The 136,290-nt window shown below is 29.9% G+C and overlaps 8 protein-coding genes across 9 annotated transcripts; 2 read left to right on the top strand and 6 right to left on the bottom strand.

Moving 5' to 3' along the window:
• Window positions 1-932: 932 nt before the first annotated feature.
• On the bottom strand, window positions 933-1,406 carry LOC111038481. The gene is made up of 2 exons (XM_022321607.1): window positions 1,173-1,406; window positions 933-1,088 (listed from the first exon to the last, which is right to left on the bottom strand). Exons 1-2 carry the CDS (start codon window positions 1,404-1,406, stop codon window positions 933-935), a joined length of 390 nt encoding a protein of 129 aa, XP_022177299.1.
• A 4,668-nt stretch (window positions 1,407-6,074) lies between these two features.
• LOC111038483 (nuclear export mediator factor NEMF homolog) lies at window positions 6,075-22,246 on the bottom strand. Its single transcript, XM_022321609.1, has 17 exons — window positions 22,018-22,246; window positions 20,639-20,810; window positions 19,090-19,292; window positions 18,826-18,974; window positions 18,578-18,738; window positions 14,409-14,612; window positions 13,734-14,023; window positions 13,562-13,651; window positions 13,298-13,494; window positions 11,356-11,536; window positions 10,575-10,772; window positions 10,405-10,514; window positions 10,161-10,302; window positions 9,247-9,368; window positions 8,582-8,709; window positions 6,514-6,857; window positions 6,075-6,455 (listed from the first exon to the last, which is right to left on the bottom strand). The coding sequence occupies exons 1-17, from the start codon at window positions 22,071-22,073 to the stop codon at window positions 6,254-6,256; spliced, it is 2,949 nt and encodes a 982-aa protein (XP_022177301.1). The 5' UTR covers window positions 22,074-22,246; the 3' UTR covers window positions 6,075-6,253.
• A 15,017-nt stretch (window positions 22,247-37,263) lies between these two features.
• Window positions 37,264-81,104, top strand: LOC111038482 (mucin-5AC). The gene is made up of 7 exons (XM_022321608.1): window positions 37,264-37,981; window positions 65,293-65,454; window positions 67,443-70,169; window positions 72,292-72,481; window positions 75,769-76,034; window positions 78,300-78,454; window positions 79,360-81,104. The coding sequence occupies exons 2-7, from the start codon at window positions 65,307-65,309 to the stop codon at window positions 79,522-79,524; spliced, it is 3,651 nt and encodes a 1,216-aa protein (XP_022177300.1). The 5' UTR covers window positions 37,264-37,981; window positions 65,293-65,306; the 3' UTR covers window positions 79,525-81,104.
• Window positions 81,105-81,982: 878 nt separating this feature from the next.
• Window positions 81,983-82,624, top strand: LOC111038480 (uncharacterized protein DDB_G0287625-like). Its single transcript, XM_022321606.1, has one exon. The coding sequence runs from the start codon at window positions 81,983-81,985 to the stop codon at window positions 82,622-82,624; it is 642 nt and encodes a 213-aa protein (XP_022177298.1).
• A 3,312-nt stretch (window positions 82,625-85,936) lies between these two features.
• Window positions 85,937-104,473, bottom strand: LOC111038488. Its single transcript, XM_022321615.1, has 13 exons — window positions 104,383-104,473; window positions 97,702-97,831; window positions 97,349-97,467; window positions 93,630-93,768; window positions 92,621-93,075; window positions 90,895-91,033; window positions 90,668-90,828; window positions 89,145-89,283; window positions 88,058-88,839; window positions 87,706-87,853; window positions 87,428-87,582; window positions 87,173-87,359; window positions 85,937-87,058 (listed from the first exon to the last, which is right to left on the bottom strand). Exons 1-13 carry the CDS (start codon window positions 104,471-104,473, stop codon window positions 86,560-86,562), a joined length of 3,144 nt encoding a protein of 1,047 aa, XP_022177307.1. The 3' UTR covers window positions 85,937-86,559.
• Window positions 104,474-108,053: 3,580 nt separating this feature from the next.
• Window positions 108,054-113,538, bottom strand: LOC111038487 (actin-like protein 6B). Of its 2 annotated transcripts, none has more exons than XM_022321613.1 (5): window positions 112,589-113,538; window positions 110,173-110,564; window positions 109,853-110,104; window positions 108,961-109,140; window positions 108,054-108,871 (listed from the first exon to the last, which is right to left on the bottom strand). In XM_022321613.1, the coding sequence occupies exons 1-5, from the start codon at window positions 112,836-112,838 to the stop codon at window positions 108,656-108,658; spliced, it is 1,290 nt and encodes a 429-aa protein (XP_022177305.1). In that variant the 5' UTR covers window positions 112,839-113,538; the 3' UTR covers window positions 108,054-108,655. The 2 variants fall into 2 exon arrangements, with proteins under 2 accessions (XP_022177305.1, XP_022177306.1); XM_022321614.1 differs by lacking the exon at window positions 112,589-113,538 and adding an exon at window positions 110,854-110,982.
• A 6,364-nt stretch (window positions 113,539-119,902) lies between these two features.
• Window positions 119,903-124,659, bottom strand: LOC111038486. The gene is made up of 4 exons (XM_022321612.1): window positions 124,447-124,659; window positions 122,929-123,070; window positions 121,198-121,446; window positions 119,903-120,929 (listed from the first exon to the last, which is right to left on the bottom strand). Exons 1-4 carry the CDS (start codon window positions 124,604-124,606, stop codon window positions 120,146-120,148), a joined length of 1,335 nt encoding a protein of 444 aa, XP_022177304.1. The 5' UTR covers window positions 124,607-124,659; the 3' UTR covers window positions 119,903-120,145.
• Window positions 124,660-126,370: 1,711 nt separating this feature from the next.
• On the bottom strand, window positions 126,371-127,194 carry LOC111038489. The gene is made up of 3 exons (XM_022321616.1): window positions 126,918-127,194; window positions 126,678-126,821; window positions 126,371-126,594 (listed from the first exon to the last, which is right to left on the bottom strand). Exons 1-3 carry the CDS (start codon window positions 127,054-127,056, stop codon window positions 126,371-126,373), a joined length of 507 nt encoding a protein of 168 aa, XP_022177308.1. The 5' UTR covers window positions 127,057-127,194.
• Window positions 127,195-136,290: the final 9,096 nt, after the last annotated feature.

Below are 136,290 nucleotides of genomic sequence, written 5' to 3'. Positions count from 1 at the left end.
CAGAGGCGGATTTATCTTTTTTACGGCTATAGGCACCAAAAATTTGCCGCTCCTATAATAGGTGAAAAAGTTACAATACCCCTCCAAAATACCTACTCTAAATATTTAATATATAGACAATAGTAGTGGACATCCATTTTAATTTTTAGACTATTTTTTTCGCCTGAAGTTATTTACGACACGCGACTCGATGTTTCAAACACAGATTGCGAAATAATATAATAATTTAATAACCAAATTTTTGATTATTATTATCATTATTCGTTACAGTTCTGAGTTCATATGATTGTCATATGTCGAATTAGTAATATAGTGTGGCAGTGTGAGTATTTATTTTTATCGAAATTACGACGACGCGCGACGTCGATCCCCGATAAGAATAATAAAACCATTGTTGCTTTATATATTTTTATGACCCATGCGGGCTCTGGGTGGACTATACCAACGTGTTAAAATATATAGTATTATCAAAAACTGTTTTCTATATAATTGTTTACTATAATATTTATAGGTAATGACTATAAATTATAATGAACCAAAATAGATTGGTATACTGAATATCATATACGATGTACTATAATATGTTTGATGTTTTTTAATAAAACACTACAAAATTTGCCGCCCCCCAAATTTTGCCGCCCTAGGCAGCTGCCTACAATGCCTAATGGGAAATCCGCCTCTGCCTCCAGGTGTTGGCAGTAGAGGCAAGCCATATCAGGGGCGCGCTTCATCCGGTGTAGGTAGTACCTGAAACACCTTTGTCCCGTAAGAGCCTGCGTTACATAGAACGTGAGGTCTTTGGGACACCTTCTCATTCATCTTAGCAGGTCCGGAAGAATCGTGTGCGTCCAGGCTCTTCTAATGCCACGACTCCACCTGTTCGACCAGGCAGCAAGCAGGATGTCACGCTCTGCTCACCGGATCTCATCCTTTTAGTCAGCTCTGTCCGGGTCGTCAAGTTTATTTCGGACTCTTTTGCGTTCCAAAGCAAGAAGATCAACCGGAGGAGTTCCCGCCAGAAATAAGGCTGCCTCGGCCGAGACTGTGTGGTAGGCCCTCGTAACTCTGAGAGCCGCAATCCTCTGTGCCTGAATCATGAGGTTTCGTCAGATAGCGTACTTGCATACTCTTTCAGCCCACGTTGGACAGGCGTACAGCAGCCTGCTGTTCACCACTGACATTAGCAGCGCTCTCTTGGACTGTGAGGGTCCTCCAAGGTTGGGCATGAGCCGTCCTATAGCCAGTGTTGCCTGAGACGCCTTCCCCGAAACAGTAGTGAAGTGTCCACTGAATGTAAGGTGTATGTCCAGATGGAGTTCCAGGTATCGCAATTTCCTTAGCAAAGGAACTGTGTGACGCCCTACAGCGAACACCGGATCCCGATACGCCCACTTCTTAGTCAGCATGATGGCCTCGGTCTTGTGCCGTGCTAGTTAAAGTCCATGAGCGCCCATCCAGCCATCGATCGCGTCTAACGTGGGGTTGACCACCTCCTCCAGGGTGTCTGAAGTCTCTTCGACTGCAAGTAGGGCTAGGTCATCTGCAAAACCGACAAGCTGAACCCCCTCCGGAACGTCCATCCTGAAGATGTCATCGTAGAAAACAATCCACAATGTGGGGCCAAGGACCGACCCTTGCGGGACACCCCCTGTGACCGGTCTGTCGGTGCTGTTCCCGTCAGATGTTCTAATAATAATTGTACGTTTCTCCATGTACGACCGTACAAATTTTAGGAGGTATCGAGGGACTCCTCTGCGTCGGAGAGCCTCGTCCACGTGCTTCCATGGCGCAGAGTTGAAGGCATTCTGAACGTCGAGTGCCACCAGGATGCATAGTTCCTGATTTTTTGAGGGTCTATGGTTGGCCCACTTAGCCAGGTCAAGAACCTTATTGATGGCGTCCTCAGTGGAGCAACCCCTTCGGAAGCCAAACTGGTTGGTACTGAGTAAACCAGTTCTCTCTAGGTGCTCGTTAAGCATGAGTAAGAGAATCCTCTCGAGTAATTTCCCAGCGGTGTCTAGCATGCAGAGAGGCCGAAAGCTAGATGGATTAGATACTGGCTTGTCCGGTCCTTTATGAAGAAGTAGAAGTCTGGCCCTTTTCCACCTAACAGGAAATACTGACTTGCTTAAACATTTATTGTACATTTTAACAAATATATCGGGGGACCTATTGGCAATCAGCGAAAGCATCTCGTTATTAATCCCATCCAGCCGGGTCACTTTGCCCATTGACAGTTTAGAGACTGCTAGCCTGACCTCCTCTGCGGTTATGGGCGGGCACTCATTACCATGATTTAAGTTGTAACCATCGGCAGTGGTGGTTTTGAAGTTAGGATCTACTTGACCATCCATCGGCACACGTTGCCAATTGATAATTGGCATAGAAGGGAATAGGTGATCAGCAATCTCTTTTTCGCGTCCTATCGCCGCTATACCTAGTGGCTGTCTGCCCAGCCGCCTCGAAACAATTCTGTATGGCACACCCCAAGGATCGTTATCTACCGATGCACAAAGGGCAGCCCAGCTTGGATTCTGTGACTTACGGATGGAAGCGCGTAAAGTCTTGCGTGCCTTTCTGAAGGCGATTCTTTCCGCTGTACTGCCATCAGGACGTTGTCTCTTAACCACTCTGAGATATAAGCGCATATTCCTGATGCATTCGGCTCTAAGATCGGCAATCTCATGGTTCCACCAATTAACTGCTTTCCGTTTGTGGACTCCGTAGACTCTTCCTGGCATACAGGAATTGCAGGCATTAACCAGATAGTTATCGAGAATCTCAGCTGCGCCATCCGCCGATGCGGGCTCCTCCAAAAACGGTGGTCCCTCATCCAACTTTCAAGAGAGCGCAGCATGGTCAAGCTTACGTGAAGCCCATCCTAGATGTTCACCCCGTCCCATGGGTACGTTATCATTAAGAGCTCGCGGGTAGGGAATGAGGTTGAATGCGATGTAGTTGTGGTCGCTACCGGAATAATCATCAAGGACCTCCCAGTCCACTACCTCGTAGGAGCCAGGGCCCGAGAAGGTTACATCAATAACCGAAGAAGACGCCCACGCCCCTCTCTGGAAGGTAAACTTCCGACGTTGTTGGTCCAGAGTCCAAGACTTGCAGCAAAGGCTTTAAGAACTTCTCCTTTACTATCATCTACACTAGAGCCCCAGTACGTGGACTTAGCGTTAACGTCACCCGCAACCAGGAGAGTTTCATCCTCTCTTTCCCGCTGTCGTATAGCTTGGTCAAGACCATCCAGGAATCCCATAAAGGCCTCCAGGCGGTCCGCAGCAGAGTCACTGTTGGGGGTCCAGTAGCAGCTGAATACTCTAACAGTCCTGAATCGGAGCCATTCAAAGCCCGAGCCAGAACCGGACTCCTCCGCTATGGTGCCCACAATGGTAGTCAGTGCTATTGAGCACCTCCCGTCTGAACTGGATGCCCAGCTGAAACGCCGGTTACCTACCGAGTACATCTAATACAGTACAATATGTACGAGATTCTGCGGCATGTCGGCAGCGATTATCAATGTATTTGGTATATGATGGGCCGGTCTATGATAGTAATTAAAGACTGAATAGGCAATGACTACATAAAGCCAAAGACATAATAAAGATATTATATTAGTAAGTCTAAGATATTAATAATATATAGAAGGAAGCATGCATTAATGGGGAAGAGAGAAAGACTATTTTTATCATTACCTCTCATTCTGGCTGATTATACAACTTTTTTTATTTCAGAAATGCGCAACAAAAGTTTGTTAGGAATTTTTTTTGTTTAAACCATTTTATACCTATATTCATAACTACTTTGTTAGTCTTCATTAAAGACACTAGCAACTTTTCTTTGCTCTCAACTTGAATATTATTAGCATTAAAACATTGTTAGAAAAGGATAAATTAAAGATTTATTTGTTAGAACAGTTTCACCAAAATAAAATGATTATTGAATATTTATTTAAAACCTAACATTACTTTTAAGGTCGCCTCTGTAAGTCATATTGTATTTATTTATAATTTTCTGACTGAGATCAGATAGTGATTGGAAGTAAATATTTTCTGAAAATACAATATGTAAACTCAATAAAATATAAGTACAAAATAATTGTTGTACTTTTTCATATATTTAGGAAAACTTTGTACACAATTTATAATTTTAATTTCAAACTGATTAATTATGATCATTGCTGGATGGAAAAAAAATGTGTTCTGAAAAGCTTTATTCTTTTGATATTGTTGTTGTCTTGCTGTTTTTTGTTATGTATTCACAATTATAAGTGAGGTATAAAGGTCCCTAAAATACTGAGAATTCACATTTTTAATCCCCCTGCCATTGCCCTTCCAAAATACAAATTAGTTGATACAAAAAAAAACGCATTCAGATACCAAAGATCAGAATTTAAAGAAACGAAATATCATCTTCTAATCAGGCATAATATAATCATTTTTAAGTAAATACGTGTCAGTATGTATTTAAGGAGTTTAGTATAGGCAAAACTTAAGACACGCAATGCGTGACTTGGAACTATGTGTTCCGTGAATGATTATTATATTTTATTAGTGTGGCTATAGTGACATGGGTGATATTTAATTGTCGTCTATTATAAACTTACTTATTGTTATTTTACCTGGAAAGTTCAACAAATATTTCAGAAAACAAACATTATAAAATATACACTACCTATGGCATTAGTGAAAAAAAGAATATACTATATTATAGTATAATATTAACGAGTGTTAATGGATATATACATATATATATATTATAAATTTTAATAATAAATATATACAAAAAATAAATGTTTTATTTATCATGTAAGGATAAAATATTTATCAAACTTTCAGATTTGTTGCATTCATAGTATTATAGAGTCCCAAGTTTAGAACAATTGATCATTACTCATTATATATGTTACACCTTAAGGGCTGGTGGATTTTGGGAAGTCCATGATGACCTCTAAGTTCTAACAAGCCCAATATAAAATAAAATACAAGGGTACATAATATAAAAACATATTAATAACACAAACCTTGATTATTTATACTAAAAATTATGACATATTTGATACTGTACAAGATTTTATAATTACTCAATTGTTTTTAATTTAAGTTTAAATATGTATTTAAGAATCCATTAAGTATTATATAATATTTAACTATTAGGTCATAATATTAAATCTACATTTTTAGAGGGCAAACTGTGTATATGCAGGCCCATAACAACAGCTGTAACATTTCATGCTAGGTACCTTCAAAGTTAGTACATAGGTATTTTGGTTTTACAAACACTTTTACTTGAACAGCTTAGGAATTTCTAATTCCCTAATACAACTTAATAACTTAGAAGATATTTTTAAGCAAATATTTTTATAGGTTTTTAAATGATTAAATAATATTTTTACAACCTGCATGTATGAAATGTGTAGATATAAGTGATATTAATATACATTTAAGATGTCACATTCAAGTTTAATATAGTTGCTGTATAGATCACAATATTCTACTCCACATTCACACATTTTCATTCTCAACTCTGGAAAAATGCAGCATACCATTACAAATTGTATATCAGTTAAGAAGTTGGAAAACAAAAATAATCAACATTGCATGAAACTTTTCAAGTCTTATCAGGAGGTAAGTGGTTTCTAAATTTTTTGTGTAAAAATGCAAGTAAATCTACACTATATGGTCCTTAAAAATGTTGTTATTGTATAAAATGTAACTAACTGACAACTCTTCATGAAAAAATAGATTTCATCAAGTGGCTATAATATATACAATTGAAATACATAAGCTATGTAGTATATAATGTAAATATATCTACATGTGTGTTAAAGTACAAAGTTTTTACACTCTGCAGAATACATTTTTTACCCAACCATGCTAAGTATGTGTGTTGTATAATTAATATCAAAGCAACCACTTGCATATTGATATTTGTCCACATTTTTATCCAGTCAACTTAAATGTAAAGAATTGATTTGTTTTATATTTTAATTTTTAATTTTCACCAGACTAAGAGTACACATTTTATAATCTACTTGAAATTGAATTTATTATAATTGAAAAATAATTATATTAACAGTTTTCAGAAATAAGCATGATATACAAAATAAAATATTTCTAAATTAACAACAAACCCTAATATTAATATATTAACTTGAGATATAACAGTTGGTATACTAATATAGAGATAATAGTTTGAGTTTCAATTGTGAAATAATTAAATATTATATACAATGCTAATTGTTTGCCTATTTATTAAGCACTTTACTGAGTGATGGGGCAGACAATTTAACACCGTTTGGTATGTTTCTAGCAATATCCTGTACATTGACGCTCTTCATCAAGTTTTTTTCTCTGGTTGTTGACGTTTTGTCTTTTAAAAACAAATTCAAACATGTCTTAGATGCTTTACCTCTTTTTGTGTTTCCGGGTGTTAATTTTAACTTGTATCTAATAAGAAAACATAGCTTTAGTTTAATTTCAAAACAATTATAATAAATCGAATTACTTATAATTTGTGAGAGCGGTGTATGGTGCTACTACTGGTACGGCAAAAAGTAATTCATCTTCAGGGTATGGCGAACCAGTTAATGAATCCAACATCTGGGTCTCAGTTAGATCGGTTGGTTTATCTGTTTCATCATCTTCCGAGTTTTCATTATCCTCAGATTTTTTTATTGGTTCTTTTGGCACTTCAAATTGAATTGTATCATTTGGTGCTTCAAGAAGCATAGGCAAAGGTTTAATGAATATTTGTTTATTTCCAGAAGCCTTAGTCTTGTCAGTAGACTTTTTATTTTTCTTGTCTTTCTTTTTGGCTCGTTTCAGTTTTTTGTCTTCATTCATTGATGACTAGAATAAAAAAAATGTAAAATATTTTATTAGTTATTCATAATAAAAAAACTGATGTCAATACATAGCTTTCAAGGCCAGTATCAGTGAGTAGTTAGAGACTTCAGTAAGCGGGTGCTAGTAGCCAGTGTCAACATGTTGTTGGTTAAAGTAACTAGTTTTTATTAAGTCTTTCAAAAGTGGCTTAAGCAAAACACATTTGAAATTTTTGTAGAAATAGATTATAAGTAAAATCTACCAATTTCACATGTGGCGACAAGAGGCCACAGGTCAAATCGGTGGGTGCATGTAAAATCAACATTGGTGTCGCACTTGTTTTGAATGATTTAGACATTTTAAATTTATTTTATTTTATTTTTTTAATGTTTATCAAAATAAAATAGGAAGGTCAGACAGCTTGAAAATTCAATATAACCTCCTACATAGGTTGGTCTCATAACAATTTAAACTATTAAAAATTGAAATACAATTTTTTATATGTTTGAAGTGCAAACTTTGACTAGAGTGATGAATATTTGAAAATGATTGTAGTAAAAAATGTAGGATTAAACATTGAATATAAGGTTTTTCAAAGGTTTTTCTTAAATACAAAACATAACTTTTTTTTAAATACATTTTTAATTCAATTTTGACAGTAATGGGTGTTTAAACAATAAATTTATATTTGAGTTATTTTGTAAAAGTTCAAAATCTAATTATTTGCAAGCACTTGAAATTTTTCTGTTACTATGTGTATACAATTATTTGCTATTTACAATGAAATGTTCAAAATATTTATATTAATATTAAGCTCATATATGAAATAACATTATAATAAATTATTAAAAACTTAATATGGGATTCATTTCTATTGAAAATTAATTTAATCTACTATACATATATTACCAAAAAGAGAAAAAACAAATTATTGACAGCAATTTAAAACATCTTCAGAAATATAGGCTGACATACTGTCTCTGCTCAGAATCATATAATATATTAATTCTAATTGATCTACTCCATAATTAGGTATACTTTTTTCCCTAATTTATTTGGATTTATTTTAATCGCCATCTATACAACTAGCACATTAAATTATTGCAAATTGTCTCAATAAATAATGAGTATGAACTGCATCAAAGCATAACAAAAATGAAACACTACAGTGTGACTTCACTAAAGCTTGCTTGAGAATAAAAGTATAACGAATATAAGAACACTATAAAGTCTATACTCATTCTGACATTGAGTTGCATTGAAGTATTGGGTTAGTATTCTCTTTCTCCACCATTAAGCTACGTTTAGTGCTTTCACTGTACCCAACGAGCCCAATCCTAAGTGTTTCACTTATCGTTACATTTCTATTTCCCAACATACCAATTTACTCTACCACAACATAAGATATTGCATTTCAAAAATTGTGAAATCAAAAATGTATTAAAAGAAATGTAAATTATGGTTTAAAAGGTAAAAATTGATTAGTCTTACTAATTTATTTCAGTTAAACTCCTAATAAAATAAAAATTATTTATTTGTTTACTAGTTTTTTGTTCAAGTTAAAGATCTTTTTAAATGCAGTCGAGGGGACATGACCTGATAAACAAGGAAATAAATAAGTATTATATTTTAAATGCAATCGAACAATACTTTTCTATTAGTAAACATAAATCCTTCTACCTGGGATTGACATTTTTTCATAACTTAGGTTGATATATTTAGTATACTCAGTTTATAATATTTATTACTTGTAGTAATTTAATTCTCATTTCTCTTTCATCTTCATCTTGATCTTTGTATTTTTCTTTGATTCTCTTTAATTTTCCTCGTTGGCCACGTTTCAGAATTTGAGGTTTATTAGATTCGTTTTTTTTATCTATGAATTAATTAATAATCAGCTATTAACATAAAATGTAATGGTAAATAATATCTTATTCAATTTCTATGTAATTATAAAAATCAAAATTGTTTAGATCAACAAAATTAACAGTAGAACGTTGGTTATCCACACTAATTTCAACCGAAAAGATGCTGATAATTGAAAATATATAATGAATATGAGTTTAAATGTTCTAATTCAAAATAAAACTAATGTCTGTTAGTATAAATATATATTACAATAAAAAATAATATTGAATAAAGTAGGTGATTTTTGTGTTTAAATTTTTTTCTTTTATAAAATGTACATATAAATTATTATTTATTTAAAATGATGATAATATTTTTCTGAACTTTTTTATTCTAACAAATAAAAGTGAGTTGTAGTAGATAATAAAATAATAACGAACTTTATAAGACAAACTGGAATCTATACATTTTGTTAGTTGGCGGATAATGGATATATCAATAATCAATACTCTACTATGATTGACTAGGCAAGTCAAGTTCTTTTATATTTATCACTCAGTGTTACCCATATCATTGGCATCATCCGGTTCGATATCATCATCATCACTATCTGAACATACAGCATCAGATTGTTCGACAGCTTTACATGTATTATTACAGTTTGGAATACTTGGTGCATCTAAAACACTGAAAAATAAAACCATAAATTAAATGGATAAATTTAAATATGCTAAACAGATAAGTAACCCATAAATAATAACATTGAATATTGTGGTAGTCAATTGAATTAATTTTTATAAACATAAAAGCAAAATATTAAGTCTGAAAAAAAGTGAGACCTTTAGGTATACCCTCAGAAGTATCTAAGACAAAATTAATATAAAATAACTAATGGCGAGGACAGGTTGCATGAAAGTCATATAATGAAGATAATATAAGTTGCTCAATATATTTTTTTTATACTTTAAAAATATATTAAATTTAAAAAAGGCGGCAAGTAGATAACTTTGCAATACAGCAGGTGTCACTTGAAGTTATCAAAATAATAGAAAAAAATAATCATAGAAAGTACTTGAGAACCTAGATTCTAAACGCAGCAATTAGTTTATTGTAAGCCTGTGAAGGTATAAAGTTGATTATATCATATATTGTTTAAATACTATAACATATATTTAAAATACCCAAAATTATACTATTTATTATAAAAATGACTTGTATAAATTAATAATTAGTAATTAAATTAATAGCCTAATATTATAGGCTGTTAAACCCGTCTTCGTTCAGAATTGTTTTTTGTGTACTATGACTTTATACCATTGAATTCAAATTTAACACCATTCATTACAGTGATCTACTTGAAACCTACTGTACAGAAAAGCAACATGCACTAACCCAAATTTTTAATTGTGTTTTAAAAATTGAATATTTTACATATTACTTTCATTGAGATCTGTAAGTTTTAAATAAACATGTCATTACTTTATTGACGTTTCATTATTAGATCTCAATTTTTCTTCTTCTGAATGTTTATTATTATTTGTTTTAACTTTTAGACTTTCACCATCATCATTGACTGCATACAGGGTTTCTTTGTTTTGCAATTCAATATTTTTCTCTAGATCTAAATAATATTGAATAAGGTATTTTTAAAAATTTAATCAAATGATATGGATAAATAATTAATAATCTCCTTTAATATTATAAATGTTTTAATGAGTACTACCTTCATCACTATCATTTTCACTTGTTATATTTTCAAATTCATCATTGTTTTCTTCAATGTTCTCTAAACCTTCATATTCGATACCCTTAGTTTTACGTTCATTTGCATGTCTAAATACAATTATAATTGTAATTTTATTTTGGTCTAACAAATATTTTGTTTGTATTTACCTAGGTATTGAACTATCTTCTAGTTTAAACAGAAAGCTTAAACCTAATATAAGATGAGTTGCTGGTAAATAGTTTTTTTTACCACGTATCATAAAGCTGCCAGTAGTCAAATATTCTCCAGTGGGTGCAGTTTTAGATACTTGTTCAGGTTTCACCCAAAATGCATTTTGTAAATTAATTTTCATGGTCCAAGAAACACTAAAATTTAAATTTAATTAAATAACATTCAATTCAAACAAAAACAGATATTGTATTTTTATCAGATACATGATTACATAATGAGGTTAGTGACAGTGAACTTGGTTTACTTCCAAATTATACAATCTTTGCTGTGATAGAGGTAATGTCATCGATAGCAATATTAAGAGTGGCGTACTAATTGCAGTCAAAAGTCAGTTCCATTTTTATAGTATACTTCTTTAAGATAATAATATTGAGTGACTATTGGCATTAGGGTGTTTTATTTAAGTAATTGGTGCTTTCTAACTAAATGTTTATTATTTATTTATTTATTTTCTGTATTTGATAAAATACTTTGTTTTTTATTTTTGATATTAATTATTCCATTAGTGATATAAGAAAATATGAATTATTTTTTTTGTTTTGGAAAAAGAAAGAGATTATGTTTTTACACATCATGGTGATGCTAACTCAAAATTATAAAATCGCAATTGGTGGCTTTTCCGCTTAGCCAACAAAAATAATAATATTATATCAAGCATAAATAAACTTAAAGTTATATAAGATTGTGGGTTTTAGTCGTCAAAAAAAATGTATTTGCCTGTATGAAATTGCCATAACAGCCGCTTCATTGAGTGTAGCAGGAGGTACAGGTTGATTTATTGGATTTTTAATTATAACAGTGGTTGCGCCACTAAATCCAGCATGTACATAAACATCTGATGACTTCATGTATCGTTTGACAATAACTTCGTTTTGATGAGCGTCACGTCCAGCAATAACTAAAAATAGATAAATATTACAAATAAAAAAAATGTAAAACTTATTTTTTTTGTATAAAATTTTAATAGTAAATTACTATTAACCTAAAAACATGCATTCATAAATCATTAGGTAAATAAATTATATACAATGCAACAATAATATAATTATACAATATATCTTAACATTCTTAACCGTGATTGTAAACATTGAAGACATAAAATGTATTAAATGTATTTAATAATATTTATATTAGACCTCCCTCACACAATAATGAAGAAATATTACCATAGACCACAATACAAATGCAGCTTCATAATATAGTGATAGAGAACCTAGCATGTTCTACAAACGCATATTATATAGTAAATAAAATATTTAAATAACAGTATATCATGGCATCAGTTTAAAATACAATGTATACAAACAAATGGTTTTGAATAGTGAATTGTTTAAGGAAATAGCATGATTAAAACAAATGATACAATTTCAATTTCATAGAGATGATTGCCCAAGATCACCAGACAACTATCTACTTTATGAACTAAAAATCTGAAACTAATAATTGAATAAAAATTAACTATATATGTGCTAACAACTATGTACTTGTATAAAATATGAACAGATATGAAAACTTGACCTACTAATATATCCCAAATAAAAAAGTTAGCTACTTCTATCATTAAAATCTGTGTAAAACAATCTTTAAAACGTGAAATTGCAACATAATTTGATACATCAAAACTTCATGTAATTACTAACTTATATTTTTTAATAACATTTGAATTTTTTCATAATAATGTATTTTGTTAATAAAAATAATGACCTAGTTGCACTAATGATTTATTTAGAAGATAAAATTGCTTGAGTAAATATAATTCTCTACTATCTTATAAGCTTAAGTGATAATAAGTGTTACTGAATCCAACAATTATTATCGTGATGGCCAATGTATTTAACAGAATGACGTATAATGCCAATACAAAATACCTAGAAATATTAAAGAAAGAATCAACCATAGAAGTAAAATTTAAAAATTCAGTAATTTAAGCTACAGGATTAATGGCAGATCACAGAGAAAATGTTTTGACTGTTGTTATTAAACCGATTAGTTTTATATTTCAAATGAAAAAGTGTTAATATTTTATCATTTATTCTTGCAGTGGGGAGGGGGGTTGTTGGACAATATATCATTAAATAAAAATAAATTTGTGAGTATTATTATTCCTATTATCAAAGAAAATGAGAACAAAACATAAAATTATATCCCAAAAACATATTTTTTAAAAATTTAAATTATAAACAAAAAACTAACATTTTATTTATATTTAGTTATTTATTTTTAAGGAAATTAGTAGTATTTTCTAATGATACTATTTTGAATTATCAATATTGACATTAATTTGCAATAGGTACACTCAAAACACAAAGAAAAATTAGGCACATATTATATATTAGGATTATATTAAATATTAATTGAAATATAACCACAATAATTAATTACTGAAGTTAATACTACTTGTAACTTGTATTATTATTATTTTATCTTTCCTGTTATTGTTACAAAGTCTACACTCGTCAGTTCACATTATCTTTCTGATTCTTGATCACCAATAATATCGCAATATTTTTAAATATCGATGTCCGAAATAATTTAAAAAATATCCGCTATATTACTGGCAAACACTATAAATTAGTATTTGTTTTCAATTCTAGTAAATTTTATCAAAGAACCAAATCACTAGTATAGGAATAACTTAAGCTTGAACATAAAATTTTACCCAAATAATTTTCAGAAGATATAAACCAATAAAACTTCTCAAACCAATATGTTTTGCGAACTTTATTTATAGAAGCAACCACTTGCATGTCTTTCAAAGTTTGTTTAGTTTTCTTTTCAGCCATTTTTAAAACTGTACTTGAGGAGTCAATTGTCTTTTTCTCTTTGATAGCCGATTGTTTTTTAGATCCATAGTATCTATAATATAAAACAATGAATATAAATACACATTTGTCATTAGATAAAAACATTATTCTCTCTTTACCTTTGAGCATTTCCAAAAGCAGACTGGCCTAAATCTATATCAATTAATTGACTGTTCTCTTCATTTTGGTTTTCTTCATTATAAGGATCACTTTATAATCAAAAAAACATCAACAATTATTATAATACAGAACACTAATAATTTATGTAAATTATTTTAGAAAAAAACATACAACAGTTGAAGTGTTATGTGATTCACACTCAATTTCAAATTCTTAACTATGGCATATGTTCTTCCATCATCTTCAAAATTTAATTGTCTTATCATATCCCAAATTTCATCCCAATGCAGTTGCTTAGCAACTGCTTGCCTTACAAACTGAATGGTGTTGTCAACAAGATCCAAATTATTGGTTATTAATTCAGCTTTGAATTTGTGTTCATCTTGGGAATCTTGAAGTTTTTTAAGTCGTTCTTCATGGTCTTTAACAATATTTTGTAGCTTTTTGACTGCTCCTTTTTCCTATGAAAAATATATTATTTAAATTGTTAATTAATTGTAACACTACTTTTAAATGTGAAGGAAGAATTTCATATCACATTGGTTTGACATAAAACACGTTAACTAATATTTAAATAAAATTAAATTGGAAAAAATGGTACTGTATATTATCTCTTAAAATGAGAGGTATTTGAAAAAATATATCAGTTAAAACATGTACTTTTGTAAATACATCTTATAACTGACAAATTATTAATTTAAAATGTTCAAATTTTAGTCAATGAAAAATAAGAGTAAATATCTTTTAGAACATAAAATAGATTATATTATTGGATTTACATTTGATAATAAAATAGCTAAGTTTTTTGTACCACAATATCTTGTATTAATATAATAATATACTTACTTGTTGCATGCATTTAACATCATATTTCTGGCTTTCTAAATTTGAATAAAATTCATCTACCGCTTCATTAAAACTTTCATAAGTTTTTGAAGGTAAATTCTGATATTGAGCAAACAAAAAAGGATGGTACTCTTGATTGGTACACAATTCTTTCATAACGCCATCAGGTAACAATTGTTGATCAATTTTTTGAATTATAAAACCCTAAAACATAATTTATTAAAGCTATTTATAAAATAAAATGTAATATTCCTATATGTGACAACATTTTTATGAAATGACATATTATTTTGTTATTGGAAATCTACATTATTTGCAGATCATTGAAAACTTAATGTTAATTTCATCAATTTAATAATAGAAATAAATTACATTACAGTCTGAACAGCATGAATAATATTATAATATACAATTTATATTCTAAATTTATTAATTTTGTTAAATTGTATCATTTGAAATCATTTAAATCTAAAATGTACCCTGCTGAGTGTCAATAAATAAATAAATTTATTGTATAGTATGTAAAAACAATATGTCAAGGACAATGTCATAGGTACATCAGATAAAAATGTCTCCGTCTTTTTAGCCAACCCCACTTTAGTTGACCAAATCGCTAACCGACTGGTTTTTTTCCCATATGCAAAGTCAAGCACTCCCATATGCATACTGATATATTATACAGTTATGTTTACGTAAGTCTCGTAGTGAAATAAAGTGCTAGTGCTATTTGTAAGTATCCGTGCTAACCTTTTAATCACCCAGTATCCTTGCTCTCCACCCACATTACAGAACTGTTTCAAATGGTCTCAACTTAAATATAGATAAATGCTTCCCAATCACATTTTCAATGAATAAACATAATTTTAAATCATAATACATGAAAACAATAAAAAATACATTACATCCAAAGTCGAAGATTTAACTACTGTTTTTTTTTTTGTGATACATTTACAGTACTTAAATATGTTATTTTTAACAGAACCTTGTGAAAATTAAAAATTTTCTACAGTAATTCCTGGGAATTCTTATATATTAATCCGCTAGTTCAATTAATTTTAGGATAGGGATCAACAGTTTGGAGCTCATATCAAGACTTGAACAGCTATAAAATTTTTGGAAACATATATTACAAAACTTATATACAAACAAAATTTAACTAACATTAAAATAATGATTTAATATTGAAATATTGGAATTCAGAAGCCAACCTATTAATTTTAGCTGGCTAAATTATTTGCTAAATTTTAAAGTTTTCTCAAAATACCTAGTATCTTTTATCATTTTAGTATAAAAATTGCACGATCCACTTCTACAGTGTAAATTCCTACGTACAAATTAAAATAGTATCTATTCCATATATATAGTTAAGAATGTTATTGATTCTATTATTTATATATGTATATTTAGTTTATTTTTAAAACAAGGAATTTTCCCCCAAAAATTGAATTAGTGATTGTTGAACCACTTTAAATTCCAGAAATAAAGAGAATATTTAAAATTATAAATAATATTTATTATTATTTTATTCATTTATAAATTATAATTTTTTAAAAATTTAAGAAAAACTAGTGAAAAATAGGCGTATTTTCCATCCAGAAAAATGCAATTTGATATCCAAAAATCAATTTGCTTTCAGACCTAGTAAAAGTGCAACAAGAGTTCTTTATGAGGCAACAAAATTTATAAACAATTAATTCGATAACAGCTAAAAAGTTTTGGCTATTTTTTGGATTTAGCAAGGGTTTGACAGGGTGTACCACAAAAAACTAATTAACATCTCACTCGGGACTAGGAATAAAATATGAAAGCTTGGAGTGGTTTGAAAGTTATTTAAAAAAATAGAAAACAAACAGTGTCTATTAATGGTGTAATCAGTAATGAATACATTACATATGGAGTCCCTCAAGGCAATGTTTTAGGTCTAATATTACTCTGTATTCATACTTTATACTAATGAGTAAAGACTAATGAGTACTAATGTGCCTACTCGTTTTCAGTAATATCAAGGAAAATGTTAAATGTAAAGCAACTGTTGAAGCAAATAAAGTATTTAATATATTATCTGAACAAAAACTAGAGTTAGATTTAAGTGAAAGTGTATTCGTTTCAATCTCTACACAAATTTTTATATACCAATAGATGATGTTGTTGTACACTCTTGTGAAACAGATAATGTATTGTCAACATCCTGTAATTGTGAAAAAATAATAAGAGTAAACTTTTTAGGTTTAATTATCGACTGGAATTTACATAAGAAAATACATGTTTCTAATATGGTCACTTGCTTACGCTCTGTTATTTTTAAAATGTTTAAATAAAATGAAATATTATCTAAAGAAATTATTTGCACTGTATATAATGCATTATATAATTCAATCTTTCAATATGGCCTAACAGTTTGAGGAGGTTGTGCTGAAAATGCTATGAGGTCTCCAATAACACATCAAAATCAAGTTGAAATGACATGCTTAAATAAATATAATTTAACTTTTTCACTGTTCCAAGCATACTATCATTTGCTGGTAACTGTACTATTTTACAAAACCCTCTCTTGCAACTTAAATAATTAGATCATATAGATCTCAAATTTAAAATTAAACAAAAATTGAATAAAAAATATTTTATTTTATGTAGCTACAAAGAGTTAAAAGTTTTACCAGTCAGGTTACTGCATAAACAGTTTTAGATATTAAGTATCTAAAAATATTAGTCTTCACAAACTGAATAGTTAAGTCTAAAAATGTTGAGAGTTAAATTGCAAATGTAACACAGCATATAAATGTTAATAAATATTACTGTTCATGTACATCAGAATTTTAAACTTATTTTTACCGATTTATTAGCAAATAAAATATACAAGAGAGCTATTTTTATACTTTTCCAAGTCCTTAGTAATTTTTTGAAAAGTTGTCACATAAAAATTAAATCAGGACATATTTATGTATAGAACAATACATAATGGTTATTACAGATAAATAAATAAATAGGTATATGAAATTAAAAAAAAGTGAAAAGTAAGAAAGTACTATCAGCTTTGCTATACAGAATGTCACTGTACCTCACCATTGAGAAAGTTACTATAATATATTATGAACTAAAAATAGTATATTTACAATGCAATGTGTGTTGTTTATTTTACTATTGTAGTAATTTGGTTGGTAGAAATAATTTTTGTAGAAAACATTGAGTTTAAAAATTATATTGTGTGAATAAAATATAATAATAAACATTAAAAAAACATTTCATGAATTAATTCTTACAAAATAAATGGCAAATATTCATAAATTTGAAAAATTTTAAGAAATGATTAATAAATGCTTAAAAAAAGAATAGAGCTTAAATATATTTCTTTGACATTTATAGAAAATTAACTAAAAATAAAGAAAAATTGCTGTTAAAGAAAATCTAAGCACTTTTACTGCCCCAAACCGTGGTGACAGACACACAAAATAAAAAAATAATAAAACATACATCATTGTAAAATCAATACACTCACTACTCTGTTCATAACCTAAAAATTGTATCTGTTAAAACCAACTATAATTAATTAATAATAAAAATAAAATAAACAGAATATTAGTAGAATTTTTTGGATTTTTAATGATAAAAAGCATCATATATCTAGAATGTTATAAGAATATTTAGGGAATATATAGGCTTATTCTAAACGACAAACAAACATCATATCTTAAAGATTTTTAGTACATATAAATACACATATACATATAAAACAACCTTTTTCATCACTATATAGTAAGTACATTTAACATCTGTTTTTTGTAAGTGCCCACATTTATAAATAAAACAAACATTATAATTTATGGGAAGGATTTGTTTTAAATAATTATTCAGTTACTAGAAACAAATGGTGTTACAAATAAAAAGTACTACTGTAACTATTTCTAAAATGGCTTTTAGGGAGTATACACTAAAATATACTTTGAACATGACTAAACAAATAGATATGATCACAACTTTATGATACGCATCATTGCTTTGACTATCGTTCAGTTCTATTAACATTGCCAATAAATGAAATGAGGAAAACAACTAGCAATGGTGTTGTTCGTAGAATAGTGGGGGATGAGCCAGTCGTATGAAAACTAGTTTTTTGTGATCATACCTATTTATTTAGTCAAGCTTTGAAATAAGTTTAAATTATATCTTACTTCTTTTAATGTAGTTATATTGTCTAAGAAATTTTCAGCAATACAAAAACAATTCATGAGCTTTTGAATATCTGTATCAATATTAAATTCAATACCGATTCTGGTATTTGTTGGAAAACCACCACTTATTAACATATGTTCTAACAAACAATTTCCGTAATCTATAAAATATAAAATAGTTATAACATACAGTTAAATAAAGACTTCAATGTAGTATTACTAATAATAATTATCAATGGATTCCTAACCTAAACAATTTGGAAAATTTGAAAAAATAAATTTTTTTAAGTTTGATGAAGGTTTGGCTGTTTTTAGGATTTGAATTAAAGAATCTTCCGTTGGTGGATTAAGACGATTTTTTGGTCTGCTATTTGGGTACACCTCTTTAACAAAAAACCTAAAATTTTAAAATATAAAAAAAAATAAGTTAATAAGTAATTTATAAACAAAATACATTTAAAAAATTTAATTAATTTTATAACACATTTAGGAAAATTGAATAAATGTTTTACTTCTGTTTTTCATCCTCGGTGTGTGGACGTAAAATATTTATCATAATATAATCTTTATCTGCTAAAATAATATTGCCCTTATCATATAATTCTAGTATGACATGATATGCTGCTTCTCCAACACCAAATTGCAGATCAATAATTCGATCAAATCCCATTTGCGTTAATTTTTCCAGCCGTTTGTTTGATAAATGTTTTCTTAACTATTTAATTATAACAAATAATTCATTGTTTTTGAAATAGAGGTTCGAGAAAGAATACTTAATCTTAAATCAATCAAAATATAAGTACAAAGTTTCTCATTAATTTTCATCATTAAATAAGTCAACATCATCCAATTCAATACTCATAAGTCTAAACATTAAGATTATCTAGATATAATTTGGTGGAGTGAAGCGTAGCCCTACCATCCCCCAGTATGATGCAATTCATTATTGTTATCTCCACCAAAACTACTGAACAAATCTTCATGAACCTTACAGTATAAATTCTTTAATATCTCAAGTATACATAGATTATGTTTAGTATTTCTAGGTGTTGTCATTAATTAATTATGAATAATTACTCATTATTTGTATTGTGATAACATAAATGATTACACAACAATATGGAACATTTCATAACACGTTATGAAAACTTCAATAACACTGTAGTAACGATTTATCCATACTATACAAATATTTTTTTAAATGAGTAATAAATTACAAAATTGATATTTATTTTTTTCTGTCATTGGTTACAGAGAATAAAAGTTATTATTATAATTGGATATAATTAATTAGATATTATTGACCTACCAGCAATTAAACAAATAATGTATGTACATACATATGTTTTTTGGGTTGGATACATGTTTTATGTTTCTGATCGATTTCAAAACATCATCACGATGATTTTTCTAGGAAAAAAATGTTCTTTAATGCTCGCCTATGGTGTTAGCATTCATTGATCATGAGGAATAACAGTAGGAAAAGCTGTAGTAGATATTCATGATGTCGAGTTTCAAATTGGCCTAATGTATGTATTGTAATCTTACATTAAATTGATTATTGTGGAAACTTGAAACAATCTTTCAACTAAGACTGATTGTTAAAATTTAAACAACAGTTATGATAGATAAGACATTGGAATTAATTTATTGCAAAGCTTGTGGAACTTATAATCAGAAAATTGATTTAGCTATAAATATAATTATTTTTTTATATTTTTAGGTACCAAACATTTTTTCCTTCATTTCTTGGCAAATTTTTGTCCAAGGACACGCCTAGTAGTATATTACTACAGGTTAATAACAGTCACTATTATGATTGTCTAATGATTAGGAATATGATGACACTGAATAGTAATGTGTATATAGTATAGTGTTCAGGCCTAAAACTATACATTTTGAAAATTTATTTCAATTTATCTTGTTTAGTTACTTTTAAAAATATATGTTCTTAATATTTTTAATATTGATTTTTGTTTATTAAATTGCAAGAAATAGAAAAGAAATTAAAAAAAAAATATAGCCATAATCTGTTTACTTAATACAGTTAACATATTATACCTTCATACTAAAACTACTAGGTGCTTCATTCTTAGTCCATTCATAATTAGTAACATGTAATCGAACACCAGATTCCAATAACAATACACACTTTTCGTTGTTAAGTTGAAATTTGAACAAATATGTTTTATGATCAATGTCATAAACTCTTTGTAATCTCATGCCTTTGTACCTGTAAAAAAAAAACAAGAAAACCATTCATGTAAATGATATTCATAAATGATATGAACAATTAAAATATAATTAAATACTTATGAGTTATGATAGCAGTTACAATCAAAAATTTTGAAGCAATTAGTTTAATCGTAATATTTTATTAACAACACCCAACTTGTGAAATATGCTAAAAATGAACAACACTGTAAATACTTACTATTTTTGATTTGTAAATATATATTTTGCAATTATTTCTATCAGCGAATTGCCAATTTTTATATATATATTTTTTATCTGTAGAGATCATAAGGCCTTTTTTATTTATAAAAGTTTTGAAAATAATAATAATAAAATAATAAATTATAGTGGTCTACCCACCTAATGGAAAAACTGGCTTTTAATTATGACTTTAAGCAGGGAACGACCAAATGTATTAAGCAGTTGTTCTAACATAAATACAGTGGAGATTGTTTGTAAGGTACAGATGTAGAGTTGTTTATAAGACTCAAAATCACTTGGAACGGTCTGGATGTAGGTATCCAAATACATTAGAAACAATCGGTTATACAGCATTAAAAGTTTGAAAAAAAAAATGGAAGAAAATGCAGACATTTTTGGTATCATTTTGAAAAGTTATTTTTACTGAAATGATTTTAATTCATATCTTATCGCAATTTATATTACTTTAGTGTACAATCAGTCGTCAATTCGGAGGCTGACAATCATAATAACAAACGGTTAAATTGTACCTATGCTTCGAAAGTAGGTTATATAAAAACTATTTAATTGTTACTAATGAGTAGGGCTTGGAAGTTACAGTGACTAAAATTGTCAAAAATACATGGAAATATGTACATTAGAAGAATTTTTTTAGAAAACATTTAATTTGTACTTTTTGCACAAAAATTAAGAAATATCCAAATACCAATGTATTTAAAATGTTTGATTTTAAACTCGTAATATTATACAATGGATTTCTAGCTTGGTTTGTCATAATTTGAAAGCATAAATATGTTACCAATATTTACTAATGAATAACGACTTATCTTAATACATTACATTCAAATATAAATTCATTTTAAGCACTGAATATAGGTACCTACATAATACTCTGAAAAACATTATTTTCCTAGTAAAATATGGTGGGTATAAATATTATGTTACAAACACGTAGAGATCAATCATTTGTAAGATGAATAATTGTACCATATCCAAACACTTACTTTTGAATTTCGTTGACGACACACATTATGTCCAACGTCGAGAATCGAGTTTTCATTTTTGTGTTGTTTTCGTTCAACCATTAAAAAAGAATAATAATAAATTTGCAAGTCGCCTAGGCTCTTGTTTTAGAAAGAAATCCAACGCCAAAACCGCGTATTACCTAGATCGATGCACTTCAGAAACACATGAAATATTGTTAATACGTCGCTATAAACAGTAACATCATTGATATTGAGGTTTTCTTGATAATACTCACTGAGATAGATAAGGCTCTATGGACTATAAGTTGTGTCCGTTATCATTAATAGATAACTCGTCACGGCTTACGATACATCCAATGAGCGGACGCGTCGACCAAAGTGCAATTGGTAAATCGGTGTCAATCGCCATCAGTTATCTGTGGTGGTATTGTGTTCAAATTTCAAATTCATAATAATAATTTTAGGAAGATATCATACTCCACAGTAAAGACGAGCAGTTCAGAAAAAAAGGTGGTTCAATTTTTGCCAAAGTTCACCCACCCATTTCATCGTTCACAAGTTGAAGAAAATATTTAAAACACTAAACGACACAAAGCTTACTCAGTATACTCAGTGTAGACTGTAGAGTCTATCACTTAAGATCGCTCTCGACATAAATTATACCTACGAAATGTCTAAGGACAATTAATACTAGGGTATATGTCAAATACTGATTCAAATACTTTTTTAAGTATTTTAAATGCTTATATGAAAAAGTAATTTAAAAAGAAAATACTTTTAAGTTATTAATTACTTTTTCATATAAGCAGTGGTAATAATATAATATGTATAGATAGGTACTTAATTTTTCTTTGCATTAATTACTGGCCCATGTTTGCTTCTTTACACTTAGGTCAAGATTAAGGTGAAATAGTATGGCAAATTACAATTTTTTTTTTTAAAAGCCTGAAGGTACCCAGGTTACCTATACGAATTATACCTAAATATTAAAACTTTTTAGTAATTACTGATTAATTTATTAATTTATTATTAAACGGGCTTCAGACATGATGCTTTAAATTACAATTTGGCCAAACGTGTCATTACTGTCATTCAATCAACTAGATTCTCCATACTACAGAGTACTGTAAGTGTTACGAAATGAATAACGAAGGGGAAGTACGATGGTATTGTGAAACAAGCTACAAGCAGGACCTTTAAAATTAATTTGGGAGAGAGAAGGAGCATCAATGTGAAGCTTTTGCAAGAAAAACGCAAGTCCGGTATCACATATCTATCTGCTAATGAATTAAGTCCAACCTTATTTGTTAAAAGGAGATAATCATGTTTAGTAAGTTATTGCATGTATCCATACTATGATTGTTTTTTAAATAAAAGCGGGAGATGAAAGTAAAGTCTATATGAACTTACTCCAAAATTAAGAATAAATGAGTACCTACTCATAAGAATTAATATTTACCTTTAAAATATAATATATAATAATAATATATTGAGTGTCGTTAATCTGTAACTAAATAGTTTTGCGCCCGTCGGCTATCTCAATAATATCGTATTATGTAGGTAATGGATATACACAAATGACAAATGAGATTATTGTTTAGTATAACTGATACCAACTCGTCGGATTATTATGTATTTATATAAACCTAATGGTTAGGTATATCGTATATACTATAATATATATCATTTAATAATATTCAAAATTATTGTAATTTAAGTACAATTTAAAATACTGTTCATTTTGTAGTTTTAGGTAGGTACCTAGTTTGTAATTGCTATCATAGTCATAACTGTGTAATTATTTTAACCAATCGTTTTGTAATGGAAAATGTTGGAATGCATGATAAATTGATAAGAAATACTAAAATAAAATAAAAAGTATAACAAAAATAATAACGATAAAAAAAATAAAAAAACGATGTTAATAACGACCACTTAATTTAATTTTACTTTTTTAGTGATGGGTAACAGTTGAAAACTAACGACTTATTTAAGACTATTGAATACCTGTACAAGCAGATTGGTAAGTAACATTAATGTAGACAAGAACAATAAACAAATAATAACCATCATACTTTTGTATTCGTTTTGATTATTATCATTCTCGCCGTATTCCTAATTAGGTATTTACTAAGAAAATAAACACAGTAGCCAGTAGGTATACCTACTAAAGTAGATACTCGTAAGTAGTAGGTACCACGAGTATTTTAAGTTAAATCATTGCTGAATCGATTGAATAATTTTATAGAACAAATTCCAACAACCGGAACATCATTAAACAATTTTTTTTTTTTGAATTAAATTAAAATGTGAACTACGACCACAAAATATTTGTTGTAGCTTATCTCTATCATTGCCAATTTGTATATATGTATATATAATATAGTTGTATACTTAGTATAAATTATTATTTTATTTTATTTGATAATCATATTTAGTATTAATTTTATATTTTATTTGATAACCATATTTAGTATTAATTTTATATTTTATTTGTATAAATTTGAATAAATAAAATATTTATATAAGCATCTTGTTATGATAATTTATTCAATAATTAGAGGCGCAAAATGAGTTTCGTTGGGTCTATAAGCTCATGATAAAATGCATAAATTAAAAATAACTATTATGTTTTCTTATTTTAATTATATTGACGATAATTATAGTACGTACCTAATTAAAAAGTATTTTTTTATATAATATGATGGTTACAAACTAGAATCCTGTACCTGTATCCTGTACCTGACATGTTTTAAAAAACAAATGAATCATTTTTCTCCAACAACAAATACATTTCACTAGTTTTTGAGACAATTTCTAAGTGGCATAAGATATCTAAAATCTAAATACCTTTGGAATAACCGAATAAATACATCGTTAAATCATTACACATAGCCACATAGGTTAAACTACTAAGTACAGAAAAAATTAAAATAGTCAATAAAATAAAATTTGATGATCTTAACTCTAAAGCTCTAATAAAAAACAATAAGGAACTAAGCATACACCCATATACCATAATATAATATGCATTAGTATAGGTAAACCATAAGACTATAAGTTGATGTTTTTAAATTTTAATTATTATTTTGAAGCATAAATATGTAGATAGTACCTACTACAACAGAAATGATTTAAAATGATATTACTACAGTATACAGTATACTGTATCTGTAAGACTCCATAATTTGTTTTTTGGATCCTGTAGTTCTATAGAGCAACAGGCTACTGAGCTAATTATTTTAATAATGATATACTTAAGTTTTAACTTTCAGTTGAAAAACGTTTATTTCTTAAGGACCTCAATATTTGAAATAAATATCTACTTACACAGCTGGCTACTTTCTTTATTTATACACACATACAATGTACATATTATTATACTCCTTTCTTCTAGATTTGTGCACGTCTAATTTAAAAAAAAATATATTTGTTTTCATAGATCGCCAGATAATAGCAAAATACGTTCTCGTGAAATGAAATTCACACTAAGAATGTGTAATTATATGGTTTGGGCTATGTGACGAGTTAGATATTTTGGAGACCAAATTATTCAACCAATTTATTTAAGCCAAGAAAGTAGTAATGATCATACACGCATTGTCGGGTGAAAAAAACATGGCAGCTGACCACTAACTCTCTCGATTTTCGACTAAGACATACACAATAATATAATACAATACGTTTGCATACAGTCAATACATTCAAATTTTAAATATAAAATAAGTATAGGTAATAAGTATAGATGTACCTACCTACAATAAAAACTAATAAAAAAAAATATTAATAACGTATATGGCTACTTGGCCACAAACTGATATATAATCATAGTAAAACATTTTGAATTACAAAACAAAAACAGCATAGATTCAGGTACATTTTATATTGTAATTTGAATTATTATAATGAAATTTAAAAACTGCTTTCAATCACCGGTACGGTATAGAATGTTTTATAATGACTTTGGTTCGGCCAGCGTGATGTTATTATAATTAAAAAGTAGATCTAAATATTATGTGTCCTAGTAATACTGATATACATTTCACCGCATTTGTGGTGACACTATATAGACACAGACACACAGCAGACGAATTACATTAGACGCACCCACGACTGATACCTATCTAGTCGTAATAATAATGGTCCCACTCCCAGAAATATACAACGTTTCACGACCGAAAATTATTTATCATGATAAAATATCAAGTTTTTTTACTCTGGATTCCACGAAGAATACCTGTAGTTAATTTTTTATAAGACTTATAGTTTAATCATCTTAATTCTTAAGCGTTTGTTATTATTTTACAAATTAGAGTAAATTATAATTAGTAGAAAACTGAAATTCAATGAAAATTAGTGCTAATGAAAAAATTGAGATTGGTTGGAAATTGTTATAGGTGGTACCTATATTAAATATTAATGCACCGTGAGTGTTGTGTGTAGGCATTTTTGAATTATAAATTTCAAACCTACTTTGTCCGAGAAATTTATATCATGTGGAATTATCTACTTAGAAGCTCTTGGTTATTATTGTTATATCATAAAGTTACGTATTAATATATTTGACAAAATTAAATTGTTATTTTTTAATTATTTTCAAATGAATGAATTTACGAATTACATACATAGGAAAGAAGTTAGTTGTAATACTATTTTTTTTTTTGTTTATGAAAGTTATTATCAGTATAATATCCTGAATAGTGAATAATGATCTAAAAACTATATACTATAGTATAGGTATAAATCATGATCACGTGTTTAAGAGAAACGAATATTTTGTCAGAAAAATCATCACATGTGACGATTCTATGGTTAAATAAATTCGAAAACTGTTGCTAACCAATAACCATCCGACCAGTGTATTGGCTGTGGCCGAATTACTAGAATATATATGCAAAAACATGAAAAAAAAAGTGTTGAAGACTCACTAAAATCAATCAATATTAATATTAGAAAGCACTGACAATAAAATGAATTATAAGGTGGTCTCTGTTGATAGTTTTTAAATTCCCGAGAAAAACTTTTAATGAATATATGTATAATCGTTAAGCCTAGTCAACTTACGATATAATTTTCTATTAATATTATACCCACCACTTGTATTAGAATAATAAAAACAATCTAAAATTCTTATCTTGAGAGTGATTAAACTTGAAACAATAACTAAGTACAAAATAAATATATACCTACTATATACTAATGATAAATAATATGCATATATATTTATATCTCAATTTTAGGATTCTAAATTAATTAATGTATGTGTCTATAATGCACCCATAATACAACTAAAATTCTAAATTTTGTCTGGTTATCAAATATTGAAATGTACCTACTGTATTACATAATATGTCAAAAAGGGTATTTATTTTATTTTAGTTATTTTATTTCAAAAAAAAATGTAGAGGTATGAGAGTATCAATTATTGATGGCTAGAATATTTTGATCTAAAGCGGCGTTAGCCTTTAATCCAGCTCTGATAATACGTGCTTACATACAAACAAGTAGGTGATGTATAAGATATAGATGTATCGTAAAAGCATACAGAGAAACTCTAAAGTTTCAAATTTTACATATTCATGGTCAGGTAATTATATAAATTAAGACACTTGTAAGAAGTATTCATATGAAATATAAGTAGGTAGCATAATTATTAAAAATTGAATTTATTACACACCAATACTTACTACTATGAACATAATAATAAAAAAAATAAAGAATACCTACTATAAATGTTTAATCTGATAAAAAGGGATTATTTCAATTTTTGATCTTTTTACTGATAAAGAAGTTATATTTTTCAAAATAATTTCAGTCAAATGTCAAAATATATTTTATGATCATGGTTATTGTGTGTATAAATTAGTAATTACATACGTTCCAACTGAAATCAATTGCATTCGTTCAAAACATATAGCTATATTGAGGCCTGAGGGGATACATTTTTTTAATGTGCTAATTGTGAATTTTGATGAAAAAAAAATAATTAGTCTTGAATTTATAATTGAAAAACCTCACTCAATGAACCATAAACAATATATTTTAAGTAAAGAACAAACTATGAAGAACACATGTCATACAACCACATTGAATTTGTTTTTAGAATAATTAATTTACAATTACCTCACTTCACCCCGTATATAATATTATATAGTACAAAATCCGTGACCGAATCCATCTTCGTGGTATCGATCGAGTCATTGACGGAAAACCGACCAGCCCTCGCGGTGTGACTATATTAATACGGGTAAGCACTAAGTCGTTTCAAAAACGTGTTACACAAAGTCGAGGTACTACGTGGTAACCGAATTTGGTAGACCTAGCTATGATGATCGTCGGTACAGCATGTACATCGGCTTCGCTCGTCGTCCGGCTACCGGTTGCGCGGTCAAGCCGTACCGAAACGTGTTCAAGAGACACCGAGTATTACCGCAAGTGTCAAGTCCCGACTAGATATATAAAAGGATTAAAGCTATTAGCTATAGGCACACATTTCACACTAAAAGCCTACTAACAAGTGCATTTTAAATCAGTTTTAAAATAAAATAACATATTCGTTTAAATGTTATATAGTATGACCTAAATAGCATAACTGCTGTGCTTTGCACTAACGCAATAAAATCCTTCCCTAAACTTACTATAACTTTTATAACAAAAAAAAACCTAATAAAATTCAAAGATTTGTGCTATTTTCGAAACTTTAAAGTATTAAAAATATATATATCAATTACCTATTGGCTATTTACCTGTGCACAATATTATTTGCTCTCGTAAATTTCATTCGGCTTATTTTTCAATATTAGGGTCTGTCTATGGACTATGGTCACAGTCATTAAACAAAAAAATAATTAGTTTTGACGACAACTATAAATATTATGTATGTATAAATATGTTTTTGATTTAATGTAGATATTATTTTTTTAAATTAACTGGAAAAAGCTAGGTTTACAATGAAATACTGCAGATTCATAAGCCATAATTATGTTATTGAATTAATTGGAAATTGAACTTATCTACTAAATTTCTTTAATTTTTAAAATGTAACACAAAGGTGATAATATGCATGTATTATGCATTACTAAGTTGCATATAAAGTAAAAGTAATTCAAAATATACTATATTTACAATGCAAAAAAGTCACTATAAAATAAATATAAAGTAAGGAATGAAATAAGCAAGAGAAAATATTTGCATTTTTCTAAAAAAAACTTTTCAATTTAGCTATAACTTGTTAATTACCTAGTCAATACTGATTTTTGGTTAATATGTTTCAATACTATTATTAGTAATAATATAGTATAATATTAACGAATATTGGGAAAGCCACTCCATCATCTGCTGATTCTGTCATATAATTAGCCTCAAGTGTACCTCGACATTGCTTATAAGTTTGTGTTGTGTAAAACTTTAATTAAACAATAAATTATTTTATTCGAAAAAAAGTAGTTAGAGAGACAGTGTGGAGAATGGTTTTAAGCGTTTAAAATGTTACTATTTGATTTAAAAACGAAACAACTTAAATCATTAAAGGAAAAACCTGATTTTTCGTTGAAAATAGTCAATTTTTTTTGTCAAATTATGAAGATAAAATTATATGAAAAAAAATTGTACTCGTGTGTTTTTGATATTTTGAAATTAATGTACCTAAGAACAATTTAAGGAGAAACTTGAATGACTTTTTCAAGTATTTTAACTAAAAGATTAATTTACTATAATAAATTGAAAAACAACTAAAAATTTTTTTATGCATTTAATATTTAAATAGCTTAAAAAGAGCAAACGTTTTTCGAACATATACGTCTTGAAAATAATAATTTAATTAGGTGAAATTTTCATACAGTTGTTCATCTTTGGTCAAGAAAACAAGATCGCGTCTGTCAATGACTATTATTGGGGAATATCCCCAATTTTCGGTTATTTATTCCGATTATTTTTAAAATGACTGATATAGATATAAAATACTGTATTTTTTATAAACATCATTAGACAAATAAGTAATAACTACTTATAAAAAGTTATTTATTAGTAAATTTATTGAGAAACAAAAATCTTGTCAAATAATAATATTTTTATATGGTGAGAACCCATTAATTTTGAAACTACATTAACTATAAAGTTAGTGTTACAAAATACAAATATTTACTAATATTGTATGGTAAGTTATAATTAAATCGAATGAATGATAAACATACAGCTGTATATGAGTATATGAAATTGTATTTATTTATTGAATAAAGTTAGCGCCATTCTGCGTTTTACAATGGTACAAGCAAAATGTAAATATAATAATGAAATGTATGTAATAACTAATGAGGAATTGTAAGCATACTCAAATTTAATGGAATAAAATATACATTAAGTAATGAATAGTAATAATTATTCAGAATAAAATATAATTCGTGGCTTTTTATAACTTAAGTTCTACGTATTCGTATACAATATACATATATTATCATCGATAAATCAAAATATAAAATATCACCATTACTCGAAAATTGTGAGAGTGAGATTCTAAATTCTAAAAAGTTGGCAAAAAATAGTTACAAATTCTGTAAAAAGGATGGTTTATACCATTTATTTTTCTTATGAATTTTCTATGTTTGGATGGTGAGTAATATAATTGAGAAATCAATCAATAATTGGACGTTATGGTGTTCCAATTAAAAAAAAATAAAGGTATAAGTATTTTGAAAATGTTTTTTTATGGTGAGAAAGGGGACTCACTTTCCACATTTGTTTATAACTTTAAAAAAAAACTTTTTAAGATGTATAAATATTATGGATATCATGTAAGTACCTTTTATAAATTATTTTTAGTCAAGTTTTGAAGTTTAAATATTTCCGCATTGCCAACTATCAACATTCTGTTATTCTGTAAACATGGCAGTGGTATATAATTTTCTAATGTGTTTTTATAGTCATTATTTTGGTTAGCTAGCTAAAATATTATGTAGAACGTAGGTTGTAGGTATGATAGACATTGAACAGTTTATTCCCAACGAATACTCCCAAACATACTTGTACAATCAGACAAATAATTGTTTTAGTTGCATGTTGTATTGTTGTATGTTCAGTGGGTTGTACCACGATCGTGATTCTGACCCGGATAGTAAAATGGATGGTACTAATTTATAGAACATGGCCCAAAACAACCTTACCTAACCAATTTGATGAACCAACTAAAAGGCATTTGATGTAAGATTTAAATATTATAAAAGGGATATTAATATTTTATTAAAATTTTTAATACCATTAAAATTAGTATTTTCTACAGAGTTTCTGTAGTATGTACTATACTACCATGTTCCAGTTTTTCTTATGTCGTGAAACACATTTTATAATTAACTAAACACTTTTATGTGTTGACCAAAATATTATATGAGTAGGTAGGTTTATTTTGACGTTATATCTGAAAAAAAAATCATAGAACCTCTACCTAAACCTAATCTTGTTCATCATTAATTATTATTTATTACTAAATAAGTTTAAGAAAACAAAAGAAAAATATTTTGTAACTTTTTTTTGACAAATTTGGATAAAAAAGTGTATACTTAATTTTAATTTGTAATGTTATTTAATATCAATCACTTATTTCTGTTGTATTTATCACACATTCATTTTGTCTGATCGTCGGCTGATTATTTACGAAAGGAAATGTATGATGTGAATTTATCTACTTATCATATTACTTACCAGGTAATACTGATCTCCAATACTTGCGAATATGTGTCACGAATTAAATGTTTAATTCAGTATAGGCGTGTTTATGATTATGATGTACTCGAAATAAATGAAGATTTATATGCAATGTTAATCTGGTGTTTAAATTCTGTTCAGATATTCTTTTCCATACTCGTCAGGTATTGTAGAATAATATTATCATATTTTTTTTCAATGTTTGCAGCAGAAATGCAATACTTAGTCTCAGAACTTAAATTCTAACTCAGACACTGTCGAAGAAGCAAAATCTTTTATTTGTATTATTTATTTGTGCAACACCTACTGTTCGAAACATCGGTTAAATTATAAAAATAATATTTTGGATTTCTTTACCCAACACAAAAAAAGGTATTTTTTAAATGAAAATAACATTTTCTAATTTTAATTATATTCATTTATTAAATTTATTATTATCATGTCATGATCTTACATGAGAGATTTTGTGTCGCCCTATTTCCCATCCTGTCACTTTCTGTGTATTATAATATTATGCATTATTACCTATTTTAAACACAATATTTTATGCCATACACAACAAAAACAAACGAGACCGAAATTCTATGATTAAAATTTCATCTTCTGTAAAATAAAATGTTTAGTTAGAAAGAAATATATACTGATACAAAATATTCCTTGAGAATATGTTATAATACAATGTTAATCGCGTCTTTTAAATAATTGAAGTACATAGAATAATGTTATGCCAATTGAAGAATGTTAATATTAACTAACAAAATAAGTATATAAAATTAATAATAATATTTCTACAAAACTAAATATAATAGTATAAATTTAGTTATATGATAATATTGTAATTTAAATAAGTTGTATGAATGTTACTTGATTATATATATACTATACTATATATTATACTATATAATATACTTTGAAATATTTCCAAACTAAAAATTAAAAATTAAACATACAATAATATTATGTGCTTTAAGTTCTTCAATTGCCCATGTACTATGCTTAGGTATTATTAAGTTTAGGAATTTGTACTGCGCCCCTCCAATTATATAATTATATGGAATATATTATATTACGTGACCTAAAATTTGTAGCACTGGAGTACAATATGAAAACATGAAGCATGAACTAGTTTAGTTATTACTTATACTTTTCTACTTATCATACTCTTAGGCTTTTGGTTTCTGGACTTCTGGTGGGAAATTGAATCTTAATGGTAATTTGGGAGTCTAAAGTAAAAATTCCCCGTACTTTTAAAAATAACCGAGAGTAACAAGAATTTATATGAAAATACTGTTTTCATCAAAATCGATTTTCTTTTTGTGTTGTTACTAAAAAATAAAAACTGAAAGACTTGACATTTTCACTGAATATTATATTAGCATTTAACATACATTAAATAATGTTAAAAATATTTTGCCTCTCCTTATGTTATTTTTACTCCTTTTTAGGCATTTAAAATTTTTTTTCCTTTTTATACTTAAATAAAATAATAATAAAAATAGTAAAATATAATACAAGGTTCCTTATAAGTTTCCTTATAAGTTATAAGTTTCTCATAATTTAAATAAATTTAAAAAATATTGAAAATAATATAATATGAGCATATTTTTGATATGTAATCGTTTAACAATAACATTTACTATTATAATAATTAATAATTAAATAACAATAATATAAGAAATACTAAGTTTTCGGCAAAAATTAATAAACCTATACCGTATTTTCTAATATTGTTAAATAAATTACTATAATGGCAATATAATTATATCATAACTCATAAGATATATTGTTAGTAATATAGGCTGTCAAGTGACAGACTGTCTTCGCTCAGAATAGTTTTTGTGAACAATGGTTTAGGTATCATTGATTTCAAATTTAACGCATCTATAATTACAGTGACTTGCTCAATGTTGAGGTACGTTCACTTGATACCTACTGAATAGCAGAGCGGTTACTCCCCTTTTTAATTATATTTGTTAATGTCACTTGGTAAAGAGTTACTTATAATTGTTTTTATTGCTAATATTTGGAACTAAATAAGACGTTTCAAAGACTAAGTTTATTAAATGCTGCTTCAGCAACTGTGATTCTAGGAAACAAAAAAAACACGTTCACCCAGATAATAATAATAACAATTAGCCGAAAGTTATTAATGTGGTAAAATATATATTATTTAAATTAAAGAACACAATTGTGAAAGACATAATATGAACTAAAATATTTATTGTATATGATATGTTTTCTTATTAGGTACCTATTCTGTATTCGTTAAACATACATTTAACATACATTTTTTTTTATTTATTAAGTATTTGCTTTGTATTAAATTTGAATAAATAATAAATTCAAAAATATTGAAATTGTTTACAGTTCAACAAAAACATTGTCATGGAAAAAAAATGAAATTTAGATCTGAACTGAGCGACCGAGAGCGAAAAAAAATAGTTCTTCAACTTTCCAATTACCATAATATTATTAATTTAAATGCATTATAAAAATATATCCTTAGAAATAGATTTAGATACATCGTTTCTACTGAAATTCACTTTTTGTATGAAATTAATTCTGTATAATGACTATAATCTAAACTTTAGATTCTAAAGTAACCTACTCAATGACGAGTTGAACTTGGAACATACTATACAACAAAGCAATAATTATCCTGGTTTTTTCATATTGATTATTAGGGAATTGTATATTGTAATTTTAAGTAAATATTCGGTACATACTTTATAATCACTGTCATCACTCGCAATATATAAAATTATACATACTATAAAATACGAATGTAAATAAATAAAAATATAATTTTTTTAGGAACAAAAGTCATAATAATAATTTATACGAGGTATATAATAAATTAATTTAAAAAATTTATTTTCCAGATATAAGATTTTAAATAATCTTCAAAATCTCCTACCTCAATATTCATTTGGTTAATGCTAAAAAGTGCAAAGTATATTTATATAGTTGGTAGTGCTCCACCCGTACTATATAGTAGATTCCTAACAAATAGTCAACACATTAAATTAGTCTTAAAAATATATAGTATATGTATCTGCAATCAAACAGGTAGTTCCCGTTACGGAGTTTGTGTGTGTATTAATGTGTGTACAAATGTGCTTGCCCTGAGTGTTCGTATATACTGTGATCGAATTCAGAGATCACCTTAACTAAAAACGGTATGAGTTTCTGATATAATAATAATATAACTAGAACCCGAAATCTAACCAAAAAAGGAATCAGACACGACTACAAACACGATTAATACCAGGCCAAATCATCTCGACTCGTCGACAAAATTCCAGTAACAATCATAAGATTTTAGGCTATTGATATACAATTTTAAACCAATTTAATTTCACCACTAGGAGATACTTATGATAATATATTTGTATGCTTTCCTATCTATTTAGATTTGTACTATTTTTCTCATACCAATATATTATTATAGGTTTACCATATATTATATATAAATTAGAAACCCACACATAATATAAGTTGCTTTATAGCTGGATCCGCATACCATATTTTTATAAACTAAAATTTAGAATATATCTATTATACATCTATGTATATTATTGTATATAGGATTATAATAATAATTCGAAAACCGCTGTACGTGGTACGATAAAATTTAGTGAACGTAATAGACACGACGTCCGCATTTATAGTATACATTAGAAACTGGTTGTAGTGAACATCGATATATTAAAAAGAATGGATAGGACATCAGCTGCATGTTTTGTAATTGAAATACTAAACTATAAGAAGCTGAGGTGAGATATCAAAGCATGGTATCATGATAACCACGGAATTTATATTGATAGTAATCACTTCACTTGGTTATCATTCCGATCACAGACCCTCTCTAACATTTAGTATAGCTACTTGCCAATATTTAGGCATGTCCTATTTTATATGATTACTATTTACACAGTACTGCACTCTTCAGTAGTAATTTGTGAGGGGCCAAGGAGAATGTTTGTTATAACCACTTATAACCACTAACCACTAACCAGTAGGTATTTCAATAAAGCAAAACTTTGTTTATCTCATCATAGAAACTTATAAAATATAATAATTAAAATCAGTCAAATGAATTTAAAATGCTTCATAAGTCATAAACAAATTGCCTACATACAGGAATGGTGGAATACCGAATAAGCACTTGTCGGCATTAACTAATAAACAAAAATTGGAAAAAGCAACCATTTCAACGTATTGATATATTATAACTTAGATATATGGAATTGACAACTTCTATTTTTTTCACTATATCTACTCAGTTTTCGGAGTAATCCGGATTTCAATGCAAAGTACATTTTTTTCTTGAATGTTCTAGATTTCTAGAACAATGTAATTCCAAGTATATAATTCGATTCATATACCAAATACTCCGAAAGTGAAACTTTTATTTTGCTTTTTTAGGTATTTTTTTTAATTTTTAGAGCACATGTACCGAATTTTAGTGTGAATTAGGCAATTAAAATTGTACAGCAATAAATGTTATTAGTCTCAATACTCTTAGTTTAACAAGTATATAAAAATATAAAATAGTAAGAACCTAGAACTAAACAAAATTTAACATAATCATAGTTTTTAATTATTGCATGTCAAGAATGAATAATACAGCTCCAAGAATATTAAGTTGTTTTCCAATTAAAGCCATCGCCTATTATATATTATTGTAATTTCTTATTTTTTCGTCATTATTGTTTTAATCATAGAATCATTAAACTTCCTTAAATATCAAAATAATTTGTATACAATTTGTAATTAAGTAAAAATAAAAAAAGCCATAGGTATGTAATATTTTAATGGCGTTATGTAGTTAAAAGTAATCTTTTAGTGTATTTTTTGACTACATTTTTAGAGAATTTAGAGCTTAAACTATTATATGTATAAATAATATGTGTGAACCGAAGAACACCAAGAATATGAATCCATATTCTAATATGGATCATCAATATCGAGTTTGTATCGTGCATAATAATTAAGAACTCATACACGAAGTAATAACTCAACTCTAAATTATGTACTGTTAGAGTATATAACACACATGACTATAATAACCCTCCAAACCCAAACGCGAACATCTCGTGATCTTGCACTCGTGATGCGTATTTGCACGTAGACAAAATTTGCATATTATTACGATTACAGTCTCTTCATTGTGATACCTATAATAAAGACATAATATTATAATACGTCTCTGTCGTAATATGCACATTGGCGGAAAAAAAATGAAAACCATTTTCCAAACACACTTTCCGAATCGCCCTGTATGCGGTAGAGTGTCAATAGCTATAATAAGTATCAATAAGTATATACAAGTAATGGTAATATTATTTTACGCGTGCTCGAGCGGGAGAAAACGCCGCCGCAGTCATCCTCCGCCAGACCGATCAAGCGAAAAAAATTCTTCCGCGCGCCGACCGGTGCCCCCACCGCCGGGTACGGGTTCCCCTCCCCGCGGCGGCGCGACGGACCGCAGCCGCGGCCGCGTCGTGCATTCCGTTCGGATTTCGTCGGACTGAGTCAGTAGGGCAATCGCGCGCGCAGACCGGTTACACTCGGCGGCGCGGTTCAGTTCAAGGTTTCCCATTTCGGAGAGTTCAAGGCATATATATAATAATATAAAAATAATAATATTATATACATGTCATACGCGTGCCTCGTAAACCGCCCGCCCTACTGCCTCAATACCTGATAATATAATATCACGGTGGTCGGCCCCTCCCCCCGGAAAAATCGTCATCGCCCGTCGACGGGATTTTTATTCTATCGTCACTAGCCGGCCGGCCGCTGTACGATCCGCGCTCCGCTCCGTTCCGCTCCGGACGCGTAAATAATAATATATTATAGCTGATACGATATTTTAATACTACGTTATTACGTCTGTAATACACCGACAGCGCGAGTTGTCCGCCGGTTTTTTCGAGTCTTGCGGTTCGGTTCTGGACCTCCGTCGTCGATTCGATTCATTGATTTATTTTGAAAACATTTTTCAATTTTTCGATTTTTTTTTTGTTTTTCCAAAGTTTTCCCCTACCAACCGGCCCGCCCCTGCGCCACCGACAGATCCAAGCTGTCTCAAAACTATACAGTGGTGACAGTCGGAGCGAACAGCCCCGCATCGTCGCTCGGAAACAAAAGAAAATCGTCTGTGAACGACGGGAAAACATGAACAAAATCACGTGAGATCACCCGGCGCACTGCAATTAGATCGCGGATCCTCGTGCAGTCGATTCCTTCCGATCCCATACAAATTGGAGCACGGTGACTGGTAAGAAACCAAAATCGAAAAAAATTAAAACAAAACATTCATTATACCTACTTATTATTAGTATTATTTTTTTTCATTTTTTTTTATAATATAAATAGAATTTGTATTTTTAAATATTTTTCTTCCGTCTCAGTGCTGTCGCAAGAGCACAATATTGTAGAGTCATGATACACGATAACAAGACGTGTATACTTATCATACAATATAATTTATACATATAGGTAGATATGGTATTATTTATGAATAAAATTCCAATCGCACTGCATAACGTCATCTCATCATTCCGGTTAGTGGTATACTCGTAATAGTTGGCATTGGTAAATTGATTGCTGCTCAATAATGTGCTAATGAACTTAATTATAAACTTTTTTGTACCAAATGTCAATCCTGTCTAAAAATCAATTCTATAATGGGTTGTATGTATTGTGCTATTGGCGTAATAGTAAAATATACTATTTATTGCTGGAAATTATCATCTTTGTTTGATACTCAACAATTTGATAACAACTTAATACGAATCCAAATAAAATTAATCACAGTTCATAATATAATATACATTGACACATTGTCATGTTGTAGGAGTATAGTACATTATTAAAAGAATATAGTTTTTAGGTATCTAAGTATTCGAAATTAATATTCCATTCTAATAGGTACATTTTTCTACCAAAAATTTTTCTAAAATAAAAAATATCTTTTTTTTAATTTAGAGCAACTTGTTGTGTTATGTTTCTAATTAACAATATTGTAGTATTTACCAATATGATGTAAATATGATTTTATTACCAGTAATATTTAATGAAATATATTAATACAAATCTCCAAAATATTTTATTTTGAAATATCGATGATTGAATACCCAAAACCCAAAATTATTTTAACTTAATAAGTAGCACCAGAACTATCATATTTTTAATCGTCTATATATATTAATTTTAATGTTAAAAACTTAAATTAAACGCATAAGTTTGTAATGTTATATATTACATGGATACTTGTACTTTATACAATTGTAATTTTATTGCTAGTAATTTTCTATTATTTGACGAAAGATCAATATCAAAACACGAACTAAGCTACTAACTAGAATACAATCACTCAGCTATTTTATTTTAAATTATAGGTACAATAATTATAGGGTACACGAATAATACATTAAAATTACCCTTTAATTTAAAATAATTGCACTGCATAATATAAGTACAAATTTAAACTGAAAAACTTAAAACAGCAGAAATACTTTTTTTAAGATATTTACTGTGCGAGAAGTTTGATTCTACGACCACCTATCATTATACAATTAATATTGCCCTACATCATTATTGTTGGCGGAAAGGTTCATTTTCAATCACAGTTCTAATTTATATTTTTTAAACTGTAAGATTACTTATATATTTTAATATAGTCTTTATTTTCAAAAATATGCATAGAAAATAATTTAATTTATACCTATTATAAATGTATAAGTATGCAGAATTTTTTTTGGCTATTATTATATTTTTTAAATTATATTTCATTTGTATCAAGACTGTAAATTACTCAAAAATGAATATTTACCTGCTAAATAATATTGAATAATTAAATACATATTTAGTATTTAATTTAATTATTATTTTAAATATGAATTGAGTTAATATTTAATTTGATGTTGCATGCATCCTGAGAAAAATAATTCCTAAATTACGATCGATGACATGTAAGTTTATATTATAGAGTCTTATACATCTACAAATCATCACTTTTCAATTTCTATCGATTTTTCTAGTAAAAAAAAGGAAGTGTTTTTTTTTACAGAGATTAGGATATTGACAGTAATATGCAATTATTATAAGTATAACTAATAAAATATTAACATAAAATATATAATAGGTAGATAGACAGTAATTTTTTTGATCATATTTAAATATTTTTAGAGTATAAATAATTTAGTCGATTATTTCAAACGTAAAATCGTTATTGACGACGATAGAAGAAATAAATTGAAATCTATAATATAGAACAATTGTATAATGATAATTTAAGTCCATCCTATACAAGAATCTTTAGGTCTAGCCATTGACACGTCAAAATAATAATAACTGTACTTAAATTTTTCGTCTATTCATATTTTCAATGAAATCACATTGATACCTATACCGTAAAAATTGGAATACTTATGAAGGCCTTTTGCCAATAAAATATTGTGTTTAATATTTAGTAGTTAAATATGTTTAATATAATAATATGATCATTAAAAAATATCGAATTTCAAATTAGCATTGTTAAAAAAATGTAATGATTTACTAGGGAATATAATACAATTTTTAAATAACATAAAAGTATTCATATTTCTTAATGCAATAAACGTTATTTTCACTTAAGTAGATTCCTTATTATTTGTTGTACATAAGCATCTATGTATGAAACAATAATTTTAGTGTAAATATTTCAATATATCTTGTAATATTCTGATTAGTGATTTCGTTAAGTAAACTATAAAGCTTTTTATTAGTTAATACTTAATTCTTCTATAGTCTATAGTCTATGCACCATACAATAGATAATTGAGGAATTTAGATTATAGATATTGAGAAAATTAAAAATAAAAATAAAAAATATGGGTATTCATAAATTATAATGGTCTAAATGTTTTCTTCAAATCGTTTAACATAATAAATACGTCTAAATTGTTCTTATATTCTTCAATTAACGTTTAGATTAGGTATACCCTTTTTAATATTTCAATGGGTGTCATTATTCATTCGAAACATATTTTGATCTCTGGACCTTTCATTTTATAAATTTTCAAGTAATAACTGAAATTATAAAAAAAATTAAGAATTTTATATCAATCTTTTTTTTTACAAATATTTACGTTTTGAAAGATAGTAAGTATTTGTTTGTAAAGGGAAATCGAATGAGACCAATTTTTATGTCTCTTCCTCCAATAGTCCCACATACGGAATTCGATATGATACATTTTATATATAGGTAGAATATATCAGTATAACGCATACCTATACCTTAAATTAAGAAATAACAGTACATACTTACTAATAACCGTGCCATGTTATTTATATATGATAACATCATTGTTAAAAAATTACGTAGTTTGAATTTGGTAATTGTATTATTCATGTATTTAATAACATTAGCAAATGCAAAATATAGATAATATTAGAGTCTCTATAGGATTGCTTAAGATGTATACAATATTCTTTCATACTATTATATTATTGCGATGTATACCTAATCGGATTTCGGGGAAATGTATAAAAATAACTCTTTTTAACCTATCTATTATCCAGCAGTATTCTGCACTATTTAAAAACAATAAAATGTATAGTTTTGAATTGTTATCAAAAATAATCCTACGTCTGATGTATGTGTGGGTGGCTGGATGGGGGAGGAAGAAGGTTGAGCGTTGTAGGATGCTCAGCAGAATAGGAAGACAGCTGCGTGAAAGGATCGAAGACGGGTATTCGCGATGCCGTTAGACATATAATATAGATTTCATGTTATAGCTATATTATATACTTATATATTATACATTTAGAAGGAGTCTGCTTGGAAGGTGCGAATAACGTGGTCTCGCCCAAGTCTTTTATTTTGTATTCATTTCAAATCAGATCCGACGATCAAATGATGATGTTCGTAAATGTACCTATGTGTATAAATATATTATATCTAGGGGGCAGCGATATACATAATAATCATGTCTATATGGGTCCTTTCCTTATACTAACCGAGTGACTTAGATACCGTCTTAATTGCAGTAGATACTTACATATATTATATATACACGATTATAAGCGTGTGTGAGTACGTATAAAAAAAATAAAAACATTCAAACGACATGTCATGATCATTATCATTACAATCATTATATTATTATATACACAGTGTCCCATATATCAGAAAATGTATTCGTGTGACTTTGCGGTCGACGTCCGCACATTACCCGTATATGTGCATGCGTGTGAGCGTGTGTGTTCGTTGTGCGTGTATGCGTCGTTCTCCAGGCATTATTATCATGTGTGATGGACATACGATGAACGACAGTCGACAGCGACGACGGTGATGACGACGATGATAATTACGATGGCGACTGGTAGACTTTATCTTCGTCGTCAGTTTCATACACTGTTTGGAAACGAATTAACTATGCATACGTAGACATGTGTTCTAACAGGCGAAACTTAAGGCAACCTTCTAGGGGCTGTAGTCCCAACAATAAGTTAATGAAGGCAATGAAATAATGAAATATAGCATATTTTGTAAAATAAAATTCCCTAGTAAGCTTTTAGAACTGAAATACATTTTTTTGTTAAGGGGGGGGGGGGAGGCTAAATTTATGTTCTGGTGGACGAAGTTTCTTAATTGTACCAATATAGTGTACACGGTCATCATCCTGTCATTTACCGTCGTCTGCACGTGCGTTCTCACCAAGTAGTTACCCATTCGGTCCTTGATCCGTTCCGACGAGTGACGAGTGACACGACTATCGACCAGCGGATCCCGTTTCATTTTTTTCTGATCATATAAAATAAACGGATAGGTCGGGTAGTAGGGTCCTAAACATATAACTTATGAGTATTTCTGGCATTGTATTATATTTGTCGGCGTTGGTCGTCGCGTCTTCGCTGGGAAAATAAAAACGCTAACGGCGGTTTTGTTTGTTATACAATATGATGTGACCAGTAGGAACGTCCTAATTACGAGTTTCTCGTATTGAAAAAACGATTCGATCAAAACTAAAACTCACAATATCATTGTATAGGAATGATGTTTTTGTCGGAGACTTAGACGTCTAAATGAACTGAAAGTTCCCGAACTCGTTCAAAGAAAAACAAATTATAAATGGACATTATATTGTTACAGTTTTGATGAACTTGAACTGAATATTGGAAGATTGATTTGACTCGAAGTTAAATATAAATATATGATTAGAAAAATGAATTAATTACAAATAGAATAGTTCAAATGGTTAATAAATAATCAAAAGTAAGAAATCAAAATTAGTTATTTTCAAAGTCAATTATAATTTATAATAATTAATTATTTTGTTCGGATCTCAACACTAATTCCTTATTGTGGTATGGGTACTATTTTCATTCTACTTATAATAGTTCGTTCAGAGAAAACAAACGAGTTCATGAACTTCATATTTCAAACAAATTTTTCAAGGTTTTCGTGTATTACTACTCGAATATTATAAAAATATAGTATGCGCAAAGGTAGGTGTATTGAGGGGTCGAAGAACTGCACGGATTTACGAACCTTAATATGATACTATGGATGTGACATAATTATTATTTTTTTTTATATATCGTTATTTCTTCCCGTGGCGCGTGCCGAGCGATAGTGTTATTATTATGTTTATTAAATGCACGCATCACTTATTATTGAAACATTACCTGCGTTCAATTCCCCTCACAAAACCGTACGGACACGACTATACTGTAGTTAAATATTCTTCATGTAAATAATAATATACACGGCGCTAGGCACATTAATCCGATAAGTAGAAGCGTGATTTAAATCGGGTACACAATAGGTACTATGGTACTAACCTATATGGCTATATATAATGTACTATGTACATAAAGCATAAGTACCTATTTATAATAGACACGATGTCTATAGTTGTCTTAGTGATCGAGGTATTTGAAATTAGGTAAAATGTTTTATAGGTAATAGGTATACATTATAGTATTGTATGTATAATATACGAGTATTATCTTAACGAGGAAAAAATACCGATTCGTAATAATCATGTTTGTGTATAGAACGATTTGGTTTTTTTTCGTATATGTTAGTACCTATGTTACTTGCTTATATATTATTATATTGCTATCGTATACAGATAAACGTGTGACAGTCGAGTTGATTGAACTTTCGACAAATCGTCGAAAAAAAAACACTCAAACTGCAATTATGATTATACACGTGCATGTGTTTCTATTTGCAGATATATTTTGATATTATAACGGAGTTTTACTAGCATTACCTATTATTATGATTAATTACTATGAGCACGAGATACATATGCCGGACAAACCGGTATTAAAATGATTGACTGTATGTCTGTATGGCTCTATATATGTGATTGCCATTGTAACAGTGCGGCAGTGCGTAGGGCATGTATGGTGTAGGTATCTACACTATATTACTATAATACTGCTCAAGTGTTGTGGCATAGAGAGATGATGGATGCGGTGCGATTAATGATATTATAACACAAGTGAAAATGGGTATACCCATAATATTATACATTGTCCATTGTCGGTTCATCTAATACTAGACATTATATTTCTTCTTTTTTTTGTTGTAAAATCTGGGGAAAACGAATAGAACTGCAATATCAAACGTTCTGGATATAAAAGAGAAATTACAGCAGTAAACAAATCAACCAAAACGATATTAATAATAGTGATAAACATTGTATACCGATGGGGCAAAGCAAACAAATGCAGATCATCTAAACAATATGCACAAAATTTAAAAACTATTACATTTAATATATTTGTAAATAGTATTATCTATATCAATTTAAATTTGTAAGTACTTAAGTGTATTCTTTTTACTTTCAAGTAAAATATCATGGTTACACAAAATTATTTAATTATTGGTTGAATTAGAGTAATAATAGAGTTAGCTTATACACAGTAGTAAATGGTAGGTATAGACATACAATAATAATTGAACTAACGAAGATGTTCAGATATGTACCTATTGTATTTATTTTAATTGACTTCCAGCAAATATCATTGTAGGTACAAGTCTTTTAGTCTTTATCGACTTGTCAGTGTTCGATTTACAAAGAGTAGTGAATGATTTAAATGCTTTACTGATACAGGTACAACAGTGAACAGTGTAAACAATGTGTTCTCTGTTACTGTTGTGGACTATAGGCATAATTATAATTATAATTATTGGAACATTTTAAGAAATCGAACTTGTAATCGGTCCTTTACTGTACTCAGTAGAGTTAACGAGTGATTTGTTCCGAAATTGTAATACCTGCGTACGTGTTATATTTTGTACACAGTCATCGAATATTATGATGTCTGATTTTATTAGCACGAATCTATTGTGATAGTTCTTGATCGTATTCATAAAACGAACATTAAATTGCATTGTAAGAACAAATAAATTCAAGTATTGATCGTCATTTAGTAGTTATTAATTTAATCATACGTGGTCTACGATTGTTCTTTTAACTCAATTTAATCATACTGCAAGCAATAAAAATAATACATAATTATCGATCAAGCATTTGAAAGTAATTATTGATTAGCTTAACTGCTTAAAAATAGTGTGTTTGAATAAGAACTTGCGTATAAATCATATAAATAAAAGGTATAATAATTAATTGCTTTATTTAATAAAGAGAAAACGCTTATTATTTTAAATTATAATACCTTTGTATAAGACAATATTATTACTGTGCAAAAATCGTATTTTTATTGTTCGATAACATAGATACTTTAACTTTTCTAACAGCTTTAAAATTCTATTAGTAATCGAATAAATATGATTTTTGAAAATGTTATACATTTTTGGATTTTTACGAAAGCTTTGAACAAATAAATACTAAAAAGTAAAATTCATGCTGAAATAAGTAATATTTAATTTTATATAATGTATTTTAAAAATAATGATGTATCGGTATTTTTAAATGAAAAAAGTATACTAATAATTATCAAAGCTCAACAGATGTTTTGAAAGATATATAAGAACTCAAATCCAATGTTAGATATTATGCAAAGTTATGAAATTCGATTTAAAGTTCAGTCATTTTTCGTGGATTTTAATTTATAAGACTATATCTAATTGCTAATTATTCTAGTGAAACGTTAAAAGGATGCTATTTTCTCATACGGATGACTACAGTTAGTTTATTTAGTTAATATTAGAGGAAATTGACCTTTAGGTAATCGAATTTATAGATCTGGGATCAATCAGTTTCCATTCATATATATTTTTTTTTAATGAGTTAAAAGTACTTAAATGATTTATATTTTTAAATTTATATAATCTGTTATTAAATATAAATTGGTCAGCTGTCTATTGATGCGTACATTATCCTGTATTTATATTACTTGAAATCGTACGACGCAAATCCACGTAAACTCATGCATACACACATACATACACACGTCACACATTTAACGGAAATCTCTATTAATAATATAATGTCGGAATTGATTTTTTTTTTAATTATTGTGAATGTTGGAAATCGTACGCTGGTAAAGTAAAAGCGAGTAACGCACCGTGATAAATTGATCGTTATTGTCTTTCCAATTCCATCAAAACCGTTGTGTCTAATTATTATTATTTCGTCGCCATCGTCGATATAATTTATTCAGTCACATATTATAATACTGTACTGCTGTCTGCTGGTAGCACACGGGAAAAAAGCGATAAAAAAATACCGAGCTGGTTTTATAATGACAATAACGAAAAAATTCGTACCATATTATCATCGGTCAAGTCGGTATAATAATAATATGTACAATGCGGATAATTGAGGTGCCTATTGAAAACAAAACCGCCAAAAAGTCAAAACATTGTTACGAACAATCTAGTAAAAATCACAACGTTTTAAAATGCGGTTTATACGAATGATTGTTATCTCTTTTTCTTTTCTTTTTTTTTACTCTTGATCTGTTTCACTTTCGCTCATTTGAAAACCATATCCATAATACATGATAACAATAATATATACACGGATACAGTATTATACATATAATATATATATTAGATTAACCGCAGACATGTGCGCATTTGCCGATGTCGACCTATGCGTTCGTATTTTCGAGAAAAAGAAAAAAATTCATAAATTATGAATAATATATATGTTTTTGATATTATACCTATATTATGTCTTACTTTCACGGTTTTCATTCCATGTGAACATTATTATAATGTACATCGATGTATACCTATAGATAATATTTTATACACACACTTATATATAATACACACATACACCTCGCAATGTGTTTACTCGTTGTCAATCGGTTACGGTTTATTCTCGAAAACCCGTTCGATTAATAAAAATAAAATTACTAATTTTCCTATTCTTCGTATTCCTGCGCGTTTTCAAGATTGAAAACATAATGGAATATTGAATTTTTTTATTTTATTTTTATTTTTTATTTATGTATAATATATCATTGTACGTTTTGAAGTAGGTTACGCGTTCTTCGATGGCCGGAAACATTTATGATTTTATGATTGTGATGTTACCTTTCTATTTTCTCTTCAGTTAATATGGCGTTAACTTGATAATAATAATACACAATATGGGAAATATGTGTGTTCGGGTACTCACCTGAGAGGTTATATAGTCATGAAAAAAAAAATAATAATAATAAAACCACTTTATTCGACTAACAACATTGCAACTCACTAACAGTGTACACTAATAATATCAAATTAATATCATAAGACATCAAATTATCATTAGATTGCTATTCACTGCACAGTTAGTTTCAAAAGGTTCACTAAATTTATAATAAGTGATATACAATTTTTGCAGGTATAGTTGGTATACCTAATGACAATCTTATTTGATTTTTCACAGTTATTATTTTTTTTAAATATGCCAAACAATTTTTTTTACTTACCAATCGAATTTTTGAATTTGATAAACTTATCGAATGAAAAACACTGTGTACTTTGTTGTCCCTGTTATCTTAAAGCGATATCGCTATAATCCAGAATCTTCGATATTACAATTAACATACCACCTACAATTTTAAATTGTACAACGGTTTTCAGTGACAATAACAGCGGAATGAGTTCTATGCATTTTCTGGTTTGGTCGGAGCTGCGTTGTTGGATTCTTCGGTCTTCCTTAAATAATGCATCCTATATAGATTAGTTGACGTTTAGGGTTATTACTTATTACTTATAGACCACGAACTATATGCAGTAAAAAATACCATATGATACATTAAGTAAACTATTTGTAAATAATCAGAGATAATACATTAACGCCATATCGATATCTTACTTATAATTTATCAACAAAACGTCATTGGTATGACTGTATGAGGTTGAGGTAGTGGATTCTTTGAGAATTAAGTACCCTAGAAATTGTATAATCATCGTTGGACCATGTAAATAGTAATCATGGTGGACAATTCAACCGAATATCTACCATGTTTAAGATTATAATTTAAGTATATCTTTATATATAATATATTATACATTTTTCATACCTAGCTAATTTATTTAATTATTATTATTTATTGTTTTATTCTCAAGAAATTTGGTAGGTAATGTTTTTCTAAACTTTATTCGAGTCTATCAACTATTTCAATAATTGAAATAAGAGGATTGGATTTTACTAAAATGTTGATAAAAAATTCAAATTTTGAAGAAAAAAAATCATATTATATTCTTTATAGAAAATAGATATACATTTTTTTTGCTTTATATATTATGAAATTATGTACATATTTATAGATAAAAAGAGCGTTGCGATTAGTATACTCATTAGTATTGAAACAAACTGTATAGTTTTTTTTTTATATAGAAGATGTAGTATAGATATAGTAGATGGTCGTGACTCGTTATTCACGTTTTTTTTGTACAACAAAACAAATAATGTGTAGGTATTATCTATATTTAGTTATTTAAGTACTAAAGGACACCGGCGAGGAAAAGATAACATAATATTATATAAGGATACAACCCCACAATTGCACACTTATTTTAATTTCAAATAAATATTGTCTAAGATATACATACGATATACTTAATATATAATTAATGATTTTACAGACTTGTTTTTGATTATTATTATAAATTGTCTTTTCTTTTTATTTCATGAAATTTCATTAAATGGGTTAAATCTTTTTTATATATATATATTACTGTTTAAAGGATCCACAATAGATGACTTAAATTTTTGTCCCAATTTTTACTGTTAAAAAAAGATAATTTTTTTTGTCAAATTATAAAACCGGTTAATAAAACTCAGTTGTAATGAAAACGGGTCATGTAAGGCTTAATAAATATTAATAAGACACGGATAAAATTGAAGCTACACAATTGTGAACAATGTATATTAAACTTTAAAAAATAACAAATAAATGTGTATTTATTAATATACATTAACGTAGTTTAGAGTTCCTACTTTATATGTGATGTCAACACTAGCCCCGAATTTGAAAGTATCTAATCAAATTTGTCACATATGAGAATGATTTTCCCTTTTCAGTATACAATGAAATAGAATCGTTCAAAATGAAATCAGTGCAGTACAAAAAGAAGTACATATTTCTATTATTACATCGGAGTATGTGTCATCACTCATCTTCGCCATACCATACAAATTGCAGAAGAGCACAATATTTTTCAATGTACCATTGAACTGAATTTCATGTATAATCAAATCTGTTAAATAATATCGAATTAATTTATTTTTCAAATATTACAATTATACTTAGTATATTTAGTATATTAAAAAATATTATTGTAAGACATTATGTCGAAATTCTGCATCCAAAAATTTACAATATAGATGATTACTAACCTAGGTGTAAGCCACCGGTGAAGACGAGTAGAGTCAAATTAAAAATGTACTATATAATAGTAGTAAAGTCACTAGTGTTAGCCTTTGTTAATCGTATAATATGCAAAATTGGTACCAATCTTCATACACACGTTACAAAGTTTGACGACCAATCATGGTAATTCGACATACAAAAAACATTTATATTTTATGAGTGTTTAATATTTGTATTACTTAAATTTGATTTCATACCAATCCACCAAAAATGTAATTCACTCTTGTATTGCAGAGCGATGGATGCAGTTAATGAAATCATAACAAACGAATAGTACCTATGTATTTAAATTTTAAACTTAGATTACTAAGAGATAACGATAGATAGGATACTTATATTGTAGTATTCGTATTTAATTTTATCCAAATAGCAACTGATTGTTAGTCTTCAAAATTGAAATTCCAATAAAACTTAATAAAATGTTTGAATAAGTAAAACTGGAGAATTTGCAAAAATTATTCAAGTGTATTATTTAGTTACAAATGTAAATAATAACGGTTTTTTCTTTAGAATATCTCAAGATTGTAATCAATTTTAGAACTATTGTAATATATTATTTGAATTGAAAAACATAAAATATTTATGACAAAAAAATATTTAATGAGGTTTTTAAATACTAGATAATAATAAAAAAAGTTAATAGGTAATTAAATTTATATCTATAATACGAAAATTTATTATATAGGTAACAGTCAATAAATAAATTATAAACACATTTTTAGGATTCTAATGCATTATCGTAATATCTATAAGGAATAAACTATTAAGCTTATGAAACTTTAATGACTTAAGGATTGTTACGTTTTGAGGTCATTGTGTTATATTTTTTGACGAATTACCAAAATTGGTAGATAATTATATAATATTGAATTTTCAATACACATATAATAGACGTGTCTCTTTATACCTATGTCCTACCATTCTTCTATTATTTTGTGATTTACTTACTGACCAGTATTTTTCAACACTGATTTGTATTCCAAGAAATATTTTTTTTTCACTCAATACGAGAGAATTCACTATAGTAGAATAATAGTTGTAAAAGAAAAAGAATAATAATTAAAAACCACAATGCATTTTCAATTTACTAATTTACTGAAAAGAGGTTTAATTTATTTACAGATGATCATTCGTTTTTTAGAATATTGGCAATCTTACTCTTTCTTTATGTAGATAACAATCAAATGTAGGTATTTATAATTTCATCTTTAAAATTCGTAAATCAACTAAATCAGCTTCCATACACCGTATAGTTACGCGGGTTGAACAAAGATGTATATTTATAATATGTAACTTTTATAGAATAAAACGTTACTAAATCATTACTGATAATTCACAACTTCACATTTTTTAATATTACTAAAGTAAAAATCTTTAAAAAATAAACGATATTTTAACAATGTGTACTTTTTTGTACCATGCCTTATTTTATGAGCTAATTGAAAACGTCCTTGCACAGTATGGGTCGCATCGAACCTGATCACATGCTGCTTTATTGTTTATCAATATTTGATAATTAATACAACTATACATCTATATTTTTTACTATTTATACACAAACTCAATATATACTAACTTCATTTATGAAAGACATTGAATTGTATAATTTAATTTAAATGATTTAAGACCGTATCGTGTAAAAAAAATGGCCACGTTATCAAGGCTTTTTCTTTAATAAAAAAAAACAATATATATTAATAATAAATTAATTATTATTTAAGTGTGAAATGAATTATCACATAGGTATTCAATGTCAATAGGTACTCCAGTTAAACATTATAAGGTACCTACGTAGGACGGTATATGTAGGTACTAACTGAAATAATGTCTGCTCACATACATTATATATATCAACTACTCACCTAGTTGTAGTAATTTATAATTTTAGAATTTGGTGAAAATATGGGAAATTGTTTTTTCATAATATATTTTATTACATTGAAATAAAACGTATTTCGTTAAACAATAGTAGAAGCGACTGTTGGATTCCAAATATGTTCAAACAATCAAATACAAATGTATAAAAAATTACAAATTTATTCTCCCACTACAATTAATTTTAGGTATATGATATTATAAAAAAGTCGTAAATATTCCGTTTTTAAGTGAAAAAGTAAAACAATGAATTATTCTGAAATAAAAACTAAAAACTAACGAGAGAGCGAGAAATATTTTATGTTATTATTGTGGGAATTTAAAATAAATTAATAAAAACTTGGACAAAGTACAAGTAGGTAAACGAAAGTAATTTTAATAATGTGGTACGAATGAAGTCCTTTTTACTCTGAATATATCAATAAACAGTTTTTAGACATAATTTATAAAAACAAATACTTACTGGTTAAAATGTATACATTACTTAAAATAGGTACGTTTAGGAACTTAACTTGAATACCTGCTACTATTTCAAGCGTAGATAGTGTGAGAGTTGTATAATATTGAATCAAATTATCTTGGCACTTTGAGATTCGTTTAGAAAATTACATTTTTAATAAATTATGTTTTATTGATTTAAAAATTAAAATATCTATCTTCTCTATAATAGTAAATATTGCAAGTATCGTTTTAAAGTCAATTATTGTTTTATTTCATAATCGTAAGACCGTGAATTGGCTTGGACACAGTTTATATTACCTTCTATTGTTAAAAATGGCCAATTATTTTTTCCCAAATAATAGAACATCCGTAATTGAGAAACTATATTCACTATACATTCCGACAATGATAATTGAAGTTTTCTGGTATTTACCTGTAATAATAATTGTATAAACTTTTATTCAGATCGCCGGCCTTCAAAAAAGTTATATAGCATTTAGGTTCAAAGAATAGAATATTTTGTTAACGTGTCTGTACAACATCCGATAGGTACAACTGAATACAAATCGTTATGTCACTGGTCGGTAATAGGAGCGTTGTCGGAAATGTCGTAAATCTCGGAAATGTACGACGTACAATAAAATACAATCAAAACTAATGCGAACGAGTACACTGTACGTCTGTACATGTATATTATAATATAACATAGATACATCGGCGGCGAGTAAAAGTTGTTCCAAATTTAAGGGGACAAAAGCGATTGAATGTTGAATGTTCATGATAATTGATAATAATTCCGTAGGCTATCCTTCAGTGTCCGCGGGTATTGGGATTGGACACGTCGGTACATAGCCACATAGGTACCTGTACAATATACCTATTATTATTATTGTTAATTATTAATATTATAACTTTATAGTCGACGAGCATGTTAAAGGTGAAATCGAATTAATACTAATTGTTATAGTGTTGTTAAAAAATAAAATAATAATACGTGTTTACATACGGTACGACGGCGACGGTTCGTCCACCGCCGCGGAACAGACCGTAGGCCGAAACACGACGTCTAGGTCGTTGGTCCCGAAGCCCTTGAACCAGAATTTCGAGACTTCCGGTTTCACGATATATATACATACGATGTATACATCGATATTACGGTAGAAAATTTTTGAATAAAAAAACTTGTTTATAGACGAACACAATATTATATCTAACGGACAGAACTCTGATGAATTAATTATTATTCTCCCGTATACCTAATATGAGTATATGACACACCACGCTTTTCTCATATGCGCTTGTATTGTACGGTATAATTGTTACGCTCGTCCTTACGACATCATAATATTATATCGGAGGAAAAAATGATTTTCATGAATCCGATGGACGTCAAATCTTCATGTTTTACGTCTTATGCCTTTATAATATTATACAAAAAAATCGAACGCACGCCCGATGCCCATATCATAAGCGATATGTCGATGTATATTGTATAGTAATATATAGTAATGACCGATGTGAATGATTTGAATTCCTTCGAAACACATCGAGACGACTTGATGTTTCGGAGGGGGGAGTTGACAACGAGCAGTAGGAGGTGGAGGTGGTGGAGTAGTAGGACGGGTGTTAGTAGTAGGCGTTCGATGGAGGTGGAGAAGAATCGTAGTCGTCGTAGTCGTTGTCGTCGTCACCATCGACCGCCTAAAACACATTCACTGCCGGAACTGTACTGACCTGGATGAACGTTCATTTGCATTGTGCATGTAGGCTAAACGGTCCAATGAATAATAATTACCAACAAAGTGAAACTCCACAATAATATCGCGTGTTGAGGTCAACAAGGGAAACCACCGCGTGGATTCTAAATTCTAATCGAGTAGAAAGTAAGTAGGTAGGTACTTCTGTCGTTGGAAGTCACGAAATTAATTTACAGTACCTATGGTATATTTGCGGATTAGATATATGCACATAATGAATGTTGTATGTATAGGGCCAGGAAAAAAAAAATAATTAAACGAATCTACCGGGACGAGGGAATACACCTGGCTGTACATATTTTTGTTATTATTGTTATTATATCATAATAATATACCTACTTCTATAGACGACCCCCCCCCCCGCAGAAGAAACCGACCTGCTGAGTGCAACAACTACATGCAGCGTGCTAGATAATAAAATACATTATAAATACTGCACGCGTCACTCGACTGCACACGGACTTCCGCGAGTAACGATGAGGCGGCGACGATTATAAATTCATAGGTCTGGGAAAATACACGAGTGCCTTACTGTCTTGTGACGAGTCTATTCAATTTCCGAATTACGCTCGGGCGTTCCGTCGTAGCCCACTGCTTCCGCTTCCGCGTAATAATACGATACAGATAATAATAATATGTTATGTAATAGATTATTGTTTTCACGGTGAGATCACAGCGCGACGAACTTCGTTGCGATCGCGGCCGGTCGTCGTTAGGATTGCGTTGCTATACGACTTAATGTGTCCGAAACCGATCGGAATATTCACACCATCGTCTGCCGATGGCGTCTAGTCGAGTGTTACGTATTTTTGTTTTTCCATGAGCGTGACTAGTTGTTGTCCGGTGAATATGTCTTGAACACCGTCTGAAGGCAAGTGTGTGACTAGCGATGTGATTATATTAGTACATAGAGTGCTTTAATTTGTCAAATCGTTACTTTTATGATATATTATGTTCTTAAGGACCAATTTTGATTTATGAAAGTATATTTCAAATCTCCTTAGTCCTTACTATACGCATTGATGTATACAATTTATTCATGTCCAAGGTGATGAATTCCTGGTATAGGTAGGTACTTCTTCGCATATACTTGTTATTTTACTAATTTTTTTTGACAATCTCTGATAAAAAATACTAGCGAATGAGTATAACTGTACGTAAAAATAAGTACAATATGTGTCACCCGCCTATACTAAGTAAAATCCTTTACCAGCCTTCTAAAACATTTACATAAATAAATTGAATCTTTAAATCAGTTGTCACTATAATAATTGTATTAAAAACTAAAAAAGCAACAATTTCAATCGTAGCTATTTATTTTGAACTCATCTGGTAAACCAAAAAAAAATATTTTGTAGGTACCTTCATTTCAATAGTATGAACGATCACCAATTAAATCAAATATTTTCTAAATCGTATATCAAAAATAATGAATAGGCATATTATATACTATGTTATGATTCAGAGAATCAGTCGCGATTTCATTCCGAAATAATACATTATAATACTATCATCATCATTTGAAAATTTTCGTATCATTTCACATTTGTAGGTAGGTACGTGCCGGCCCGTACAAGTTTCATCCGAATACATTATATTATTATAATGTCGTCTCTTTAATATGTCAGTGTGCCAAACACCGAGATCGCCATCGGAATAAGTAATAACATAACGTCTGCGTCTGTGTAGTACCTATATAGGTAGGTACGTCAGCGTATTATATTATGTACATCGTAAAATATCATAGTACGAATAATGTATCTATATAACATTGTACGATGCCACTGATCGTCGGCTCGTCACGGTGATTCTCGACGTAACAACTGCCGATGAGGCGTCCGGCTCGTCACTGTATAGTTCGAACATATTAATAAATATTGAACAAAATTAACAAAAATGAACGGGTTGAGTTAAAGTATTCAATTTAAATAACAAAAATTAGGTAGAAAGTAGTATTGTGAATGATTTTTCAAAAAAAATGTCAAGTATCTATGTTATTGTATTTTTTTTTTAAAGAAGGACTACAAGTATATTTTGTTTTTGTACTCGAATACTCTAAAAAAATCTTCAACACTACTACAAGTATCAATCCACTCGCTCACCGCGTGCGGTATGCATTATTATGATAAATATTATTACCGTCGGACAATTACTGCCGATCGAGATTCGATTATCTGGCAGTGTCTCCCAGCTGTTGTGTATTTTATAATATTAGGTATATGGTTACAATCCTGTGTTTTTTTCTATGTATTTGTTAGCGGGTTACATATTATATGCACGCATAATACCTATAACCAGCTACCTACATATAATGTACATAGGTGTATTTATCGGGCACGTTTATAGACGTATACATATATGCATAATATAATATATAATATGGTATGTACATTTACACGATGGCGTTTGCAGTTAAACGTCTGGTCAAACGTTTAAACCGGATATTGATTTGCATCGGAAACTTATAACATAATAGCACTGCGATTAGTTGATGTCTGTGCACACACTAGCCTTCCTCCAGGTTTTTATTTTTTTTAAGGCTATCCGAATTACTTACGATAAATATGTATATATATAAAAAAAAAATCGATTTTTCAAAGGTCTAATTTACTCTCAACCATTTGAATAGTTTATCAGACAAAATACTTTAATAAACTTAAGTGTATAATAATAAGGCGTATAAGACGTTAGGTTATTAATAAAAAAGGTTGTATTCCAGTTCTTTAGTTTTCATTTGTACCTATGTAGATTGTGAAAATCGACAGTCAGACAATAAGTCATAAATGTTATAATGTGCTGAACTATTAATATATAATACAATACGGGTATCATAAATTACTGTGGAAAGCAATAAATTCGAGTAAAAAAATCCTCCTTCCTATTTAGATTTGGCAGGCTATTCGTATGCATCACGTTTAGACGAGTTAATCCCGTACGACCATGATATCATAGAATTTACATTTTCTATATGGAAAGCTGTATAATAATAATCGAGATTTATTTTTTCAAACCGTCATGGTACATATTCATATATTATTATTTTATCAGTGAATGTGAAATATTGGAAAATCATAAAATTAAACATTATGTAAATCCATTACATAGTGAAATTTGCACTCGCTATGAAAAATGAGTGTTTAGACAGTTCTTAGGTGACAATGAGGATTTTTCGTTTGCCATGTTTATGTGGATTAAAATGCTACTTATAACGTTTAAAACAATTAATGGCGAATTTTAATTTATTCTTACAATACGCAAGTTGATCCCGATTTAACCATATTATAATATTTGAAAAAACGATCTCTCGGTGGAGCAGTGTAGTATAATATATTTCATTAAAGTATGGACGATTTGGCAGTAGTTTAATATGAGTAATAAAAATATGTGTTTTTGAAGGTGCTGGTGCTGTATAAGAACTGCAAGAGATCGATTGTGGTGATTCGTGGAACTCGGAAAAAAAACACTTCATTGATCACAATAATATTATATTCTTTAGAATGTCATTAATACTTAATAATGATCTAGCTATTAGTTTATTTCCGATGTGTTTCTTACAGGTATGATTTGCACATTTATCTATACACAGACACCGTGACGTTTACCCATACGATATTATTTATTAGTTTTTTTAATGTTGTAATCGCGGTCTTATCGATTTTCCGTTTGGCTGAGATAAAAGCCGATATACAAAGCGGATATCTGTCTATACAGCCATAGATACCTGTAACCGCGTTCTTGTACCTAGGCAATCTAAATCGCACATTATAACGTTTTTAATATTGTCACGGCGAGTTAATCGTCTTTACAAACTATTATATTTTCAGGCATAATTCAGTTATATCGTTCGCGCACACATCGGGCGCTATTATTATATTACGTACGTATAGTGCGATTATAACGGATTTTAGGTGTGACGTCCTTCTCTGTCTGGAAAACGGAAATATTCAAACGAATCGAAAGAAATTGAAATGCCTTATAAACCAATTATTATGAACCAATAAGGTTCACCCCTGTTCGGTGACAATATCCATAATAGTATATAATAATATAGATTGGAAAAATGCTGTGAAAATTAAAATAAAAAATGTACAACAATAGCGTTTAACAAAACTAAAGTGTTATGTGAACAGACGTGAAAATATTAATTTCAATTGTTGTACCGGTAAAATGGAATTACAACTTCTTAAATCTACCAGAACTTGCTAGCCTGTAACATTGTATAACAATGTTTATTCATAATTCACATATTATACCTAATCATATATATCTCAACCTGCACCGTTTAACATTTATGAGACGTTTAAACTTGAAATGGTCATTAAAAAAAATAGTATTGATGTATCATGTGCATCAATAAACGTAGAGAAGTATTCATGGTAGGTACTATGAAATTAAATTTATAGGTTTTGGTTTAAAAATCAATAGTTGGTATGGATATAGTTCACCGACATACATAATATAAGAATGAAAAATATATTGGAAATATCAAAAATTAAAATTGCACTTATATTTTGCATTTATTTTTGAAAATCACCGACGGCTCGACTGATTTTATATAATTCGTTTAAATTGTATAAATATTTGCTGACATAAACTGAAAAAATATAAAAATTATTTGTGAAATTCGTAGTGATAGCTCAAGGTCTCTGAGTGATAAGTACGGAGTCCTTTTGCAGTATTCCTCCGAAATTTGATTTTAAATATTTTATCACGGTATTAAACGAGCGCTAACACGAACAGCGGCAATATTATTACCTATATTTATTATTATAATATACAATGGTCAATGATGCATGTGCGTAGTATAATCTCCACACAAGCGTATATGATATTGTTGTATATAATATATTAATACATGTACCTATATATTGTGTTACACAACTGCATCTGCAGGAATGTTTCGCAAAGAAATCACACCGATCTGCTCGTGAGTCAGCATTCGAGAATTACAGTTACACTGTCGTTGGCGATTCATCGGCTACGCCGATTTTAATGAAATTTCTTGCTCGCCAAATGGATAGTTATAACGCGTACACATACATTGATCCAAAAACCTATCATTGGTGGGATGCAGCATATAGGTATCTACGCGCACTGAGTGCCCCAAAAAAAAAAAAAAAATGCACCGAATACACGTGTCCATACACAGTACACTCACTAAGCGTTAACAATATTACAGTCATAACTTCTTGTCCAGCCTTGCAATAATTTATTCGTATGATAATAATTATAATAATAATAGTATCTTATTAATTTAAGAATAAAAAAAAATTGCCTGACGTAATTATATTACCAACATACCTAAATAATGAATGGTCAAGTGCTACCTTCGACGAAGTTCGGTCTCATTACCAGTTATAACCCGATCTCATCAATTTGAGACTCAAGTATAGCGAACCGTGGTTAAAATGTGATTTGGGGGTATCGAATTGCATCTGTTATTCTGTAAATAGATGCTGACTTTTTTTGTGTAAAATTTCATAGTTTAAAAATTAAAATTCAATAACATAAATAATTAATTGAGTTTATGAAAATGTTAAAAAGTTTAAAATAAACTTCCGCTGCACAGGCCATTAGTTAAGTTATGTACAATTTAATTAAACTGGTTAAATTTTTTTGTTGTTATTAAATTAAAAGTATTGTTTGAGTAATTTCCTACATATTTTTTGGTTTTTATTTAGATATTTTTGTAGAAAAATGTTTCCTCAATCCTAAAAAAATGATTTTGGTGACAAATAGGAGGTTATTAAGTGCAGCTATTATATGGCACTAGAAAACAGATACATTCAGTAGGTACCTACTTCTAAAAACAAAGATTTAGTTCCAAATCAAAACCGTATACATTGTCCACTGGATTGCTACAAGAAAAAAATAAATATGACACTGCCTTGTCTTTCACTCGTCCTTACTGCGCATAAAAGTTGTCAACGTTATTGTATTTACCTTGTAGAGTTATATCTATACACATTAAAACGAAATTCTAAGAAGACGTTTAACTTTATTATTATATTTTTATTACATTTTGAACCTTACTAAGGAAGGTGATATTGTATTAAGTGCTTTCATAAATAAATACGTATTTATTTCATATAAATATCACATATTCTAGTAGGGTACAATTTTGTTCTATTTCATGTGAGAATTTAATTGTGCCGATAAAAATGTTTTTTTTTTTTTTTAAATAACTACCCATATCAATGATTTACCTATCTACTAGGCATATTTTGTTAAAATTAATTTATGCTATAGAAAATTGAATCAGTTAAATTGGTGACTTCTATAAATATTAAACAGATAAATTGCTTTAAACTAACTTCTGTTTAGTATTTAAAACTTTAAGATAAAAAAAATCATGAATTAAACGTAACCTCAATGTAATTGTCTTATAGCTATAAATAATTCTTCCCAATCTTGGTTTTATATTAAAAACATTTAAATTTTTTTGTTTATTAATTTGATTGTGAAAAATAATTATAATTATTCAATTATGTTGCACGCATTACAGTTTTTTAAATTATTAGTAAAACAATTACCAGGGAAGTTGCTCCACTGTATAGTAGGTTTCGAACGTATGTGTCTCTTCATTCAGTAGGTCACTGTAATGGATGACGTGTTAAATTTTATTTCAATGATAATTCATTGCACACAAAAAATGATTCTTAGCGGAGACGGTGTGTCAACCTCTATTTGGAAGGATATTTTGTAGTTACAGTTTTTATTTATTTTAAAATAAGTAATTTGTTTGTATGTTAACATTACTGCAAGTTGAACTAATTTCAGCCCAAAATATTACATAGGACACAATTTTATACAAATAAAATATTAGGTATATTATTAATTATCGTTATTAACTTATAAGTTGGTTTGAATAGGTTATTGTCAAAAAACCTGAAAAATAGTACACTTATTATGATGCAACATAAGTATTGAGCTATTGATACACAACATAACATTTTTTATTAATATTTATAAAAAAAATTAATTTTAAACGTCTGTAAAAAGCCAAAATTAACTAAAATATTTTAAAAATAATGTCATGTCTAGAAAATGGTAATATAAATATTTGTCGAAAATTTCAAGTGTAAGGTAATTATATTTTTAATTACAACATAAATAATAAATCGTTTTTGTCAAAAACTGGTTTTGCTTAAAATTTCTAATTTTTTTGTATATTTTGATGATTTTGAAAATTAATGGGAATTTTAACAACACTTAAATTAGGGCTTGAATGTCCTAAATAATCTTAGAATTTCTAAAGTATTCAACTATTTAGGTCGGTGAAAATTTCTTGGAATTTCGTTTTTAAAATAATTCACTCAATTATAATTTTTGTATGAATTGTTTGTGATGCCTAGAGTCTACATTTTTGATACAATTAAATATATTGGTTTAACAATTGTATTTTTTTTTTATAACTATTATTACAATATTTAGAATTGGACACATTTTTCGTTTAATCGTTTTTGGTAATGTGATGCTTTTAAGATGTCTGATTCTTTTAATCGATCTTCGACCTATCCGCCGATATTTATTTTTAATAACTTTAGGTAAATATAAATGTATACAAAATTAAAATGTATATTCTATAAATCACAGTTTCTATACTTCTCGTGTTACAGTTACAGCTATATGGCAATAATAACTAAATAATGCAATAGGATCTGATTGTTTTATTCCAAAATGATTTGAATAAATGATACACACAAGTATGGAACTTAAACTATAATTAAGAACGTTGACTTTGAATAAATTCTTATTGTGTTATCTAGATCGGCAATGTTTTCCAGAAGACTCGGCGAGTATAAGAAAAAAACTCGTGTCTTAACAAAGTACATCTTAGACGTAATTATCTATTCAATAATAATTGCAAAATCGTGTTAATAGTGCCCTAGTTTAAAAATTCAATTAATAGGACAGGTTATAGTTGATGTTTAACATCTTATATTATTTCATTTGTGAATAAATTTGACGTAGAGAAGTACCGATAGCCATATAAATACGACACATCTATCCTATATATCCTATATTTTCGGCGTCATGTTTCAAATCAGCGGAAGTCAAGCAAATTAAATTAATTTTCAAATTTGCATTATTCGTGGATCTCGTATACCTATAACAGTTTCTTCTGTAATAGTAAAACAACATAGCCCCTGGTATGCGAAATTTACATACCAGTGATATGTTCTAAACCACATGATGATTTTTGTTTATTTTTTACCTTTACTTACTAATGAGTAATGATTAATGATTGACTAATTTGCAAGAAGTCGGTGTTAATAATCATACATGAATCGTATCCGATTTAATATAATTAATGATGATCGCTTCCTGATTTACTACTTTAAAAAGGTTGTATAGTAGTTATTGTAGTTATTGTAGTTTAGTTCAATCGCATAATTGTTAATTAGCGTTATTTATTGATTTGTTTTCATATTACATGCCTAAATTAATAGCATAGTTGTAAAGCATTTACATTTTTAACACTTATTTTGTGATTTCATTCTTAAAACACAAAATACAATATCTTTATATCCACTTAATGGAAAAAAAAAGATTTAATTAGCATATAAGTAATGTGCGTGTAGTATACACTAAAAATCTGATCTTGACAAATTTCGTTTCTCAAGAGCTCTCATAGACAAATTAGTATATAATAATATTTAAATTATTCATTGTAAATTTAATTTTGTTTTTAATTAGTTATTAGAAAATATATTTAAATTTATTGTCATTCAACTATTTAAACACTTAATTTGAAATATATTTCAAAAGTATTTTTTTTAACAAGTATCGTTATTGAACATGTACTAATATAACGAGCATTGCAGCCACCACCAAATGGCGTAAGAAACAATTCTAAAAAGTATTCACGTTTTTTCCAACACTGTTCTTGGGCTTAATCATAACGTATAATAATATTCCGATTATCATTATGAAGATAATTAATATGGATATCTAATCGTAAAAACATCTATTACTCTCAAGTTTAACGGAAAAAAAATTTTTTTCCATCTCAAAACGTCATAATCATTACATAGTTATAGATTTTCTGTTCAATTCAAAATTGTCTCCAGGAAATTGTATCATCCCACTACACGCGCTATAGTCGGTTTTCGTCTGTATATTATCCATGTACCTTATTCCGAGAACATAAAAAATAAAATAAAAACTGTGAAACCAGGCGGTCTCGGCCTCACGTACCTAACCGTCGTCGCATGCGTAGGCGAAGATCTCTTTTTGCGAACACCGTACATCCCAACTGTTATTAGAGCATTTTCAATGTTATTTTATAAGTATACATTCCGATTGACGTGCTAATCCATCGGATCCCGGATAACGGACATAATTGTAAACGATCGACGTGTACTCAACACAATGTCGTTTGAGACGAGCGTTTTGGAGGACCTCTTATTATGGCGATTAGTCACACGGTCTGATTGCGTCTTTTCGATTTTACGCTACACGACCGTGACAATAGTTAGGGTTGTTAAAACATTACGCGTCTGCAATAAAATCGGTAGTTATAATAAATACCCCGGTATTAATGACGAGTGACGATAACTCGCAACTACATAATATGCAAGCGCCTACATTTCTGTTGCTAATAATTCGCGCACGATGCGAACCAGCTCGACGACAATCGAAGAAAACTGCTTCAAATAGAAATCCATTATATAGTATACTTATTGAATACATAAATTCAATGCTCTGAAAAAATTGGTAAGAGATGAGGTATAGTTGGATCCTTCGGTGTCAAATTGAGAAATGAAAAATACCTAGAATAAAATTGAAAATATTACAAATATCTGAACTAATTACGAAAGAAAAAAACAAAAACAATAATATACATTCATCATTTAAATTACTTAACAAATTACTTCTGTCAAATATTGGATATTAGAGATGCCTGAAACCAATGGTTATTTATTAGCGCGATTAAGTTTAATATTTGGGGAGGAGGTGGTAATAGCCTAAAACTAACATAATATATTAAATTGAAAATCACTTTTTAAAATTTAACATATCTAAGCTAAATTTGAACAATATTGAATCTGATCCCGACCCTTTAAAAATCCCCTCTAGTTTCTCCAATAATACTAACACAGTTCAATTTTTGCAATAACAAATACTTCGAATACCTACGCTGTATTTTGTTGTACCTCCTGTGATCAGAGAACAAAAGTGAGGAAAAATATATTTGAATTCAAGCCAAAAATCTAAAATAGAAAATTAGAAATGATTGAAAACTTATTTTCTATCATTGAAAACAACCTAATTATTTGAACCATCAAAATAGTATTTATACTGCAGTTATAATATATCAAAGGTTGGTAGCTATTTTTGATTTTTAAATTAACAATTTCAAATAACATGAAATTATATGACAAGGTACGAATATAATTATAAGCTTAAATAAAAACCGGTAACATCTTGGACACTAAAAAGTTAGAATATTTTGATTCTGTTGATTTTTTTAACGATTTATGACTGTAATAATATACTGTTTTTATGTTCAATAAATAAATAGAATGTTTATTACAATTTGTAGGTTTTTCTTATTTGTTTAAAATGTATTAAAGCTTTTGTTATCCACACCGGACATCGAATTTCTCAGATCCGGCTCCGTGATGACCCGACCCTGTTAAAGAGGACGGTCTTTGAGGTTAGGTTACTTAAGGTTATCGAGGTTGTTAACCGATTCCCATGTAGGTATTTATCATTATCGAAATTTTAACAGATCGTGCGTGTTTGAGCTGTGATACATTCCTGATAATTGGAAATCACGTGAGCTATTTTGTTTGAGCTTCACGAAAGGTAGCCTCAATTTATTTTGCACATTATTGTATGGACAATACGTCAATATCCAACTATCAACGTTAACTGCAATTAAAGCCGGAAATTTATAAGTTCTTTAACTGCACCTCTGTGTACACATGTTATTATTAAAGGTATATAGTATGTATACGTGTTTGCTGATACTGAACACACCCAATGTACCTACACACTTTCGACGATTTAAAAAGTATTTACCTATACCTATGCTGCGGTCTACGGCGGATCTATATGTATATACGCAGCTACAATACATTAGAAATGAACTAAACCATCTACGACTAGGAATGCTTAAAATTCATACATTACCGTTGTATTATCTTTAATGATATATTTTATAATCCCTGCGGGTTATACTTAACGCCTTGGTTCTCAAATTCTGGGATGACCAACTTTTTATAGACGCTCAATGTATGCTCAATATATTATTTTAGCTTACGTTTCACGCCATATGCACCCTATTTTTAATAATTATTATTATACTGATTACCTATTGATTTTATTTTTATAACATTACAGTATATCTGACAGTAATACAGAAAATTGTTTTTAAAATTTATCTTTGCAACTATTTAAGATGGTTTTCAAATTAGCAGGTCTAAAGTCTTATTGAAAGTTAAATAAATTAAAATTGATACAACGGGAGATAGTAAGGATACAAGTATGAAACAATTGTAAGCTTTTGTCGTGCAAACAGAGGTATAATCGTATATTAATTTGTCACACTTAAGACGTCTTCAGATGTGTAAAATACCCGAGTTACTAATGTCTAAACACCATAATAGTCATATGATATCTGATACTCGAGTATTATTGTAAACGATTGGAAAATTTGTTACAGAATGATACCTCAGCATGTCCCAGGATCGCATGACCGCTCTTCGGCTGCTGTCGTACTGTTGGCTGACCGTAATGTTGCAACCCAGCACTTTGGCATTTAACGTCGTCTACAACAAGGAACAGTCATCGTCTTCTTCGCTTCAGTCATCAGATTTCTACCAAAGTACAAAGTTTGATATATTATGTCTACTACGTAGTCAGTGGAGTGCGCAGTGTCATATATATAAAAATAAATATAATTTTTGCCGATTTTGATTAAATTTCAACGTTTTCTTTGCTCTATGTTTTTTTTTGTTCCAATATCTTACACACAATAATAATTATTGCAAAAGTATCGAATATTGACTATCTGTTATTACTTATTGGGTACTGAACTGGCTAAACCAGATTATAGTATCCTTTACATATTTTGCTTTGCTCCCGACACTATCACACTGACCAATGTAATACTTAACTACTTAATATGTTCCTATTTTACTATAACTTAATATACTGCATCAAAGTGGATACACAAATGACATAATATATAAATAACTGTACCATTTTTAAAAAAAATCTATTGTTTGTTTTATACGACCTGTAGAAAACATACATATTTAAATACTGAATATTCTATGTAATATATTTCAATGTTTGTATAGGTAATGATTATTGATTATGCAAAGAGACAGTTTATCATGTTAATCTTATATATTTTCATTTCAAATTACGATAGTCATGGTAAAAACATACGTCTTAAAATATGTATATGTACATTATTTGATTTGATTTTTAACTTTCACAAATTTGAACTTAAGTTCTAAGTGTAAAAACAAATAAAAAGGCTGTCATTCTCGTGTAAAAATCATTAGAAATTAAAAATCTTACTGCACATTCTATAATATAGTATATTGTTCTATAATGAATAATAATAAGCTGCCTACAGTTTACGTCTTAACTCATCATATATTGTGTACATACTTAGTCATAGTGTGTGTGTGTGGGGGGGGGGGGGGGGGGGGGGGGGGAGAGGATGTCAGATCTTTCAGTGTCCTTTTTCCAAATAAAATAAAATAATGATGTTTAGAAAAAATATACATAAAATTGTTATTAATACTCAATACTCTTAAACTTTATTAGAAATATTTATAAATTAAAAATAACGATTTTAAGTGAATACACCCGTATGTGTTGTCGATATTTCAATTGTTGATAAGAGTTACTTATAACTCACTTAAAAGTTAAAATATCATTAAAAAAAAAATAAGAAACACAGATAATGTTCCTTACCTTACGTTGCTTATTGATAAATGATAGTGAGTCAGTATACTCTAATATTTGGGGTAACGAGTAGGTAACGACAAAAAAATGATTCTACTGAACAAACATTTGCTATGTTGTACATTTGTATGACGAAGACAACACATATGGAGGTGTGGAGTACTCTTAATGTCGAATAACTTACTATGCTCTTAAGCCAGTGATACTAACCTGAAATAGTTTTAATCGTAATATCATAATATTATCATTTATCATGATAGTATAAAAGACTGCCACCGTAGTGACAGTACAATCATTTTATTTTGCTGACATACCTCTCCACAAGTGCATTAAATAGAAATTACTGCATGAGTATGTTTTATTATTAATAATTATTATTTAAGAGTATATGTAGTTGCTGTCAAGTCTCAATAATCTATACCTAATTTATTTATATAATAACTACTAACTATATTATAATATGAGCGTACCCACTATGTACAAATAGGCATATTCACTTGATATACTCTATATGATGAATTTGAGGTGCGTGAATCTCACCTTAAAATATTTTTGAATATGCAAATGAATTGTTTGAGGGACTTATAAACATCTTATGGTAGTTTTTGTAAATGGGTTAGGTTTTTTTCATTGACTGACCTCATTCAATACAAATAAATTATTTACACTTATACACCACTGATTTGATTTTTCTATAATTCGAAATAAAAAACTATCTTGATCCTCTAAACAGCCAGCAATAACTAAGGTTTTGAACATTTAATTTGCATCTTTTTGAGTATTATGCATACACGCTTGTGATCCAGTTCATGCGAGTATTTTATATTATATTTTATTGAGATTTACATTATTATATTATATTGACGTTCTCTTCGATTTATCTCTTTTCAGCTGGCAGCAGAAAATTTGGCGGATATCGTATCGTGCCCCGCGCGTGCAAAGACGACACTCATCCGTACAAGAACGATGCATCCGTCACCACCCCCACCGGAACTGGAACCGGAACAGGAGTGTGCATGTTCAACTACGAATGCACCCAACTGGGAGGCTCGGTAGTCGGATCTTGCGTGGACGTGTTCCTGTTCGGCGCATGTTGTCGGCTGCCGGCCGGTGTAAAAGTGCCCGCCGCGATCGAGCACAGTGCGTCGACGGCCCCAGCCGCCACCGCCGCGACACCCGGCCCGCACCACAACGATCTGCCGCCGCTGTCGTTCCAACAGCCGGTGGCTGACACCATACTGATGCACCGTAACGGGTCAGCGGTGCAAAACACATATAGGCCGGACGACCTGTTCGGTAACTTCACGGCCATGATGCAGGCCCACCGCGACCGGTTACCGCAGGCGTCCGACATGACGGACGTCGTGCAGCAGTACACCACTGACGGCGGTTACCACCAGTACAATCATCACCAAAACCGACCACTGCCGTTTGCCGGAAACAAGATAACGTCCAAAGTGGATTACGGTGACACGGCCACTGTCAAGCTGCAGACATCGCAGTCGCCACCGTATTCATCATCGTCGTCGTCGCCGGTGTCCAAGTCGACGGACTCGGTGCCGAACATCCGGAAGACGACGCCGTCCGCGGCCACTGTCCAGGCGACCACGTCCAAACAGGGTTACGGTGGTGCGCACCACAACCATCACAAACCCCAACACCCGTCGGCCGCCGACGACTATTACGACAACATGGTGCTGATACCCACACTGACGGTTAATGACCCAAACGTCAAGGAAAACAACTCCATCCACCACATACTGTCCATACTCAACTACACTCCGCCCTCGCCGGACAGGAATAACGTTGACCCGATGGACGCTTCACCGTCGTACCACCATATGCAGTCGAGTAGCCCACCACCTTCTCTACCGCCCGCTCTATACACGTGGGGCTCGATCGACGGCGATTCCAAGTCACCCGGTTACGGGGCGTCTACGTTCCCGGTCACCAGGCCCTCGTCCACCATCTATTCATCGACGCCGGCACAGCAGCATTACGACTGGCCAACCAGCTATTACGGATCGACACCATCCACCACGACTACCACATCCAGCCACCACCTGCCGGGACCGCACTTCCATGTTCTGTCCACCACGACCACGGCCAAGCCGCTCGAACAGGTCGCACCCACCGTCATAGTCCTTAGCCCAGCCAACGATTCGAAAAATCCCAACAACAAGTACACCACGCCCTCGTCTACGGTGTACACGGCCGCCTCGTACCGTCCACCACCCTCGTCGCACGTCAAACCGTCGCAGAGCATCATCGTGACGGGCAAGCCGTCGGTGAGCGCCGCGTACACAACCACGGCTACCTATCATCATCCTCAACACCAGCACCAGCAGGACGCGGCTTTCGTGCCGGTCAGCTCGACCACGATGGCTGACAAATATTACAACGCCAATTACCAACCGACCACCGGCATACACACATCAGCCAAGCCGCTGGTATCCACCAACTATGGTCACCGGCCGTCGTCGACGACGACCACCACCACCACAACAACTACCGGGCCACCGCCGACGCTCAGCAGTTCATTGCACCACGACGCCGGCACCAACAACAACGTGTTCACCACGGTCATAACGTCGGTGAACCATCAATACCACAAGTACCAACCGTCAGCTGCGGGTAATGGAGGCTCGGGCTCTCATTCGACGGCAAAGCCGGTGGTGAACGACGGTGGCGCGGTGGCCGTACTGTCGTCAGGTGGCGGCTATAGACCGACGTCCACCGTCGACGACGATTACCCGACACCCGTAGTGACGCCTGCAACGCAGGTGTTCATTACCGCCTCCGACGTGCACCACCTACAGCAGCACCACATCCAGCAGCAGCTGCACCATCATTTGCAGCACCACACGTCGTCGTCCTCGTATCCGGTCACCTCGGTGCACGGGTCCACTGCCGACGATGACGTGGGCGCCGTTCCATTCAACTCCACCGACACGTTTGCTTTCCCGCCGGTCCGTGACCCCAACGTCAACCTGACCGCAGCCTCGCAACAGGAGAAACCGGATGTGACCGTCGTCGACTCAGCCGGCGACTACGATGCCGACGCTGAACCCAACCCTCAGCTAACGGTCGACGACAACCTGGACGATAAGGTCCACCTGTTCGTCGAGAAGGTTGTCCAATCGTTACAGGGCAATTTCGAGGACCTGGAAAAGGTCCTACTGTCCGGCGACCCGTCGTCGTCCAACATCACCATCGGTAACGACGACCCAGCTGGCTGGCCGACTAAGAAGCCCGCGACCGCTGCGCCGACGGCCGCTACACCTACGAAGAAACCGGCGAAACCGGCTGCCGCCAAGCCGACGAAACCGTCACCGCAGCCCGTCAAGTGGACTTCCACCACGACTTACCGGCCGACGCCGATCGTCAATTCACTGCTAGACTCCGCCCCGTACCTAGAGTTGACCACTGTATCCAGGCCTACCAAGTACCCGACTCTGCTCACCCCGGTTCAGCTGTTCCAGCCCACCACGTACGCCACGGACAACAAGCGGCCGACCAAGCTGCCTGTCAAGCATACCCCTTCCACGACGGTCGTGCTGGACACGCTCAATGTTGACCACGACTATCACACCACCGCTGAACCGGACTACAGAAAAAGTACGTACAATCGTCATCACATAATAGATCACATTTTCAGTTTAAATTGTTATTTTTTTTTATTTACTTAAGACATATTTTGATTTCTAAACATAAAGTTATAATTATTTGTGTATTTAAGCATCATTTTATGTATTTTCATAATGCCGTAGCCACGTGCGTTTAAGGTCCAAACCCTTCCCCCTGAAATTAATAAATTACATTTGAAATTTAAAAATTTGCTAGTCAAAAACATGTTTATATTCTAAACCATAACCCCCCTGAAAAAATCGTTTTCTGGCTAAGGCTTTTTATTTTCATATGACTTTCAGGTCATACAGTAACAAATCACATTAAAATACTTAAAAATATTTCTTGAACTATGTAGATATAATATATGCAAAATATAGAAATATAATTAACTTTTCATTCAGAATTTATGGCTAAGCAATGATTAGTTAGCATACACCAAAGAATACATTTGTAGTAAAGTTTAGTGTAGGAGTATAGTGACACTAGTGAAGCAAAATAGTTAAACTTTAAAATAAAAACGATACTAGACTATGATACGAGTAGGAAGAAATAAGTATATATTTTTTTTAACACAGTTTTGGATTTTCCCTGTGGTTTCTGATGATATTATTTAATTTAGTAGTTATACTCATGGATTTTGATAAGCGTACCAGTTTTGGTTAAAAAAATAGTCTGTTGGACACATTGATCATAACATTATCCTATCGTAGCATGTAGTTTGTTACAAGATCATATGCACAGATATAATAGGTTTGTTTAATAATACTTTGTGATTTACCTACGTTGCGATTAGAAACAGAGTCGTCGGACGTGTACAAAAAGCGATAAGGAGAGTGCTTTTTTTAATAATTCTTCCACCCCCTCGAAAACGGGAGTTATCTACATTATGAAATAGCATAAATACATAATATTATAATATACTTTAGACGACGAGAATGTGTGTTTACCGCCGAGACATTATTTTTCGGGGAGCCGTCTTGGCCCTGTAATCAAGACGATAATGTTTTAATAACAATCTTTCATACCGTATACCGCACACACTGCTGTATAGTTGTTACGAATTCCCGTCCGGTTAACTTAACGGTAATATTTATTAAAATATTCTAAAGTGTGTAATAAATGCGTTGACGTGTTTACTATAACGCTCTTACTTATCATATACCGAGTATTATTATGTATCGGTTTTTGAGTAGGTAATATTCTTCGGTGGTCGGTCATGTGTTATTTTTATCATACTGGTTTTCGAAATCGTCGCTCAGTAGATCAGATCCATCACTCTATATAGGTTTTCACGGAAATGACGTAGGTAGGCATACTCACAAGACATATATGGATGAATATACAATTTTATAAGACAATATTAATCGACCTTGTATAGTATATATTATTATATTATATGTAACTATGTAGTGTATAACAGCGACAGATGCGTTACACAGAGCCACACGAAAATAAAATAATTTATTACAATATGATTATCGTTACGCCACAACCCGAGTGCACCCATTCAAGTGATTTGAAAATAACTCTTTTTAAACTTTAGCCTTTAGAGTTCCAAAATGTATGACATATACCGCCTATATATATTTTATGAGCATACATATTATTGAGGAGATATAGGTATTATGTGTTATATAATATGTATAATACATTTTTAGGGTGATCTATAATTCTAATTATTAACTGGGTACACTAATTTTTACATCATATTTTATACTAATTTGGTTTTAATACTAGGGTATTTTTTTAAGAAATCCTTCGGTAGCGCCTACTTTCTGCATAGCCAGTGTAACTAGTATCAGAGTTCACATATTAAATTTTTCGCATAGGAAATTAAATAATATCACGCGTTTAGGGCATAAAAGCGATTTCAATGGTTTCGATTCTGCGACGATGTGTAACGGTCCGGAGAGTACAACACAACACATAGGTAAACCGGATGGATAATATAATATTATAATCGTTTTGGCAACGCTCAACAACAGGTTTTCTTTCGCGTAACGTGTAATAACCATGTTACCAAATATGAAATAATATCATAATGTATTATAAAACGCTCTATTTTCGCAATTAATCTGTGATTTGTTTTGTTTTGTGTGCACACTTTTAGCGTGCGGAGTGCGGCCTTTGGTGAGGAAAAGCGGTCGGATCGTCGGTGGAACGGGTTCGACATTCGGCGAATGGCCATGGCAAGTGTTGGTGAGGGAAGCTACATGGCTGGGGCTTTTCACCAAGAATAAATGTGGTGGCGTGTTGATCACTCAGCGACACGTCATAACTGCCGCCCACTGTCAACCCGGGTAAATATTATATTATATAATATTATGTTGAATTATAATACAGTATAATATTAACTAATAACTATATAGTCAAGACTTGCGAGAAACCTAGTATTGGAACCACATAATTACAAAAAGTTTTGGGAATGAAAATATTGACACTCCTGAACAAATTTTAGTATTAGATCTCTATTATATTTAATTTAATTAATGTAAAGAAATCGAAACAGGTACAGCGGAATGCGGATATCTGATGCACTGGTATTATAGTAAATATTTTCGGTATAACAAGTATACAAATTTAATTTCGTGTTATTGTTTTTTTCCCCATAAAAGTACAAATTTCAACAGCAAATATTAATTTGATTTATTTAGTTATTGTCCCAGAAGATGTAACTGGCCTAACTGAACTAATTAGGTGTTTATCATATGAAAACCACGCTTTGACAAAGATCCATTTTAATTATTGTTAAATACGTCCGAGGAGTTGCCCGGGAGAGTGGGGTGAGCTTTGGTTGATCGACTTCTAATATCGTTCCAAAAAATGTGTAGCACTTAAGTGAAAATATTACCAACACAGTTTTCAAAATGTCCAGTTCGACGCTCTAACCTTCATCGAATTTATAACTTCTAGCTTTGGCCAACTTTCAGTCTTCATCTTTTATTCGACTATTTTACACTTGTTATTGCTTATTTTGTGTGCTGCTTCCGTGTAATATTATGGATAAAATTGATTGAACTACTCGTATTTTAATTATTATAATCATCATTAGGTACCATTATCATCATCGTCATCATCGTCATCGTTATTATTATTATTATAATTGTTTAAAGTGTAACGTCGAACAATTTACGTTCTAACATACTTTTACTAGTTAACGTAATTATTTTTTCCAGTCGCGTGTTGAGATACGCTAGTTCGCTTTGAAAGTTAACGCGAACTAGGTCAGTGCCGAGAGGCTCTTCGCGGAAAGAGGTCGCGCACGACGCGCGCGATTGTCTTATCGTAAAAATGGGTATTGTACCTACCTAAATTGAAATCGATCGAACCAGACCTAAGAACTATGGCCAATGGGTGGACGCTAAATGATTTACTCTTACAATACTTCCGTATCGACCGTGATTTTATCCCTACTACTCGGCATGAACAGTTAACAAATAATATATTTAACTCCGAAAGTTTTAAAGTTAATATTAACAAAATATCATTTAAGCTATAATTTTCTAAGTAGATTAATATTTTTTTATAACCTACCTCCTAGGTCACACATAATGATCTTACATATTGTTATTTTTTAAACAGTAGTTAGTTATTTTATTCAAAATTAATCTTATGCATTATATATCTAAGCACAGTCTTTAAGAAATTATTCAAGTTTCAATATTTGAGTCAGCAAAATTCATAAATTCATAACTGTATATTTATTGGTTTTATTTTAATTTATTTTAACACCTTTGTATTTGGTGTTGGTATTCGGTGATGTATATGTATACTGCATGATTAACCAAAAATACTCATTTGACTTTTAATCAATATAAATTTAAAGTAACTTGTAGCCTGTAGGTAGCAACTTGTGGTAACTGCTGTTGGTGTTTGGGATACAACGAATTCATATAAAAATGTAATTTAAGCCCGTTGACAAAGTTTGGACATTTATTGTTACCACCTACTTCTAGTGTGATTTTAGATCTAAAAAATGTGTGTTAAAAATTCCCAAGAGGATAATAATTTGTTGGGTGGCTCTTGAAACACATTATAATAACGGTATAAACGAAAAATAAAATAAATTAATAAATATAGAAATTAAGTATCTCAAAATATGAGTCTTAATGTAGCGAATAACCAATAATGTCATCGATGATGAGATCACATCGATAAAAAGCCGTTATATGCAATGCGTCAACGTGTTTATGTACCAAAAATCGTCTACATAATATTGTATATTAATTATTACGTGGTAGCCAGTCAGAATAAACAAACTAAAAAGGTCAGCTATGTGTATTCATCAAATATATTAATGATATATTTTATTTTCTATGTAAAACGGTATAGTAGTTACTAGAAATCATTTTATAATGGCGTGAGTCACAACGGATCGGTCAGAATTCTACATTACACTAGATAAGAATTAAGGAACGTGTGTCATCGAATGAAACTTGTTTCACCATTTCATCAGTTAGAAAATTGACACAAATACGTAAATAATACTCGTACTTTTACGTTCAGAATTTCGGTATATTTTAGTATTTTACCTAACTAAATAGCTCGTAGGGTATATGTTAGGTTTATCCAGAGATGGCCAATATACATCACTTTGTGTACTTCGAAATTAAAATATTTAGCAATTTGCTACTGAAAATACAAATTACAAAATACATTGAATTTAAGAGAAAAATACAAAAAACAACATGTATTTGAAGAATACTGTAAAATACAAAATCCTTTTAAATTTTAAGTTTGTTAGGAAATTTTCGTTAAAAAAAAAATTCTATATGATATGATAAATGTATATTATATGTTTTAAAAAATGATTGTGCATCTATGTAATATATATTACCTAATCGTGATAAGCTTATAATTTTGAAAGTTAAATATGATATAGTCGCTAATTTAAAAAACATTGTTCTCGTTTAAAAATATGTGTTTTTAAACATTCTATCAGTCATCCTAGCCCGATTTAAAAATTGAATCATTCAAGTGAATGAATATGATACCTCTGCTGGCGCTCATAAACATATTTGTATTGACAGATGCAAAAGTGAAAAGAATCGGTGTGTACCCGAATATTTAAATATTTTATTTAAGGATATTAGTATACCTAAAAGCTCGTTATTATTTTGTAAGTGGGCCAAAATTCAAACGTGAGAATTGTATTATCTGTTATTATTAGTTTTGGATTTTGAGTATTTTCAAAATACAAATTACTTTAAAAAAATGTATTTCAAATACAAATACCTACTAATTTTTTTTACATCAGAAAATACAAAATAAAAAATGTATTTAAAATTACATTTAGTTCAAATACTGCCCATCCCCGGGTATATCCATCGACATTTTTCCAACCCAAAACGAACTTCAATTATTTTATATCGGTTATATTCAGAGTTCCTAATCTACTGTACTGGGCAGTAAATAAATATTCTATGGTCGTGACCGACATTCCAAAATGGAATAATGTAATCTTAATAATAAAATAATCAGACCCCAGTGTAAGTAGTATAGTTATTATTATATTATTGCAACGGAGCGCACGATAGCGGATTCACCATCACCATAATAAGTTTTCGCCTTTTCCGGTTGTCCGCAGATTTTTGGCGAATCTGGTGGCCGTTTTTGGCGAGTACGACATCAGTGGTGAGGTCGAGTCGAAGAGGAGCATCAGCAAAAACGTCAAACGCGTCATCGTCCATCGGCAATACGACGCGGCGACTTTCGAGAACGACATAGCCCTGCTGGAGCTCGAGTCCCCTGTCAGCTATGACCAACACATCGTGCCAATTTGTATGCCGGACGACGAGGATGACTTCACGGGACGCATGGCCGTGGTCACTGGATGGGGACGGTTGAAATACGGTGAGCGATTGTTTTGACGAGTGGTACACTTGTCGTCACTTTGAAATAAAATTTCACCCTTTCCCCTATTATATAATACAGTAAATCATTTGAAAAAGCGCTCAATATAGGTACTTACTTTAACTTTTCGATTTTTGTAAATTAATGAACTACAATAACTTAATAAGTATGATAAATACAGCTATCATGATTATCCAGAATGCACCACAAAAGGTATAATACTAGGTATAATATTAATTACCTAGACCATAATTATTAAATAAAAGTGTTTATTTTTAAATGAGTGAGATTGGTGATTTTTTCCTGTAGAGGCCTTGACATTACTTCAACAGTAACCGTTTTGTCCGTTGAACAATTTGATCCTTTTTTTTCAATTTTTTATTTAAAAATAATTTTAAATAAAAACGAGGACTGCAAAAATTATATTCAATAAGAGGATTCAAATTTAAAATTAGACGGAACTGTATTTTTTAATTTTGTGCACCTTTGTATTTATTTTTTTAATGATTCGCAACAAATTGAAAACTTAGTTATCATAATACGATGTAAGTTTAATTTATATTTTTTAAGTTATTGTCACTCTCATATAGTCATATCCTATATTTTTGTGAAGTGTTATAGTATTGAGCTGCAGTTGAGGCTATAGCTTTTAGAAGTGTTTATTGATGGGTTCGGTATAATTTTGTAGAGTGGTAGGAAAAAAACATATATATTATGCATACATAATACAATGCTCAAACCGCAATAAAATTATTTAATCAACAATAATTTAAAAACGAAAAAAAAATTATCTAATATTTATAAATAGGTACTAAAACATACTATAATATTGGACCTTTGGCTAGTGAGTTATGGAATACTGGAATTATTATCTATATCTAAATTAATCAATTATACAGTAGGCAATAGGTATAATCAAATGCTATTAAATTTTTATTCATACCTATTGAGATCATTTTCACGTTACAGTTTTATCTAAACGTTTAACGCGTATGGTTGTGCCTCGACTTTCAGCAAATAAAATAACCGATCTTTCTGTCAAAAATCAATCGATTTTGACGTCCGAGAACGAATCGCATATTATTAACTAATTATATAGGTAGCTACTAGGTATAATATAATGTATATATTCGACGGAAAAGGTTTGATTCGATTGCAAAACCAATTTTCAAATTATTTCGATAATCTACGCTCCCGTCAATCGATACCGCACTGCGCAGACTATCGGATTCACCACGACTAATAATCATATACATTTGCATAACATAATAAAACATGTTCTACAATCCTTCGTAAATTGCTCGTTCTTAAAATATGAAAACCTAAAAGCATTTTTCATCGATTTAAAATTAAGTGGAAATTGTATAATATTTCCATACTTTCCTACCTTATAGATATAGCTCTGTACATTAGCTGTGCATTAGAACAAATATGGAAAGAGAAAGGAGGGGGGGGGAGAATATGACCAGGGATTTTTTTAAATTTTGAATATGCTACTTGTAGACCTATGCTATCATTGTAAGCTTCTAAGTAAGTATAAATCTGGTATTTTTAATCATTATATTATTTTAACATAAATAACTAGAGAAAGTTACTAGGTATCTACATACTGGACTAAGTAATCAGCGAGGAGCATGAGTCACTATTTTTAGCAAGTAAATACCGATTCGTCTGTCCATAATAATAAACTTAAAGTGAACTTTAAAAAAAATACAATACTTCATTCTAACAATCCATCAAATTTGTTGGTAAATTATTTGACATAATTTGAAAAATTTCAAAATTTGTTCGACTTCGTTTTCATCAATTTTAATTTTTGCACTGCAAAGTTTAAATTGCTAGAGCAACTGTTAGCAACAGCCAACAGCTAATGACATATTTTTAGGCTTAGATACCTAGGTAACATGTTTCATCTGTGTGTTGGTCATTGTTGAACAACTTTCAAATTTGTGCATTTTCATAAACAATTGCTCATCTGGCGTGAATTCAGCAGTTCAAATTACACATTTCAATGACAATAAAAAAGTTAGAAAAATGTACTTTAAAAATAAAAATATTATTTAACGTCTTATTGAATTTTAGTTTTAAAAACCGATAGTCAGCAGATATAAGTTAGGTCATGAGTCATGACTCATGACTTATGAGTAAAATATTATATACAATTATAGTTAAGCTAGAATACCATGAAAGTTAAGATCTAAGTCTGTGAATATATTTATGACCGCAGTATTGTCACAGTGTAATACTATGTTTATTTTCAAACAGGAGGTGGAGTTCCAAGCATCCTGCAAGAAGTGCAAGTTCCTATAATTGAAAACCAAGTGTGCCAGGACATGTTCGAGACAGCAGGACATACGAAGTCTATACTTAGCAGCTTCTTGTGCGCCGGTTACGCCAACGGACAGAGGGATTCTTGCGAGGTATGTTCAGTTCAAATCTTTATAATCTTAAAGTAGACTTGGAATCTAAAATACTGAAAAAATTTAGTAGGTACCTGGTACCTTCACTTGAATTTTCAAATTGTTACTTTGAAAGTAATTATCAATTCTTTGTGTAATATCGGAAATGGAAAAATGTCATAATGTCATTCAAATTGTATATAAAATGCGACTGTATGATTATAAATGTACATAATATGTGTTTTACTTTTACCCAAGAAACAATAGACTTAGAATCGCTTCCAACATATGTTACAAACAATGGTTGTAAAGTGTACTTTGAAAATTTATATTTAAATATTACTCAAATACTTTTCAATTGTAAAAATATTTCAATTTAAAAATTGTATTATTGGCCCATTAGGTACCGACCTATAGTATAATATTATTTCATACTATTATTTTTTAACAATTCATTGTTCCATTTAAGTGACAGTATTTGTTTAAAATGTTCATCTGTCATCTGTATACAAGCATTTACAATATATTATAATGAATGATTCTTTCGGAATTACATTTTTTTCGTTTTAACGTTTTGATGAAGACACATTGTAACACTATCATTTTATATTCAAATGAACTTCGAAATCACTCTAATCGTTGCACAAAATAAATAATAATACTATTTAATTAGGTACTTGACGCTATAATTATATAGATATTTGAATGCTTTTACTAGATATTTACTCAAACACTTAACAACCGTCTACTTATTTGCACATGATTACATGAACGAGAATTAATATCCCTCATCATAATAATACAGACGAAGCTATATTATAATGTATAGGACGGACTCAATCCCATAACCATGATACATAATCGTTGTTATTCTGATCGATCTTGGAGCTAATTTTTGTGTGTTTTTGCGTTTTTTCTCGTCACAGGGCGACAGTGGCGGGCCTCTGATGATCGAAAAGGACAACGGCCGATGGACACTGATAGGCACAGTGTCACATGGCATCAAATGTGCCGCGCCGTATCTGCCGGGAGTCTACATGAGGACCACGTACTACAAACCGTGGCTGCAGACAATCACGGGCGTACAGTAGACACATCGCCGACGAATCGTCAACACTATTATCGTTATTGTTGTTTGTTGTTGTTGTTGTTGTTGTTGTTGTTGATGTTGTTGTTGTTATGATTTTGTGGTCGTACCGTTATACGGTAGAATATAATATTATGTAGAATAAAATATATATCCCGGACCCCTCCCCATATGTCAGCAGTCAGCACATCACCACGTATCATCACACATCGTATTATAATCTTATAATAATAATATTGGTGATCAATTAATATGGAGATTTATATCTCGCCCACCGTGCGTGCACACATTATACATTCAATGTTGACCAAGTTACCTTCTAAACATAGGCTAGGATCAGGTTACTCTGTACAAGTGTACACTAGGAAAAAAGTTACTACAAAATTAATTATTACTAAATACTGATAGGCAACTATATTTACTCAATGAAATTATTAGGCTAGACACTTTAACAATGAAAAGGAATACTTTACAAAACGAGTTAAACAATTTATAACTACACGCTTCAATTTGTTTCTTAGTTTAACATTAATAAAACATTTAAACTTAAAAACAAAGATATTTTCAACATTATAATTAACATTTATTTATTTTTATTTTTAAAATGTATATTCAAAATTCGTATCACTTAAAATAATTTTTTAAAAACAAATAAAAACAGAGCAATTAATGAACTTGAATACCATGTTTACCGACTGTAATTGAAAATGATAATGTTTTTATAATATTTTAAAAATATTATAGTTTTCTTAATCATTTTCTGCCTTTTCTCATATAATATGCTAATAATATTTAAAATGTAATATTTATTTTGTGTGTTTTCAAACGGTATATCAACAGTACTATCAATACGCATTACTCAGAACTACTTTTAAAAATTGATTTCATTACAATAAATCGAGCATATTCCTCGTTTCAAATTGTTACTAAAGTAGATTCTGTTCTGTTATACAAAAAACAATATTTTCTTTAAATCTAGTAGATAACGAGTAATTTAAGTTTAATGTCACAACTCAATGCTGAATCTATAATTTGTATGTATGTATGTATATATGTATGTGTATGTGTATGTGTATGTGTATGTGTATGTGTATGTGTATGTGCATGTGTATGTGTATGTGTATGTGTATGTGTATGTGCATGTGTATGTGTGTATGTATGTGTGTGTGGGAGTATAGGTGTAGAGACTCCTCCGGTGACCACATAAGGCCTATGATGCAGTGAAGTGTGCAGCGTGTGTATATAGATAGAGGGACTTTCGTGAAAAATGTCGTCGCCCTTCGACCACAAGGAACCAGCTGAGGAAAACTAACCTGATGGGAGGGTATGTGGAAACAGAATGAAAATGAAAAATACAGACGCTTTGCTGATAGTAATAGTTTGTTTGTATCTTAAATATACGAGGTTGCAATATCATAACAACTGACAAATGTCTCTATTTTACCCCTCCGACGATTTGTACTATTATTCTCATCGTTTCGATTATTTTCGATGATTTCCCACTAGTGCATGACGTGATAATCGTATCAAAGACGAGTATGTAAACATTATACCCGTTCAAATAAAACATTATCATAGTAATCAGAATATAATTTTCGCCATAATTTATCACTGTAAATTATTATTTATTTGTTTATTTATTTATACATATTTATATATTATATATATAATTTTTTCTTATGCAAATGTACATTATATTTTCATTTCTGTAACGTTATACTATATATATATATTTGTATCTTTCCTTTCTACTATATTTTTTATATTTATAAGATTTATGTACATTGCTGTTTTTATTCTTATTTTTCTTATATTATTATAATTATAATTATTATTATTATTATTATTATTATTATTATTTTTGTACTATTTTATCATTTGGATACAACATAACTATATATTACTATTAATATGACGTGTTATATACTATATATACTAGAGATAATGTTATTATATACGCATAATAGCGCACGTACATTTTATATTATAATAATTTATTACGTCGATCAACGACTTTTTTTAATACATAATATAAGAATTTTTTTTAATTAAACATTTAAAAAACACAAAAAAATGTATGGCGTTTTATATTTTAATAGGTATACCTACTATTATTATGATGCAGAGATTGAATTGAAAAAAAAGAATTAATAGTTATTAGCAATATCCAAAAACTGTGTTCCTGTTATGAATTGCCTTGTTGTAATTTGTGACAAATGCATGTTCTACAGCTATTTCTATATTACAATATAAGTTCTGAAAAAAAATTTCAGCTGTTATTGTGCATTTGGCCTCAATCGAAACATAAACACATAATTCCTAATCGTCTTGGTAACCTGGCTTGGTTCGATGTCACTTACATTATTGCAAACAAACTTTTCACTCAATTTTTGCTCATTGACGGTTTCATAATTACATACATTTGTATAACAATTATCGTCTTTACGGTTGTTTTTCTTAAAATGGAGGGCGAAAGTGACAGTAATGTTGACGGTGTTGATGCAGTACCACAACAGGAGCTGGTCGAGGTGTTGGCAGTGCCGTCGGTGGAAACGGCTGTTACCACAGTTACCGATGTTCGGCTGGATTCGGGAGGGGATGACAATCTGCCCACGACAGTGGCTGACGTTGAATCCGAAAACATGGATAAGCGCATCCGTCGCAGCCGTAGCCGACGCAGCCTTAGCCGACGCAGCCGCAGCCGTCGCAGCCTTAGCCGTCGCAGCCTTAGCCGTCGCAGCCTTAGCCGACGCAGTCGCAGCCGACGCAGCCGCAGCCGTCGTAGCCGCAGCCGTCGTAGCCGCAGCCGTCGTAGCAGAAGCAGAAGCGATGACAGCGACTTCTCCGTGCATATCGCCGAAGACGAGATCCTTGCCGAGCTGGCGGCCAGTACCAGTCGTGGTGGCCAGAAGGCGGCTCGCGGCGGACGCAAGGTGAGGAAGGCGGCACTCGCCCGTGGTCGCCGTGATGAAAAGGCCACCCGTGGCCAGAAGTCAAACAGAAGCCGCAAAGGCAGGAAGAAGACCCAAAGTGCACCTGCGCGGTCGATATGGAGCGGCCGTTTGCGTTCAAGCAAAACTAACAAGAGATCGAAGGCAAAGTAAAATGTGCCACATAAAGATGCTTGTAACATAATATTATGATACGTCAATAATAATTTATACTCGTTCAAATATATTCGTAACCTTTTATACAAAATAAAACTTGGGTTGAAATATCCCCGATTATATAATCATATTAATATTAATATATATTCCTAGATCTGATGTTGAGTTCTAACTTTCTAAGTTTTCAGTCAATAGTAATCGATAGAAGTTTTTCATTGTGCAATTTCAACTTAAAGTAGGCAAAGCGAAAATAATACATACATTTAATCATATAACCTTATAGTTATAATAGCTTATGATATAATTTGTTAATGATTTGTTTATACCTATATGTCCAAAGTTTGTGTTAAATTGTATTTAAAATAAGACGATTTTGTTTTATAATACCATCGTTAATGTACCTACCTATGTCTTATAGATTTATAAAATAATTTGTAAGACACTAAGAATGGTAACATTCATAAAATGTTTAATCAAAATGCATTGCTAAAATATGTGTTCAACAACAAAACAGCAAGTTAATTAATTTTACAAAAACTTAAACATTTTCGACTTAGAACAACTATGATACTTCTATTATATTTAAAACTTTATTATATTACGATTTACACTTAATTATTTTAATTATCACTTATAAGTATCGTAATTGATCATTGTAGGTAGTACAACAAGTTCCCTACTAAGTTCCCAGTTTTATGGTTTAGATTTCATCATTTCAAGAGGTAGGTACAAGAATCTTAATTGTATAAAATTCTGAAACATTATTATTGATAAAACACATTATTTTAAATTATTTAATTACTATAAGTAGTATGGTACCCAAATGGTAAATACTCTATTTTGTAATACTAATATACTTTACAAGTCTGATGATATTCATAAGCATAACTTGGTGCTTTCGGGAAAATATGAAGGAATAAAAATGTTATGATTTAATATTTAATAGGTAACTATTTTTATTCAACATCGCGACATAGATTTGTTATTTGTTTTTGGCGACAAGTACCATATATAAAATTCATAACTCATAATAATCTTTATAACCACCACGATGTAGAGAAGATAAACAGAACATCTTCCTATACATTGTGGCTATAACATATTAATAATAATTTACAGTTTTAATATTACAGTAAATTGACATATCATTAATTTTAAATAATTTACTTTATTGATATGATTTCGTGTAGGTTAATGGTTTATATAAGTGTACTTCTTATTCAAATTAAATTAAACAACAAAATATTTAAGGTTATAAAGGTCATATATTATAATATTATATTTTTTTTATCTATGGTAGATATTATATACAATATACACATTATAAAAGTTCATAAGTAGATTGATCTAATATAAATATTTCAAAATTGTATCACTCTTTTGAACTCACAAAAGTACATCATGATAGTCAAACAGTATTCAAAATGAAATAACTTTAAAATTAATTAGTCAATCCTTCGCGTTTAAATGTTTTCTTGAATTTAGTTTTGTATTCTACTAAATGTCTTAATTGCATTGTCTATTTATTTGGTAATTGTATGTATTGTATACAACGTTTGTATGTATATTTTATACATATTTTTTACTGTATGAATTGTGTTTACATATTACTGAAAACTTAATTCCAATGTTGGTCAATACGTAACATATTTCTAGTTGTGTGGTAGACGTTTGTAAGATATAGGAACAAATATATTTGTAAAAGAGCTAGAAGGTAACAACATAAAGAGATTTTAATTTTAAAAATATAGAACTATGTTATTTTTAAGTATCTGTGAATACAAACCTACTTATTTTCAAATTGTATGATATATAATAAGTAACCTTTACTTAATCATAATTATTTTAAATTAAACATTGTTTTTTGAAAAAATAATTTTATCGAACTAATGCATTTGCCAAGGAAGTTATTTTTGGACGTCTGAAAATGAAATTTGCTGTCTAGCTATGGTATGCCTACATCATTATGTGCATGATGTGATTTACATTTGAATATATGCAAGGTGTTTATAAAATGTATCAAAACTTTAGTGTCGAAATAAATATGAAAATACTGAAGTGCTGTTGCACAACTCAATTTAAACTATTCACCTGATGATTATTCGTGTATAATATGAAAAGCGTGCAAAATGTGTTTCCATATTAAACATATTATAATATATTAAGATACAATATGGCAATATAGGAAAAATTATATGTGGCCAGGTATACATATAGAGAAAACCATAGTATAAAATGTTTATCATTTATAACTATACGAGTGTCATGGCGCCTTAACATAACATATCAAATGTTAAGAACATAATACTATACATGGAAACACTTTGTACCATTTAGTTTGATTTTTTTGTATACTAGTTTGCTTACATTTTTGTATTCAACTTTAGCTCTTATTTTAAGACTTAGGTAAAGTAAGAATCAAGAGTCCACAGCTACAGAAAATGCAAAACATAAAGCAGCTTGGGATCGTATCAAAATTACAAAATAATTAAGTAGAAATATTAAAGTTCGACAATTTTTAAACTAGATATGAATGACTCGTAATAAAAAGGTTCTATAAGTAAAAAAAATATATGAAAAAGGTATAGTTGTAATGATCAGAGTTTTTGCTCAGTTATAGTCTTTTGATTTTTTATACATTTATCGGATTAAACTGTTAACAAGTACACTTGCTGTTCAATTCGCATGAGTCATGACTGAATCCTTTAAATATTTTTAATAATATTTTTGACCTAAAAAAATCGATACTAGGAAACATTTGAATACCTTCGTTCTTAATATGTACAAACGAGAGTTAAAATTGGTGCCTGACATAATTATAGTTTAAACACAGATTTGTATAGTAGCGTTAAAGTATGAAATTGTACTATAATAATAGTTATTGTGTGTTTTATAATTGTAATTAGGTACTTTAAACACTAAATAATTTTAGATAATAAACCATATAATTTATAATTTAATGAAATATTTTATACACTACCTGTGATTGTTCAATTATGTTGAATACATTGAAAGTCGTTAAAATTAAATTAGATTTTTGTGACTTGAGAATAGTTTGAATTGATTTCGTTGTTGATAAAAATTCAAAGGTATGATGATTAAATCGATTTATGTATAATAGGTAGATAATAAATAATTTTCTACCCTGTAACTATATTTTTTTTATTGTTAATATTTTCACTGAAATCGCCGAGTTTTTTTATTTTCTGTCCAGATTTCCATTTTGAAAATAAATTTTTCGAGTATTTTATATGTTTCAAAAATATTTCAAGTACATATTAAATATATTATTATTATTTATTCCTGAATATAAGCAATATTTTTTAACTATTATCAATCGGGGTTTGTATAGAATAACTAGTTTCTAATATTAATAGTTTGACTAAAGCGTAAAAAATAACGGATTTCATACTTTAACTTTACATAAATATATATATGAAGTTGTATGGACTGAGGGAATCACAACCATCGACGTACCTACTATTTACATATTAAAATTTTTTTTTAAGTTCTATACTTCAGCCGAGGATATAAAAACATAGGCTGAGATTCAAAAATCAATTGTTGATAAATTAATTAACATTAAACTAAAAGACATTAAATTTCAAAAAAAATCTATTAGATTATTACCTGACATAATTGTTATTTTGGAATTGATGCCCAAGCTCTAGAACTCATTAAGCATCAGTTCCTATGTTGTTACGCCTACGAGCTACGTACAAAATGAAATAGTACTGCTCAATAATTACTATCATCCATTATCGTGAAGCAAAATCGGCTACCCATATGCCTAATCCGTTTCTCAGAAAGTATTATATTTAATGAGTTAATACTAGATATACATTTTATACAATTCGACGTGACTTGATGACTGTTTCATGAGACTCGATAACCACAGGCGGTCACTAATATCCACCATCGTGAAGCGGGCGTTAAACGTAGACGACTGGTCTTTTCCGTGCAAATCTGTTCCGGAGACGATTGCTGTTGTAGTTGGTGCCGTGATAAGAGTACAGTCTGCTAGTCGACTGGGGCTTGTCGGTGACGTCTACCACTCGGAAACCGGGCAGCAGGTCGAGATCGTGTTTGGCGGTCTTTGATGAGGCAGTGGAGGCCTCAGCGACGGGTTCAGGTGACGAGACCACAATGTTACTGACGTCCGTCGATGAAGAAGTGAATATTGACAGAAATTGATCAACCAGAGACTGTTCGTGTTTTACTTCAGTCTGCGTGCTATTGTTGTTTCCGTTGTGGTTGTTGCTGTTGTTGTTGTCACCTTGGGGAGGCAGAGGGCTAGAAGGGTTCTGGGCAACCGGTGGACCCGTGTGATGGATGTACGTCATCGGCCAAGTTTGTGGTGGCCCGTCTGTTGAAGGGAAATACTTATCGCTACACGGTCGCCACTGATCTGTGGATTTTCCCACGTGACACCTATGAGAGCAAAAGTATGTTAAAATCGACCACAGCCCCAAACCAAATATTACTCTTTTTGTAATTATTTTTATATTATTCTTAAATATTATTTTCTCCAATCAGATGACTTACCATGGATAACTGACTCCTTCGGAATAACCGCATTTATGGTCAGGACGACAACAATAATCCCAATCGCCTTGATCAACTGGGCAAGACCATATGCCCATGTTGACGTTTTCGGTACAATACGAACCCGGCCTGCATGGTTGTCCGTTAACAGTGAATCTCATCCATGTCCACTCCAATCCACCAGAAACTATTTATGAAATTAAAAAGAAATCGTATTTAAAAGCTTAAAGATACGGAAGGATGTTTGTTTCTCACAGCCATTGGTCGGAGAGTATTTTGATACGGGTGAGCTGAAACAATGGACTTCGCTAAAATCCCATGTGTACAACAAAAATTGTTGGTCTAGACTGAAATGTTGGTTTGGTTTCAAATCTCTCATCTCGATGTCACTCAACTCGCAATAACCTCCGCTACATAACAACGGAATAACGAGAAATACTAAATGTCACGTGATAAATGCACATGCGCTATTATTATAATAATAAAGTCTATTCACCAGGTATGGTGTTAAGACTAAGAAAATCTGTACCTACAAGTAGCTGAGTGTAGAACACCGAAAGTATTGGCTTTCTCTAGCCTTATTGCACTCCATCTTGCACTGGTATTCCGACTCGACGGTCATAGACTTTTTTACTGCTGACGGCAACAACCGGGCAGTACCTCCAAAATTTATATAACATACTGAAAACGAAGAAATAAAAAAATGTGATTAAAAAAAAAAACATAAAATATAATAAATAATAATTATATTATGTCCATTAATTCAGGGGGGGGGGGGGTTAGAATTGAAATTTATAAACATTTTTTTAGTTGAACCTGAACTGCGGACGACTAGTCTTATATTAATTTAATAAATGCATTCGTTAAACAAAATGTCAGTCTTACGTTTTTTTGCCATCCCGTAGACTGTCGGTACTTGCGTGGGCTTCTGTCCATATGGGTTGAACCAGCTATTGTATACACCTCCGGGGACTCCAGGCAACCTGTTCGTGGGCCTGACAGACACGGGGGTGTATTCTCCTGGTGTCTGGAAGAATGTGGTTGGTGGCATAGATGGCACGTAAGTACCTGTAGGTCTAGTGGGTATGTTAAAGACAGTCGGCGTGACAGGGTAATATCCGGATGGTGGTGATAAAGTCGACGATGGAGGAAAGTACTGTGGTGGCGGTGGTGGTGATGATGGTGGACCAACGGGGTAGTACTGCGGTGGTGGTGATGGTGATGAAGGTGGACCGACGGGGTAGTACTGTGGTGGTGGTGATGGTGATGAAGGTGGAACGACGGGGTAGTATTGTGATGGTGGTGGTGGCGATGGCGATGGTGTTGGTGACGGTGACTCGGACGGTACTATGGGGAAGAATTGTAGTGGTGGTGACGATGGTGGACCGTACTTTGGTCCATACAGCGATGGCGTCAGTGGAGGGGGCACGCCGTACTGAGGCCGGTATGTGGTGAGCACGGTGGGCGTCAGGTCCTGTCCCGGGACCAATGGCCATCCAGATTGCGGCAAAACCTTATCAAGTTCACACCCTCGGCCGTAGCTGCCACGGTTGTAGACATCGCAACCGGAATCTTCAACGAAGTGTTTAACCGGGTCCATGTCGAGTACCGGGTAATCGGTCAAATAACAGTTGTCGGACCATTTACCGATGACTGGGGGCCCACGGCTGTGAAACACACATGGATTACATAATATACATAATAAGTTGATCACATGGAGTCACGTGTAGAGAGGTGTGTAGTGGTTCAACTCCCCCCTTGAAAACTTTTTGAAAGTTGGAAATTGCATACAATATTTATTTATTGATGAGATAAAATAAAATAATTTAAATTTTTTATGAATCTCCTCCCAATTTTCTTTTGTATACGTTCATAATCATTTGGTCGTAATATACAATATTGAATACATTAATATGTATTTGATGGAAGGATAAAGTTGTTAAAGTGTTGTTACTTCAAGGTGTATACATACCGAAAGCTGAATACCCGACAAGTAAAGTGTTTTACGTGGAGGCAGATGAGCTCGCACTCGTGTAAATTCTCCGTCTGCACAGAAAATTTCACTATAGACACTTCCAACGTCAAACCACTCCGGATTCGTTCAAAACAATCTAAAATTCATATGTAAATAATAAATATTTTATAATTATCTGTAAGTTAATTTGTATGTTCATGACACCTGTAACGGCTAAGTCACAAAAAACATATGCAGAAAGTTTTTCAATAACTGTCAGATCAACCAATTACAAACTCAAAAATATCATAATAGATTTATAATTGCAGCGTTAAAAAATAATTCTTATTAATGTATAATTGCTTATTTTTAATTTGTTTTTTTTTATTAAAATTAAATTAGGAACCATTTTTTTACTCTATTTTAGTCACAAATACTTTGAAAATAGAAAACAATTATTTGAAAATACTATTACCTATTTCTGTCATTATTTTAAATAGTTTAAAAAGAAGTATAATATTTTTAAATACTGAATAAAACCATAGGGCATAGATTTAATTAAATTGAACATTCAAGAATTGCACCATGTTTTACAAACAAATTCTGACTCCATTTTCCAGTTCTACATATCATGTGGCTATTTACTGAATCCCAATAATACCTCTTAGAGCGAATTGAGTCATTAAGTTTTAAATGTAAAATATAATTCTAATTAAGTTCACATTTTAATACTAACCGAGAGTCCCGTCAAATTTTGAACAAAATATATTTTCCCTCATTTTTACAAACTTGAGGCTGAAAGAGATTTTAGGTATGATTTTGAATGTTTTTTTTTCTGTTTTTGGGTAATATTTTATGTATATATGTAATATATTGAATTAAAATACTAAATACGTAAAAAGTGGAAGTAATACTAATAAATAATTATATTTTCCGTTTTCCGAATACATTGAATTGTAACTCTTTAATGTATGAACTAATTAACGTCTTTTAAACTACTCATACCTAACTTAATAATCACTTTTTTCACTATTTCATGACCTCCTTCCATAGATATGCCACTAGTAAAATTTCACCCTCTTCACCCTTACATGCGGCTCTGAATAAGCCAACAACAATCTAAAAATAATATTATTCATAGTGTATTATAAATTAGAACAAAAAAATATAAACATTTTTAGTAACTTCCTAAAAATGAATTAGTGACCACAAATTTAAACGTAGTCACGTTTATTGTTGTGTTTCGTTTTTTGATTATGGATATTTTTTGTCATTAAATTTTACTTTTGTATCCTAATATGAAAAAGCTTAAATAAAGGGTTAAAAGGCTTAAATAAAAATGACAAAATCTTAAAATTATTTATGACTAACCAATATAAAATTATAAAATTATGTAATTTATATACTTCATATTGATTTTTTTCAATCCAAAAAATATAAAGTAAAAATATTATAAAAATTATGAGACTTATTTAATATTTTAATGATTTTTACTGTATAGCCCACACACGCATTAACAAAAATCTGTGACTTATTCTTACCGGTGTCCCAATTTTTTGCAGGTTGACATCCAGGCTGACTAAGTTCGTTTCGCGCAAACACATCGCAATCCCTGTCTGGGACTAAATCTTGGAAAATATCCAATTGTCTGAGCATTTTATCACCCAAATGACAGTTGTCCATAGAAGACGTAAAACTATATCTGTTGGGGAAAAAAACGATCAACCTTATTGTTTAAACACGTTCGTAGATCCGTTTTGTACCTCACCTGTAACTAAATATATTACAAGTGAATGTCTGTTCATTAGCACACATGGTCTCACAGCCGTAAAGAGACGGAGCGTTGGTTGATTTGATAATGTTTTCTTGCTGCAAATGGTGTCCCGTTCTGGCTTTGATGAAACACTCTGCGGAAAACGATTTGCATACTATCAATACATTATTATAATATTCAAAACATCCAAAATAACACACGATTGTCGACAGACGACATTAACATCAACTAAAAACAAAATAATTGTCACAAGAATTTTTTGCGGTTTTCCACAAATAGCCAGGGGTAAACAGTCAATTATTTGTATACATTTGATCACACACAAAATGTGGTCTCAAACATTATTATTAAAAACTTATATAAGTGTATAATATTTAAAATGTACAATAGTATAGAATAATAATATAATAAAATAACGATCAGCGATTTATTTACCTAACCTATCTAAGTCTCTAAAATAAATACAGGTAGTAGATATAAGTACGTTGCAACTTTTATTAAAAATAAAATACATTTTAAAACTATGAAGTAAATATAATACAATTATTGTAAATAATAAAATGTAATATGATTAATAATCATGCTATAGAATATCAAATTAATATATGCATGTTTGAGTTTTGACTAATATGTACAATTGACCAATTCATTCGACCTTCTGACTTGCACTCGTTTCAAGGAGAAATTTGAGCTTTTGTGGTACCCGCATGTACCGGTCCAACACCATAAAACCTAGTAGGTACTAGAAGAAAGCTTCTAGGGGAAGTACCTATTTTCTCGGCACTAGTTTAATATTTTTTTAATCAGTTCACTATACTCAATAAAAGCAACGGGTCTACGATATCGAGGAGTCTGATGATTCAAAACCTCATCAATTCTCGACTCAATCTGCGCGTTATAGAATAGGCGGCCACAGGAAATGTGTACATTACATTATCCTCGAATTATTGTATTTTCATTTATTTTTATTATACTCAAACATTACGCATGAATATAAATGTTTAGCAATTTAGTATCTTTAGTCATATTATTGATTTTCTTCAGATTTCCATCGGCACTTCAATGTGACTTAATATTCTATAAATCCTACTTGATTAGCAATCTACAATGTATCCAAAATCTATACTTCAGTTACTAGAGATGTCCATATTTAATAACTTCACATTTCGTTCGGCAGTTCCATATTGTATTAATAAATTATTTTAACCTAGAGACTGGCTACCATATCCGCTAGCAATTAATTTTCACGTACCTATAGCAGTATAGCTGTATCGGTAATAAGAATTTCACCTACATTCAATACTATAAAAACTACTGCCATTTTGCAGTCCCTTAAGTCGCCGCATACCACAAACTGGATCAACTTTAGGTCCATCCCAAAACTCGGACAGCTGATTACGATATTATAATACTCGTATTATTGCACACAAATATTGTAATATGCGACAATTCAACGATCTACTTCAACAATGAAATGAGCATAACTGACACCCTCCACCTATCACAAGGATTATATTTTCTCTCTAACGATAAATTACCTAAATTGTAGAGTTGCTAATCGGCTAAATACAGCATCTAGTGCTCATGTAGTATAAGAAAACGGGGGCACAAATCAGTGACGTGAACTCAAATTGCCTATCCAAAACGCCGTGTTTCAATATTAGTTTATTTACGTTGGTGGGTAAAGTGTGTTATATTATCTTTTGGGTGACATACTAACCGTTGATTGATGCCGGAAGTCGGTTCACCGTCGTCGCCGTTAACGTCGGTTGTATGTTATTGTACAGGAACCGGACGTCGTTGTTATACAGGTCGGTCGGTCTGACCAGAGACACGCCACCGCCTCCGGCGCCTCCATTAAAAAGTTCCTGCACTCCTGGTTTCAACTGGTCATAGAAAACTCTGTCACCACCACCATATGCCACTTCGTTGCCCTGTTGCCACTGTGGGCTGAGGTCTTGCCATAGGTCCTGTTCGTTTCCAGGCCCACCCCATTTGCGCCTCTGCCCATATGGTCCGGCCAACTCCGTGTACCGACAGCTGGGTGAAGCATTTACATTTTTCTCGAAATAATCATATTCCAAGTCCGATTGGAAGTCCAAAGACAGGTCTAGCTTGTCAGAAGATACGGTTGATAGTTGGCAGCTGCTATAAGAGTCCAACTTCATGTCGTATCTATTATATCAAAAGAAAAAATAAAGTGATAAAACGATACAGATAATGGATATCATATTATACTATAATATAATTATTTAATTATCTTAACGGTGACCACACTAAATTTTTGACAAAATTAATTTTTTTTTAATTCAAGCTTAATAACTTTTTAAAAATCATACAATGAGTATATTATTAGATAAGAATAAAAGTTTAACATTGAGCCATTTGTTTTAACCATTTGCTTCTATGGCGTTCTTTCTTCTTTCTATCTTACAATGTATAAGTATAACTATAACTTTTAACTAATGTACATCGTTTAAACTGAAAACATACAAAATTTTGTTTTTTTTTGTCTGTCTATTTAGTTTTTATCAATACTAAAAGGTAATAAAAAGTACATGCATGAAGATAATTTATTGACTGAATTAATTGAAACTACATTTTTTTATTATTGATTTCATTCGTCTATTTAATAGCTTAGTGCATGTTCAAAATAACCAATATGGTTTTAAAAGACTTATAACCTGGTTTAAAAAAGTTATTCTTAAAAAAATAGTAATGATACAAACCTGAAATTAAATCCTTCGCAACGAAATTCTTTTTCGTATTCGCAATATAGTTCACAATCTCCTTTTGAATCAGCTGGCAGAGTTCTTTGAATATATTTATCAGTAAGACGACGGCCTCCCACGAGCTTAATGAAACACGCTATTCAAAAATAATATAATATATGTTGTCGATACAAGTATACACTGAAGATATTTAGCCTGACAATTTATTGTTGATAACAATGTTTTCAAAAATACTCCAACAATTCAACATGTTACCAAAAAATGTTTATGATACTTTTTAATAGATTTATAGATTTTATTATTTTATTTCTAAAAATATATTATGACCAACCAATATTTTTGAATTAAATACAAACTGAGCTAAAAATTCAGAATTTAACAATACTTTGTTTTGTACCTAACCTATGTATATTATGTATTTATTTTATGCAGCTCTAAATAAACGTTTTTTTCGGAATTATCTGTGATTTTTGTATAACTAGAAACACTGAAAACTAATTGTTTGATAATCTACCATTTATTTACTTTTAGATAGAGTTTTAAAATAACAACTCGGAACAATCCTAATCTAATAACGTATTATTCATATATTTTAAATATTTCTATGAAATAAAGAAAAACGCTAATTGCTATCAAAAAATATCGATACTATTTCATAAGACTTATATTTTCAACCTTACTGGTACATAATATTTAGATGCACTAATACTACAACCTATTTATTTTAATTACAATTATAATCAACATTATAAAGATATTTTAAATTGTTTTATTTTATTTATACCTATAACTCTCTTTCCTACAGAATAGCCCACTTTTAAAGGGACATTGTTCTTTTTATTCTATCAATTTGTTAAACAATTAAAAATAATATCATAATTCATAAGGTTTAATTTTTAAGGAGTCTACAGATACGGTTAAATGTGCTTAAATATTTCAACGAATGACTGGTATAAATAAATAAATGAATTATTGTTAAATAAATGTATAATTTAATTAATTGTTAGTTTCCATCATAATTTAAAACGAATGACAAATTCTGTAAAATAAGTATTCCGAGTATGAACTAAAACTAATATTATAAAGAAAAATAATTTCAATTACTAATAAAGTAATAACACTTTAAACTCTTATGTTTACGGGTAGGATTATTTCTATTCATAAAATAAGGACAAATAAACAGTCTATTTTCTACTAACATGGAGTTCAAAGAATCCACCAATATCGTAGTGTTGTCCAATAATTGTAAAATAATTAAAGCTAACAGAGTTTATTTCGTGTTAACAAGTGTTTAAAGTTACCAACAGTCTCCATTGAATTATACGAACTTATTAAATAATTAAAATATGAATTTTTGAAATGTATTCTTTCTTAACAAAAATGTATTGCTGTTTGCTTGTTTTTAAATTTTATTATAAATACTCACAGAGAGAAATAAATAATAATCTCAAATATATTATCTCTTATGAATTATAATCGTTGCAATTGGAGCACTATTTCTGGGGTTAATAGTGCTCACAGAAAAATAATGAATACCTAGTAAAATAATGCATTATAGTAAGTATATATAAGTACATTAAACCAATCACTATAAAGCTGGCTAATGCTTGGCCACTAAACAAAAATTAACTCCTTTGAGGATAGTGCGTAATTACTAATTAGCGACCGCAGGCGAGTTATTTTTTCTAATGTAGTCAATACAAGATGATTTTATCGATTTTCTAGTGAAGTTAATTAGTGACCTAAAAGGTTATGATGTTAACAATATTGTTGACTGTTAAGTGTTAATGCACAATTTCAGTAAATAATCATCAAAACTTATACGGAATAACAAAATTGAGTCAAAATATAGGAAAAGTTCATCGCAAAACAATTTTGAACGCGTATTGATATTTCTAACAAATATGAATTTAATGTATTATACTATTATTATTGCCACTACCCATTTAATATATATCGATCACCTAATGAAGCTGTGTTCACATTTCTTACACACGACAGCAAGCTGCGGGTAAGAAAACGTCCACGCTTGTCGCTTACGTAAAATTTTTAATTCGTTATTTCGCATGAGACATATACTATATATATATATAACACATTACAGCCGCATGTAATCAGCAGAACCATATTATTGTTCTAGCGTCGAAAAATATTCATACAATAATATGGTTTGCAATATACAGCCAGTGAATTGTAAATACGCATGTCAGTGCGTAATAATAAAACCTCCTTGTTTTATAAGTTGTTATGGGTGTTTCGTGTTACAATATTATTATTTTCACATGTCCATATCGCGAGAAAAACATTATGGTCGTATTCGACATATTGAATACTACAATGTGATCTGTAATCATTATATATTATATTGTTATTACCAGAGATGTCTCGATACACGGGTACTGAACATGTCATAAATCGATATTCAATATAATTTAAAAAAAAAATGTATTTGTTAATTATTCTTATATTATACTACAATCATCAAAAAGTTTTTATTTTATTTGTGTTACAGTACCTATTAGGTATATGAAATTGGTAAAATGCATCATAACATATGGTGAACATTATATAATTTGAATATTTATTAGTTAAAATTAAAGAGACTAGTAATAATTTCCTCATTTAATATTTAACTTTACTGTTATATATCTTCTTTTATAGTTGAAATTGGATACTACTTCCATAAATTATGAAATAAATAAATACATACTAATTACTAAGTCTTATCGTGAGAAAATGTTAAAAAAAGTAATCATATTACCATAATAATATTCACTTAAAGTCTACAGATACTTACAAAAATAAAAATAGATACAAACAAATATAATTTTTGATACTTGATACTAGGTTTATGTGTTGAGCTGATATCGATTAATCAAATAATAATTAATTATAATCTGTGTTTAATTTAAACGATGGCCCCTGCAGACTTAGGAGTATTAGACAGAGATTAGGTTAGTACAAGCTACTGTTCACTCATCCGAAGTAGCGATGTGATGTTATCATACCTATTTGTTAAAAATTATTTTTAAATGTATTTCAAATTACTTTTTATATTATGGTATTAATATTTTTTCCAATAATTGTTTAAATACCTATAAAAATATATAAATGTAATAAAAATTTATCTTATATTCCTAATTTTATATACTTCTTAGTTAAATATAAGTACATACTTGTCTATGGACATTTTTTAGAATGAGAATTTGTCTGGATAAGTATTTGTTTGTTACATAAATATTTTTAAATTAGAGGAGACCAAATAAACTAATCGCCACAGGACTTAGTATTACTATAAAAATATATTTGAATTGTACTTTATATTTTCAAATCTAAAACCACAATATATAAGAATTTGATTCTTACAACTTGTCCACCTTATACTGCACCTACTGTAGGTATGCATCATGGATTTGTAAAACGATTCGATTATAATTTACACTTATTTATTTGATATTCAGATGTATCATCACATCAGAATTATGTCATTTAATCTTAAAATATCAACGAAAAACATTATTGATATTTTTTATATTATTTATTTTGGGTTACTTACTCTATTCAAAATCGTTTATCCATTATTATAATACTATTTAACGACAGCGGTGTTGCCGAGTGTCAACACTTATTTAATTTACACAGTAAAAATGATTTAATTTTTTTTAGAAGTCGATGTATATAGGAAGATATTAGATTCACACTTTTATGTTACTCACTTGTTCTATCTCTACATTGCAATATTTTCATGAAAAGATCGTACTCCGGGTCGTCGTACGGTCCCGATTTTGGTAAATCTAAGCCAAGTAGACAAGTACCATTTCCATTTCCGTTTAATCTGGAGGATAAAAAACCAACACATTAGGTACTTAGGTGACGTTTATTGTTCTCGGATATATGACATATAAGTAGATAACTTTTTGGGAGTTTCCTAACTTCTCAGGTATGTCCCAATTGCGTCCCAAGAAAAATACATGTTTTTGACAAAGCCCGTGTGTATCATTTAGAGCTACACTGGTGCACCACGAGGAAGTGAGAATTGTTAATGGTAAAGCTGGCCACTTAAACTCACCCATAACTGTATGTGTTGCACAACATTCGTTCGCATTCGTTACTGCATTGTTTTATATTTGTAGTAGATATTGTTTTGGTCACATCTGAACTGTTCAAACGTTTTCCAATGGCAACCCTTTCGAAACAATCTGTTTGAATAAAAAAAAACAATTTAATTTTTATTATATTATTTTTAATATAAAATGAAATAGTATATTAGACCATGTATTGTATTACTGTAGTATTGTTTTCGTAAACTTGTAACAATAGCTAGTTAATGTTTTATCACCTTCGAGTTTAATTATATAAATATTATAATTTATAATATTTGTTATATGTTGGCGCTATATAGTTAATAGTTAGGTATTTTACTTCCTATTCTAAATTTGTATTACATGTTCATTGTTTATAGTTCTTACCATCAGACAATATTATATTATACTACTCAGTCTTTGGAGACACAAATATCCAATATCCTCAATATCTGATACATGTACCTACATAATATTGGAAGCACGTATAATAATATATAGTATATTATTTTTTTTTACAGCATAGCATTTAATATTATAAAAATGAAAATTCAAATGTATATTTTTCCTTGTATTTGGAAAGCACATTTACATATTAAATGTGATTATTAAATGTTATATAATAATGTGCCATCGCCTGTGTAGAATGAAAAATATGCTATTTCCAGAACAACATTGTGGCCGTTATTTTGATGGCAACCGTTCATTCCTATTTCCTATATTATTTATTAATATTAATAACTCCTCGTATTAAGTCGTCGATGTTTCATATAGGGCTAAATATCAAAAAATATGAATAATATAATGTCATTGAATATAATAATATTTTAGGGAACCCGCCATATAGGTAGCAGCGTACAATTCGAGTGGAACTACGTACTTAATACAATATAATATTTCACCTAGGCTGATAACAATCTATTTTAAGTGCCATATAGCCATGTAGGAGCCACACGAGGAACTATAGAATTATAATATATATGATCACGTTGCGCAATGGTGAGCGCTCAGATTACGCGGCACGTTAAAGTCTCCACACATCAAAAGCGAACTATGAACGTATTATATTAGCGTGTCAATAGTCAATACCTCACGAACTCCATCCGCTGGAATGTATCCGGGATCGATGTCGCTTTTCACTCACGATTAAATGATTTAATTTGTCATACCGACAAGGCTGCTGTGCCTAATTTTTATTTTATTTTCTTAGAGTTTTTCTGCAGTGATATGGTTCCGTACACATACTATACATTTATATTTTATACGTATTATATAGGTAGGCAGAGGTGTATGACTTCCGCCTGTACAAGGAAATGTTTCCGAAACTGCTGAAACTGCATATAGCACAGGTAATAATAAAATATTATATTTAATGTTATATGGATTATGGAATACTAATAAGTTATAAGTAATAATGTTTCGGATAACTTTTTCAATTTAAAATCAAGATTTTTGACGACAAAAGACGATTACGTACATTATATTTTTTAAAGATGCGATTCAAAGAAATGTTATTTTATTAGGTTGAGTTCAAAACTGTGGCTCTCTCATATGATCTGCATACAAAGATGAGACACTCTATGTATGACCGTATATAACTACAAAATCAAACAACACATGATTTCCTTCGATAGTTATAAATGCGAGAAAACGGAAAACACGACAGGCCCTGTTATCATTATTGATTCTAATTTACTATATACTATACGTATTTTAATGTCACAAGTACATAGCTGAACGAGGCAGTATAATGTCATAGCAAGATTAAAAATACTTTTATGCTTAAAATGTTATCCATAAATGCACGCTTCACTAGCATGCAAAAACCTAGAACATATATATATATATATATATATTATTTATATTATACTTATACGTATATAACAAATATTGTGATTATGAATATGAATAAAACTGAGCGTTTTATTAAAATTACATTCTGCAAAAACAATATCTACCTAAACGTAATATTATGATCAACGGCAATGAATTGGTATTAAACCATGAAATCGCATATACTGCCCAACATCACTGATACTATTGTTTGTAATCCATATTTTTCTTATTTTTTTCTATTAAGATAAGTACTCAATAATCATATACTAAATTTGCACTTTGGTTTATTCACACTTCAAAAATAATGTAATTTCATGGTTTCGGGATAACAAATTGTAGATGCCCATTAAACCATATTTTATTTAATTATTAAATTATGTTATTCATTGTCATCATTTATACTCAAATAGATTTTAAGTAAGTTTCAAAATGCCTTTATGCAAAAGTCCGTTAGATGAGTAGGTACATTATGTACACGTATATATTATTAGGTATACCTACATGTATATAGTAGTTCAGAAGTTTACGGATAAATATAAACATTAAACAAGGACAAGCAATATAAGACACATACATGTATGTATAGCTATATTATAAAAAATAAATATAGTTATTGCAATAATACTTTGGCACCTATATAAATACGATGCATTTATTATTAATACCGACAACTTAAACCAGGTTGTAGTTCTAAAGTTCTAATTTTCTAAATATACTTATAAGGAAATAAACTATACAGTCTTTAACAAGATTGAAAAACATATTCAATCCAATTTTAAATACCAAATGTATACTTGTCTACATTAAATTCAATATTACCAATTAGATACGAATATCGGTTTAGGCACCAAAACATCATTATTTGCATAAAATATTTTACCTATTCATTATTATTGTTTCTTTTTTTCTGAGTAGGTAATATAAAAAAATATAGGGACTTAAGACACTTTAGCAGAAGACTTTCAGAAATTGTAATCAAATTGTAATCCATATTTCCGGTGGAATAAATGGATATTGGAGGCCATCGCTTTGTGAAAGGGTAACAACATTTTTTTGTCTCATGGGCACCGGTCATGTAAATCGATCCTCAAAATCGTTGTACCATCGAATCTAGAAAGAAATAATAATTTAACCAACAATCGAGGAAGGTAATCATCGTACTCACTTACACAAACTACAAATAATAAGGCTGTGTAGTCTATATAGATATACCTATAATTTGTTGTGAAAGTTTCAAATCAACACTAATTACTGGTAACCGGTAAGTACAAGTATCTTGATATTTTTATTAAATTATAAAGAGGAAAAATTATTTCTTTGTTTCTTTGTTTGTTTGTTCCGGGCAATCTCAGGAACCACATAACTGATTAACATTTTTTTCCCATCAGAAACCTACACTATCTCAAAGATCTATAGGCTATATTTTACCTCAAGAAGTGGCTAGATAAGTTATTACGAATTTAAGAATTTTTATAAAACACAGATAAATAATATATTTTTGTTTATTATTGGGTTGCTATTGGTTACAAATACAAAAGTTATTATGATTGAATTAAGTTTTAGCTGTATTTTATATTTGGTCAAAACCATCAAAAGGACTGTTTTAAAAATCTTTAATGGAAATTAAAATGTGATAAATCAATGGGCATTTCTTATCGGGAAACAGTTTGTTTAAATATAAATTTTAATGGTAGGATATAAATTAAAAAAATGTATTACAAAAACATCAGTCATTAATAGGTATATTTAAAAAAAAATCAGAGACACAATACACCTAGATTTTATATTAAAGTCATAATAATGTTGTATATGTTAAAAAAACATAAGAATATTAATAAGTGGTCTTTAAGTTGACGTATTGGGCGTAATCTTTACGAAAATAAAACCAGTCTTAGTTACAAATAAATGTGTAATTTTGTGATTGATGTGTGAAAAATAAAATCAAAATCAAAGTTAAACAAATCTTTTATTTTTTAAGTTTTGAATATTACTGCCCAAGTATTAAGTAGCGAATTTAATACAAAGTTTGATTCATATACTAAATTGTCATTTTTAAGGGGCAATGATTATAAAAATCGTGTGTTCATAATATAATGTTATTAGTAAGAGAAGTGATTAACAGTTTTCTTTTTCAAAATGTTTGTCCGATTAAATAATTTTGTAAACTGAAACTAATTCTTAGGGTTATATCTATTACTTAAGTATTATTTATTTATTGATTATTATAGATCTAATATTTAGAATTAACAGGAATAATTATAGGTAGGTACCTAAGAATTGTATGCTTTAAAATCTTCTAAATACATATATTTGCAGAGCCGACGCATCCACATATTATGTTTATATTGAAATAAGTACCTACCTATATAATAATTAATAATTAATACTTTTAGTTGAAATTACTGTATTTAATCATTGAGATATCCACATGCAGAGCATTGGGAAATTATTTTTATACAATTATTCATGGAAATAATGTCGTACCGATATAGACACACAGTTTCGGAGCTATGAGTTTTGGAGTTTCTTATATAGCACGTAAACGACGTGAATAAATCGATTGCCAAAATTCGACCTTCAGGCTGTAAAACTAACGTACCTATCACATCCAATGGTACGCAACGATTATCAACACATTTTATCAAAACGTTATGTTATGGCTCAATCAATTCCATTTTTTTTCTAAATTCAAATGTTCACATATTTTGGGACTTGGAAAAAATATGAAATTTCAATCAAATTAATTGTACCGTCTATTTTCAAACCAATACGAATATACGACATTATGGCTTATACGACTACAAGTTTCACATTAACCTACACACTGCAGATGTCAATTAAGAAAATATATCTTATTTAAGTATAAGAATATTTTAACCACATTTTTAATTATATGATATTATAATTATTGTTTTCAAACATATAAAACATAAAATTGGTCAACATTTATAATGTAGGTATACAAATTTTACATTTTTTTTTTTATTGTTTACATTTATAGGTTCAACAGACGTACTTTAATGTATACAATTATACGCTGTTTGATGAAAAAATGGAATCACTTAACATTATTAATTAATATTTTATGCTCAATGCTCATCGACATTGATACGATTTATTGAATAAGCAATAAATGTGATAACTGATAATCATAGATATTTGATGTGCCATGTTAAATTGACACATAATGATTTTTAATAGGTTCTCTGTAAGCTACCTTTGCTACCTTTGTCGAAAGTACCTATTACCTACATTATTGAAACTGAACTATGTTTGCAATTTATTATGAGTTAAGGAACATAACAATGAATTCAAGTAGTATATAAGAAAATATAAATATATATACGCATAGTTATTATTAAGTTAGTAATGACTAACGAGATGTGCAATTTAAGATAATATATTTTTATTTGATCCTCTTTATATTTTTAGTATAAAAAACTTAAAAACATTTAAGAGGCTTGCAGACTTTAGTTTAGAAATATGTGGCAAATACTAATTTTGTAGTTTTACTAGGTGTAAAAAAGTAGACACATATTAAAATTAGCTCATGTTAGTGGATTTAAATATATTAATTTATGTATACAAAAAATGTAGATAAAAATAATTATTTACAGTAATGAATTTGACATAAAATCACTACAATTTAAATTTCATAAATAAATAGTAATTGATAAAAATCAGATTTTGTAATAATCTTTTCCAATTTAAGCATAATTATATCATCATTGTATAATATACCTACTTCATTTCAAAAAGTAGTTATTATTGAACATTTAATTCTATATCGGCATTATACCATAAGCTCTGAGACATTGTAAATATTCTATACTTCTAAAGAAAAGTAAAATATTAATGTATTCTATAGCTGTAGTCTGAAATAAATATTTTTATTTTTCGATTTTCTTACCAACTAACAATAAAACAACTTTGACATCACATCTATAATTTGTTCACTTCAATTGTTCAACATAAAATATTTTGTAAATAATCAGAGTATGACGTATACTCCTGGTTTTCACAGAACTTATAAATTTTATGAATTTACATTTACTTATATATATTCCTAAATTTTGGGATTCACAACAAATGTACTTCAAGGAAGTTTGTAAGTAGGTAGGTGGGTAACTATGTAACTGATTGTTCAAGATTTGTGATGTGCCAATTAACTAGCAAATAGTTAAAATAAGTTAGGTACTATTTAATAGGTATACTTATCAATTTATCATCATACAAGTTATTTTTCAACATCACATTAAGTTTTGTTTTATTATCTCTTTATTATATTGTATTATAACTGTGGTTAAAATATTTAATATAGACTATAGAAAAAATACATCAAATTTCCTAGATTATTCGCTTTGCCGGTAACTTGTATAATATATAAAACAATAGTTATTATAAATTATGCAGTACTTATATATTATTAATTATTATATCGTAAACTGCTTAAAAAGTTCAAAACAATTATTTACTGTCAACAATTTCCTTACGGATGATAAAAAATAAATTTTCTTTTACTAACTGTGTATTAATAATTAGGTAAGCAACTAAAAAGGATGATTATATTAAGTAAATTAGTGAAATAAAAGAGTTCTTAATAAATGATAATAACTTGTATACATTTATTATTTTAGAACTTTAAAGTATCGAATAATATTAAATAATTTACAATTCAATACTTCAGCTGAAACAATCTATGCACTCTTAGATTACCATCTATATGACGATTACCGTCAAGTTAACAACGATGATATTAAAAATCACAGTATTATGATTTAAACAGTAAAATATCGAGTCATTAACAAAACCAAAAAAATAACAATACAAACCGTTGATGCCCTGCAGGTTGAGAAAAGATCCGGTGTTGGTGACGGTGAAAACGTGGAACAACGACACGACATAGGCGCCGAACGTACGCATCTCGAGGACCGGCGAAAATTCACCGACGATTTAGGAAAACGAACAGGAAGTGGACTTGAAAACCACAGTATGATAAAATTTCGATGTACAAAAAAAAGGTAAAGTCACAAAGACAATCACGACGGCAACGACGATTAAAGACTCGACATTTGTATATATATATTTTTTTTACATAATGTTTCGACGCATGATTATTGATCCGGTTGCGATTACAGTAAAATAATTACATATCGTAAGGCTCTCGCGAGTGCCCACCCGCTTGAAATATTACGCACCTTCGGATATATAATAAAAGTAAAAAGTATCGCCACGTCTTGTCGTATTGACGTGCCGCGTGCTAAAGACGTGTGCTGCAGACTTATCGGCACGATCTACACTATGCGACGGTATAATATAGTTTAGAGCGTTCAGGATATAAAATGTCGTAAATTGGCCAAGTATCCATAATAATTAACGTTCGTACGACGGTAACAGTAATAATAATATTATCTACCACTACCACTCCTGTGCCACTACACCACGATACCTATACCTACATTATAATATTATGTACCACTACCACGTTGCTGTAGGTACAATATACCTGTACCGCCACCGAGAAACCACCCGACCATTCATAATTCAGCATATCACAAATCGTTGTCGGGCGTGAAATCGAGCTCGCACACACTCGCACATTGTCTTGGGCAGCAGCGATATAAAAAAAAAATCGATGAAAAAAATCATTCGAACGCGTGCCGCCGCCGCCGCCGCCGAGGACAGACAGATTGGCGGCGAAACGCCGAAACCTCGTGCGTTTTTAGTCGAAACGTGTTGTACTTTACGGACTCGGCGAGTTATCCCGAAAAAAATCTACGCCTAACCTAGGACGACGACCAGTAATTAGTTACACGTGTGTCAAATAGTTACGTAAATGGGTTACATCATTGTACGTTTGTACTCACAACTACTTGTATTTATATTATTTTCATTGTCACTTTTTATCGAAAGTATCATAGTACCTATAATAATACGTTGCCTTTAAATTGTAAATAATTAAATGATTCAACGATTTCAGTGAATATATTGCAATTTTGATTACATTTTGTTTATATAATACTGGTTACTTTACCAGTTAATTAATTTAATTATAATTTAATCACCTACCTACAAACAGAATATTTTTTAACTTTTTTTAAAACAGATATAACTTTTCTGCTATGCGCGTGTACGTACACTATACGGCATATTTTTCAATATATCTAAAACCGTGTTAACTTAGTTAGATATAAGTTAAAATTGAGAAACTTGTATTTTTCTGCAAAAAAAGGCTTTAAAACGAGTAATTACTGTTCTCCCGTCTATATAAATTTATTTTCATTAATGTCTAAATAAACAATAAACATTGGTCAATATATAGGTACTAAGAAAAATTCGTGGGCCAAATTTTACAATAATCTGTCTCAACGTTTTTAGTTTTTACATGTTGAATATATATTAACTTCAAGTTTTAACTCATTATCACTTATACAGTCTATTAGCTATCTTTTATTGCATGGAATTCAATGTTTCATTATTGTCAGTAGAAAAATGTACATTTGTACTATACACCAACCCATGTTTAAAATTATACAGCTGATATTATTTAAACACGAAATCATAACATACGCGGTGCTAGATATAGGTAACAGGTTAGATATTGCAATATTTAAATCAGATATCTATGTACGGCGAACCTATGTTAATGCGCACGACGTCTAGCTATTTAATGGTAGATTGAACGTTTTGCAACGTTTTAGTTCTGGTAAAAAAAAAATGCTTGTACAGAAGGACGAAATAAGTTATCGTGTGTATAGGTACGAGGACTCCGTAGAAGGTGAAGGTCTCCAGAAAAGTGAAATCTATATAGGTATAAATATTTATATTATATCACTATATATTATGTAGATATAGCGTTTGATCTAATTGTGTTGCGCTGTGCATGTATATCACTATAGCTACATCATTATTAATTTATTTTGTAGATACATGAGCTGTAATAAATTGCCAAACACTATATTATGATAATTTCAAACAATAGTTACTAATGTTATTATCAATAGTTCCTATAATTCTATAACATAAATTTAGTGACGGTTTAGAAATATGTTTAGGTATTGTTTTACCAATAAACTCTTTAGGCACATTGCAAGTATAATTTGCTACACAAAACACTCACTTATACGAAATTCTTTAATTTATAAAATTTTCTTAGGTATGTAGTACTTAATTAAATATTAGCTAAGTAAGTTTTTTTTGAGATAATAGCCGATAGTTTATTTTTATGAAAAAACAAATTAGGTAGCTAAGTATCTTCATAATATTTTTCAAATTATTTATTATTTTTCTTAATTTAATATAAATTCCCTTAACCACGACCATGATTAAATTACTTCAAATATTTAAAGAAAGAAGGTGGACAAGTGGGTACCGCCATGTACTGTAGGTGTTGTGTGGGTCACTGACCACTGTCAGGCAGTGGCAATAAATAATTATTTAACGAAAAATTAATAAGTACATAAAAGTTTGTGATACCTAATATAACTGTATTATAATAATCATAAACAATAGAAGAAACAAATGTTGTCTTCTTTTATTATGTTTATTTTGAATTAAGTATTAAGGTATAAAAACAATTAGCAAAAAAAGGTTTGAAAAAGATGTTTTGACTGCGAATCTTTGACACATAAATATTAAAATATATGACACGTTGGTAATTTCTGTAATGGAATAGTTAAATTTGAATTCAATGATATAAGATCATTGTATTCCCAAAACCATTCTAAGCTAAAACGGCCTGTCCGCGTGTTATTAATTATTATACAATATTATTTTTAAATTACAAAAAATAATTAAAAACATAATCTTCCGATAATTATCTAATTTTGTTCAAAATTGAACTTGAAATATCTATTGAAAAGACTGTTGATATAATTATTAGATTTTCTTTAATTATTAGATTTTTTGGTAACTGTATGAATTACTATTATGAGTTTTGAGACACAGCTTGTTTAAAATTGTCAATCCTTAACTATACAAACTGAACATTTTATACATTTTTAACTACAAAATAATTTGCAAATTGTAGAGATTTTGATGAATATTGTCAACATTTTAACTTAAAATGCTCATGAAAAAAAAAGTACGTATATATTATTATATAATTCTTTTATAACAACTTTTTAGGAAACTTGTATTAAATTTTCAATCTTTTTGATCCAACAAAATGTTTTTATTGACATTTATCGAAAAAAAATACTTGTACATATAAACACACGAAAAAAACACTCATTATTATAAAATAAATACATTTGTAGGGTTACTTAGAATGTAAAATTATGAAATAAATTGTACATTACATAATAAATATTAAAAATAACTTAACAAACAAAAAATATATAAAACCAAGTACAAAGAATAATGTTATCACAATAAACAGCAATAAATTAATATCATGAATGTAATTACTGTTCGATTTTTCGTGAGTGTTAAATTTTGTTAAAGCACATTGAAAATAAGTACATATAAATACTCATATATAAAATAAGTCTGCTGACAAACTTAAACTTATTAAAACATAATATTTAATTATAAGTTTTTTTTGTGTAAATAAAAATTAAATTATTTTAAGTGATTTAAGCAGTTTTCTCTTAAATTTGTAGAAAAGAATAAATACATTTTTTTCACATACAAATGTTTTATTTTAAGTAAAATTTAGTATAAAAATGTAGGTAAAAAAAATTCAAGTTATTATACTATATTGGTCATAAATAGTTTACGCACATTTTAAAATTTTCCAATTAAACTCTGAACTCGTTTGCTCACAGAATATTTTAGATGTAACCACTAGATTGCTCACTAAACAGGTACCTTACAGTATTAATCAATCGTTTGTGAAATAATGCACTATATAGACATAATAGTATATTATGTCCTGATGTTTAAAATTATTTATTGTTAATTCATATATTATTTATTTATTTGTTTATACAAGAATTATTTTTAAGTGCCAATAGTTTTTTTTATATAACATACCTATTTTGTTTTAATATTTTTATTCAATAAAAATGTATGCTTACAATCTGAGATCAAACGAGACTTAAGAAAAAATAAGTTGTAATTTTAGTAAATGTGGGCTAGCTAGGGCTCTCCATATTGACATAATTAAATACACTTGGTATGAATTTGACCTTTGCCTCCTTCATTATATTCTTGACAGCTAAACCACATTTGTTGAAATGTTCCGGTCGATGCTATTATTGAACCACCAATCCAGGCACCAAATCGTCTCTCAACAGATCCATTAGGTGAAATCATTTTCAATCTCATACTAGGTGGTACACGAGCTGTGAGATCTCGATTTAATCTCTCTGGGAAACCCTTTTGGCACATAAATATTAAAATCTTACATTAATAAACAATTGTATTTAAGAATATAGTTTAAATAATGATCAAAATATAATATTTACTTGTATCAATGAATTTCCACCAGTGACAACAATGTTATTATATAACGTAGGTCTTATGTCCACATCACACATCCCTGCGCTAGTGACAACAATATGGCTCATGCTTAACATAGAACCACCCATATTAGGGCTAGGATCAAATAACATTTCTGGTATTTTGAATCTTTCATTGCCGAACTCCTTAAAAATATAATATTAGTTTAGTTTGACCTTACTATTGTGGTTATATAAAAAAAGGTTTTTACTAAACTTTAGACGTAAGTAATAGTGCAATTGTTTTTTATTTGGAGAATCATTTTTGACTAATATTTGGGGGATTTTAATTCATAATAGATATTTCATTAACTTGCATTTAAAATTAACCGATATTGTTTTTAAAGAAATAACTTGTAAAATAAGTTGTATGATCAATAAATTACTATAATATATTGATTTCAACAAATAATTCGGTAAGATCCTACAGTATACTACGATTGATATGGGCGATTGTAAATTCCACCGATTTATAATCACGATTTTAGTTCTTTAAGGTTTTTTTAATAATAACATAATATAAATTCCATTGATACTTTTCATTTACCAGAAAAAAATTAGCTCCAGTACGAATTTTTCACCTTTAAACTCCAGCGATGGTAAATATATTTTTTTATTAATTTTATTTTAATTTTCTAGTGATCATTATTTATAATTAAACAATGATATTGGTATTTTTGTCGAGTGTTACTGATGGGTAGCTACTCCCCTCAAGCATTCACTACCAATTATATTTTACGAACATATGCTTATTGTAAAAATGTTACAGATTATATGTATTTTAATAAATGTAAAAATAAAGTAAAGGTATTTATTTTTATTTTATTTAACTAATAATCAACTTAATATTATTATTTACTTGATTGTAGCCATTAGGAAACTCATAATGAGAAGTTGGTAGAGTCGATACAATTTTTTCATCATATGGAGTTTCAGATACTTGCAACACAGAATGCTGAAAATCTTGAATAACTGAATTACACATATAATTATACCACGAGTCCGTCACTTCTGGTAGTGTCCTTTTTTTTATCCATACTGGTTTTTCTTTTTCTTTTACTATTGTTTTTTTGTCAATCATGTAATGTGGTGTCACATCGATATTATTTTCCTACCAATGATAAAAATTGAAAAATCAAATAGGTCATTACATTACTATAACAATTTTATTCTACTTACAGCCAGGAACTCTTTGCATTGCATACTAATGAAATTTCCACCAAAAGGACATTTGACAATGGCAGATTGTATTACATACCCGTCGTGCACGGGAATGGCAGATGTATGTATTGCGCCACTATCAATAACAAGACCAGTAGGACGGCCACAAGAAAATGCAGCTAAGACAGCATTTCTACAAAGATAAACAGCCGGCACATGATATTTTTCAAACATTAATTCCACCAGTTTCTCCCTTTTGGATTTTGTATTGAATGGTGATTCACTAAATAATACTGGATGATACTTTGGCTCTGTGTGTAAGCACTTTGAGTAAGAATAATCAATAATCTTTTCGAATAGATCCCAATCATCTATCATGCCGTCTTTCATACAGTTTTTCACTACTTTGTCTAGAAATAAAAATAAAATATTTTATTAATATACAACTTTTTTTTCTGTACTGCCTAGATGGTATTGGGTACATATTTAATTTTTGGTCGAATACACTTTTGCTAAATTGGCAAAAATGATACAACGTATTTAACTTAAGGTTAAGGCTGTTGAAAGCTGATCGTTTTTGACGGGTTGAATATAGGCAACATTATTTATCCATTGGGAAATTGCTATGAGAGTGTATGCGTAGAGACTGATCTTAAGTGTGAGTGAGTTCCCCGAATAACAATAAGTATGTTTAGGTACCCTGGCATCGAACGTTTCCGGGAACAAATAGCAGTTCGCACACGCATGCACAAGTCATAGCATTTAATGAAATAAAATATTTTATTTCAACGAGCCAAAAAGATACAATATTGTGATCGTGAGTAATCGTCAAATAATCTTAAGCTAAAAACAAGTCATTTGATGGAACAATCATGAGCGCAAATGAATAGCGTTTGCTATTGAGTTGGAGGGGGGCTGAAGCCCTACTATAATAATATTAAAAAAATAGTAAATGTTTTGAGGTCAAACTAGGAGGGGTCCTTATTTACACCTTTAGAAATAATTAATAAAGATACATTGATGTCAAATTATCACATCACTACTACATCTCATTAAACATTTTTATGTTTCATTACGTATTATAAATAATTATAATGATAACATTTTAAATTAAAAGTCGGCCAAGGAGCACAAAACTACTTAAGGTAACAGCACAGATATATAAACATACTAGATAGCGGAAAACGTTATACAATTTTTGCGTTTATCGTTATTCATAATTAAAACGTTATACAATTTTTGCGTTTATCGTTATTCAGAATTAAAACGTTATACAATTTTTGCGTTTATCGTTATTCATAATTAAAACGTTATACAATTTTTGCGTTTATCGTTATTTAAAATTTAAAAGTATTTAGATACCTGTTTTAAAAGTACACAGGCCGCAATTTAAAAGTATACGACTGTGACCTTTTTTTGGGGACATAATTTCCCTATTCTGAGTTTTAAATAGGTATTGTTAAATTTTATTTATTTAATTAAATGGGTTCAACTAATATAAAGAAAACGTATGCACGTTAAAACTATAAGTATATTAGTATAAAATATAAATATTAAACATTTGACAACAATTAGACAAACACTGACGAGTGAATAAATCTGAGCAAACTGAACACCGAACACAATAGTTGAATAACTTGAGTGGTATAAATTTCGACCGTAGTACAGATAGTACAGTACAATATTATCAGAGCATCACTATTATTAGCTATTGGTAATTAAATTATTCTATTAATAACTTCTTATTAAGTTTTAAAATAATATCTAATACGGGATCTCCCGGATAGGCCGGATACGGAATAAAATTAATTCTTGGATTGAATAAATAATTGAATACTACTAAGTATTATTAAATAATTGGGAATTAATTATTTCGTTTAATGGAAAACAATATATACCGTTTTGCGTTATGTTTTGTTTAATGATACATCATATATTTTGTTAAACGTTACGTTTTGTTTTGTGTTATTTATTTATTTACGTTTATCGTTTTCCGTTATAATTACATTTACAAATTTCAATCGTTTTTTATCAAATATAACATTATAATCATAACGTTATTATAAGGTTTGCAAGCCCTGATACATATACATATAATATGTACACAGTTTTTTGTATAGCTATTTTAATTTTTAAGTTTAAATTTGGACAAAAGTGCATGTCTATATATTATTAAATAACCAAGAATAATGATTTTAGTTATACAAGTATAATATGATCTAGTTTTTTTAATATGTATTTATCAAAATTATAATTTATCATTGGCTGTTATCAGTTAATATTTGTAAACATTGCCGTGGTTGCATATGGCGGAACAAGACACACTTTTCGGATTGACGTGCGCTATCTAATATGTTTATATATCTGTGGGTAACAGTCAATGCTTAATTTGCATGTAACGTAAATAATTAACGTAATTTAGATCTATATTTACCTTTACGAGGGACGCGCAACGATGTAACATCAATGAAATATTTCGTGTTTCCATTGATCCGGCTGCCGGATTTCGCACCTGGTTCCAACGCACTCGTATCTGGTGTGCCGTCGTTCAATATGCCAACCATGGACGGCACTTCCGATTTTGGGGCATCATCTTGGGCGGCGCCGATGCGGATCGATTCCGATCCCAAGTCGAACACGATCGCGCCGATTTCGTCACCGCCATACAACATGTTGATATTCATGTTTCTGATTTACTGTTCACAAAAGTAAATAAAACACAATATTAATAATGAAAATACAATTTCCAATGTATAAAGAAGATGTTGGAGATTAAGAATAATGGCGTATTTTACGAATACTTATCACGAACACTCAAAATAATAATAACATTAACAATCAGGATGCCGAACCACAGCTGATGACTATTAAACAGGCTTGTTTTTGTTGTATTCATTAGATAAACGTACTTACAGTGTTGCCAAATTTTCCGTATTATTGTGTATGCGTCATTTTGAAAACCCTGTGTAGTTATCTCGGACAAAAAATCAATAAGCTACAAGGTTGGTGGAGATATCACCGTGTGTGTGTGTGTGTGTGTGTGTGTGTGTGTTGGCTGGGGGGGAGGAGGGGAGAGAGTGTCAAATATTGATTTGAAACATCTACGTGAGGGTGAAAACGGACAGCTGCGTATCATCCATACGTGAACATCGAAGGGAGCGGATTCACTTATACCTTTATTCTCTGAATCCTTTCACACTAACCCCTCGAATCTTCGTAATTGTCTACCTCTCTTACCTGTTATGATTCAAGAATTGCTCGGGCCATATAAAACCTTTACAACAATAAAGCATTATTTATGCATTTGAACATATTTGAGTACTTTTTAGTGTGCCAATAATTAAAACGAATTCACACTACCGAATTCACCCGTGTCTTAAAGCAAAAAACTTTTGAACCGTTCAGCGGATTAGCACAATTGCACATCCCAAAAGTACCACCCAAAACGAATGTCTTGCCAAAATAATGAAAATTATAAAATTAATTAGTAGTCACACCTTCATAAAAAAAAACATAGAAATTAAACATTTTTTTTTACAAATAATTTTTATAAAAAAAGAATACTAAAATTAATAAATCAAAAACATTTTTAAAATCATAATAATATTACCCATAATACATCCTAACTATAACGTTATTCAAATTTAATAATTATATTATTAAAATTGAAAAACATAAATAAAATACTTTGTATAATTCAAACTTAATTAATACTTTTATAAAAAGGAGAGTTGATGGGCAAAAATAATGTGGAGATTAAAGAATTGTATCAAAAATCCAATATAGTAGTAACTATATGATAGAGCCGAAACTTTTGGGCTTGCTACGGGTGGTAAGTACTAAAAATAATAATTAATAATCACTTCAACAATTTTGGTTTAGATTGAATATTGTATATACTTATACAGATCTAATAAAGTATTTATATTAAATAATTCATTGAAAATAAAAAACTATGAACTTAAAAAAACAACTATTACAACTTTATTAATACTCTTAGAGTCTTTAATTTTAATTCTAATAAATTGTAATCAAGTTAATAAAATTGTAATCATATACAAATAGAATCGAAAAAATAATAATACCTAACAATAGTAAAACGGCTTTCGATGAGAATGATATATTAATATCTCGAGAGACCCTACGATACTCAACGACAATAATATGTCAATAAAATATTTTAACAACCTATATGTAATACTAAATTGACATTTATACAATCTAATATTTTTTCAAGGGTTATTATTTATCACTCACTTTCAGAACGATATGATTTTTTTTTAAGTAAATTCCATCAACCATCTGAAGCGGGGGACATTTTTGGCATGTCAATGTATAGTTATATTTTAGTCTTACGATTATATTATACTTTTTATCTTTTATTTACTCAACATAGGAGCCATAACGTAATGACTGTTTAAGTAAATAACCTCGAGTATCAAACATGGCAAAATAACGAATACTAACAAAATAAATATGAATATTTTTTGTTTACTTTTGTCTCCCAATACGTATTATAAAAAAAACATTAGAAAATTCTATGAAATATAAGAAGAAACCATCTGTAATGTATAATAGGAAACGTTTTTTTTTTATTTTGATTTCATTCTTGCCAGTCATATTTCTGCACTCATCGAAAAAATATTCTAAAAATATAAAATATAATATTAGATTTTTGATAACTCTTGAATATTGAATGTTTTTTTTTATCGATTAGTAATTTTAACGTATACAATTATTTAATCAAATGTATTTATAATTTATAGGTGCACATATTTTATTTTTTTATTGTTATAAGTATAACACATTGACGGTCACACCATGCTATGATAGTCATAATTTTTAAGTCATAGGACACCATTCGTATACCATGAATGCCATACCATTAGCCAATTGAAAGTGATGATTAATTGACAGAATTTGTTGTAAAGCTTTAGCAGTTAATGTGTTAAATTACAAGATATAAAGTGGAGTATGTTTATTTGTGAAGTAAGAGTAAACCCACGGGGAGTTCAATGTGGGCCGACGCAGGTGTTGTTACCCGCAGTGGTTGGTGAGCTAGGTATGTGACCACTGGGAAGAGTGCCCTAGCATAATACAATTGAATAATGTATTATTACAATTATACTTGCCTATGTTTTTCATTATTATTGTTTTGTAAGTTGCGTTTTCATAAACGACTCCGTAAGTCGATTAGAAGATATGTCTACTTGAGTCGCTTGATTAATATACTTTTCATATTGCATGTTTGTACTATAGGAATACAATATTAATATAATTAATAATTATATTGTTACACTTAAACAGATTTTAATCAACTGTTAATATGAGTTTATAAAATAAATAATAAATATAATTTATATTATTTTTGATCAAATAAAAAAAAAAATCAACAACCTAAAGTTTATTTTAATTACATATTAATTGTCTACTTACAATCCAAACACAGCTATAATAAAGTACAGAATTTGTTTTGTGAATTTATTAACACTTATTAAATAACATTAAAATATAATAGTTCAAAATCATTTTTGAAATATAATTTTTTTTTTTTGAAGTTTCAAGCTACTAAATTCTATGGTTATTAGTTTTAGTTACCTATTACTTACTGTCATAAATTATATTTTTAAAATCAAAAAAAAAACGGTATTGTTATAACAAAATAATTCTGTGAACACTTTTTATCTGAATGGAAAACTACTAAAAACTTCAATAGGTATCATGAATTCTCCAATAATTGAAAAGAGTAAAATCTGAATGATAGCTTGAACGTGTAATTTTTCAATTTTTTTCAAAGTTTTCTACAAGCGGGAAGTTAGAATAAATTACTATAATGACAGCGTAGAAAATGTTAAAGTGAATATCAGATAGATATGTCAAATAAGTGTCACTAAATGCAATTTTCCCGAACTCCGTTTGATTATTTTTAAAGACAATTGATTTACCAATTGCCTGAGCATCCTGGTTTTTGTAATGGGTATCCAATCCGACATAATTTTATATTAATTTTGATAAAATATCGATACCTATGCATTCAGATTTTAAAATTTAAAATTGAAGTACAAGATTATGTTACTATATTATATAATTTAACAGATTATATTGTTTTGAATATTCATATTATATTTTAATTCAAGGTTAGCTAAAGTAGGTACCTACATATGATACATAATATATTATTTACTCTAACTTTACGTCATTTATTATTTTAGAAATGTACCTATAAATGAACTCAGATAAATTAGTTTTACCCAACTTAAACTTCTAAGTTCAAAGAATTGAATGTAATTTAACATTTTAGGTTCAACGACATCAAATGTTATGCCTACCTACCCACCTACTACAATATATAAAAATTATAGCTCTCTGCTCTATTCTTAACGAGCTTATTAAAATATAATATTGTTTTCAAACTAAAGTTCAGATTACCAGAGTTGTATAATTCATTAATTAATACCCATTTTATTTAGTTATATACTATATAGATATATTATAATTAATTATTATAGTGGATTAATTAACCGTCAATCAGGCAGTACCTACAGATATGAAACTACCAAATATCAGAATACACGAAGTATAATTTTCCCGACTACCCGTCAAATTAAAGCAAACGGGTATCAAATGGTTAGTTGACAATGTTGACATTCGTTGAGTGTTGAAATTTGTAAGGATAAATAAAATATTCATATTATAATAGGAGTCTACTATGCGTATTGTGTCTATTCGTAATATAGCTTGAATTGTGTTTGTTTGAGGTGATGATGGCGTATAATTAGTAATTAAGGATGGCGGGGGTGGGAGATGGATTCTCTTTGGTTTTTACTATTTTAGGCCAACTAAAAATGTTCTAAAAATAATGATTCATTTTGTTAATTGGTATTCACCATAGAATGACATGTATCTACACTATACGGTAGCCTGAAAATTAGTGATCAAACTGTCTGGAGGGTTCCTAAGGCTTCACAATAGTAATCTGTAAGGGCTTCGAGAACATATCTGAATTAAATTAAAATAAAATAATATTTTGTTTATCATGTTTTATTAATAATAACTTGCATAATTTGTTTTGTAGTCTAACATTATGTTAGATGGTCGAAGATTTTATTGCTTTAATCATTTATGTTGTTTATTTTAATATTGTATTATAATATAAAGAAACATATCTTTTGTGCATCATTTTTCATGAGTTGTGTACATTTTAATTCCAAATTTTTAAGGCTCCGCAAAAAAAAAAAAAGTGTGATGACCTGTAATAGATCTAGACCGTTACAACAGCACTGCACCCAGCCTACATTTTTTTGTATTTTTATTTTACTGCAGACCGTTGCTACACAGGATAAAGTAGGAAAGTATCGGAAACTTCAAAAGAGGGTGTTAGAGGCGAAGCTCCCCACCACCACGTATGTGATTCAATTCCTTATTTCCTAACTTAAACATTTCTAAATAGGCCTTTACGTAGGGAGGGGGCTGTAAGGGTCTAATCAGAAATGGCTTTATTTTCATCCGTAAAATAATTTAAGCATCTAAGTACTATCTACATCTAATACCTATGTGTTAATAATTGTAGCGTTATAGATTTGAATAGAATACGCATTTAATAAAACAACAAATTAGATTAAGTTATAATATAACTACAAAACTACCTACTAAGATAAATAAAAAAAATTACACAACTATGCTAATAATACTTACCTACCCAATTTTTGGTTTTTATGTTAAAAGTTCAAAATTTCAAACCAAAATAGTACTAATATATTATCATTTTAAAACATTAAAATTTAAGATAATAGAAAAAAATATGTAAAACCAAACATAAAGGCCAGTATAATTCTGTACTAACAACATAATAAAATCAATTAAGATTTCAGATCCAAGATTTTCTGAAGCTTCAATGCTACAGAGCTGAAAATATTAATTACCAATAATTGTTTTAGATTAAATATTTGATATGTCATACTTAGATATTATATTTATATTGTATATTGCAACTTAAAATTGTTGGCTATATTAAAATTAAGGTTTTGAATGCTTTAGATTGTGCCAATTTCATTAACTGGATTTGGACCTAGAATTGTTCCAATTAGGTGGCTTACTTTGAGTTTTTTTGTAAATATTCTAATATTTTTTGTTATAAACTTTTAGATGTATTTAAAAATTAGAACAAGAAGGATTGTTAGTAGTCAATTGTATAATATATTGTTACTTACAACTCAATTAAACAAAAAATAAAATAAAATCCTTATACAATTTAATTTAGTTTTGTCGTAGATCAAAAAAACTTGCATACAACACAGAGATAATAATAATTATAAGCAAAAAATGAGCAGTTACAATATTTTATTTAAGGTATAAACATTGAACAATTAAATAATTAATAATAATTAACTTGTTTGGGTATCTAATTGGGAAATTTTAAATGAATTTAAATTAATTATTATGTTGTCCTTATATCAAGCATTGTGCGCATTATAATAAAGTTATATTGAAACATTATACATGCAAAGAAAAGATTAAAATTTGTAAAATACAGAAAAAAATAATTGAAAAAAATATAATACTTTAAAACAAACAAAACATAAAGGTTAGCAAATACTCAAATCATTACATAAAATAATGTAAAACAACTTTTTTCAAACACGATATAAGTAATAAGTATATAATATTATAAACATATAGATAAAAAAAAAACATTTGCTTGAAATACAAACATATTATATTTTTCATAACTTTTATCAACAGCTATAATAATAAAAATATTTATAAATATAAACAGTTAAAATTATAGTATGAAAAAAAAATAAAAAAATAAACATTGCGTATAAAATGGGTTACATATATAACATTTTTTCAATCAAATACAAAGTTTTATAATTAGGGTTTGGTAACAGTTGACTGAGGAAGAGGTATTTTTTATTTACCCAAACACACACACATACAAAAGCACACACTCACACAAAGTATAATAAATATTTTGTGAATCAAATATTACTCTTAAAATTAAATAGTTTGTATTAACTAGTTATAATAATAGATACCCTTTACATGGTTTTCATGATCAAGTTTTATCAATATAAATGTAGGCCGTGAAATTGTATCAAAATGAATTGTTCATAGTTTATTGTAAAACCTACCTTTCTTAATAGTTAGGTAATACAAAGTTTGAATTATAAAATAATAAACCCAATTTTAAAATTGTTAATTCTTCACATATTTTTTATTTTTAGGTCATTTTTTGACAATTTCTATTTGATTGCATTTGACTGTACTTTTAAAAGTGTTCAGCAATTAAATTTTTTTGTACTTCACCTGTGTAAATGATAATTTGTAAAGTCAATTTAATCACAAACAATTGACAGTTATTTTTATTTGAAAACATCACTTGTTGTTTAATTCAATAATAATAGAAACAAACAAGAAAGGCACAAATAAATATTTTCTAAGAAAAAAAATTGTTTTAGTCAAGTAAATTTACAAGTTACAATATCAATTTTAGGAACAATTTATTTATTATTCTTTAGTGTATTAAATTCACAGCCCTATTTAATATTGTGATATTGTATTTATATGCTGCCTACTTCCAAGCAATAAAATCAATTTAATACATAAAAATATTGTTTCTCGATATGTTTGGTATTTGTAAATGTTCAATGATGAAGCAATTAAATGTATAAACTATAAGTATTAGGTTTTGTATTTATTTGTAAACCTATTAGAGTATTAAACATATATTATATTAAATTTCCATATTTTTGTATAAAGTAGGTGGTTAAATAAGATTAATTTAATTAAATCTGCAATTGTTGATTCATGTTTACATACATACTTTATTATTAGGTAGCTTAAGAAAGTTACAACAAAGACATCAAAAAATTTAACAGGTGGGTATAAGTATATGACACATATTCCACTGAGGTATCTGTAATTAAGTCATTGGACTCAAACCAATCTAAAAACATTACTAATAAAACTATTTTGTTTTCTTCTCAATTTAATAATATGAATTTACATAATTAGCCGGCTCATTGCAATACAGAGGTACATTTAAATATGTTATAAATCCTTGAGGTGGTGAACTTGGTATATTGTTGAAGTTTATAGGTGGAGTGTGTGGCAGAACATAGTTGGGTGTTGTGTTACCATTAATGGAAGAAGTCACCGAAGATACATCTGGGTTAGAATACATATCTTTGATTTCAGATACACACTCCAAAATTTTGAGTTTCACATCATCAATGGCACGAATACAGAAATCTTCTATGTCTGCTGACACACTCTTAAAAAATAAATCCATTGTCTTAGTGATCCCTAATTGTCCATTAAGCATTTCAATTTGTTTTTGCAAGTTGAATAATATTGTATTTCCTCCGTCAAGGCGTGTACATTTTTCACCAGTGGAACAAGACAAATTATCTGGCGATACATTTGAGTTATGATACATTTCCCTGACTTCAGAAACACATTTTAAAATCCTGGGTTTTATGTCATCAATTGCACGAGGGCAGAAATCTTGAACATCCAATAATACGCTTTTAAAAAACAAATCCAATGATTTAGTAGTTTCTGATTTATTATTAAGTATTTCAATTTGTTTTTGCAAGTTTTGTAAAATCGTATTTCTTTCTTTTGATTGAGCAAGTTTCTCAGCTAAGTAACAAGACACCGTGTCTGGTGATAGTTGTGGCAATGTAAATTCTCTGCCATAGGCAGTCTCATCAGCAACGTGTTCTCCATGTTCATTTTTCGATTCTTCACATTGAACATCTGAAGTGGCGCTGTGAAATGAATTAATACTAACAATAACATATCTAATCACTTGTGTACTAATGGAAATACATAAAAATAACAGGGGTGGAAGTTTATTTTTTAAATCAAAGTTCAATTATAGTAATAAAATAAATTAGGATTAGAAATTTTTAATTTGTTAAAAAGTTAAGAAAACTTCTATTTCGATAAATACCTAGATATTCATCAGTTAAATTAATGTTGCATTAATAATTATTAATCAATAGTCGTAAATATATGAGTAAATTTGTAACTTACTTTTGTTCATATTGAATTGTGACCGTAAATGAAGTATTGTCAAGTATTTCAATTTGCTTCTGCAAGCTATTGTACAATATTTCATTTCTTTCTTTTAATCCCTCGGCCAAAATAACCGCTATTTTGTTTTCTTTAGATTGGGCACTTTTCTCAGCGGAAGAAGAAGATGGCAATGCCGAACCATCACCATGTAAAAACTTATCAAAGATCTGCTCCCCAAGTTCCAATTGTACTTTACCATTTTGAATGCTGTAATTTTTAATTTTTGAATTATAATTATTTTTCAAATTTTAGTATATCTTATAATTTTTGTGTTGTATCATTTGTTTGTTGTTTCTACATATGTCTATTGGGTGATATATTTCTCTAAGTTTATAAAAAGCCTAATATGTACATCAAACTATTTTAAAAGATATTAGTTATTTTCAAAATAATCAAATTGTCTATATAATTTGTGTAAAAACTTAAATCAATAAATACAGTTGTTTTAAATTATTAGAAATAAAAAAAAATCAATCTGAATGTTTGATATCCATTTTAAGTCAATATGCATCTACCTACAAACCAATATTAAATAAAATAATACAGTTCTTGACATGTAAATAAAAAAACTTAACAACTCTATAAGGTCAGTTTTAGAACAAATTCTGATGTTGATCTGAATTGTTTGTACAAATGGGAAACTTTTTTTGGAAATTCGCACCTAAAACGTTTGTATGTAAGAATAAATAACAAAAACTTAAAAATCCTCGAAGGTTGTTCTATATGACAGTTAATTTAATGATATAGGAACAGACTCAATAGCTGGTACGTAAATAGAATCATTTAGTATATACATTCAGTGGCTTAGACACTGGGGTGCTGGGGAGACTATAGCCCCTCTCGATATTTTTAGAAAATTAAAAAATTATTTCTATGGTCTATAAAAGTTACTGCAAATTCGAATTTGTATATCCGTATAGAAACCGAACTTTAAAATAAAACATCAACATGTTACATAACTATACTAAAATTAAGGGAGACCCCAGTTAAACCAACTCTGTGCAAACGCATTATCAGCCATCACAAAAAAAATTAATTATGAAAATAAAATTATATCATTAAAATCATAAGACCAAAACTAAGATAAATTAGCAAACATTTTTAAGGGGATTAATTCAAGCAAAACATACCAATCTTTTGTCACCATACCGACCAACCTACACTTTTGAAAACTGTTTCCGCCCGATCCGACCAATTCACGGAGTGTCTAACGCGTACCCCTGGTAATATCGAGATCGATCAGTTCACTTTTTACAATTGTATTCCCGAACTCCTAAGAAACTTGAATGAAATATTTTTAAATGTAAGTCATTTAACATGTTAATCATTCGGAACAGATATTTCAAAATGTGGACTGATTGATCTCAATTAGACATTACAAAGACTTCAGATCACACACGTGCACTATCGTGGTGACTTGTACGTCATCATAGTAGAGAGAGTGCGAATGCGTATGCCACAATGTAATGCTGCCACACACAAATTACCATTTAGCACTTAATATTGCCTATACTAACTCCTTAAACATACATCACCACTAATCCCTTAGCATAGGTACTTTAAACGTTAATTATTAACTATTAAATAACAAAATGTTCAATATTATAATTTACTTTAATGTTAATTTATTGAATATTATATCTAATTAGTAAGGTACTATACATTATTATATAATCACTCGTAACTTACTTTTTCCCACACGGATTTTCATCTAGAAATGATACATAAGTTGATAATGACCAATTGTTATATACTGACGATCCATTTACCATATTTTTATTCTTCAAGTAAAAAGCCTTTATATTTTTCCATCTTCTCTTGCATTGATACACTACATATATAATATATTAAATTACTGATTACATATAATTATGGTTAAAGTTACAATTAATAGCAAAACAATTCTAACATAATAAATCTAAAAACCAAAATATAGTAAGTAGTTGCAAAATAATCTGGTCCTACGAAAACAAAATTATAAAAAACTAACCTTAAAAATGTAAAAGCTTGGAAAAAAACCGTTCAAATTTTAAAGTGAACCATGTCGGTAAAAATAGATCATTATTGAAAATCAAGATATTTAGATTTTAACACTTAAATAGGTAAAAATTGGTATGCAAGTATGATGTATAGGTAACTAGGTACATAACCATGTTTTTATTTATTTAAATAATTTACCAAGCCCATAATAATGGCTAAAAAGAAAATAAACATCTGTTGCAGCAACAGGTCAGTAAACGATCATGGATGATGGACAATATCGTTTTTTTGAACCACGACTCGTCAAGGTATTATTTAAGTATTCCAGTTCTCGAATGAACTTCAAAGGACGATACTCTCCCTAACTTTGGTATCAATTTACTCACATATAAACATCCCACAGGCCACCATCCACTAACTTTCGCCAATATAATTTACGAATTACGAGTGATATTCTTATGGCATAAAATAAGAAATTATTAATTGTATACAATATATAATAATATTATGTTTAGATGTATACGTTTGTCTTTATTTCCATTATAAACATTTTTTTTTTAAACTATCATACTCCCTCTCTTTAAAACTACAAATATTTTAAAAATGTTCGTTCCTATAATCATAATTCATAATACAGTGTTGTGTTTTATCTAGATAAATTTATCGACATATATAATTGTAATATTTTATGACCTATGTAGGTAAATGTATAATAATACTATATCATAACATAGTAGCTAATCGATCACACATGCAATACGATATCATAACTAGGTGCACATCCGAAGGGTTTTAGCTCCCACCTTGGAAATGTCATATAATATTATGTATTTATATTTATACAATAAATACTTAGTTCACATAGGTACAATTAGGGAGGCTTAGTCCCACAGTTTTTAAATCACATTTTAGTTTAAAATATTAATCATCATTATTTTAGGCTGCTGATATAATTCTAGCCCCAACCCCCATGCACAGCAGAAAAATACCCCTAGTTGAGTCTATATGTGTCAAAAACTCGTAAAAATTTAAAATATTACCTAACACAATTGTTATGAAATCCTATCTATAATATTATCTATAATATATTGATATTATATCATGTGCAAAGATTATAATTGTATTTTTATGAAAAAAAATTGCCCCCCTCATTTCAGATCTCTAGATCTGCGCTTGATCATAATATGACAATATTACTGTTATTATTATTATTAATATACTGTTTACCCGATTTCCCGATCTCAATTGATATTTCGTTCCATATACGGTCCTTGAACGCGATGTCCTTATGCATTTTGTGTTTGGCGTCATACAGCTCGCGGTTGTTGCGGATCAAGTCGATCAAGACGATGTCGTCCTCGTGGGTAAATCCGTTGACGTTCGGCATACCGTTGGGTCCGGGAAACGATACCTGCAATACACGTCCTTCAACTGCTGTGGCAACTGCGACACAGACCCTCCGTCTCCTCGATGGCTGCGACACAAGCTAGTGCGGGGCAGCGCTAGTAAACATTCGGACCAGCGCAGTGAATATTATTAGAGAGTAGTTATATTACATCATACATACACACGCGCGCTGGCGGCGGAGGAAATTGATCGGCGATGAGCGAGAAAGTGAAGTCTCCCCCACGCCTGTGGTTTCCACCCCCCCTCCCCCCACCACTACCCGAAATGCACTATCCACCAATCCACAAAGGTCTCCTTTGGTCGTGACTTGGGTCAGGGTAGGTATTTTTTATTAGTTTCGTAAACGGTTCAAAAATCGGTTAATATAATATTGTGGAAAATAATGTAATATTAAATAGTAATATCATAATATTTAAGGAATACGTTCGTTTGTTGTAAAAGGTTTTTCTTTAAATAAAACATAGTATTATACAAACAACATTTATTAAAATATATTATTATTAAATTTTCTTTTGGACCGAATGAAATAACCTAAACTAACCTAACCCACTCCTCCCACTGAATTCCTTTTTGCCAAAATGTTTCTTGTGTCTGTATTATGTAGGTACCTAATGAGATATTTTTAATTTTTTCACTGTAAAACGAAATTAACCACTACATTTTGATTACTATTTGTTTGTTTTATGCATTAATACACTTTGAGATTTAGCAAATGCCACTTTGATTTCATTTATATGTAGGTAGGTACCAGGTACCTGCTGTACAGTGATATATATGTTTTTATTGTATATGGTTATACCTATGTCGCTTGATTTAGTTCGAAATTGGTTAGTTATTTAAGCATTTTCCTCTCGTCGTATCTCTCATTAAACCGACATTCTATTTTGAACGATTTTTTTAAAAATGTTAAAATACGATAAGCAATACTTACCTATATTTTAACATGAAAAATGAAATTCTGGAATTATTATATTATTATAATATATAATTATTAATATTATAAATTATTTCTGGCTTGCAATATAATGTTAACATATTATTACCACCCCAAGCACAAGCTTCGGTTATTGTCGAGTGTCATAATGTGGGGGGGGGGGAGGTCATGATTTTGATTTATTGTTATTTTCGTATTTTGTATGTTCGGCTACACGGCAAAACCTCGTAAGTCACTTTTATCAAATTGTTGAGGAATAGCAAAAAACTGTGACACCTATTAATATTTGTAAATTATTAAAAGTTATAACTTCAATCACCATTTTTAATCATTTCACATTGTCGAAAGATCAAAAAATCAATATTTTGATATAATTGTGTAAAAAATTAGACTTACGAGTTTTTGATTTTTAATAAATTTGACTTACGAGTTCTTGTAATTAATTCAATTTACTTACGAGGTTTTGTTTTTGAGTACTTTGAGTGTACTTGAGTGTTTTTGAGACTTACGAGTTTTTTGTGAAATTTCAAAATTCTTTTATTTGTAGTTTGTACAAAATCATAGACATATCATTCAACATTACAATATAATATAAAAAGTACAAAACGTTATAAAATTATAAAAAAACTACTGATAGTATTATTTTAAAACATTAAAAATCTTTTATTATAATTGAGAAAAATAATTAACATAAATAAAAATATTTTTTTATTGAACTCATAAAAACTTTCTTAAACAAATTTAATAGTTAACTTCTTGTAACTAAAATATAATATATAAAATAATAATTATAATAAAAACGATGTTGAGTTAATACAGTTCACATATTTTTCCTAACTGTCTTGAAGATCTACTTTCTGTAAATGAAAATTTCCCCATTTCATTTTTCTTTAGACCTTTATAGTCTTGACCTTGCATTCTAAGTATTTTGTTTTTATTTTTTAACCATTCATGCTCATCCCCTTCTTCGTACTTAAGTTTCCGTTTTGCTTTTACTACAAGTTCTGTTAAACCACTATCATCTTTTTCCATTTCTATAATTTAAATCATTATTTAATTATGAATAGTAATAAATATTATATTTAATTGTATACATTAATTTAAAACTATCATTTACTTTGAACAGTAGGTAAATTATTTAATTCAACCATATCACAATACTTTTCTACATAAGAATTAGTAACTCCTGGTTCCATATTAAGTGTCATATTAATTTGAGTATTACAGTCCTCATTATATTCAATATTATCAGTCTCCAACTCTAATAAGTTATGATAATAATTGTATGAAATATGAGTAAAATATAATGTAATTTAATAAAATAAAACACCTATTTTAAATTTATAACATATTTTACCTTCAACTACAGAAAATGTATCAATATTAACCACATCATCTCTAACAAAATCAATCACAGAATTGCCAGTACTAGTATCTAAATCTTCTGGATCACTTAAGCTGTTTAAAAGTGATTGTATTTCACTATCTGGCAACATTTTTAATACAATAATGTTTTTAATTATTTCAAACGTTTAAAACAATAGAATGCATGTCATAACTCAAAGTCTCAAAAACGTATGTAAATGTATAGCGTATGTGGAGTATGGCAGTATGCTATTCATGATTCATTATAAAATCTACAATTGAGTAATTGACTTACGAGGTTTTATTATTGATACTATAGTTACGAGTTTTTGTTTGTGTGTATTATCTTATGAAAGTATCGGGAAAAATATAGATATTATGATATCAAAATGTGCACAAAAGTACAGTGCATCCAATAAAAGAAAAAAAAATTTTTTTTTTAATTTTGACTTACGAGGTTTTGCCGTGTAGCCGACGAATTATACTTAAAACTCAAAGAAAAATAACTTTTATCACCACCGAAGCACGATGAAGATAAATAATAATATAAATCTCGATCGTTCGTTGGTGATAAGATAATATAAAATAATAAAATTATGACCAATGAAGTAATCGAAATCAATGGGGTTCGACTATAATGGAAATCGTGACTGGGATTAAGGACTTTGACTGTCACCGGCAGCGATGAACAAAATCTCGCGGATCGAAATTATGAAATTGTTTGTATTTTACGGACCTACGAAGTCATAGAAAGCCACAATTAATTACATTTAATAATAATATTAATGACATTGACAGTTCTGACATCTTTGCTTTTTAGATTTAACTGTGGACATTTTCGTTATAACTGAAATAATCGATATTTTCCTAACCGATTTTTCATTATGCAATATATTTGATTGCAATTGCCTTGTTGAACATTTCTCGGTTTTCCGTTTATGATTTGTAGTTATTAATAAGTACAGTGCACGGCTCATGGTGAGGCGTGATTAATTTAATTCAATTAGCAAACGTTCTAAGTTAGGTTAAGTGTAATTTAAAACAAAACCTAGTGCCGTAAACAGAATTATTTTTTTAAGGGTTAAACGTAGGAGTACTGAGTTAAAAAATATTTGTGGAACTAACACTTTATTTTAGGAGTATTAAAATGCATTGTATTGTTGGTTTTTATATACACTTTATAAACCCTCCTTCCTATCATAGACATAAATAGGTAGGTATAAAAATAAAAAAGTCATAATTTGATAACAGATAATTGGAGTCTGGAGAGTAGATAAACCAGTGTGAAAATGTAATCGTTTCAAAATGGTTCGAATATAGCTTATAGAATATAGATAGAAAAATAAATTAAAGCACAATGACATTACTGATTTTATTTAAAAATAAAATTTGAAAATATAATATTTTAAACAAAATTTATTCTCTGTTTTTGTATCGATTTATAAGTACTATTATTTATTTTACAGTTATAAAATATAAATACAAGAAATACCTATGTATTTATTATTTCATACATTTTCTAATAGTTTTAATTTAACCACCATAATTCCACAGGTGTGTTTTTACTATTTTCTTTAATTTGAGATTACAACTTATAAGTTATAACGTCCAACAATCTTAATTTCGTGATAACTGCTAGTAACATAATAACGACTTAAAATGTATTGTTTTTTTTTTAAGATATGTCTTCAATTTATTAATGAGGTCGATATATATACGAATACATGAAAGCGAAACGTATTTTTAGTAATAGACAGTTAAAATGAAATTGTATTGAAATTAACGAAGTCTGTGATATATTGATGATTTTCATTGTTTATATTTTCACCTACTATGTAATGATGACAGTCCGTGAATATATTAAACGGGTGAGTTACATACTGTAGAGTGTATCGAGGGCAGAGGATTAAGAGATTTAATATGGTTTCATTAATTGTTACCTCTTTGAAAGGGAACATGAATGGCAAGATGTATGGAATTCGTATGGTTATAATAGGCAATTTGAACAAACAAACAGACAACATATATTATATAATGTATAGGCATTTAACATATAGCTATCTAGGCGTTTTATTATTATTAGGTACTCTGATTATTAGTAAAGATTATTAATATTATTATTGTTCGGGAACAAATAGTGTTTGCATTATCATCGTGTTAACTACTACTGAATGTGCTATAAAAATATAATATATTAGAGAAAAAAATGATAGAAAGTGTGTGAGAGAGAAATATAAATAACGAGTGGAGAGGGAGCAAGAATGAGACGAATAAAAATCAAAAATAGAAAATAGAGAGGAGAAAAATAAATATATAAAGAAAAATTGTAATGGCACGTGCAAGGAGAATGGCAGAAGAAACCACTGCTTTTGAAGATGACGTAGTTTTATATTGAACTTTTATCCGCATTGCCACCCACATACGCTCGTGCAGCTCTACGTTTTCATTACGTTGAATCCAACACATCACCCCGTCATAAATTGCCGAATGTTCGCCGAATATTGCTGAGGCAGTTGTATCAGTATATTATATAGGTACAATAGGAAAATAAAAGAGAGCCTGTTGCCATGCATATTATAGTATCTCTTATATTATATCTACCTACTCTACCATTTCGCTCTTTAAAATACATTTTTATTATTTCGAACCTCTCCAATTCTTATCATAAACACTGATTAGTATTTAATATTAACATACAAATCGATAGTTCATGTTCAAGCGTAAGTATCACTCGGCATAGTTATAATTATTGTCATTAGACAATAATTTGTATGTAGTGTAACGATTGTCGTCATCGACATCGTACAGTACTTCTTACGTTGAGCGCGGCTAATATGTTGAATTTTAGTAATGGCAAATGTGCATACCTATATGTATACAATATAATATATTCTGCTGACGCGATGTTTAGCACGCGCCGTGTTAATAACCGACCGGGACTCCGGGCAGTCGAACGAGAGTCGATATCGAGAGTCAAGAGTGAATAGATGATCGAGAGCAGATGGTCGAGAGTGGAAGTCGAGGGCTGACAACGACCCGAAGAAGACCCGTGGACGACCATTCAACTCACATTTGGATATCGGCACAAACGACACACCATGACCCGATCGGTAACCCTCAGTTACAGTTTATAAATACGCCTAATACTTAAACATGAATATATTACATTTATACATTAATATTTAATAACCAATACATTATATTATATATATATATATATACACACACGTTGTGAACTTTGCTCCGTATAAGGTAACCCTGATCCCTACCAATAATATCACACACCGAGGTCGAGTCCCCGAGACCTCGTAAAATTAAACAGATCGACACAGGTCGCGAGTAAGACCGAGCGATAGGTGGAAAGTGGACGTTACAATAGTATGTGTAGTAATATAAAGGCTACAATAACCTAACCTGCGGCAGAAGGGGTGTTATCTAATTCTTCTCAAAATCAAAATTAGTGATGAGTTCATCACTTCTGTTCTACATTTAGAACTGAAAAGAGAAATTTATATTTGTAACAAAAACAATAAATATAATACAGTTTAATACAATATTGTACAAATATTATTATGCTACTACCTACTACTTACAACATTGAATTTTTTTAATTCCAAATTTATAGTTGGTTAAATAATACAAAAAGTATGTACATATTATGTATTCTTAATTTATTTTACAGATCGTATAAACTCTACAAACGAGTTATGCATCCTGTGATAGCTAATGAGGAAAATTAAAGATTTATATAGGGAAATTGATAATTGTGTAAGTAGGTACCTAAGTAAAATAAATTAAACATAAATAAGTTAAATATTAATGCACTTAACAGTACACAATAAGTATATAAATTATGGGTACTGTGCTCCTCCGCCTACTGAGAAACCCGGTCATTAGATTCAGATTATCAGTTGACCTGTACCGTATTCGGTACTATCGTATTTGTCGAAACGGTGAATAGTATGAGAACATAAGTTTATGTGTATGGAAGTATTCATAAGTTAGTAGTTGCTACTAGCATAGGCGTAACTGAGATTTATTAGTTACAGCCGTTACAGGGGCTTGAGTTCTAGGAAACTTATGTTAAAAATAACTTTGGAGGCCCCCCACATCCCCACCACAGTAAGCGTAACTGTCCTCTAAAATCAAAATTAAAAATAAACAATAAAATGAAAGTATAAACTCATCATTAAAGACAAACTGTAAATAATAAAATAAGTACAATATATATTATAGGGGGCTAAATACACACATAGAGGGGCTAAGGCCCCCCCCCCTAGTTACGCTGATGCTTATGGCTTTAGTATGAGTGGCATCACTGGCATCACATCTCTTTATAACTCAATTGCCATACAAAGAAAGTGTCTATATTAAAACGACGACTGCACTAAATATAAAGGGGTTAGGCTATGAACATGTACCGATAGATAGCGCCGCAGTGATATTATTATTTGTTAATTTATTATTATATATTATCATCAGCGGTGAGTTTTGGTCTCCCATCGGACCAGGGTCGTATGCATGTACTAGTAGCTTCTCGATCTACCTTCGTTTGTCAGTTTTCACGTCGTCGGCGGCGGCGAGTGTCTACGGCGACGCCTCACTGGACATCACGACCACAGCATAAGTTCCTGTTACAAATATTCTGATGTTGATGATGTTAAACCGTTTTTATTTTAATAAGTTTGTCCATTCCTTTTGTGTAGGTACTATTATTCTTAACGTGGTGATTTTTAAGACCTCGGGGCTTCTACCTATACCTACTTCGGAACTGTAACTGTTTACGCTGTCGAGCTCTTGAGAACAGTTCACCCGACAACTCGCACCGTACAACGGTTGTTACCACTTACAATATTAATAAGTAAAAAACAAAAATAATACCATGTATGAATTGTTGCTACAAAATATTGTATTGATCGTTGCTAATAAACAATAATAATAATACAATTATACTAATGAGGACGTCTCGTGCTAATAATAATTAAATAATAAGTAAAAGGGTAATACAAAATACACAAAATATAATAATATAATATACGAAAAATAAATCGAAACCGGACTTAACAATGAGCGATATTGGCAAGTTCTAGAACATTCCTCGTTCGCCACGCGCCCACGCGGACCGGTTCGGGAAAAAAGCCGGAGGTTTGAACAGTAACCTATAATAGGTATTCAATATTTTTTTGAATTTTAGGGGGAGGGGCTTATAACTTTCTTTACAAAATAAGAAGTTGAAAAATGTCAAATCATTATGGGGAGGGGCTGATCCCCCCCAACCATCTCCAATCCCCGCCTATGGAACGAACAGCTGCACATGAATTGTGTCCCTAAATACGAAAATTACATCGCGACATTCGAGTTGCGTCCGTGGCTTTTACACAACACGTCCGAGTTGAGTGATTTTCTCGCGACATGTAGTTACGAGTTGAGTCCTCGTTAATACTTAATGCAGGTGTAGACGTGTAGTAGAATAAAAAGATGGTGGATAGGGGAAGATAGCGGTAGGTGTATTTGTTCGAGATCGGAATTGGGAGGCTACGGTTAAATTTGTATTGTAATATGACAACACCGCATATGCGATAGGTTGATGACGTATACGAATATCGTCTCCGAGAGTGGCTGTGCGCGTCCTTCCAAGAAAAGGGTGGTCCAGTGTCCCTTACTGCTATTAGGCTGCGTGTCTCAATAGAATACTACGTGTTTCTGTAATACGATACCAGGGACAGTGGCTATGACTGTGAATACATGTGTTAACCTTACCGTACGTTATTTTAACACGATTATTGTTTCGATAATCTTGAAAGCGGGTATATGATTACTCTACTACTTATATTTCGTTTAGGATAGTATATGTGTATCCACTTACCTATTTCGCAGCGTGTTCTGTAATATTTGTAGTGCGTGTAAACTATTTATTGTTCTCTGTGGGTGGTTTTCGATACTCGATATCACTGTGAAAATATATGTATCTTGATTTATCTATAAAGTTAGTTACTTAATGCTCCTTCTTGGAGTCTCAGGGAACCGTTCGGACCTTAAATTCATAACCTTTATCGGCTATGACAGTGACTATTATCGTGTACTCTTAAAAATCCCTACATTTGTAGTTGTCGTAGAAAGACTCGACTACCAACCGAATGTAATTTAAGTTGCTGAGTTGTTTATAATTATTCTTATATTCTAAATAAATGATAATTAAATAATATACTTTAGGTCTAATACTAATGATAGTCTAATGATAAACATGCGAATATTATAATGTTGTTATATTATGCTACCATGATAGTCACAGGATTATTTAGTATTAATGAATATGATAAGATGAGGTAGATGCAGAGAATAACAAAATGATTTGAGTTAGTAATATGAAATAATTGATCAAATTGGTATACCGAATGCCGAGATATCTCAATATACATATATGCCTATACGGCTATACGCACAATGATAGATACACCTTAGAACAGCAAAAAAAGTGTATCGCGACGCAGACTGGCGTGGACGTTGTACATCGGTTCCTCTTGAGAAAAAAAACTGTTGTTGGGCCGATCTCGTGTCATCCTAATTTATAATGTGTGGTCTGGTGTAATCCCTTTCTAATTGGTGTGTACAGATTGAACGAAATGTTAAGGTACGACGATACTTCTATGATTTTATATTGTACGGTGTAACGTAAATACCGCCAGTATAACATTCGTATCGATCCGTGCAACGTTCGATCTTACTTGGTTGGGGGTGAAGAGAGGTGTTAATGTGTTCCATGTGTCTTGTGGGCTGTGGCCTGTGAGTGTAGAGAGTGTATGTATATCGTGCATATGTATATGTATATTGCGGTACCCCGTACGCGGTAGGGACCAGTATGACTAATTATATTCATTTTTATTGAATAAAACTAATTGAATATTTGATATTACACAGGCATACATAATTTTTTTCTCTCCACATTTGAAAGACTGAGGACTGTCATTTGTAGAAATTGTGTGGTTAAAAATAATTATAAATATTATAGGTACCTACTTTTTTTTTTAATGGATACATTTTTTGTTGGTACGTCAATATTTTCGAACAAACTCAAGAAGTGATATATTTTTGTTTTCAAATTGAGTTATGATTTTTTTTTAATAAACTCTTCTTTTTCTACATCCCCTGTTCGTTTGCTTGTTAAATTTGAGCTCCGCATTTTAATATATAAATGTCAGTTTGCGAAATTGAGCAAACTGAATTTGTATCCATTAATACATTATAATTGTTTATTTTTTCACAAGATTGAACACAATTAATTTCTATCAATAAATTGTAAGGTGGTATTTACAGATATGTCATCGATTATCAAAATTATCTATTAGTTTATCATCAAACATTATTCTCATTTCTCAGTCGGTGAAGAACCCGTAGGAAGACGCAAGTCAGACGTGTAGTGCAAAAACTGAGGACGTAATCCGGAATTACAAAATCCTAAAATCGAGTAGGTATACCTAGCTATTTTTATTAAACAAATTATTTTATGGTTATTAGACACAAAAATAATGATTTTTCGTGGTTTTCTTCAGTCATTCAAAGAATAAATAATGCATTTAAGCATAGCATTAATCAATAAAATGGGTTTGAAAAATTTAATATACGAACAATTTATTGTTGACACTTTTTCGAAGTTTAAAGAGTTATTTTTCATCACTTTCAACGACTAAAACACAGTACATAGTTTCATTATATGAAACATGCGAAGAATAAAACATTAAAAATTCAAACTTAACTTCCGCGGATCAAGAACATTTTTTAGAAATATCATAAAATATAACCTTGAAATCTAAATTGTATAAGTCTCAAAATGATTAATTTTGGAATTCTCTGCAAAACGAATACCCCGGAGTGAGAAAAAAGCATTTGCAAATTTTGCTTCCTTTTTCAATATCATAAACATATGTGAATTAGTATTTTCGACATTAGAAAAAACAAAAACCAAAAAGAGGTCTACGCTTAAAGATACAGGACGAAAATACGAAATAAGTAGGTATCTATACTTAACTGCTTCCAATTGTTAAAAACATCTTTTCTCGGATAAATTTTACTATTGAGTAGGACTACATTGATTTTGTAAATGTAAGAAATGTATAGTTTTATTTCTAGCAAGGTATACAAATAAAATGTTTGAAATGAAATAATAAAAGTATATACACATTGTGTTGCTTATCCGCTATCGTACATCAATATTGAAATTTAATATACCTAGTAAAGATTGTTGGTTTAATGTATCTAGAACCTATCTATCTACTTACTAGAAATCCGTGGATAACTATTTAGTAATGACTAGGTAATAAATACCTACTCATATGAATGTTTACGTGACCATCTTGTAATAACGCCCAATATAGGGTGTGTACTACACAATACGTCTTATGTACCTACCTATAGGCTGTAGCTACTTAACCCCAACCATGGCAGCCATACAGACCAGAACCAATAGAGTTATGTACTTATTTAACTTATTCATTAATAATTTCATTACATAGGTAGGTAGTACGTACATTTCATATTTTCAGTATTTTATTGTGAATGTTTGCAGTATATCCTTATACTAAATGTCTAAATATTATTACCAATACCTAATTACCTATCACGATCCTATTCCAAAATTGTTGTTTTTATTTTATTTTAACACTTAATGCATATTTATTTTACACATAACACATTGTCAGTTAAATTGTTATACATGCATTATTATTTTAAATATATCTTACGGGCAACTTAAAACGTTTTATAGAACGTAGACCACATTCTAGTGAAATACTGAAGCTATATACCTAAAGGATTTGCTAAACAATTACTAAAATATGGAACGAGTTAACTTTGTCATAATTGACTTATGTCTTGTGATTGAGATTCAGATAACGAATATTTATTCAACTTATGAATTGTTAAAAATGTATATTGTTGTGATATTTGTGTAATATTATATTATATGTTATCGCTTATCGATAGTGGTTTGTTGTATATATCGCGCCGACCCCGTTGAATTTATATGTATTATTACGTTTCCGTTAGTGTTCGTTGCGAAGTTGTGTTGCGAACTACTACGCCTCATGACGTTCAATAAATATACCTTGTCAATAATATTTTGAGTATTTATTATTTTATGCAAATATCACATTGGCGACGAAGATAAAATTATGACATCATATTTGGGCAGTTTACCACAATTTAATGTCGATGTCGATAGTTGGAAAATATATCAGGAACAGTTGGAACAATTTCTGGAAGTTAATAAAATTAAAAACGATTTAAAAAAATCTGCATTTTTGAGTTGTATTGGTCATGATGCGTACAAATTGTTACGGGATTTGTGCACGCCACAGCTACCAAAAGAA

The sequence above is a fragment of the Myzus persicae genome, unplaced genomic scaffold (assembly GCF_001856785.1).
Source record: "Myzus persicae strain clone G006 unplaced genomic scaffold, MPER_G0061.0, whole genome shotgun sequence".
Classification (NCBI taxonomy): Eukaryota; Metazoa; Arthropoda; class Insecta; order Hemiptera; family Aphididae; genus Myzus; species Myzus persicae.
This window is presented reverse-complemented; position numbering and strand designations above follow the sequence as displayed.

Bases quoted from the DNA above. Each gene is read 5' to 3' on its own strand.
- LOC111038481 (XM_022321607.1), bottom strand. From the start codon at position 1,406: ATGCTGACTAAGAAGTGGGCGTATCGGGATCCGGTGTTCGCTGTAGGG. The intron at 1,089-1,172 runs GTGAACAGCAGG...CTCATGATTCAG, and splicing joins GAGCGCTGCTAATGTCAGTG to GCACAGAGGATTGCGGCTCT.
- LOC111038483 (XM_022321609.1), bottom strand. From the start codon at position 22,073: ATGAAAACTCGATTCTCGACGTTGGACATAATGTGTGTCGTCAACGAA. The intron at 13,652-13,733 runs GTATGTTTTTTT...TTGATTATAAAG, and splicing joins CACATAACACTTCAACTGTT to TGATCCTTATAATGAAGAAA. The intron at 6,456-6,513 runs GTAATTCGATTT...TTTTCTTATTAG, and splicing joins ACCGCTCTCACAAATTATAA to ATACAAGTTAAAATTAACAC.
- LOC111038482 (XM_022321608.1), top strand. From the start codon at position 65,307: ATGTCCCAGGATCGCATGACCGCTCTTCGGCTGCTGTCGTACTGTTGG. The intron at 70,170-72,291 runs GTACGTACAATC...GCACACTTTTAG, and splicing joins TGAACCGGACTACAGAAAAA to CGTGCGGAGTGCGGCCTTTG. The intron at 78,455-79,359 runs GTATGTTCAGTT...TTCTCGTCACAG, and splicing joins GACAGAGGGATTCTTGCGAG to GGCGACAGTGGCGGGCCTCT.
- LOC111038480 (XM_022321606.1), top strand. From the start codon at position 81,983: ATGGAGGGCGAAAGTGACAGTAATGTTGACGGTGTTGATGCAGTACCA.
- LOC111038488 (XM_022321615.1), bottom strand. From the start codon at position 104,473: ATGCGTACGTTCGGCGCCTATGTCGTGTCGTTGTTCCACGTTTTCACC. The intron at 97,468-97,701 runs GTGAGTTTAAGT...TTTATCCTCCAG, and splicing joins TGCAACACATACAGTTATGG to ATTAAACGGAAATGGAAATG. The intron at 87,059-87,172 runs GTAAGTCATCTG...TTGCTCTCATAG, and splicing joins GAAGGAGTCAGTTATCCATG to GTGTCACGTGGGAAAATCCA.
- LOC111038487 (XM_022321613.1), bottom strand. From the start codon at position 112,838: ATGAATATCAACATGTTGTATGGCGGTGACGAAATCGGCGCGATCGTG. The intron at 110,565-112,588 runs GTAAATATAGAT...TTTTATTTCTAG, and splicing joins GTTGCGCGTCCCTCGTAAAG to ACAAAGTAGTGAAAAACTGT. The intron at 108,872-108,960 runs GTAAATATTATA...ATGTGCCAAAAG, and splicing joins GTGGAAATTCATTGATACAA to GGTTTCCCAGAGAGATTAAA.
- LOC111038486 (XM_022321612.1), bottom strand. From the start codon at position 124,606: ATGCCGAACGTCAACGGATTTACCCACGAGGACGACATCGTCTTGATC. The intron at 123,071-124,446 runs GTAAACAGTATA...TTATATATGTAG, and splicing joins AATTGAGATCGGGAAATCGG to TGTATCAATGCAAGAGAAGA. The intron at 121,447-122,928 runs GTAAGTTACGAG...TAAAAATTACAG, and splicing joins GAAAATCCGTGTGGGAAAAA to CATTCAAAATGGTAAAGTAC.
- LOC111038489 (XM_022321616.1), bottom strand. From the start codon at position 127,056: ATGTTGCCAGATAGTGAAATACAATCACTTTTAAACAGCTTAAGTGAT. The intron at 126,822-126,917 runs GTAAAATATGTT...ATAACTTATTAG, and splicing joins TACATTTTCTGTAGTTGAAG to AGTTGGAGACTGATAATATT. The intron at 126,595-126,677 runs GTAAATGATAGT...TTTAAATTATAG, and splicing joins TAATTTACCTACTGTTCAAA to AAATGGAAAAAGATGATAGT.